General features: G+C 37.7%; 2 protein-coding genes across 2 annotated transcripts; both read left to right on the forward strand.

Moving 5' to 3' along the window:
- Positions 1-22924: 22924 nt before the first annotated feature.
- Positions 22925-103507, forward strand: LOC122005422 (chaperone protein dnaJ 20, chloroplastic-like). The gene is made up of 2 exons (XM_042560455.1): positions 22925-23271; positions 102749-103507. The coding sequence occupies exon 2, from the start codon at positions 102801-102803 to the stop codon at positions 103344-103346; it is 546 nt and encodes a 181-aa protein (XP_042416389.1). The 5' UTR covers positions 22925-23271; positions 102749-102800; the 3' UTR covers positions 103347-103507.
- LOC122005421 (chaperone protein dnaJ 20, chloroplastic-like) lies at positions 54642-55624 on the forward strand. The gene has a single exon (XM_042560454.1). It carries the CDS (start codon positions 54740-54742, stop codon positions 55304-55306), a length of 567 nt encoding a protein of 188 aa, XP_042416388.1. The 5' UTR covers positions 54642-54739; the 3' UTR covers positions 55307-55624.
- Positions 103508-135619: the final 32112 nt, after the last annotated feature.

A 135619-nucleotide genomic window follows, 5' to 3' on the forward strand; every position in this document is an offset into this window, starting at 1 on the left:
AAAAATATCGATTTTAATCTTATTTGGCACAATTTAAGAAAACCTAGAGAAATACCATAATTGGGATTTTGGTTTTCTCTTAGGGATATATGGGCAATCTAGGGTTAGATTTTAAGTTAGCTAAGGCTAAGGATACTTAGATAGGGAATTTAGGTATTTTATTTGTGCTAACTTGCCATGATTGGTTGCCATATGCCATGCCATGACATCATATTTAGTTTACTATCATTTGAAATGTCATGATAATGTTTAGGCTAGTTTATATGTCATGCTTTATTTAAGTTTTCAAACTTTATGCTATGACATCATGACATTGGCACATATTTTTACTTATGATATCATTATATGCCATGTCATCATCTCTTGCATTATAATCAATGAAATTGATTTAAGGACAAACATATAATTTGATATTGAGATCAAATTGGTGTTTAGAAAATGCATGAGAACTTAGCCTAAGTTGACCTTAACCCATATCTCACATCAAATTGACTTGAATGTGGTTTGATACACCTTAGATGTGTGTGAGATATTAGGATCATGAGTTAGGATCAAGGTGCATTGTCCTTGTACCTAGATGACCCTAATTCAAGAAATTAAGGATCATAGGGAAAGCTTGTGTACAAGTCATGTACATCTAGCCCTAAGATTATGGTCCTAAATTCAAATGTTTTTAAAAGTATTTTTAAAATTGATTTGAAAAACCTTGATGAAGCTTTCCTAGTGATAGCATTCATCATTGAACATTGTGATACAAAGTTGAGTTAAACTTGAACGATTTCAAAGTTTTTGAACTTTGTATCAAGATTGAAAAATGGAAGTTATTTTCATAGAAAACTATTTTTCCATGATAGTATATATTATGAGGAATGTATCCTCAAAATTTCACAATTTTTCGAATTTTCTGTAATTTTCTGTGAGTTTCTGAACTTCTCCCGGGGAGAAAATCAGAAGTTCTGATTTCAGTGGCTGGATCGGTCCGGGGACCGATCCAGGGAAGATCTGATCGGTCTGCGGACCGATCCAGAGTATTGTGCATCGGTCTGCAGACCGATCCAGTGAGTTCCAGTAGCACGAGTGCGATCTGGTGAAGGGTTGATCGGTCTGGGGACCGATCAGGGCGTGCCGAATTTCTGATTGTTCAGCTGTTGTCTGAAATTTCAGTTATGGAAATGGTGTTTGTTGGATTTCTAAAGGTTTGGAACTCACAAAGACATTGTTGGTGCAATGGTCAAGGGGGAGTTAACCTTTAGGGGGAGTTTTACCTAATTGTCAAGGGGGAGTTGACTTTTAGGGGGAGTTTTTACTCCTTAAGACTTTTGAGGATTAGTTATATGAGATTATCACTAAGTTGATTGTTGAGTTTAGTATCTAGGGGGAAATTAAGAGTTTCAATGAAAGGTATGGGACTTTCATTAGGAAGAAACTCTTGACCTTGATACCCTTTTTTTTCTTTTTGATGTGTGTCAAAAAGGGGAGAGTGTTCATTGGAGAATTATTGGAGAACCCAAGTTAGGTTATCGGGTTAACCTAAGCTAGGGGAAGAATGTCAAGGAATGTTCAAGGAAGAACATTAGAATTCTTTTTGATGTGTGTCAAAAAGGGGGAGAATTATTGGAGAACCCAAGTTAGGTTATCGGGTTAACCTAAGGGGAGAATGTCCAGAGAATGTTCAAGGAAAGAACATTGGACATTGGAAGATGAGTGGAAAACCTAAGTTAGGTTATCAGGTTAACCTAACTTGATTATGGGTTTTGTCAAACATCAAATAGGGGGAGATTGTTGGTGCAACCTTAGGTCAAGGTTGACCTGGTTGACCTGACTCGAGTTGACCTGACTCGAGTTGTATTTTGATGTTTGACTTAGGGAGATTGTTGGTGCAACCTTAGGTCAAGGTTGACCTAGTTGAGTTGCATGTTGATGTTTGACACTCGTGGAAGAGTTGTATTCTTGATATGGGACAAGAATAGATGTTTGGGAGATTATTGGGGCAACCGTAGGTTAAGGTTGACCTGGTTGACCTGATTCGGGAAAAAGTCCAAGTATGGAGACTTGGCAACGGAAAAGTCCAAGCAGGGAGCTTGGCTCTAGAAAAGTCCAAGTATGGAGACTTGGCACTGGAAAAGTCCAAGCAGGGAGCTTGGCACGCGAAAAGTCCAAGTATGGAGACTTGGCACGGGAAAAGTCCAAGTATGGAGACTTGACACTGGAAAAGTCCAAGTATGGAGACTTGGCACGGAAAAGTCCTAACTGGGATGTTAGGCAGTGTGGAAAGTCCTGGTGAGTGAAGCCAGGCAGTGGGAAAGTCCTAACTGGGATGTTAGGCAGTTGGAAAGTCCTGGTGAGTGAAGCCAGGCAGTGGGAAAGTCCTAATTGGGATGTTAGGCAGTGTGAAAACCCTAGTGAGTGAAGCTAGGTGAAAGTCCTGGTGAGTGAAGCCGGGCAAGGGAAAATCCAGATGGATCAAGGGTGATCGGACATCTGGAGATGGGAAGTCCAAGTAGGTCATAGGAGTGACCGGAAACTTGGCACGAAGAGGAAAGTCCAAGTGGGTCAAAGGGATTGACCGGACACTTGGTGGGAGTCTTAGCAGGTCAAGGGAGTGACCGGATGCTAAGCATGATGTACCAATAGGTCAAGGTTGACCGGATATTGGTTTGAAGGTTTGGGACTTGGTTTGGGAAAAACCAAGCTCTGGATCGGTCTGCAGACCGATCCAGCGATAACACGTTTGTGGTCGATTCGGATAACAAACGAAGGCAAACGATACTGGTTGTGTGACTCGACATGACCGTATCAAAGAAGCAAGGAGGAGGATGACTCTGGTCGTGTGAAACCACACGACTGTGTGGCTTCACCAGAGAAGGTGCAAGGCACGACCGTGTGAACCCACACGACCGTGTCACCCCTGTTGAAGTGATACAAAAGCCTAGCTTTTTGTCTCAGCATTTATCGTTACATTGGTCGAGTGTCTATATTTAAAAGGAGATCAAGGCTTTGGTGCAACTTCTTCTTCCTTCTTTTCTTCTCTTCTGCTGAAGATTTGTGGGCTGCGATAAGAGCTCTGTTGAGTTCCTCCCGAAAGCTTCGCGTGAGCTTCCCCGACTGGAACAACTGCTGCTGTTAGGGGTTGCTTCATCCGGACTCCAGTCGACGAGAAAGCAAGATTGGTAGAGTGCTTGTGTATTCTTATTGTATTTCTTGCTTATTCTTTGTACTTGTACTCCTGTTTGCTGTTGCAAACAAGTGTGGCGAGGTTTCTCCACCCAGAAGGAGTTTTTATTAGCCGGTGTTCCGGGGACTCATCCACCGACGGATTGATTGGGTTCGTCCACCTTACGGACACGCCGAGGAGTAGGAGCATCATCTCCGAACCTCGTACATCGCTGTGTTAAGGTTTGATATTCTTCTTTTCGTTTCTAGTTTATTTTTCCGCTGCGCTAACGAATTGTAGGAAGAAACGAGTGATTTGGGGTCGGCTATTCACACCCCCCCTCTCTAGCCGTACGAAGAGATCCTAACACCTAAGAGAGAGTAACCTAAAGTCAGTCACTATAAGTAGTCTCTCCTTCCCCAAAAAATACATATAAATAGTATTTAATGTAATATGGGAGTAGGGCTTGACAAATGGCAGATCCCTACTAGGGTAACACAAAAATAGAAATGCTGACTTCCTAAGTCCTAAACTATCACATAATAGAGTGGGGGAGAAGTGAAAGTCCTTCCCTCCCATTATAGTGGAATAGGTCAGATCATCAATCTTAACTAGATTGCTATAAAACTATGCACACAGGTCTAGATTTACTATATGGCTGTAGTAAACTAGTATATCTAACTGATAGTAATCAATAATCTCTATGATCGGTGCACAGTACCTGGTAAATAATGACCTACTCTAGACTTAAGTACAATATATGTATGCCTAAGAAAATGTAGCCTAAGCCACTCAGAGGGGAATTTAGCATCAACAGATGGGGCATTACTAGGGCTAGGGGTAACATGTCATCTTTTCATAATTTTATACAAGCATATAAGCACAAATTGACAAAGAAAACACATATAAATTAAGGATTGACAAGATAAACTAAGTTGAGGTATACCTAGGAGGCATTTTGAGGTTTTGGGATGAAGAATTGCGAGAGAAAGTGGTTGGAAGGTACCTTATCATGTCTGAAATCGTGAACAGAGCACTGCTCTGTTCGCTAGAAAAAGTTGGATTGATGTTGAAGATGCCTTCTATGCCTTATGGAAGGCGCCTTCAACTGACTAAAGTCGCCTTTAGTTGGTTTGGGCAGGAATATTCCTGCCCCCCCCCCCGTCTGTGGTTTTTTTAAGTTTTATTTAAATTTAATTTGAATTTAATTTTGATTTTAAGTTAATTTGAATTTTAATTTAAGTTTAAATTTTAATGTTAAGTTTGAGTTTAATTTAAATTTAAATTTTAATGTAATTTTAAAATTTTAAGTTAAGTTTGAGTTTAATTTAAGTTTATTTTTAATGTTAAATTTAAATCTTAATTTAATTTTTTTTAAAAAAATTAAAATCCTTAGTCATCTCACTCGATGTACGTTTTCAATCAGGGAATTCTATAATTTTGTGAGATGAGTTAAGTTTAATTTCAGGGTTTGGTTTAACTTGTGTTAAATTCAGGTTTAGCTATGGGTTCAACAAATAAACATTCTTTGGATAAACTTCTGGGCTATGGTGAGTCACCTGGACATTATTAGAGTAACCATGCCTTCGAGATTTTCTAAATAGTCTCATCCACTAAACTTAGTACAAAACTTTGGTCTAACTAGTTAGGATTCAAAAGGAGTAGATTTAGTTAGTTCCACTATGTCAAATGCACTAGGCCGAAGTCATATCTTCCTAGACATGCATACACAGAGTTTCTCTAACCTACTATCATCCAAAACTTCACTAGTATATTTGTTAAGTTAAACTGTTGTCCCTATTTTAGCTAGTTCTAATTACCCAGTCGGATAAATTATTATCTTGGAGGTGTCAACTAATTTGGAGCCTCCCCCTGAATTGTTGAGTTAAGTTTTGGGTTTGTGTCGATTACTTTTATAATTATAGTGGACTTGATGGTAATTTGATTTGTTTGATTTTATTTTATCTTCTAGATTTAGGTTTGATTTTGTTTTGTTTTTAAGTTTAGAATTTAGTTTTGAAGATTTATTTTGGTTTGAATTTAAGGTTTTAGTTGGATTTGATTTTGTATAATGGATTTCATTCTTAGGTACATAATATTGGTTAATTCTACTCACATGGTTAGGCATGTTTTTGGAACCCAAGCTTTAGTTTGGGTCTTATTTTGATTAATTAAGGATATAAATCATTTGTTGGTTGAGCTGGACTTATATCCGAGTCTGGACTTGTTGTACACAGCTCTTTGTGACCCAAGTATCATGCTGAGGTACTTGGATCTTGTTGTAAATTTTTGTAGTAATTCTTTTAGTTCAATTATTTCATTTTTCAGTCTGAAATTATATATCCTCCTCAAGTCTTACAACTTGAATTGGGATTTCAACTTGAATTGGTTCAGTTGTTGAACTTGATTTTAATCCGTCATTAAGTTTGTTATTTTCTTTTATTAGTTCGTTTATGTAATTTCCAGAGTTAGTTAATTTCTTATTTAAACATGCAATAATTAAAAAAATCTTTTTCTTAAAGTAAAGTATACCTCATCGGAACCTTCGAAAACGAGTGTGGACTTGTGGCTTAATTCGAGTTTGGACCCATCTTCTGATTCGTTCTCTGATTCTGATTCATAAGCCATTAGTGTGAGGTAGTTAGTGTGCTTCAGTTCTCCACTGTCTGATTCATCTCCAAATGATTCATCCCACGTTGCTTTGAGGGCCTTCTTTTTCTTTAGATTCGGGCAGTCGTTCTTGTAATGCCCCTTTTTGTTGCATCTGAAACATGTGACGTTCATTTTGTTGCTATTTGATGTTGAGTTGATCTTCTGCAAGTCTCTTTTTGAGAAATTCTTCTTTCTCCTGGTGAATATTTTTCTTACTAAGTTCACTAGGTGTTCATCATCATCTGAGTCTTGGTTAGTCTCAACTTCTGATTCTGGTTTGGTTCTAGTCTTCTCTTTTGACGTTCTTGCAGTAAGAGCAATACCTCTCTCAGTTTTGGTGTTAGTCTGTTCGTGTAGCTCTAATTCATAAAATAATTCATCTAATTTTAATTTAGATAAGTTCCTCGAAATCTTATAGACATCCATGATGGATGCCTACAGTGCATTTCGAGGAAACACGTTTAGTGCATACCTTATTAAGTCTCGATTCTCTATTTGATGGTCGATTGTATGAAGTTCGTTTAGGATATCTTTTACCCTTGCATGTAGTCGACTTACAGATTTTCCATCTTGCATTTTTATGTTAAATAATTTATTCAAATAAAAGTCCCTTTTTGTTACATTTGCATCGTTGGTTCCCTCGTGCAATTCGATAAGTTTATCCCACAACTCCTTCTCATTTTCGTGTGGGTCAATGCAGTTCAGTTATTCCTTCGTTAGCCTGTACTGGATTATGTTGAGAGCCTTGAAGTCAATCTAAACCTTCTTCTTCATTTCTGGATTCCAATGTTCTGGGTCCATTAGAATTCCGACATGGTCGATGGGAGCCTTGTAGCCTCTGGTGATGTTGAACCACTCATCAAAGTCGGTCTTCAGGTATATCTCCATCCACTTCTTCCAGTATGGGAAGTCATCACCGTTGAAGAGGGGAGGACGGACGATGTTGTATCTCTCGTTATGAGCTATGAATCTTGCACACAAAGAGAAAAAGAGAAAGGAGGTCCCAAGAATTGGTCTTGGATTAGTAGTATTTGAGGAAGAAAAAAATTGAAGAACTCGAGAGTTGTTGCACCAACTTCGAGTTAAAAAAAATGAGCAAAAAATTATCTAAATAGGTGAAGTTTTACCAATTCAGAAAAAAAACTAAAAACGTTTTTCCCCGGTTTGATTGGTAGTTGCACCAATTCAGAGCAGAACCTGCTCAGATACCACTTGTTGGATCGATATGCATGTGAGAGGGGGGATGAATCACGTGGTTTTAAAAAAAAACTCGTCTTTTCTTTTTAAAATCTAAAAATAATGTACGCAGCGGAGAAAGAAATAAGAAAGCAAGAACAAAGAACACAAGAAAACACAGTGAGTTTATTTGGTTCAGAGCCTTCAGTGACTCTTACTGCAAGACCCAGGTCCCGCAAACCTATCGATGGGTAATCCACTAAAAAATCTCCTCTAGTACCTCTGGAAGAGGGAATCGAGTACAAGAAGATTAGAACACGTGCAATACACTGCACTTGTCCTTTTGCAGTAATTAAGTGCACAAATAGAACTTGTTACCAACACGTAAGGATCGAGTGTGAGAGCGTTCATGTGTTGGTGTTGGTCTATCGGCCACAATCGGAAGTCCTCGGAACAGTCATCGGGCATAGTAGCTTCTTAGCAGAGTCGTAGCAGGAGCATGGAGTAGTCGGAAGTTTAAACGGATGCGCAGTAGCTCGTATATGAGTGTTGTGTTGAAGCATTCTCGAGACTGCCTTATATAAGGCATGGAAGGCACCTTCCATAGTTGTTGAAGGCACCTTCAAGCTGGAAAATTAGATCCTGAACAGCCTGGCACTTATCCGCGGTAAAGTCAGAATTTCATCCTGCGGAAGGCGTCTTCCATAGCCATGGAAGACGCCTTCTATAAACAGTACGAAGGCACCTTCACTAGTTAAAGGTGCCTTTAGACAATATTCATCGGAAGACAAATTTGCTCTTTTTTTTACAAAACAATGTTAGTCCAAATAACCTGGAAAACAATTATTAGGACAATAACAATTAATAATAAAAAGTAGTAGCTAGTTCCTGTCATCCCAGGACCAGGAACTAGTCATGGTCTTAGTTTTAGGGATCCTAAATGGACCTAAACTGGATCGACGCCTACTGTCCCTCAACCGGGATGCACCCTTATAAGGTCACTCTCTTCTAGTGACTTATCTTAACTTACCAACTTGCCAAACATCTGGTTAGCCCATCGACCTGTAACGACCACCCTTCTCACTACTCTCTAAAGGTGTCCGTTACGTAACTACTATAGATTCTTACTTAACTAATATAACAATCTGTACTTATTTTTTTTCAGAAAACTTAAAATTTTGGCAGAGTATATGCAGTTCAACAGGACTAAAATACAATACAATACTCTAAAAATGAACATGCACATATATCTCATAATAACATAAACATATAAAACTATATCTCCATGCAAACACCAAAGGTACATACTTACTAAACTGAGTTCATCTTAGCATGCAATCTAAAACAAACATAATCTCAAATAACATGGAACTTAAAGTACAATCTCCAAAAGTTTCTTAATCACTAAAACACGGAAACATAATAACGCCCAAGTCTCTCCCATAATCCAAGCATCACACATATCATCAAACACCTCCTTGTCGCGTTCCTTTGCTATAGCTTTTCCTTTCCTTTATCTGCAGTAAGAGGAAATGCAAACTATAAGCAAAATTGCTTAGTAAGCACTATCTAACTCACAAAAACTCGAGTATGCATGTAAGCTAAAAGAAATCTGGAAACTGAAGGCTCAAAAGAAGATACTACTCATGCTCATCTAATAGCAAAAGAAACATATTGAAATGCTAAACATGTAAGGTAAATCTAAACAATCATGCTAGCATAAAGAACTACACTTTCTGAATCTTATTTCACTTGTTTACAAACTTATACTTTAATACATTAAAATAATAATCAACTTCTCTTGGGCCCAGGCATAGTACCAAAGCGTGCTCCCTAATAGAGACTGTGGTAGCTAGTCACAAAGTCCTACGAGGGTAAAGACCTTGGTCTTACCAGGGCCAAGACCTTGGAATTGTTCACCTAGATTTGTTTAACGACAACCTTAGAAGTCGGGTACTAGCCTCTTCAAAGTAAAATATCTTAATTACTTCTTCTTTAAATGTCTTGACATTTTAACAAGCACCTTGCATGCCAAAACTCCTAAAGTCTTGACTTTGGGATCTACTTAAGGCCTTGACCTTTTTCTTTCTTTTCTTTATCTTTCTTATACTTGTTAATACCTCTAATAAAAGGATGTCTCATACCAAAACTGCACTAAAATGTCTATTAACATTGCGCTGAAATGCTTAACAGAATTGCATGGAAATATTTAATAAAACTGTACTGAAATGCTTAACAGAATTGTATGAAAATACTTAATAAAACTGTACTGAAATGCTCAATAAAACTACATACTATGCTAATCAAAATTCTGCATATTTAGCTAACAGAAATCTGCATACTGTGCTAGCAAAACTGCACTATAAACTTAACGAAACTGCACTTGAATGTTAACTAAAATCTGCACTAAGATGCTTAATTGATCTATGACAAACTAAACTGAATGCTTCAATCTAAAACTGCAATACTAAACAATTGGAAAACTGCAATGCCAAACAAAGCTAAAACTGGAATACTAAACATAACTAAAACCAAAACATTAAACTCCTAGGCTGTTCATGTCCCTTTTGTGGCACAAACCAAATTGAAACTTGTTGGAATTAAAGCCTATGTGAAGCTTGGTGGAATTTTAAAGTCTATGCAAAATCTCATTTCCTACATTAACTAAAATATGCAAAACTTATTTCCTAAAATAAAATCTTTTCTGTACACATGCATATCATCCCACGTATTTAGCAGTTACACAAAATGCAACTAGAGGAAGAACTTGCTACTAGGAACTAAAGAGAAAGTTTCAATTCTTCATACACAGTGCCATGGCAAGGAAGCACAAAAGAGGTTCTGGACTGCAAATTAAAAGGATCTGTACATGCTTAAACAACCAATTTATACTATTTCAGGTTCATTGCCCAATAGTCAAGAATGACCGGATTGCACAACAAACTCAAAGGAAACAGCTTATACCCTAAACATGTTACAGCAGACATGCAAAGAAGGAGGAAAATCTTGAATCTACTCTTAACCCCCTAACAAACAAATTCTATACAGCCTGTTCCAAAATCCAAATTTCGAATTTCAATTCACAAAATCCGAAGCAAACAATCGCAAGCTAAACAAACAAAACAAGCTCTATTTCCTTTCTTTGATGTACACAGCAACAACATCAATTCTTTGCTCCCTACTTCATGCTTCAGAAAAAAACGAGAAGAATCAACTCTGAAACTACTCTTACCACAGGTGAGGAGCAACTTACCGAGGTGTTCTTGGACTTACAACCGAAGGGGCGGCTACTAGGGTTTCGGAGAAACTTGAAATCTCGGCCCCTTCTTTGTGCCAACAAGTTCTCCTCGACGAGAGGATCACGATGGTGTAGAGAATCCCTCGGATCGTTCCTTGGCCGGCTGCCGGAGACGATGCTTTACCTCGGCTTCGTTTTCGCCCGAGCAGAGGCGCCGCGCACACGAGAGGAAGAAGGGGAAAAAGTTTAGGTCACGGTCAAATTTCCTAAGTTCCTCTCTTTATAACTAGGTATTCTATTAACTATTACCATATAAATATATTTTGCTCCTTCCTTAATTAGCAATGCTTGCTTGGGCACTTGGTCAGCCGGATTCGCTTAAGGTTCGGTTCGGCCGGAGGTCATGGGTTCGAACCTCGGCCGTACCTATTTAGTTTTTGAAACTTCCTCCTTTTGGTAAAAATACCAAACGAACTCCAAAAATTATATAAAAATACTCTAAAAATTTATAAAAATCTCTAGAATATTTCTAAATATTTTTAATTACTATTAGAACTCGAAATGAGGAAATTTGGGTTGTTACACGACTTGTCCGGACTTCATTCTAACTATCCGGTTGGCCCGTTGACCTAGCTGGACTTCATGCCAAATATTTGGTCAACACGTTGACCTATCTAGATTCTGTACTAGCTATCTAGCCGACTCGTTGACCTAGCTAGATTTTTTGCTTGATATCCGGTCAGCTCGACGACCTATCTGGACTTCTCCTACACACTTGATCAAGTGGTTAGATCATAACACAACCTAACTTAACTTGTCATTCATCAAAATCTGAGTTAGACCGTTAGTGCAAACTGTACCAATAATTATCATACTAACATTGATATTAATATACATAAAAACATCTTCATTTTTAAAATAAAATTTGATCTAACTCCAAAAAATCCACTAAACCCTAAATTCGGGTCAACCCTAACCCAACCCTAACCCATCCCGAATCCAACTTGAAAATTTTCAACCCGAAACCCTCGAACCTAAACTCGAAAATTTCCAACCTAAACCTGATTTTTTTTTGGTAGACTTAGGTTGGGTTGTCGGGTTGGGTTTATTTTTGACACCTCTATCTATCACCAAGTATTCGGTCAACCTTGACCCATTTGAACTTTCCTCTTACCAACTTCTCGTTGAACATCCCACTTCTAGTCAAGTATCTAGTCAACCTTAACTTACTTGACTTCTTACTAACATATTAATCAAACATTCAAATCCAAACTCGAGTTAACCTAAGCTTAGTTAACTTAGTCATCCTTAACCCAAAGTCTATTGTACCAACGCTGCTTAGTCATTTCAGATCCACCTATCCGGCCCTCCTACCTAACCACCTCATCTCTACTTATCCGACACTCGTACATAGTCAACTCAGCTCCACAAATCTAACCCTCTTGCTTAGTCAGGTCAGTCCCGCCGATTCAACCCTCCTACCTAGTTGGCTCAACTCTACTGATCCAATGCCCCTCAACTTAATATGACAAACCCTTCAGTCCAACTGCCATAACTAGTCAATAACACATGGAACAATACGTGGATTGTCATAGCACGTGAGACATCACATGAGCTGATATAGTATAGTACGTGGAGCAACATAATGTACATGGGGTGCAATAACTTGATGCACGATGGTCCTATGCAATACAGAACACGAGTGACATGAATGTAGATATGATATGACACCTTCCTTACTAGGATATGACATCTCATAAATTAATACCTAGAGGAGAGAAGTATCAAGTAGTAGTGATATAAAAGGAGCCTGCTCCTACCGATAAAGGTACGCATACACGCGCACAACTGCATATATATGCTCATTAACTACCATATTTCTTTATCTACTATTCTTCTTCTCCACTCCCTTTACTGGAAACTGACTTGATTGTCAGAGTGGCCGAGCCAAGGCACTCCTTGTTAGTATCCCAAGATAGTTTTGATGTGATCAACAAATTCAAGTTAAGTCGAGTTATGTTTTGATCCCCTATGCCCAACTGTGCAAGAACTTAGGAGCACAAGAAATTGAGCGGAAGATGCAGCTAACAAGAAGGACGGCACAAGAGAGAGTCGACGAGCTTGATGCATTTGAGAGACGAGGTGTTGCAGAAGAGTACGCTGGTGGGAGAGAAGGAAGTGCGCTGCGGTTCTGAAGGACGATAAGTCAGAGCGGAAGGACGCTCGAGAAGGCCAGAAAATGGATTCGGGTGAGCCCTATTCCGGGTGGCCGAAATCACCCAAGTGAGCGGAGTTGAAGTGGAAGACCCGGAGGAAAAGTCAACAGGAGGTTGACTATGCTTTGGATGCCCGGAGCTATTCTGGGCACCTGGACTCCAGGCACTCTGACTGGGTATGGGTGTCCGGACCGCCCAGACCCAGGGCGCCCCAGGCTCGCACCCTAATCGAGCTGGTTCAGCCCAGTCCGGGCGCCTGGAGCGGGTCTGGGTGCTCGGACTAGAAATTTTATCGAAATACTAGTTGTCGTGATCCATTATGGGGGGGGGGATAAAATTTTATCCCTCTCCAGGGGCCTGAAACTCTTCGAGGCACTCCCAAAAGGGCTATAAATACAATCCTGATCCCAGAAGCTAAAAATAACACTTGTAAATGGTTCTAATTGAGTTTAGTTTTGTAATTTCAAGCTTTGATGATCATAAGATGATTCTCCGCCTGAAGGAGACTTTAGTGGGATTTTTAAAGTCTTAGATTAGCAATCATCTGATTGAAAGCCAAGTAACTTCTTTTGTACCTCTGTCGTTAGTTTACTACTCATTACTTTTTATACGAGTGTTCATTAAGCTGTAAAGTTCAAGAAATGTTTTGTTTCTTTTATATTTAAGTAAGACAATCCACCCCCTCTTACTGGACGACAAGGGACCAACAATTGGTATCAAAGTCAAGACACTTCAAGAAGACTAACCGTCGATTGAAACACAAGAGATGGCCATGTTGGCGTAGCAGGGCCGACAAGAGATGGTTGAATCACCTGAAATACTAAAATACCCTCCTCGTTCTTTCAACTCTATTTAAAATGCAACAATAATAATAAAATAAAAGTGACAAAAAAATAAGGAAGTGACTCAGGATTTACTTGCTTACAACTTAGGTAGTTGTTAATCCAAGATAGCTATAAAACTTACTAAGAATCTCCTTCTCTGAGGGTGGAGAAACATTTTACACACAATGAAAGCTCAAACATTTGCTAGGAAGTTAATACAAGAATTGATATACTATTTCCTAGCTCCAGGGGCATTTTTATAGCTCTTGGAAATTCTATCCGTAGCTTGAGGGAGACTCCAAAGGGAATGGAGGGCGCCTCCAGTGAGGCAGCAGCGGATAAAGGTTTATCCACTGCTAACGACTACTTTGGCCAGGTCGAGGGTGCCTTCCATAGGCATGGAAGGTGCCCTCTGCTTGAAGGAAGAGGAGGTGTATGGGGCGCCTCGGAGGTGCCTTCTATTCCTTTAGAAGGCGCCTTCAGCAAATTCTCTAGCCTCCATATGGTCTTGAGCTGCTCCAATCTCCTGGGTGATTGCAGCCTACCGAAATAGGGTTCACTCGAACCCAATTTCTGACCTTCTCCTCGAGCAGGCTTTCGCTCCAGCTTCTCATCCCTCAAACTTTGTGTACGTTCTTCCCGTCCACCGGTGTACTCTTTCGCAGTACTTCGTCCCTAGAATACACTGAGCCCGTCGACTCTCTTCCCGTGTCATCCTTCTTACTAGCTGCATCTTCCTCTTAACTTCTTGTGCTCCTAAGCTCCTGCACACTTAGACACAGGGATCAAATCAAAACAAGACCTAATCTAACTTGGTTGATCATATCAAAACAACCACGGGGTTCAACAATCTCCCTTTTTTTTTATGTGTATCAATCCAAGTTTAAGTTAGGATAAAAAAATAGATAAAAAAATTGTAAAACATTTTAAATATTAAATTGCAATATAAGAAATTGCAAAAACAAGTATAATGCCATTTGAGTTAGAAATATTCAAATTTAAAAGAAAACCTCACTCCCCCTAACTCCCCCTAAACTTGTATCTTTCCTCCCTCTTTGATCATATCAAAAAAATATTAGGAAAAAAAATTGGAATTAAATCTTTGGGGGCACCTTAGTAAAAAAAAAATAAATCTGGCTAGTTAACCAATTCCTAAGTCATGAAATTTTCAAATAATTGACAAATATTAAAAGTATTATTTATCTAATTTGACAAGCTTATCAGTTTGTCAATTAAATATTTAATTCAGTAATTGACTTCCAGGCTGTGGTGAGGCACTAGACCTTCTTGGTTATGGATCATCAACCACTTCTAAACAAAACCTTTTAAAGAATTTAAACATTTAATTTTTTTGAAAGCCAAAAACAAATGTTTAATCTAAATAAGATTTTGAAACCCAATGCATGTTCCTTCCTACTATGTTAATAAAAAATTTAGAGGGTATATAATTTTTTGAAAATTTTCTAATTTGGCTTTTGTGATGTCTAATATACCAGTTTAACCTGCCATGAATTTTAAGTTTTGATTTTTCAAAGTTATTTAATTCTGAACATGCACCTTTTTTTAAACTGTCGATTTACATTTTCAAGTTATCATTTTCAACCTTTAAATTGTTTAATTATCCTTTTAAATCATTGTTCTCTTTTTCTAATTTTACTAAATCTTTAGTAAGAATTTTAATAAACTAAAAGGACTGCTTTGGGGATAGAGCACATACCTCTCTTACCTTAAGTTCTGATGCTACCCCTTCATCGTTGCTTTCTTCTGATGATTCTCCCCCTTCATCTATGCTCATCCCTAAGCTGATCTCATCTTCTTCTTGATGGATTGCCGTTAGGGCAAGTTCGGCGTATGTTTCGATTTCAGATTTGGAGGATGACGACTCATCCCATGTGGCTTTGAGATTATGTTTGGGCTGAGCTGACTTCTTATTCTTTTCCTTATCTTTGTTCTTTAGTTTCAGGCAGTCATCTTTGATGTGCCCTTCTTCGTTGCAATTGTAGCATCGGACTGTCCTTCTATTTTGAAGATGCTTTCTTGTCTGTGATTTAAATTTATTAGATTTAATAAATTTATTGAACTTTCTTACCATAAGAGTCGCTTAAACTTTATCGATAGATGCTTCGGAGTCTTGATTTTCCATCTTTGCTTTTAGGGCAACATTGAGATTTGTCTTTTCTATTTCTTTAGGATTTGTAATTCGAGATTCGTGAAGTTCAAAAGTGGAAAACAAATTCTCTAGAGTACTTACCTCAAGATCCTTATAGATGTAGCATGCATCTACTAAGGACGCCTATTTTGAAGTTCTCGGGAAGGCGTTGAGTGCACACCGAATTGAATGTTGGTTTGTTACCGATTCTCCAAGATTGTTTAACTGAGTAATCAGTTCCTTGATTCATGCTTGGAGTTGCATTACCTTTTCTCCATTGTTCATCCTCAGGTTTGTTAGTTGGGTTTAGAGAATATCTCACCTTGCTAACTTTACTTTTGAGGTGCCTTCGTGAAGTTCTAGAAACTTCTCCCAGAGATCTTTGGCTGAGTTATAATTGCCGATTTGACTGACTTCCTGGGGTGGAAGGATGTTGAGCAGATAGAACTCTGCCTTATCGTTCACCACGAAGTCCGCTTGCTCCTTCGTCCATTGATATTGTTCTTTCTTGGCTCCGTGCTGATATGTAGGTGCTACAAAACCGTATTTCATTATTAATAGAATTTCAAAATCTATTTTGAAGAATACCTCCATTCAACATTTCCATTATGTGAAGTTTTTGTCGAATTTTGGGGGGTGAATGCTTATACTGGCAATCGTCTTGATCTTGATGCTTCAGTCGGCGGTTAGTCCTTCTGAGGCGGTTGGGCTCTGATACCACTTGTTGGCGTAGCGGGGTTGGCAAGAGAGGGTTGAATTGCTTGAAATACTAAAATACCCTTCTCATTCTTTCAATTATATTTAAAATGCAACAATAATAATAAAATAAAAGTGACAAAAAATAAGGAAGTGACTCAGGATTTACTTGGTTACAACCTAGATGGTTGTTAATCCAAGGTAGTTGCAAAGCTTTCTAAGAATCTTCTTCTCTGAGGGTGGAGAAGTCTTTTACACACAATGAAAGCTCAAATAGTTGCTAGGAAGTTAATATAAGAGTTGATATTGTTGGTGCGGTTAGAACTAACGGTTTAACTCAAGTTTTGATGAATGACAAAATCAGTTAAGTTAGTTTCATTGTTATGTAACACTCTGATCGAGTGTGTAGGCGAAGCCCGGACAGGTCGATGGGTTGACCGAATGTCTGGCACGAAGCCCAGCTAGGTTGACGGGCCGACCGGATAGTTAGCACGAAGTCCAAACGGGTTGATGGGCTAACCAGACGTTTGGCACGAAGTCCAGTTAGGTCGACGGGTTGACCGGATAGCTGGCACGAAGTTCAGATGGGTCGAAGGGTTGACCGGACGTCTGACAGGTAAGTGAAGGTAAGTCACTGGAGGTGAGTGACTGTGAGGACGCGTTCCCGGGAAGGGAACATTAGGCGTCGATCCGACTTAGATCCATTTCAGATACCTAAGTCGAGATCGTGACTAGATTCCGATCTCGAGGAGACAGAATCTAATTACTATTCTATTGATCTATAAATTATGCTAACATTTTATTTTGCAGGATAATATTATTTGCATTTTACCTCGGACTAACTCTTTCTTGCAGGAGAAGGATATTCTAGAGAAGAGTGGTTTGGGCGCCCGGAAGTGAAAACTTATCTCCTTATCGCGTTGTCATGTGGAGCTTCATGTGTGGATGGGCTACGTCACACTCCAGGTGCCCGGAAGGGATCAGGGCGCCCTGAGCCTCCTATATAAGGAGGGTAATGCCTGGAGCAAAGAACAACAACTCAAGATCTTCCAACAATTACTCTGCCGTGTTACACTCTAGCGACGCTGCAAAGCTCCTCCGACAACGCGCCTCTTTTTCATCTCTTTTTATTGTTGGTATTTTTTAAGCAATTGTACTTTAATCTGTAACATTTCGAATTGCTAGTGGATTGCCCAACGAAAGCACTCGACGAGTACGAGGCTTGGAGTAGGAGTCGCCGAAGGCTCCGAACCAAGTAAAAAAAAATACTTGTCTTAGCATTGTTGTTTTGTTTATTCCGCTGCGTACTGTCGATAATTTTTTTTAATTCCTAACTCCATGGGTTTTTTTATAGCTCTTGGAAATCCTATCCATAGCTTGAGGGAACCAACAAGGGGAATAGAGGGCGCCTCTAGCGAGGCAATAGCGGATAAAGGTTTATCCGCTACCAACGGCTACATTGGCCAGGTCGAGGGCGCCTTCCATAGGCATGGAAGGCGCCTCCCTTACTTATGGAGGGCGGCTTCCATGCCCATGGAAGGCACCCTGCGCTTGAAGGAAGCGGAGGTGAATGGGGTGCCATGGAGGCGCCTTCTATTCCTTTAGAAGGTGCCTTCAGTAGATTCTCCAACCTCCATATGGTCTTTAGCTGCTTCGATCGCCTGGGTGATTGCGACTTACCGAAATAGGACTCACCCGAACCCAATTTCTAGCCTTCTCCTCAAGCAGTCTTCAGCTCCAGCTTCTCGTGCCTCGAACATCATGTACATTCTTCTCGTCCATCGGTGTACTCTTTCACAGTACTTCGTCCTTCGGATACACTTAGCCTGTCGGCTCTCTTACCTTGCCATCCTTCTCGCTAGTTGCGTCTTCCACTCGACTTCCTGTGGTCCTAAGCTCCTACACACATAGACACAGGGATCAAACCAAAACAGAACCTAACCTAACTTGGTTGATCACATCAAAATAACCACGAGGTTTAATAGGTCAGACTAAGTATCTACCCATCGAAATTCGAGAGAGAATTCATGAACTAAAAGAAAAAGATGGAGGTATTCTTTAAGACATATTTTGATTTATTACTAATTATGAAATTTGATTTTGTAGCACTAGAGGACAAAGAAGAATATCAATGGACGAAAAAGGAGTAAGCTGACTTCATGGCTAACGACAAAGCATAATTTCATCTGCTTAGCGTTTTACCATCTCAAGAAGTCAACTAGATCGGAGCCTATGAGTCAGCCAAGGAGCTTTGGAGAAATTCCTGGAACTACACGAAGGGACCTCAAAGGCAAAACTAGCGAGACGGGATATGCTCCGGAATCAGATCAGCAACATTCGATTAGAAGAAGATGAAACCATTGCACACCTTCACTCAAGAATCAAGGAACTCATCACCGGACTCACAAATCTTGGAGAAAAGGTAACCAACCGAGATTCGCTAAGGTACGCGCTAAACGCCTTTCCTAGGACTTCTGAATGGGTATCCTTAGTAGATACCTATTACATCTCTAAGGATCTAGAGGTAAGTACATTAGAAGAGTTATTTTCTATATTTAAAGTTTATGAAACTAGATGTGCAGATCTGAAGAGAGAGCCCAAGAACAACATTGCCTTAAAGGCAAAAATGGATGAACCAAAATCCAAAACGTCCCTCGATGATGACGAAACGTCATTCATGGTAAGAAAATTTTAAAAGTTATTTAAAACTAATAAGTTTAATCAAGTGTAAGGTAAAAGAAGGAAAAGAATAGTAAGATGCCACCACTGCAATAAAGAAGGGCATGTGAAAGACAACTACTCAAAACTAAAGAACAAAGACAAGGACAATGACACAAGCAAAGACGAGAGACCAACCCAAAAAAGGCACAAGAATATAAAGGTGACGTGGGACGAAACTTTATTAGAATCAGAAATTAAAGCCTACGCTAGAGTTGCGCTGATGGCAAGCCACCAAGAAGAAGAAGACGAAACAAGCTTTTCTGCAATGAGCATCGAGAGCATCGATGAAGGGGGAGCAACATCAGAAGAGAGTAGCTCTATAGGGGAAGTCTCAGATAATGAAATCGATAAGGTAAGTCAAGTATGATCTCTGTCACCTGATAAGGTATTTCAGTTTATAAAAATTCTGTCTAAAACTTCCTGTAAATTAGAAATTAAGAATGAAAAATTATTAAAAGAAAATAATGATTTAAAAGGAACCCTAATAACATCTTGTCGATTAGAAGATTTCGAGAAACTGAAAATAGAAAATAAAAATTTAAAAGAACAAATACAAAAATTGAAAAATTTTACATGCCCGAATGTTACTCTTTCAAATTCTTAAAATTTTCAAGGGCTAAATTGGCATTTTAGACACCATAAGGGCAAAATTAGAAAATTATCACATAAAAATGTTCTTAGAAAAATTTTGATCAATCTGGTAGCTAGAACCTATATTGAGTTTCAAAATCATACTTAAATTAAATGCATGAATTATTTTTAAATATTAAAAGTTTTTTTCAAATATTTTTAAATAAATGGCTTTGCATGATTTTCTGTTAGAAATTAATTAGAATTTTTTTTCTGAGAAATAGGATTTCGTCATGGATAGTAAAATTTTCATAATTTTCTGAACACTATATTATTTTTTATGATTTTTCTAACAAAAATTATTTTCTTCAATTTAAAATCACTTTGCATAGTTATTTTTTGCAAACTTTATTTTTCTCTAAACTCTTATCATGTTAACGATCAAAGGAGAAATTTTTAAATTTTTTGGCCGTTGAATTATTTTTCTATAATTTTTCTATAAAAATTCTATTTTCATTCAATTATTGAAAAATAATTTTTCTGTAAAAATATTTTCTCTGTTACATCTTCATAAAATTTTTCCCAAATTTTTTAGCTTGAAAAGTATTTTTAAACATTTTAAAAAAAAATAATTTATTCTTAATTAAATCAATTTCATAATTTCGTGAAAATTTTTTCACAACTTTTGATATTTCTACTTGACTGTTGTAAAAATTTTCAAAATTTTTAACCAATTAAACATAATTCTAATATTATTTTTTTACAAAAATTGTCTATAAATTTCCAGATTTTCGAAATTCAAACTTGATGATTTTTCTGGATGATAGTCGCTAACTTTTTAACCCTTAGACTTTGTTTTCAAATTTATTTCCAAGTCATTTTATGCTTGTCACTATTTTTAATGTGATCAAAGGGGGAGAATTAGAGATTAAGTCTAAGGGGAGGGTACATTAATTTTTGTATATTTTTTTAAATGCAATATATATACTTGTCATTTTTATTACTATTTATTTTTGGTTTACCCTAATTTAACTTGGGATTACTTACATCAAAAAGGGAGAGATTATTAGTACCCCGTGTTAGTTTTGATGTGATTAAACAAGTCAAGTTAGATCCTATTATGTTTTGATCCCCTATGTCTAAGTGTGCAGGAACTTAGGAACATAGAAAGTCGAGTGAAAGACGTAGCTAACGAAAAAATGACACGAGAGAAAGTCAATGGGTTTGGTGTGTTCGAGGGATGAGGCGCTGCGGAAGAGTACGTTGGCGGACGAGAAGGAAGCGTGCTGCAGTTCCGAGGGACGAGAAGCCGGAGCAGAAGGGCGCTTGAGAAGGCCGAAAAATGGGTTCGGGTGAGCCCTATTTCGAACGGCCAAAATCACCCAAGCGAGCAGATCTGGAGCGGAAGACCCGAAGGAAAAGTCAATTGGAGGTTGACTATACTCCGGACGTCCGGACCACCCGAACCCAAGGCGCCCTAGGCTCGCGCCTTGGTCAAGTCGGTTCAGTCCAGTGGGGCGCCTGGAACGGGTCCAGACTCCCAAACCATAAACTTTATTGAAATGCCAGCTGTCATGATCCGTTGTGACGGAGATAAAATTGTATCCCCCACTAGGCACCTGAAACTCTTCCAGGCACCCCAATCAGGGCTATAAATACAGTCCTGATCCTAGAAGCTAAAAATAACACTTGTAAACGATTCCAGTTGAGTTTATCTTTCTAATTGTGAGCTTTAATTGCTATAAGAGGCTTCTCCACCTAAAGAAGACTTTAATGGACTTTTCAACATCTTGGATTAGCAATCATCTAATTGCAAATCAAATAACTCCTTTTGTACCTCTATCTTTAGTTTACTACTTATTACTTTTTATGCGAGTGTTCATCAAGATGTAAAGTTCAACAAAGGTTTTATTTTTTATATATTTGTGCAGGACAATTCATCCCCTCTTGTCGACGGACAAGGGACCAACACCCCTAGCTAGGGGTGGTAATTTATGACCCGACACAAAAACATGACCCGAATGAATAGAAAAAAAATCAGGTTAGGATCATGTCTTATTGGGTTCGGGTTAGGTTCAGGACGACCTGATTGACACTATTGATAAAAGGGTCAGGTTCGGGTCAACCTAAAATGACCCAATTACAACCTACGAACCCATCTATAAATATTTTCGGATTGGATTCAGGATGGATTCTGATTGAGTTCGGGTTAAAATAAGCATATTTTAATAAAATGAGTCTTTTTTGGTCGGGTTTGGGTTGTATTCGGATTGTGGATTTTTTCAGGTCAGGTTTGAGTTAAATACAAATAAACGGGTCGAGTTAGGGTTGAACAATTTGTCCCGAAATATTAATCAAGTCGGGTTCGGGTTTTGGTGTTCCAACCTGTCAACTTGCCAACCTGAATTGTCACCTCTACGAGTCAAAATTGACCACGATCTCCCTTGGGTTCATCTTCCCACCTAGATTATAGTTTTAGATCGAGCCAGGTCACCGGAGGGAGCACGGATCCTCTGGTCTACAATTTGTGGACCAGAGGATGGTCCACTTTATACATTGGTCCATTTTGATGGACCCCATCACTTAAACACATGGGGTCCATCATAATCCACCAATCACGATCAATGGACTATCCTCTGGTTCATAATTTGTGAACCAGAGGATCCCATCTGCACCGGAGGACGTTGGCGGTGGGCAAGTCGCCCCTTGCTCGGCACTATACAGTCCACCCACCGCGCGGCGGCCTCCGGCCACCTAGCTCGACCCAAAATTATAACCTAGGTGAGAAGATGAACATAAGGGAGATCATAGCCAATTTTAACTAGATTCCAGTCACGATCCGACTTGCAAATTACGAAAAAGATTAGGAAAGAACAGGAATTATGGACCTTCACCCCTACCCTAGCCTTCATTCTAACAATCTCCTTGTCTCACTTTCTCAAGCAAGTTCAATCCAGTTGTTCCCTTTGATTTTATGACTTTATCAACTTAGAAGATAACTATCGAATGATTTATTCGTTAACGATCTCAAAAAAGAACAATTCGATTTCCTAATTAAAAAAATATAAAAAATAATATATTAAGATAAATAAAATAATTTAATTTAATATTTACAATGCTTTAATAAATATTATACAAGAGGGGATAAAATGGATAGAATTGCTTGTTAAAAATCTTAATTTGTCAGTAAAATTAGAATTATTTAAAATTTTTATAATAATATATTTTATTCCATCATATTCAATCATGAACATGTAGATGAGAAATGATTTACTCCAGTTGAACGTGCCTCGATCTTGATCGTTCATTTACAAAACACGATAATGATCTAAACCACACTTGGACGAGCACAGCCGTCCGATTTATCCCAAAGTCCAAGCATCAAACGCACTGCTCGGCGGTGCGGGCGCGGCGGGCGCGGCGCAAGCGGCCGCCCCAGGTCTCCTCGCCGGTGTTCGCCACGGCGGACCTCCTCCCGAGTCCGTCGAGCTGCATGTCCCAGTTCCCGAACGCAGTGACTCCGGCCTCCTGCTTGCGAGGGCGGCCCTCGCGGAAGGCCGTGGCGGCGCCGACAGTGGCGGCCCAGCGGTCCCCGGTGAGGGAGAGGTCGTAGTTGCGGCGGCGGACGGGATCAGAGAGCACCTCGTAGGCCTCGCGCGCCTCCATGAAGCGCTCAGCGTATCGGCGCTCCTCCCCCGCGGAGCGGCACGCGTCCGGGTGCCACAGCAGGGCCAGCCGACGGTACGCGCTCCGGATCTCGTTGGCCCCCGCGGTGTTGGACACGGAGAGCAGGTCGTACATGGTGGTGGTCGGCGCCGGAGCGCTGACCACTGCTGCGGAGGCGGAGATGGAGAAGCTGCGCCTGAGCCGAGGAGTTCTGGGGCTGGCGGCGACGGCGGGAGAAACGGGAGAAACGAGTGAAAACATGATTGGTCTGCTCGCTGCTCGGCAAGTAAACAATCGAGATGAGCAAATTGGAGTGAATCGCTTGGAAGAAGATCCCTGCATTATATAGACTTTTATTCATTCAGTTTCTTAGGGATTTAGCCAAGCGATCGAGGCGGCTACGGACTCTGATGGTGACTTCAAAGTTGAAATGTTATTATAAAAAGACAAAAAAAAAAAAAAAAAGTTTGAAGGAGAAGATATATTTTTTTAAGAAAAGCACAGTAGCCACGTCATACTTTGCATGTCGCAGGGCTTCTAGAACCTCCAACTATTCATTAAATTTTTTTTTTTTGAAAAAATCAAATAATTAAAATAATTATTTTAGTTTAATTTGATATTTTAATTTTAAGTTTAATTTGAGTTTTTACTTAATTCAAATTTATTCATTTAAATATTAACAAATTGAATATCTACGTGCTTAATTTTATTTATTTATTTATTTAATGAATTGTTTAAGTAATATTATGTATATTAATGAATAAATATAAAAAAAATTCTTATCCAGCTACAGTCCTAGTTTTAAATATTATAATTAACAAATCTATGATTTAAAATGTACAGCATACAACTCAAATTATTACTTGTTGATGCAAACTATTAAATTATTACACGAGGTTTGTCTTGATACACTCCTACTTACCTAACCTATGTACTTTCTTTTAATTTTACTCCACCTAACCTAGTAAAGTAATTGTGAACATATTTTATAGATTAATTAATCCTTTCATCTACCTCACAACTCTTTTTCTTTTGCCTATTTGATTAATTCGCATTTTAAAAGCTTTTTTACTTGTGAAAATGTGAGTTGGAGACCCTAGCAAGAAGTTGTACTAAACTTGTCGACTTGAATGCCAATTATTCTCCTCATGTAACACAAAAGAACAGACCCACGAGTCCAAAGCGTTTTGCAGGTAGTCAACTTAAAGATTAAAGAGCAATCATTTTCCTCATTAAATAACAAAAATAGACTATAATAATATTTTTCATTAATTTTTATTTCGCTCCTGAAGTTTGACGAGTAAGCAATCGACTGTAATCACGTTTTCTTTTGCTGTTTCGATTATTATTTTTCTCCTCATTCAATATAATTTTAATATAATTATTACGATATATGAAAATTTAAAAAATTAAAAATGATAAAATCGCGTACACGTGTCTATCGTCCTTTGGATTCAGCGAGTACCTGGCTCGTAACCGTGATCTAATTTGTAGATTTGCGCCGTCGCTGTCGGTGGTTGGAATTCTGAAGGAATCCAATTGAGAACAAACAAAACATCGAACCGATCTTTCCACTACGCTTGGATTGGTGGTCGTATATTTTTGAAGCAAACTACAAACACTTTGGAAAAGTTTGTGAAAGTGATTTTGATCTCGTTGGACTAGAGAACGCCAAATAAGACCTTGAGTATTTCGTCATCTGCCATTTCAATATATTACGATTTTTTAATTTGCTAGAGAATTCCATTAGAATCTTCCATTGGCAATTTGATAGAAGTGTGAAACTTCACGGCAAATTAAGTCCGGCTTACCTTTCTAAAGGTTAGAATTCTATTTAATTTTACTAGCTAGGTTTTTTGAAGTAGCTAAGAGAAGAACGGTGAGCGAAGGAAGTTCTATATATATCGTAAAGGCAAAATGCTTAGGGAACATGTTCCTTCCGTAAGACCACAAATTATGTAAAAAATATCTCTATAATATAATTGTAAGAATAAACCCTATTTAATTTTACTACATTAAATAGGGTTTAATTAAGATTTAATGTCAAATATATAATTAGATACTAATAATCATCCACCAAGCACAAAAATGTACATTTGATAAGATATATATACGCGCAAATGATTTAATATTTTTGGAGAACAAATTAAAGGTGTTTTTTAAAAAGAAATTTCCTTTTTAAAAAAATATTCCGATCCGTCCCTAGGCCACCACAAAGGAGGTAAATCATGAGTGATTATTAACCATTAGTACAGTGGTCAAAGCATGAAAAAACATACTCGGACATGCCAAATTTCAACCTCATAACTTAATAAGATAATATCTCATCTTTCAACTATTGTACCGTCCTGATTATTGAAAATTTGAACAAATAATTATAAAATTAAAACTTCACAAAGTTAGGCCTCAAAACCATATATACAAGAGGGGAAATGAAAAATATCAAGATTTGTAGGAGATCTCAATGACCTCCATGAATAAGTTCAGTCTTCTGTCCTAATAATCACGTGTGCTCGTGTCCCCTTATCAATCTTGCGGGTAAGATCATATCTTAAGGATATAGTGTACATCATGAGGATATCATCTTAAGGATGTCATGATCGTCCGATTAATAAGAAAATATGAAGACACGTGATTATTGGGACGGCAGATCTGACTCTCATAAATCGACTACTTGATTCCTGTTATAGATTTCGAAATCCAATTTTAAGATTCGGAGATCTTTCCATTGAGCCGCCTCGAGCCAATCATAATTACTCGATCGTAGCCGTCCCCAACCACCAAGTGGTTGAATGGAATTAATTAGGGAGTTCTAGAATGATTCCGTTGTTGATTAGTTTTTTTAATAAACAAATTTAAAGTATTTTAGAAAAGGGATGAACAAGTGCAAAATGATCTTTTTATCATTTAGGAATCAATCTTTTCCATTTTGATAACTCTAGATCATGTAGTGATAACTCGGCTATGCCCTAAAGACCTGTTTTTCCATGTACGTAAAGAGGAGAAAAGGCCCCAAGCAAGGTACAATGATAAGTAAGATTGAATAAATAGTTAATGAAATCAAATTAACCGATCTAAATTAAAAGTTTAGTTAATTTAAAATTTTTAAAAAATATATTAGTTATTTATGTTAAATTGGTTCGATTTCGATTTTAAAAATCAAAATTTGATTAAATTGAATAAATCAATATTTTTAGCTAAATCGATCCTCAAACACGTGACGATGGCAAGTGACACGATATGATCGTGTTAAATGATGAACTTCTCCACGCGGGACATGATCTTGTCAAATGGCAGGTCAGCACTTGCTAAGCACATATTTTTAAAAAGTAAATAGAAATATATTATTGTTAAAAATTTACTTAATTTAATAAAAATTAAATTAATTAATATTTTATTAATTTAATTTATTTACTTTCAATTAAATTAATTTGATTGGTTCGATTTTACACCAATAGTTGTTGATTGGATTCTCAACTGAAACATGCATAATTCTATTTGGACGAAAACTAGGTGAAATAATACGAAATACGATCATCCAGGTGGGACTGGCAAATGGGTTGAGTTGCCTAATTTTTTATTGGGTTGCTTTCGGAGGAAAAAGTTTGTGGAGTTGCGCTTGGCTCAACTGATCAGCCATTCCATACTAACAATGACATTTAATGTAAATGTATAAGAGTAGAGATGGTTTTAAGGGCATTTTGATGTGACTTGCAATGAATATCTGATAAAATTAATCAACTAATTAATTTGAAATATTTCAGAATTAATTTTTGCCCCGAATGAAGGGGAACTTAAAACCCCGGGCCGCATTTGATTAATTTTATCAGATATTCATAACAAGTCACATCAAAATGCCCTTAAAACAATCACCACTCCTAACATTTATTAGATCATTGTTAAAATATGGAATGGCTCATCAGTGGAGCCAAATGCAACTTCACAAACTTGTTCCTCCCAAGCAAACCAATAAAAAAATTAAACTCAAGTCAACTCATTTGCTAAGTTGTCCAGCAGGGTGTAGCTTTGATTTAAAATGATCTTGATTGGCACCGGCTCCTTGGCTGATTAATTTGGAAATGACCAATTGTCTCTCTTTAGATTTTTCTTGATTTAATATGATAGAGGACTCTTTATATATTTTTGTCAACTTACTCTAAAGTTTTTTGACATCTTAATATTATGATTTTACTTAAAATATTACTCGGCAATAAATTGACTAACAATTTGGTATCATTGACCTCGCTTCTTTGAACTTACTCCTTGCTCCAATGGCTCCTCTTCATGAGTTTGCTTTTGAATCTCTTAGAGCTTCAAATCTCTCCATTAGAGTAAACCAATGCTCTATCTCCATCATAAAGAAGTTTTCGATCCTTGATTTTCAAGAATCGAAGCTCGTCAATGCAAATGGTGGAGGCATCCTTGTATCGAATCCGAGTTCATCTTGAAATTCCATCTTGAAGTTGAACTTGTTGATGATAGCCTTTAGCTTGTTAAAATTAGGGCTTCAACTTTTTCTTCCTCTAACTCGTTGTCCTTCCGGCGATGAGTCCGATGAAGAGCAACCTCGCTTTGATACCACTTGTTGGAACACTTCAAAGCTAGAGGGGGGATGAATAGCTCGTCTCGCTTGCTTGCTTGCTTCGTAGATGTTGTTGCAGCGGATAAACTTGAAGTAAATCTCCCCAATGCTAACACAAGGATTTACTTGGTATCTACCTGAAATAAGATGACTAATTCAAGGATCAGGTTCTCTCACACACATTCATTATGAATACACTCCTTCTCGGAAACACTCTGGAGGCAAAGAAGCCTCATACAAGCTCTCAATACAACAAGAAGAAAAGAGAAGTAAATACAAATGAAGTCTTACCAGATTTACAACAATGAAACCCTAGCTAACTTCTCCATCTTGCTTGGGAATGCTTCTTGACCTTGAAAGTGCAACAATACTTGTCTCCAAGAAGCTTCAAGAACCGGCAGTGATGATTTGAGCTTGGTGAAGAGAGTGAGAGAGAAGAGATATTGAAACAGTGCACGCCAAACCCTTTTATCGGGCTCACAACAGCTAATTTTCAAGCGTAATCGATTACCCTAATCAATTACGCCTTCCTAATAGTTTAGCCTAATTGATTAGGAAGCTTTCTGTTGGCACGGGAGTGGCTCGTAAGCGATTAAGCCTCCTTACTTAATCACTTACCAAACATTTTGTTCTCACAGAATAGAGCTTAATCAATTAAACTAATCGATTAAACCTTGCTAAATCAATTAAGGTAAGCGATTCAGCTCCCTTCTGTTTCTTGAGATTCCAAGCTTAAGCGATTAAAGTAATCGCTTAAGCTATGGTAATCAATTAGCCTAATCAATTACCAAACCCCTAACTTCTAAACCCAAGTCTAGGGTTCCTTTACCCAACATTCGGTCAACTGTGACCTATTGGGAATCCTCCTTGCCTAGCATCTGGTCAACATTGGCCTGCTAGGACTTTTTCACCAAGTGTTTGGTCAACGCTTTGACCCACTTAGACTTTTCTCATCGTGCTAAGTGTCCGATCAACCTTAACCCACTTGAACTTCCACCTCGTGTTAGGTGTCTGATCCTCCATGACCCACTTGAACTTCGAAAACACCAGGTGTCCGATCAACCTTGATCCACCTAGATTTCCTCATGCCTGACTTCACTAACCAAGACTTTTCATCACATAGCTTTATTCATTAGAATTTCCATTTGCCTACCTTCACTCATTAGGGCTTTTCACCTGGCCTCACTTAGTAGGATTTTCATCTGCCTAGCTTCATCCACTAGGACTTTCCATCACCTACCTTCACTCACTAAGATTTTCATCTAGTTTCACTCACTAGGATTTTTCAACTGTCTAGCTTCTCTCACCAGGACTTTCACACCAAGTATCCAGTCAACATTGACCCACTTGGGTTTTCTTCTTCTGCCAACCTTCTCGTTAGTCTTTCCCTTGCCCAACCTCTAGTTAGGACTTCCCAGTCAAGTATTCAGTCAACCTTGACCTACTTGACTCTTCTTCTTATTGAACTGGTCAATCTTGACCAATCTCTCCAATTGGACAATTGTACTTGTAATTTTCATATCTTGTCAAACATCAAAGCTCAAATATTAATACTCAAAGTTGAGCCAACTTAAGCTTAGTCAAACTGGTCAACCTAGACCTAGAGAAATTGTACCAACATAGTCAACCCTTTTGCAAGGGGTGGTTGATATCACAGTCGAAAGAATCTCGATCCTGACTGTGTCCAAATCGAGAGAGTTTTGGCCTTGAAAAAGAAATGGATGATACGATATATACTCAACAATGTACTCAGCTTCTGTTGTAGAATCAGCGACTATGTCTTACTTTGAACTCTTCCAGCTCACAGCACCACCATTTAAGCAAAATACATAACCTGATTGTGATTTGTACTCATCCTTGTCAGTTTGGAAGCTAGCATCGGTATAACCTTTTACAGTGAGCTCTTCATTGCCTCCAAAGATCAAGAAATAATCTTGAATTCTCCCCAAGTACTTAAGAATATTCTTGACTACTATCTAGTGACCTTCACCTAGATTTGACTGCTATCTGCTCGTCATGCTTAATGCATACTAGACATCTGGGTGAGTACAAAGCATAGCGTACATGATAAACTTTATAGCAGATGTATAAGGAATCTGATCCATGCGGTTCCTTTCTTCCTTAGAAAAAGGGAATTAAGTCCATGTGACATTGGCAGGAATCCTTTCTTGGAATGCTATATGGAAAAATGTTTAAGCACCTTGTCAACATATGTACTCTGACTTAGACCAAGTAATCTCCTAGATCTATCTCTATAGATATTGATGCCTAAAATGTAGGTTGCTTCACCTAAGTCCTTCATTGAGAAACAATTCCCAAGCCAAGTCTTCACTGACTGAAGAGTAGGGATATCATTTCCAATAAGAAGTATGTCATCTACATACAATATGAAAAAGATGACTGTGCTCCCACTAACCCTTTTGTAGACACAAGGTTCATCTTCATTCTTGATGAAACCAAACACTTTGATTGCATCATCGAATCAAAGATTCCAGCTTCTAGAAGCTTGCTTTAATCCATAAATGGATTGTTGTAACTTACATACCTTTTTAGCATGCTCTGGATCGACAAAACCCTCAGGTTGTGTCTTGTACACATCCTCGAGTAGATTTCCATTAAGAAATACGATTTTGAGATCCATCTACTAGATCCCATAATCATGGTAAGCTGCAATAGTAAGTAAAATTTGAATAGACTTCAGCATCGTAATTGGTGAAAAGGTTTCATCATAGTTTATACCATGAATCTGCTTAAATCCTTTAGCCACCAATCTATCTTTATAGGTATGCAAAATACCATCCATGTTGTTGGTGTAGTTTACACTAATGGTCTAACTCAGGTTTTGATAAATGACAAGTAAGTTAAGTTAGGTTCTATTGTGATCTAACCACATGATTAAATGTACAGTACGAAGTCTGGATAGGTCGACAGGCCGACCAGATATCTGGCAGGAAACCCAGCTAGGTCAATAGGTCGACCAGATAGCTGGTACGAAGTCCAGATAGGTCGACGGACTGACTGGATATCTAGCAAGAAATTCAACTAAGTCGATTGACCGACCAAATATAAGCAAGAAGTCCAGCTAGGTTAACGGGCTGACCAGATAGCTGGCATGAAGTCCAGACAAGTCGACGAGCTGACCGGATGTTTGTCAAATTAGTAAGTTAAGGTAAGTTACTGGAGGAGAGTGACCAAGTGAGGACGCGTTCTGGTTGAAGGAACAGTAGACGTTGGTCCAGTTTAGGTCCATTTAAGATCCCTAAGATGAGACCCTGACTAGTTCTTAATCTTGGGAGGACAGGAACTAATTACTACTATATTATTATTAAATTATCCTAATACTTGTTTTGTAGATTATTTGGGCTAACGTTGTTTTACAGGACAAAAGGTGAAAAGTTGCCTTCAGATGAACAGTGTTTGAATACGCCTTCAAGCAGTGAAGGCGCCTTCATACTGTTCATAGAAGGTGCCTTCCATTGCTATGGAAGGTGCCTTTTGCAGGATAAATTTTGGCCGAAGTCGTCGAGGCGCCTTCCTTGGCTATGGAAGGATGGAAGGCATCTTCCATGCCTTTTATAAGGCTGTCTCGAGAAGGCATTGGAAGTACACCGATATATGAGCTACTGCACGTGCATTTAAGCTTCCGACTATTCCAGGCTTCTGCTACGACTCTGCTGCAAAGCTACTGTGCCCGACGATTGTTCCAAGGACTTCTGATCACGGCCGGTAGACCAACATTGACACACGAACGCTTCCACATTCAAACTCTAAGTGTCGGTAACAAACTTCTGCAAACGGAAAGTGTAGCCTGTTACACTTTCCAAATTATTCTCTGTATTCGATTCCCTCTTCCTGGGGTACAAGAAGAGGTCTTCAGTAGATTACCCATCGATAGGTCTGCAGGACCTGGGTCTTGGAGTAGGAGTTGCCGAAAGCTCCGAACCAAGTAAATCGCTTGCCTTTTCTGGTGTTGGCTTTTCGTTTTAATTTTCCGCTCCGTACTTTACTCTGTTTTTAAATCCGAAAAGAAAAGTTTTGAAAACCACGTAATTCACCCCCCCCCTCTCACATGCGATCGATCCAACAAATGGTATCAGAGCAGGTTGCACTCTGATTTGGTGCAACCACCAAACAAGCCGGGGGAATCACTTTTAGATTTCTTTGCATTCTAGTTAACTTGGTAAAACTTTTCAAATAATTTTTTTCGTTCGATTTTAATTTGAGATTGGTGCAACACCTCTCAAATTTTTCTATATTTTCATATTTATATCTTAAACTCTACTAATCCAAGACCAAGTCTTGGTACCTTATTTAGTTTATCTTTTGATCACTCAAATGGCACAACTTGAAGGGTATAGCACCGTTCGTCCTCCCCTATTCAACTGTGACAACTTCCCATACTGGAAGAAACGGATGGAGGTATACCTCAAGACCGACTTCGACCAGTGGTTCAACATCACCAGAGGCTACGAGGCTCCCGTCGACATCGCTGGAATTCCATTGGACCCAGAACAGTGGAATCCAAAATGAAGAAGAAGGCTCAGATCGACTTCAAGGCTCTCAACACACTCTAGTGCAGGCTAAGAAAGGAAGAATTGAACCGCGTGGGCCCACACAAAAATGTAAAGGAGATGTGGGATAAACTTATCAAATTGCACGAGGGAACCAATGATGCGAAGGTAACAAAAAGGGATCTTTATTTAAATAAATTATTTAACATAAAAATATAGGAAGGAGAATATACAAGTCAACTACATGTGAGGATAAAAGACATCCTCAATGGACTTCACACCATCGGCCACCATGTGGAAAATCATGACCTGATAAGGTATGCCCTAAACGTGTTTCCTCGAAATGCACTGTGGGCATCCATCGTAGATGCCTATAAAATTTTTAAGAACCTATCTAAATTAAAACTAGATGAATTATTTTATGAACTTCAACTCCATGAACATACTAACTCAAAGCAGGTCGAGAAAGGTGTTGCTCTTCTTACAGGAACCTCAAAAGAAGCTAAACATAAGAACAAACTAGAATCAGAAGTTGAGTCTAACCAAGACTCAGATGATGAAGAATACCTGCTGAACCTGGTAAGAAAGATGTTCACTAGGAGAAAGAAGAATTTTAGCAAAAAGGACCTGCAGAAGATCAACTCCACCACCAACTCTAACAACAAGAATGTGACCTGCTTTGGGTGTAACAAAAAGGGGCACTACAAGACTGACTGCCCAAATCTGAAGAAGAAGAAGAAGGCCCTCAAAGTAACGTGGGGCGAATCGTTCGGAGATGAATCAGACGGTGGAGAACCGAAGCACTCCAACTACCTCGCACTGATGGCTTACGAAACATAATCGGAGAACGGATCAAAAGACGGATCTGAATCTGAATCAAGTCATGAGTCCGTACTCGTTTCTAAAGGTTCCAATGAGGTATATTTTCATTTAAGCAAAAGATTTTTCAAAATTATTGCATGTTTAAATAAGAAATTAACTAACTTTGAAAATTATATAAATGAACTAACAGGAGAAAATAACAAACTGTTGGATCGGAATAGTGCAATAGAGGGGTGGGGGTGAATATCGCGCTTTTAAAACTTTTCTTTTATTCATTAAAAAACAAAGTCGTGCAGCGAAAAAATAAAGAACAGTTCGGTTACTTGGTTCAGAGCCTAGGTCGACTCCTACTCCAAGGTCCACGATCCTTGACCGCACCGAGGGCAATCCACTAAAACCCTTCTTTTCGAAAGCCTCGGAAAGAAGCAGTGCGAACAATATGCAAGATAGTAACACTCTACTATCTTGTAAGAATTTAAGTACAATACAAGCTTTTCTTAAAATAAAATATACCGACAATAATTGTAGATGAAGCTTGGTCGGCACCTCTGGATAGAACAGCTTGCGAATCGTAGAGCAGTAGCAGAGGCTTGCACATAGATGATTTTCAAAGCAGAATAGCGTTGTCCGCTCTCTTTTATAAGAATCGTCGACGTTCGGTCGACCGATCCCTGAGTTCGATTGATCAAACCAACTCCCTTCCATCTTCGCTGAGATCTGATGCTGATTTGATCTTCAGCATTAACTGATCATTAAGGGTTTGGTCGACCGATCCTCCTTTTCGGTCGATCGAACAGGATCCTTCCTTGTTCGTCGAGCTTTTCTGAGATTCGTATTACTGCTGCATTTATGAGGTGATCATTCGGTCGACCGATCAGCGTAGCTTCCTTCCTTGCTTCTGATCGATCTGAACTGTGCTGAAGCATCAGGGTTCGGTCGACCGATTTTGCTTCGATCGGAGTGTGCTCTGCTTTGGTCTGAACTGAACTCTGATCTGAGTCAAGCTGGTTCGGTCGACCGATCCCTACGTTCGGTCGATCAATTCGGCTGAACCTGCAATACAGAGTTAAACAAAGTATCCTTGCAACACAAAGGTTAGCATAGTAATATATAATGCATGAGTAATATTAAACAATAGAACTATCTTGATCTCAACTTGGAAACCTTCCCGGTTTCTTCAGTTGGATCAGCGACCATAGGTTGTTCCCTTCAGGAACTCGACCTCTCTGTCGCTCCTCCAGTTATTTATCTCAACCTACCTGCCAAACATTGATCCTCCAGATCTTGTTTGGACTTTTCATTTAGCCTTGATCGGCTTGCCAGGACTTTTCTTTTGATTTTCGGTCCTCCAAACCTCTCTATCACACAGCTAAGCGTTGGGTCCTCTCGATCCACTTGGACTTTCACCTGGGTTCCATGATTTGCTAAGACTTCTCCTGCCTAGCCTCCAACTAGGACATCCCCGGTTGAGTAAATAGTCTGCACACTTAGTCAACTTGTTAGATCACAACAAGACTTAACTTGAACCTTTGTCAACATTAAAACTAAGGTTTGATTCTGGTGCAACCTGCACCAACAATCTCCCCCTTTTTGATGTTTGACAACCAAGGTTCAAAGTTAAGTTAAAAAGTATAGAAATAAATAAGCAAGCATTTTCACTCTCCCCGTGAGTTGAATAACTCCCCCTGAATTCATTATCTCTCCCCCTTTGACACACATCAAAAATAGGGGAAGCTTACAAATATCTTTAAAAAGGAAAGCATAAGCTAATTATCTTTAAAAAAATTTAGAGGGAAAGGTTTTCTTTTAAAATTTTAAGAAGTTATAGGTCAAAAAAATATCTAAGAGTAAAATGAGAATTTTGAACACTCTATAAGGTTTGAAAAATTGAATTTGAAAAGTGAAACAAAATTTCTGAAAAAAAATCGTAAAGTAAAAGTGTGAAAGATTTAAAGAGTATAAATATTCTTAAAATATAGCAAAGTTATAGTTATTCTTAAGAAAATAATTTGAACATTTGAGTGCAAAGTTTAAATTATTAAAATTTTAACAAAGTTAAAATTTTGAAAATTTGGTAAAGTAAAATTTTAATAAAGCTTTAGCTAGAATAAAATTTTTAGAAAATTTTAGTAAAGAAAAAAATTGAAAAATTACTAAGGAAATAAATTTGAATAAATAGAAGAAATAAAACTTTTCTAAATTCATAAGCTCCCCCTAAAATTGATAATTCCTAAAAGTCCAAGCATGGGTTAAGAACTAAAAAGAAAGTCCTTATGATGAAATTCGAACTTTCGTACAAAACTAACTACCACAAGATAGAAGCTATTGACTCAGATTGGTCAATTTGAGCATTTGGGACTAACTAGGTTGTTACTAGCTAGTAAACTCAAACTGATCAATGTATATTGTTTAAAGTTCAGATTTATAGCGATGCACTGACTTAAGCATTTGAAATCTTAGGCTAAGTCCTAAACATCCCACCCATTCTAGGTTGCACAAGCAATGGATCCTACTGTGCTTGTGAGATGTTGGCTCCTAAAACTATAGGATCATGCAATTCTACGGTAGGATCTAGGCTACTGCAGAAAGAAAAATATTTTGAAAGAATTTTGGAAACAAAATTTTGAAAGGGGAAAGTTTACAAAATTAATTTTGAAAAACTACTAAGTAATATTTTTAAAAATATGTTAAGAAGACTACTCTATAAAACACATCCCTAATTGTCTTTTTAAGTTACTAAATTCAGCTTCAGGTAATGGTTTAGTAAAAATATCAGCTAAGTTTGATTTTGATTCAATATAGTTAAGTTCAATATTCCCTTTGGAGACATAATCCCTTATGAAATGATGTTTATCTTCTATATGCTTAGTTTTAGAATGATGTACTAGATTTATAGAACTTATATTATCAATGTAAGTTTTTACATTCTTATATTCAAGATTAAAGTCTTTTAAGGTATGGGGCATCCATAGCAATTGAGCTACACATTCGCCCATTGCTATGTATTAGGCTTCAGTGGTAGATAAGGTAACACAATGTTGCTTATGACTAAACCAACTAACTAGAGATGATCCTAGCAATTGACATCCTCCACTAGTACTCTTTCAGTCTAACTTACACCCGACATAATCCAAATCAGAATATCCAACTAAGTTAAATTGTGATATTCTAGGATACCACATTCCTACATTAATAGTTCCTTTTAGATATTTAATAATTCTTTTAACCAAAGATAAATGGGACTCTTTTGCACAACTTTGATAGCGAGCACACATACTTACTGCAAATAAAATGTTAGGTCTGCTTGCAGAAGTAGAGTAGGCTACCTATCATGCTTCAATAATATTTTAAGTCAACTGATTTACCATTTTCGTCACTATCTAGATTAGTGTTACTTACCATAGGTGTTTTAATTTCTTTTAAGTTTTCCATACCAAATTTTCTAAGTAGGTTCTTTGTGTATTTAGTTTGATATACATAGTTACCATCTTTAGTTTGTTTGATTTGAAGGCCCAAAAAATAATTTAATTCTCCAAATAAACTCATTTCAAATTCATTTTCCATTAAGGTTATAAATTCTTTTAAGAATTTTGAGTTTGTTGAACCAAATACTATATCATCTACATAGACCTGGGCTATGAAAATGTCAGAATTAAGGGTTTTAATGAAAAGTTTAGGGTCAATTTGACCTTCTTTAAACCCTTTCGAATTTAGAAAACTAGACAGTCTTTCATACTATGCCCTCAGTGCTTGTTTCAAACCATATAATGCCCTTTTTAGTTTAAAAACATAGTTTGGGTTTTCGAGATCTTCAAAACCGGGCGATTGACTTATGTAAACTTCTTCTTTAATTTGTCTATTTAAGAAAGCGTATTTAACATCCATTTGGTATAATTTGAATCCTTTATATACTGCGTAGGCTAGCAATATTCTAATTGATTCAAGTCTAGCTACCGGGGGCATAAGTCTCGTCGTAATCTAGTCCTTCGACTTGACTAAACCCTTTAGCAACTAGTCGGGCTTTATTCCTTATGATTTCTCCTTGATCATCTAATTTATTTCAAAACACTCATTTGGTGTCAATGACTGTCTTTCCTTTTGGTGGAGGGACTAGATCCCAAACTTGATTTCTTTCAAATTGATCTAACTCTTCTTGCATCAAAATTATCCAATCGGGCTCTAACAATGCATCATTAAGGGTTTTAGGTTCAATTGTGGATATTAGTGCTATTTGACTTAAGTTCCTAAAGGCGGATCTTGTTTGAACCCTTAATTCAGGATTACCTATGATTTGGTCAATCGGATGATTAGGGTTTGATTTTAATATTTGTGGATTAGAATTTTCAGGCTGTTTGGTTTGTGTTAATTGTTCCTCTTCCTCTTGATTAGTTGAACCTTGTAGAGTAATAGTTATGATATTATTTTCATCAAAAGTTACATTGGTGGTTTCTTCAATTTTCAAAGTGCTCTTGTTATAAACCCTATAGGCTCTATTTGTAGATGAATAACCAAGAAAAATAAATTCCTTATTGAGTCCTTAAAGTGAATTTCCCTAAGTAATCTTTAAGGTTGAAAATATGCACATTACATCCAAATACTTTAAAATATTTTATGTTAGGAATTTTATTAAAATAAATTTCATAAGATATTTTATTTTGACTTTTGTTAATTATAATTTTATTTTGGACATAACAAGTTGTATTAATAGTTTCAGCTCAAAAATATTTAGGTAAATTTTTGTTGATCCCTAGTCATATGTTTGGAACAACCGTTGTCTAAGATCCATTTATCCAGAGCTTTGGATTCCTACACAAAACGTAGGATTTAAACCAAAGTTTGGTTAAAGGATGAATTTAATTAAGTAGGTAAATTTTTAGAATTTGAGTTTTAATTAAGTTTTAATTAAGTAATATTAATTAAGTTTTTTTTTAAATATTAATTAAGTTTTAATTTTTTTAAAAAAAGTTTTAGAATTAAAAATTTAATTAAGTTTTAAAATAATTTTAATTAAGTTTTTAAAATTAATTTGGTTAAGTTTTAAAATTAATTTTAATTAAGATTCGAAATAAACTTTAATTAAGTTTTTCTAAATTAATTTTAATTAAGTTTTGAAATTAACTTTAAATAATTTTAATTAAGTTGTTAAATTAATTTTAATTAAGTTTTTAAAATAATTTAATTAAGTTTCAAAATAATTTAATTAAGTTTAAAAATATTTTTAATTAAGTTTAAAATAATTTTAATTAAGTTTTAAAATAATTTAATTAAGTTTTAATAATTTTAACGTTAAGTTTTTAAGTTTAAAATAATTTTAATTTTTAATAATTTTAACATTAAGCTTTTAATTTTAAAATAATTTTAATTTTTTAATAATTTTAATTAGGTTATAAGAATAATTTTAATATTTTTAATTAAGTTTAAAATAATTTTTAGTTAAGTTTTAAAATTAAGTTTTTAATTAAGTTGAAAATAATTTTAATTAATTTTTTAAAAATAATTTTAATTAGGTTTTAATGATAATTTTAATATTTTTAATTAAGTTTAAATTTTAATTAAGTTTAAAATGATTTTGGTTAAGTTTTAAAATTAAGTTTTAAAATAAGTTTAATTAAGTTTTAAAATAATTTTAATTAGGTTTTAAATTTTTAAGATAATTTTAATAATTTTAATTAAGTTTGAAAATAATTTTAATTAAGTTTTAATAATTTAATTAAGTTTTAAATTTTTAAGATAATTTTAATTAAGTTTTAAAATAATTTTAATTAAATTTGAAAATAACTTTAATAATTTTAATTAAGTTTTAAAATAATTTTAATTAAGTTTTAAAATAATTTTAATTAAATTTGAAAATAACTTTAATAATTTTAATTAAGTTTTAAATTTTTAATAAAGTTTTAAATTTTTAAGGTAATTTTAATTAAGTTTTTGATTAAGTTTAAGTTTAAAATAAGTTTTTAATTAAGTTTTAAAATAAGTTTTAATTAAGTTTTAAAATAATTGTAGTTAGGTTTTAAATTTTTAAGATAATTTTAATTAAGTTTTAAAATACTTTTAATTAAGTTTTAAATTAATTTTAATTAGGTTTTAAATTAATTTTGATTAAGTTTTTAATTTGAATTTGAAAAAAGTTATTGAACCCATGTTAGATTCAAACTTAGCTTTGGGTTAATGAAACAGGCTTTCCAAGGATAAGTTTTCAGTTCAGTGGGGAGGCGTATGACCTTCTTGTATATCAACGGTGGACTACTTGCTTAATACTTTCCAAAATACTCCTGCCCCAAAACTTAATACTATGTTTTGGTCTAACTAGCCCATGTTTAACTGGGGTAGCTTCGGTCAGATCTACTAAGTCTAGTGCACCAGGTAGAATACACAAGATTTAGCCTAGACATGTCTTCGACGAAGCTTCCTTGACGTACTATCATCCCAATCCATTCTGGTGCTATGTTATAGGGTTTGGAAACCTTTTTAACTAACCATTCTAAGCTAAGTAAACTAAACCTACTCCTAATCATGGAAGGTAGATTGATAAAGTTGGTTGAATCATTTTTCTACTTGCTCCCCCTGAGTCATAGCTTAGATATGGTCTATATAAGTAATGAATCAGACTTTTAGGGATCAAGTAGAGATTTGGTTTAATTGGTTTGATTAAATATTTTATTTGGACTCATGCTTGGACTTGACTTCTAACATTTTGACTAATTAATGACAAATATGATTTTTTTTTTTGTTTGATTTGGTTTATAGCCAAGTCCTGATTTGTTGTACATGACTCGTTGCGATCCAAGTACCATATTTAAACACTTGGATCCCAGTTCGAACTTTTCCAATGTTTTCTTGAGTCGCTCGACTTGACCTTTCAAGTTGAAATTTTCTTCCTCAAGTTTTGCAACTTGAGTTGAAGTTCCGACTTGAAGTTGGTTAGTCAAGTCACTCAAGTTAACTTGCTTCTTAAGATGGTCTATTTCCTTAACTAGCAAGTTATTTTATTTTTTGAATTTTGATAAATTTTTAAATAAACATTTAACAACTTTAAGTAAATTTGACTTCGAATAAATCATTACCATATTTGGACCTTTGGAAACAGATGCAGATCTGTGGCTTCTCTCGAACTCGATGTCGACCTCGGAATCACTGTAGTTTCCGAACTTGTACTCTTCCTCGGAATCGGATTCTTCGTTTCTTGCCATAAAGGCAAGATGGCTGGAATGCTTCGGTTCTTCTGCATCGGATTCCTTGGAGGATGACTCGTCCCATATCGCATAGAGGGCTTTCTTTCTTCTTGTCGACTTGGGCCTTTCTTCCTTCCGATTGGGCATTCATTTTTGAAATACCCTTTCTTGTTTCATCCGTAACAAATCATTTCCGATTTGTTTCCCATCTAGTTTAGTGGTGTCTTCTTGGCACTTCTTCTGAATTTCTTCTTTGTCAGTAATCCAGACCATGTTGACTAGTTCTTCTTCATTTATTGAGTCAGAGTCTGACTCACTTTATGACTCGATCTTTGTTTTTGATTTAATTTCTTTGCTCGGACCTGCATACAAAGCAACTCCTTTCTCGACTTGACTCAAGTTAGCTTGTTCGTGTAGTTCTAATTTACAAAATAACTCATCTAGTTTGAGAATTGAAAGATCCTTAGAAACTTTGTAAGCATCTACAATTGATGCCCACAAAGCATTCCGCGGAAAAGCATTTAGTGCATACCTTATTATGTCACGGTTTTCCAGATTGTGTCCGATCAAATGGAGGTCGTTGAGAATGTCCTTTAGTCGCCCGTGTAGATGCGAAGCCGTTTCTCCAGGAAGCATTTTAATGTAAATAAATTGTTTAATAAAAGGTCTCTTTTACTTACCTTTGACTCGTCGATCCCCTCATGTATCTTTACCAGGCAGTCTCACAGTTCTTTAGCATTGTCGTAGGGGGCCGACTCAGTTCAACTCCTCCATTGTGAGCCCGCAATGAATGGTGTTGATTGCCTTATAGTTTAGTTGTGCCTTCTTGATCATTGGGGGAGTCCAGTCTTCTAGTTCTAGTGGTATTCCATCTTTTGTTGGAGGTGTGTAGCCTTTTAGTATTGTAAACCACAGTTCGATATCAGACTTAAGGTAACACTCCATCCTGTTCTTCCAATAGCTGAAGTTCTCCCCTTTGAATAGAAGAGGTCGGACGGTGCTGTATCCTTCTTGGAAGGAATTTGACATCCTTGACTACAAGAAAAAAATAACAAAACAAATTTCCAAGACTCTCGTCTAGGGATTAATAGTGATGGAAAAAGAAATAAGAAAAAGAAATAGAATTATAAAAGAAAAGGAATAAAAAGAAAAAGTTTTAAAAGTGCTTTGAAAAACGGTTAAGTAATTTCAAAGCTACGAGGCTCTGATATCAATTGTTGGATCGGAATAGTGCAATAGAGGGGGGGGGGTGAATATCGCGCTTTTAATACTTTTCTTTTACTCGTTAAAAAATAAAGTCGTACAGCGAAAAAATAAAGAACATTCAGTTACTTGGTTTGGAGCCTAGGTCGACTCCTACTCCAAGGCCCGTGATTCTTGACCGCATCGATGGACAATCCACTAAAACCCTTCTTTCCGAAAATCTCGGAAAGAAACAGTGCGTACAATATGCATGATAGTAACACCCTACTATCTTGTAAGAATTTAAATACAATGCAAGTTTTTCTTAAAATAAAATATACTGACAATAATTGTAGACGAAGCTTGGTCGGTACCTCTAGATGGAACAACTTGCGAGTCATAGAGCAGTAGTAGAGGCTTGCACAGAGATGATTTTCGAAGCAGAACAGTGTTGTCTAGCCTTGGACCTTGAGCTCTCTTTTATAAGAACCGTCGACGTTCGGTCGACCCCCTGGGTTCGGTCGACCAAACCAGCTCCCTTCCATCTTCGTTGAGATCCAATGTTGATTCGATCTTCGGCATTAACTAATCATTAAGGGTTCGGTCGATCGATCCTTCTTTTCGGTCGATCAAATAGGATTCTTCCCTGTTTGTCAAGCTTTGTCGAGATTCGCATTTATTGCTGCATTTATGAGGTGATCGTTCGGTCGACTGATCTACGGTTCGGTCAATCGATAAACGTAGCTTCCTTCCCTGCTTCTGACCGATCTGAACTGCGCTGAAGCATCAGGGTTCGGTCGACCGATCCTCTGGTTCAGTCGACCAATTTTGCTTCAATTGGAGTGTGCTCTGCTTTGGTCTGAACTGAACTCTGATCTGAGTCAAGCTGGTTCGGTCGACCGATCCCTACGTTCGGTCGATCGATTCGGCCGAACCTGCAATACAGAGTTAAACAAAGTATCCCTGTAACACAAAGGTTAGCACAGTAATATATAATGCATGAGTAATATTAGACAGTAGAACTGTCTTAATCTCAACTTAGAAACCTTCCCGGTTTCTTCAGTTGGATCAGCGACCATAGGTTGTTCCCTTCAGGAACTCGACCTCTCTGTCACTCCTCCAGTTGTTTACCTCAACCTACCTGCCAAACATTGATCCTCTAGATCTTGTTTGGACTTTTTACTTAGCCTTGATCGACTCGCTAGAACTTTTCTCTTGATCTTCGGTCCTCCAGACCTCTCGATCACACCGCCAAGCATCGGGTCCTCTCGATCCACTTGGACTTTCACCTAGGTTCCACGATTTGCTAATGTTGGTGCGGTTAGCACTAACGGTCTAACTCAAGTTTTGATGAATGACAAAATATGTCAAGTTAGTTTCGTTGTTATCTAACACTCTGACTGAGTGTGCAGGAGAAGCCTAGACATGTCAACGGGCTAACCTGATGTCTGGCATGAAACCCAGCTAGGTTGACGGGTCGACCGGATAGCTGGCACAAAGTCCAAACGGGTCGATGGGCTGTCCGGACATTTAGCACGAAGTCCAGCTAGGTCAACGGGCTGATGGGATAGCTGGCACGAAGCCCAGACGGGTCGAAGGGCTGACCGGACGTCTGGTAGGTAAGTGAAGGTAAGTCACTGAAGGGGAGTGACTGTGAGGACGCGTTCCCGGGAAGGGAACATTAGGTGCCGATCCGACTTAGATCCATTTCGGATATCCAAGTCGAGATCGTGACTAGATTCCGGTCTCGAGGAGACGGAATCTAATTACTACTCTATTCTTTAACTGTACTAACACTTTATTTTGCTGGGTAGTTTGCATTTTGTTTCAAACTAACTCTTTTTTGCAGGTTGTTGAAAAGTGGAGGTCCGGGCACCCGGAAGGGATCCGGGCACCCGGAATGCAAAATCTATCCCCAACGAGCTTCGCCGCATGGAGCGCCCTGGTTAGCTCGGCTACGTCACATTCAGGGCGCCCGAAGGGATCCAGGCGCCCCGAATGTCCTATATAAGGAGGGTAAAGGCTCGAGCCAGAGAACAACAACAACACAATCCTCCAACGCTTTCTCTGCCGTGCTACGCTCCTGCGACGCTGCGAAGCTACTCTGACAACGCGCTGTTCTTTTATTTCTTCCTTTTTGTCAGTATTTTTGTTTCTATTAGCATTCTTGTACTTTAATTGTAACAATCATTTCGAATTGCTAGTGAATTGGCCAATGAAAGCACTCAACGAGTGCAGACCTTGGAGTAGGAGTCGACAAAGGCTCCGAACCAAGTAAAACAACTTATGTTAGCGTTGTGTTTTCGGTTTTCCGCTGCTTACTCTATACGAATTTTTTTTAATCGCTATTCACCCCCCCCCCCCCCCTCTAGCGAAACTCATCGATCCAACAGCTAATACTTCTCCTGCCTAGCCTCCAACTAGGTCTTCCCTGGTTGAGTAAACAGCCTGCACACTTAGTCAACTTGTTAAATCACAACAATACTTAACTTAAACCTTTGTCAACATCAAAACTAAGGTTTGATTTTGGTGCAACCTGTACTAACACAAACTTAATGGATAATTAAAATTAAGTTCAACAACTGAACCAATTCAAGCTGAAATTTCAACTCAAGTTGCAAAACTTGAGGAGGATAATCTCAGACTAAAAAAAGAAATAATTGAACTAAAAGAATTACTATAAAAATTGACAACTAGATCCAAGTATTTCAACATGATACTTGAGTCACAAAGAGTTGTGTATAATAAGTTCGGACTCGGATACAAGTTCAGCTCAACCAACAAATCCTTTATATCATTAGTTAAACAAAATAAAACTCAAACTAAAGCTTCGGTTCTAAAAGTGTACCTAACCACGCAAGTAGAAATTAACCAATATTATATACTTAAAAATGAGATCCACTACATAAAATCAAATCTAACTAAAACATTAAATTTAAACCAAAATAAATTTGTAAAACTAAATTCTAACATTAAAAACAAAATAAAATCAAACAAATTTAATTACCATCAAGCCCACTATAATTACAAAAGTAATCGAAAAAAAATTCAAAACTTGAAAATCAAGCTCAATAATTCAGGGGGAGACTCCAAATTAGTTGGCACCTCCAAAATAATAACTTACCCGACAGGGTAATTAGAACTAGCTAAAATAGGGACAACAATTTAACTTGACAAAAGTACCGGTGAAGTTTTGAATGATAATAGGTTAGGAAAACTCTGTCTATGCATGTCTAGGAAGATATGACTTCGACCTGATGCATTTGGCTTAGTAGAACTAACTGAAGCTACTCCTTATGGATCCTAACTAGTTAAACCAAGGTTTTGTACTAAGTTTAGTGGATAGGACTATTTGAAAAACCTAGACGGTATGGTTACTCTAATGATGTCCAGGTGACTCACTATAGCCTAGAAATTTATCCAAAGAATACATGTTTGTTGAACCCAAAGCTAAACCTAAATCTAACACAAAGTTAAGTCAAACCCTGAAATTAAACTTAACTCATCTCACAAAATTATAAGATTCCCTGATTGAAAACATAGATCGGGTGAAAGGACTAAGAACATTAAATTAAAATTTAAAATTAAACATTAAACTTAAAAATAAAAATAAAAATTAAAATTAAAAATTAAACATTAAACATTAAACATAAAACTTAAAATTTAAAATTAAATTTAAAATTTTAACTCAAATTAAAATCAAAATTTAAACTTAAAATTAAACTTAAAATTAAAATTTAAAAATAAAAATAAAAATAAAAATTAAAAACTAAAAACTAAACATTAAACATTAAACTTAAAACTTAAAATTAAAAATAAAATTAAAACTAGGTCAGGTTAAATTCAATAATCAAACCCCATTTAATTAAAACTAAATCAATTTAATTTATAATTAAACTAAAGAGGGATTTTCAAAAGACATGACTCATCCGTGCTTCCATTTTAACAAAATATCTTCCATATTTGTCCTTCATAGCACAATTAGGCTCAGTTTTTCTCAATGTGATAATTCAATTCTCGAACTCATTTTAAGTCCTTCGGGTAAAATTGTATTGCATGTGATCCAAAAGGTTCCCGGTTATATTAGTCATCCATAATTAACCATTAATTATGGATCGATCATGAGTAGTACTTAGTAGTATATCATGTCCTCTAATTGATCAAAAAAATCATACTGTTGATTATAAAACCATTTCTAAACCTTTCAGTAGCTACAATGAGTCGTGCTTCATTCTTTTCACTTGTCATATACCCACTTTGTTTAGGACATGGTCTATATGTCTATCCCCACTAGGCTGACTACGTCACACCTAGCCTAAGTAATACTTACTATGGATTCAAATTACTCGTACATGTGTCCAAGAGTACAATACTCTTACAATCCTGACAAGGGGTCATAAGGTATATGTCTCCTCATAAGGAGCAGTGAATCCTTTATTGGCTATCCAAACATCTTCGAGCACTTTGACTTATACCCAATCATCCCAGGCCACACCTCTAATAAGATGCTTGCTTAGGATATAAAATATAAGTTTCCATAACCAAGGTAACTTGAATACCTTAAGATGAAAGAAACTTGTACTTAAACTACAATAAGAGCTTCATTGGCATACAAATATATGTAAAAAAAATCATATGAAGTCTCATAGTAGGTCACTCCAATAAACTAGTTATCATAACTAACATCCACGTTTAACTCTCGACATTCTCATGTCTCCAGTCAGTGAGGAATAGCTGCTTAGTTAGATCAAGGAGTATAATCCGTACCAGTCTCACAGATTTAATGATATTCGAATACATCAATTCGTTGACTAGGAAAGATTTCAATACATTATAATTATACATATAGAGATGCTCACTAGTTATAATCCAATTACAAGTTCTCTCATACTATAAATTGTATTATAGACATTTAGTAAGTGAGTATAAGATCCAATCATATACATTAAATATGTACACTCAAAAAATGAATCTTTGTTTATCCAATAAATAGTACAACCATAAGGCGATTAGAATACCTCTCAGATATAACATATTCTCACTTGGCCTAATGCCAATCAACATGGTATCCAATATCGTAGGCCTGGATGTGACTCTCAAACTTGTTTTATGGTAGAGCTTTTGTCAAAGGATTCATTAGGTCAATTTTAGTGAAAATTTTCTTAATTTTTAATTCATTCGTACTTATGATCTCACTGATCATTTGATAGCGACGAAGCATATATTTAGATCATTAATGAGACCAAGGTTCCTTGGATGATCAATGGTCTCATTATAATTGTAGTAAATTGGTACTACTATAACCATGCTCAGAACCTCATCCAAGTTTAGTGACTAACTTCATGATCTAAACCGCTTTCATTACTGCTTCAAAAGCTGCAATGTATTTCGCTTTCATAATAGAATTGGTAATCACTTCTTGCTTGGAACCTTTCCAACTTATTGCATCTCAATTTAATATGAATATGTATCTAGACTAAGACTTGGAGTCATTCTTGTCTGTTTGGAAGCTGACATCCGTATACCCATGTGTTACCATATTACCATCTTCATATACCATGAACACATCCTTAGTTCTTCTTAAATACTTTAGGATTGTCTAGACAGTCACCTAATGATCCATGTATAGATCTGACAGGTATATGCTTGTGACACTTAGAGCATATGACATTGGACTTCGTTCATAACATGACATACATGATAAATCTTATTACTGATGCATAGGAAATATAACTCATGCAAATCCTCTTATCTTCTGTGCGTAGGCATATAGACTTTGAATGGTGAATACCATGTCTTATGGATATGAAACCTTTCTTAGATTTTGACATGCTAAACTGCTTTAGCACTCGGTCTATATATATAGAGTGTGAAAGGCTAAGCAACCATTTTGATCTATCCTTATAGATCTTAATCTCAAGGATATATATTACTTCTCTCATGTCTTTCATGGATATATCTTCTAGGACAATCAAACTTTAACTGACTGTAGAATAGACACATCGTTTCCTATCAGTAATATGTCATGAACATATAATACTAAGAATATGATCACACTCCCACTAATCTTCTTGTACACACAAGGTTCATTAGGATTTTGTGAGGAATCAAACTCTTTGATTGCCTCATCAAAATAAATATTCCAACTCCTAGATGTATGCTTCAGTCTATAAATAGACCATTGAAGCTTACATACTTTTTTTCTTTCAATAGATATAAAACCCTTGGATTGTATCATATACACGTCCTCAAGTAGGTTTCCATTAAGAAAATTTGCTTTCATATCTATTTATCATATCTCATAATCATAATGAGTTAATATGATCAGGAGTATCCGAATGAATTTAAGCATAGCTATGAGTGAGAAGGTTTTATCATAATCAATGTCTTGCCTTTGACGATAGTATTTCACCACTAATCTTACTTTGTAAGTAATTACATTACCATTTATGTCAGTTTTCTTCTTAAAAATCCACTTGCAGCCAATAGGCGTGAAGCCTTCAGGTGGGTCTACCAAGCTCCAAACTTGATTTTCATACATGTAATCCATTTTTGACTTCATGGTCGTTAGCAACTTGTCTTTCTAAACTTTTCAAAACTTCTTTATAATCAATTGGTTTCTCATCTTCAATGAGTAACTCTTTATTCGATTCACTTATGAGAGATTCATATCTCAAAGAAATATTATGTGTCCTACCTGATTTACAAATAGGTAGCATCTCAGTAGGTTTAGTCGATGGCTCATCATTATGAGTAATCAGTTGTGGTTCTTGACTAGGCGTCTCTTCTATGTCTGTTAGAGTGTCTTGAACTTCCTCAAGTTCAACTTCATTTTCACTATTTTCCTACAAGAGAAACTCTTTCTTTAGAAATACAACATGTCTTGAAATAAATACATTTTATTCCAAGGGATGATAGCATTGGTAACCCCTAGTTTCCTTAGGGTATCTAATAAATAAACACTTATCAGATTTAGCATCCAACTTATCTGATACAATCCTCTTCACATAAGCAGGATAACCTCATATCTTCAAGTAATATAAGTGAGGTCTCTTACCAATCAATTTCTCAAATGGAGTAGTAGAGACTACCTTGGTCGGGACTCTATTTAACAAGTAAATAGTTGTTTACAGTGCATAACCCCAAAAGAATTTGGGAAGACTTGCATGATTCATCATTGACCTAACTATGTCCAACAAGGTTTGATTTCACCTTTCAGATATACCATTATGTTATAGTTTGTAAGGCGGAGTCTATTGAGACAATATCACATTATCTCTAAGATAATCTTGAAACTCTTATCTTAAGTATTTACCACCTCAATCAGATCAAAGTATTTTAATACCTTTGCAAAGATGTTTTTCCACTTCATGTCTAAATTCTTGGAACATTTCAAAGGTCTCAAACTTGTATTTCAATAAATATGCATATCCAAATCATGAGTGATTATTGATAAATGTAATGAAGTAATTATATCCTCCTTGTTCTCGAGTTGACATGGGTCCACATACATCAGTATGTATAAGGCCAAGCAACTCTCCCACTAGTTCACCTTTTCTAGAAAAAGGTAACTTTGTCATCTTGTCTTTGAAGCATGAATTACATATATTAAATGAATCCAATTCAAATGATTTCAGAATTCCATACTTGTGTAATTCGGACATGCGTTTATTACTTATATGGCCAAGATAACAATGCCATGAGTAGGAGGTTAACAGATTATCTTATTATTTACTATTCTTTTAGCCCACTTATGTCATTACATATATGTGCACACCCGGTATCTAATATCCAAGTGTTTAAAGAAATAGTATTCAATCTCAAAGATATCTGAAGGAGATAGGACATTAGATGTTTTTCTCTTCTTCATGGACTCAAGATAAATCTTATAGTTTCTTTTTCAATGTCCCATCCTGCCACACTGGCAGCATGTGCCCTTTGGAGCCGGTTTTATTGTCTTGCCCTTTTTCTTCCCTTTGGCTTGATACTTTGACTTCCTCTAAGAACATTTCTTAAAAGAGTTAACTAACATCATAGTCTTCTATTCTTTCTCAACAGAAGGCTCCATAGCCTTGAGCATGTTGATCATTTTGGGAATAGTGGATTCAAGATTGTTTATCCAATTGTTCATCATAAATTATAAAACTTTTGGGCAAACTATACAAAATTAAGTTAATACTTAATTCGTGATCCATCACAAAATTAAGTATCCCAATCATTCAATGTAGTCATTCATTTTCAGTACAAATTGCACTACAGATGAACCTTCCTACATCTTTGAGAAAAAGAGAAGCTTGAAGATCTCAAATCTTTCGGATCTAGCTTGTTCATCAAAAAGCTCATGAAGGTGATAGATAATAGTATAAGTATCTATATGCTCATGCTACTTTTGTAGCTAAGGAGTCACTGAGGCTAGCATGATGCAACTATCAAGCTAAAAATCAGTCGTATACTTCTGATGGGCCAACAATTGGTCCGAAGTTATATCATCTTCTAGACTTATGGGAAGAGGCTCATCAAGGACATATGTTAGATTTTCAATCTTGAGAACAATTCTCAGGTTTCTAAGTCAGTTCAAGAAATTCAGCACAATCAGTTTGTTTGAATCTAAAATTGAACGTAAATTCAAAGATGTCATTATCAAATGATTAACCTAGAAATACAAAATCAAGAAAATATGAGAGAGATGATTTTACAATGTAAATCTAAATAATTTGCATACATTCAAGAATCTCATTCATTTATCAAATTCAAGAGCCCTTACTTTAAATGTAGAAGAGCATAGGTTTTTATTCAAATGAGTTGATATCCACCATAAATAAGAATAACCTTGGAGTGAGTCCAACAAGTCATTCTTAACTATAGTGGTAGGTATCATATATACCAATTATATATCGCTTATACATAACTATCATATTATGTTATCAACTAATTGAATATTCACATAGACATTAGGTTGTTAACACATTAACAAATATACATCATATATATATCACTCAACTTTATCTCTATCCACATTAACTTTGGATTGAGTCCAACAAGCTAATGCTTCAAGTTAAAGTTGACAGGTTAATCACAGATCATATTTTAATAGTTTGAACATATCTAATTTTATATCAAGATTGGAGTGAGTCCAACAACCCAAATAAGAAATTAGACTCTAGTTTTCTCCATATTAACAGAAGGGGTAGGTTTTAATGTTTAACATAAGAGATTTAGGTCTCAACGTCATCATATAAATGTACTATCTACATGATATCACACATATGACATAAATGATGATATGACATATTGTATGCATGATATAAATAATGATATGACATATCACATGCATGACATAATTTATGATGTAATAAATACAACTACATGACATATAATATGGCATCAACATGACGTTAACAATATAGCAGTGTCATAAATTTCTTTTGAAAATAAAATGTCTTAAGAATATGATTTCCATAAATCAAAATTTCTTTAATTAAAATAAGAAATAAATTTTTAAATTTAATTACATGCTTTATCTAGGAAATAATTCTTAATCAAAAAAATATAATTAATTAAGAAATAATTTCCTAACTAATTAGAAAATTTATAATTAAAATTTCTTAATTAATTCAGAATTTTTCAAATTTATATTTTTCTAAAATTATTTTAGAAACTTTTCAAGATTAAAATTTCCTAACTAATTAGGAAACTTTCAAAAAATGAAAAATTTCTTAATAAATTCAAGATATTTTAAATTAAAATTTTCTAAATTATTATAGAATATTTTCAAATTAAAATTTCCTACATTATTTCAAAAACCTTCTAAAATTGAAATTTCCTAACAAATTAGGATTTTTTTTTAAAAAACAATAGAATTTCTTTATAAAATAAAAAAAATTCAAAATTAATTATATGGCTAATTATGAATCATAAAATAATTTTATGATCATGTCAAAGTACAATCAGGCTCTAATACCACTACTGGGGAGCCCAACGTAGTTGCATGCTAAAGCACGTTTCGTAAACTTACGCAACAGAAATTATAAACAACAATAAATCTAATTTATTATAATATACACACCACATGTATACAAGGATACATATCATGTATACATGATCGCAATATAAAATTTTACAAAATTTAATTTACTCTAGATATACCTGACGAATAATATAGAGTGGAAAGGGCATCAACCAAGTGACATTAAGAAGTCTCGCCTCTATTCATATCTACACCGAGAACTCCTCAAGATGACTTCAAAAGTCATGAGTTCCGTCTTCACAAAGGTACTAGCCTTGCGTACGAAGACGAGCCGATCCGAGAGAAGGATCTTGGTTCGATTCATGTCCGGCAGTCGAAGCAACCCGATGACATGAAACAAAGTGAACAACGACATTGTAGCCATTATCTAGAAGGTGTAAAACCCATTGCCGATGTGGAACAACGAGTCCGAGATGTCGAATGCCTGGAAGAAGCCGACGGAAAGCTGACACAACCCAAAGGATGGGTTGTCGGCAATGGATAGCAACTGACGACTACTGTTGTCTTGCTTGGCGGCCACTGCCAGCATCCTACGCTAGCTGTGGATGGCTCCAGACGGTGGTAGCTGGACGAAGGGGAACTGGGGCACCGATGGATGGTCCGACGATGGCTGGTCAGCGACGAAACAAGAGGGGGCAGCCCCTCTTGTAGTCAGCGACAAGGAGAGGAGGAAGAGAAAGAGAGGGAGAGAAAACCTAACGTTTAGATTTTTCTTATTCGATCATATTTTCTCTTTTCAACCCGGATATAAATATATCTCTTAACGAGTTTGAATCCACATCGAAATCCGTTAACCCATTAACCTGATCCACCAACTTAAGTTTGGTTCAAGACCCAACTAGGTTTGGTTCAAAATAAAATCCTTGATTCAATAACCAAACCTCATTTAATTAAAATCAAATCAATTTGATTTATAATTTAACTAAAAAAGGTCCAACTCATCTTCAGAAGACGTGACTCACCCACACTCTCATTTTAACAAAATATCTTCTATATTTGCCCTTCGTCTGGTCCAACAAGATTTAGTTTCTCTCAATATGGAAATTTAATTCTCAAACTCATTTTAAGTCCTTCAGATAAACTCGTAGTGCATGTGACCCTATAAGTTTCCGGTTATGTTGACCGTTCATAATTAAGCATTAATTATAAATTGATTATGAGTGGTTCCTAGTAATATATCATGACCCCCAATTGACCCAAAAATCATACGGTTGATTCCAAAATCACTTCTAAACCTTTCAGTAGTTACAGTGAGTTGTATCTCATTTATTTCACTTATCTTATATCCACTTAGTTTAGGACATGGTATATATGTCTGTCACCACTAGGTTGACTATGTTACATCTAGTCCAAGTAATACGTTCTCATCCAACGGATTCAAATTACTTGTACATGTGTCCAAGAACACAATATTCTTTACATATAATATTTTGGCCAAAGACTTTGAGTAATAATCCTAAGCGGTTATAGGGTATACGTCTTTCATAAGGAGTCGTGAATTCTTTGTTGGCTATCCACATACCTTCAGACACTTTAACTTATACCCAATCATCCCAGAGCTACACCTCCAAGGAGATGCTTGCTTAGGATGTTAAAGTATAAGTCTCAATGAACAAAGTGACTTGAATACCTCTAGTCGAAGGAAGCTCATAGTTAAACTGTAGTAAGAGTTTCATTGACATATTCGTATGTATAGAGAATCATATGAAGTTTTATAGCAAAATATTTCAATAAACTATTTATCATAACTATCTTCCATGTTTAATTCTCGACATCCAAATGTCTCCAGCCAATGAGGAACAACTACTTGGTTAAACCAAGAAATATAACTCATGTTAATTTCATAAAATTAATGATGACTGAATATATCAATTTATTGACTATGGAAGATTTTAATACATTTATAATTATATATGTAAAGATATTTACTAGTTGTTGCATGCTATAAATTATATTATAGATATTCAGTAAATAAGTTCAATCACATATATTAAATATGTATACCCAAATAATAAATATTTATTTATTATATAAATAGTATAATCATAAAGTGATTATGTTAAAATACCTCTCACATAAAACAAACCTTTTGATCTCCATGTCCACTTGGCTTTTAACCAAGAGTTTGATTTCTGTTTTAATCTTTCCACGTGGAACCTTCCATTATTCACACCATAAATTAGTTTTAAATATTAACTAATTGATTTATAAAATAAATTATATGTTAGTAATAAAAAAAATTAAGTACTTTTTTAAATAAAATAAAAAGCAAAATCAATAGAGATGACTAAGCTAATTGAAATTTTAAATTCAACCATACTTATGAATAGGATCAATATCCATTAAATTTAACATCAAATAAATTCATAATTTTAATATAAGTTGAATAAAGTAAATTCTAAGTGCAGTTATAAATTTCATTATTATTTGATTTATTGTACTACTTCTAAAAAATCTCATATAAAAGACCAAACGAACTATTAATAATAATTGAATTATTTTTAGATAAATTACAGCAGATTATTAATTTATTTTTCGTAATTTTTTATGAATTTTCTGAAAATACATTTATAGAATCGCAGGATGGAGAAATTTGCCGCGGCATGAGTCGGCGCGTCGGCAGTTTGCCGCGGTTTTGAGACGCCGCCTCGTAGGATTTATCAAAATCCAACTCACTTGGGGCGGTTAGGCGCCTCGGTGGATTCAGCACAATCCAAAAGAATTGCCGCGGTTTTCAGTCGGCGCCACGCTGGGGATTCATCGAAATCCAACTCGCGACAGCGACAGCGACAGCGACAGCGACAGCTCGACATAGATTAGATCGTTAGGTGAGAGAAGCTTGTTGGAGCTGGAAGGTAGGACTTAGTTACTCAATTTTCTCAGAAGATGACACGTGTGATTCGCGTTAATCGATTTGGCTTCTCAATGCTATTTTGCTTCGTCTTATCCATCTCGTTCTCCTGCTTGCATTGCACTCCCACGAGTAAATCGATAGATTAGATGGTTAGGTGAGAGAAACTTGTTGGACCTGGAAAGTATTTCCGGTGAAATGGAACGGCATCAAGTTGTGTATTCACAGTTTAATTCTAACTAGGTAATCGGCTTGGCTTCTCACTTCTATTTTGCTTCGTCTTATCCATCTCGTCCCCGTGCCTTAGTTGTGTTCACAAACCGCGGTGGTTTGGTGGTTAATTTCGACGTAGAAGTCCATTCTAATTCACGATTATATTTTTCAAGATTGACGTCACCAATGCGCTGTTCTTTCCCTATTTCCTCGTGCTTCAATTCTCTATAAATCTCCATGGCGTCTCGGAAACCACTTCATCATCCAAATTCCAGACAACATCAGTAAAGTAAAGTAGTTCTTTTAGCTTCGCAAAAATGGCAGCTTTTGCTCTTTCGTCTCCCTCTAATTCCTTGTACAGATCTTCCTTCTCTCCGATCCCCACCAAAACAGCATCCGCTCCTCGATTCAGGGTCTCTGCCTCGGCCGCAGCGGCCATCGCCGCCCCGGAGGCGCCGGCCACCATGTACGACCTGCTCTCGGTGTCACACACCGCTGGCGCCAGCGAGATCCGCGCGGCGTACCGGCGGCTGGCCCTGCGGTGGCACCCGGACGCGTGCCGCTCGGCGGGGGAGGAGCGCTTCTACGCGGAGCGCTTCATCGAGGCGCGGGAGGCCTATGAGGTGCTCTCCGACCCCGCCAGCCGCCGCAGCTACGACCTCGCGCTCTCCGGCGACCGCTGGGCCGCAGCGGTCGGCGCTGGCCCGGCCTTCCGCGAGGGCCGCGGTCGGCGGCGAGAGGCCAGCGTGACGGTGTTCGGGAATTGGGACGCGCAGCTGGACGGGCTCCGACGGCGATCGGCCGTGACGGAGGCCGACGGGGAGGAGACTTGGGGTGGCCGCGTAAGGAGGGCCACCCGCGGCGCCGCGGAGACCGCTGTCTAAGTGGGGAGACTCCATGGCGCAGATCGGTATCAAATCGACGTCTCGATCGGATCAAGCGATGGATTGACATATTTGCCGGCGGCGGCGTCTCGACGGAACGATCAAACACACGCGGACTTCGAATCTAAGAGGGATCTCAAAATCTTTAACAAGAAAAACGCTAACTGCGGCAGTTGATCAACAGAGCTCTCCAAGATCTTCAATTGTGACCAGATTATAATGGACTGTACTTTTTCTTTTGGTGGTTTCAGGCACCAAATTAAATGGAGATCTAAATTTGTGAAAATTGAAATATCTTCATGTGGATTTTCGTTATCATTTGTTTCTCAGTTTGTTTTTACCCCCTGTTTTTTTTTTTGGCAGCCGCATCTTAAGAATAAGAGCAATTACCTAAATAACTCATAAAATCCTTTCTTTTCATTGGAAAAAAAGGCAAATGGAAGGTGAAAATCAATCAGAGCCTTTAGTGGATGTTTAACCATCAATAAACCACCAAATTGAATCTCCTAAAAATGATTACAAAAATAAAAAATTTATTTGAAATTGTTCATTTTTAAAAACCTTTGGCACATGGTAAGAGTCTTCCCGTATAATGACACAATTACATTAATAATCTCATGTACTATTATGGTTACATTTCATCCTAGGATGGGTTGAGTGGGCTATGGGACGAGCGTATCCAATTTTTTTACTACCATAGTTACATTGCACCTATTGATAAAGAATCTTGTGTTTCACAACACCTCAATGCCCAAGCTACTATGCACTTGGGCTATTATCCATTTAAAAATGAAAACTAAGCAGGGTTTAGCCCTACAAATGTAAAGATGAGCTTGGCATAATTTGCTTTGAAGCCCCACTTCATTTCGACCATGTACCATCCAATCGATACTAATAGTCTTATGCAAACAATGTGTTCCTAACCTATCTATATAATCATTGTTCCTATTTGAGATCATTGACGGGGGAGCCACCAATAAGGTGTCTTCGATGTTAAAAAAGTTGTGGTGTGCCAAGAAAAAGGAAGAGAGGGTGCAGGAGTTGAAGGACCAGGAAGGCAAATGGAACTTGAAAGTATAGGAAAGAGACTGAGAATGGAGGCCAGGTATTACCCCGGCTCGGTCACTCCGACATTCAAGTCAGTCTACACAGGGGAGAAATGGAGAAGATGAACAACCAATGAGTGCACCTATGTTTGCGCGTGTGTATGCATACATGCGCCCGTAAATGCGGGCTCATTTTATAACATAGCTGATGTAAGTACTCCGAGTTGATTTTGATGTGATCAATCAAGTTAAGTTAAACTCTGCGTTTTTTAATGTTTTATGTGTAAGTGTGCAAGGACTTAGGAACACAAGAAATCGAGCGGAAGCCACGGTAAACAAGAAGGATGGCACGGGAAACGAGTCGATGAGCTCAGTACATCCGAGAGATGAGGAGCTACGGAAGAGTATACCGACGGACAAGAATGACACATGTGGCACTTCCGATGGATAAGAAGCCGGGGAGGAAGACTGCTCGAGGAGAATGCCAGAGTTGGGTTCGGGTGAGCTCAATTTTGGAAGGCCGGAGAATTACCCAAGCGACCAGACAAAAAATCGGTCAATCTGGAAGTTGGCTAAGTCCAGGCACCCGGACTAAGTCCAAGCACCCGAGATGTCTTGGCCATATCACCGATCTGTTATAGCAAGGATCGACACTGGAGTCCATATTAGCCAACTCCAGGCGCCCGGACCGAGTCCAGGCGCTTGGAAACCGATAAATTATTTATGAAGATCCATTGTTGAGTGGATTGAATCGACCACATCCAAGTGCACAGACAGGGTCCAGACGCTCGAAAAGTGCCACATCAACAAATGACTAGTGAACTATAAATAGAACCCTGATATTTGAAGTACACAACAACACACTCGATCTAAACTTCTGAATTCTGTAATTGTCTTTTCTGTTTGATCCTATCTGAAGGCGATAAGATAGCGCGCTAACTCTGATAGATGGTCGCTCGACGAACAATAAGCTTCTTGAGATCTGAAGAGAACTTCTCAACGATCCTGTGCACAATTAGACGAGTCAACAAAGCTTTAATGGCCTAAGTCCAGGGTGGGAATCCCTGGCTAACCCTCCGACGCTCAAGTCAGTCTCCTCCCTTGAAAAATAGACAAAGAACAATAACGAAAAATGTAGGAAAGTAGGGCTTCGAATATAAATATTTGTGTTTGCGTACCTTGCCAGCGGAGATGATTCCCCTTTTTAGACCACCTTACATAACCTCGGTGATCGTGAGGTGATCTCTGGTTTGTTAGAGTTTGTTAAAATATGAGAGAAGTACAACCAAGATGTCGTACAATAATCTTTCGAAGAATCTTTCTTCTACCCCAAGTGTACCTCCTTTATCGTTTATAACTTGAACCCTTGATGAAATATTCAAAGGGGTGTATTGTTGTAACTGATTAATTAATAAAGAAGTTTCGAGAGAATATTTTCTAACAAGTTTGCCAAGATATCATAAGGTTGTCAACTACTTGTCTACTAAATATATTTCTACCAGTCATTAAGCCTATCAAATATTGAGAATACCCTCTGTTGAATATATCCCGACTGGTCATTAATCCGGTCGTATATTAAGAATACCTTCTATTGAATATGTCTCGGGCAATCATTAAGTCAGTCGTACATTGAGCATACTTTCTATTGAATATATCCTGGTCAGTCGTTAAGTCGGTCGCATATTGAGAATATCTTCTATTGAATATATCCCGGCCGGTCGTTAAGCCAGTCGCATATTGAGAATACCTTCTATTGAATATATCCCGGTCGGTCGTATATTGAGAATATCTTCTCTTGAATATATTCTGACCAGTCGTTAAGCCGATCACATATTGAGCATACTTTCTGTTGAATATATTTCGACTGGTCAAATATTGAGAATACCTTCTGTTGAATACATCCCGACTGGTCATTAAGACAGTCATATATTGAGAATACCTTCTGTTAAATATATCCCGATCGATCGTTAAGCCAGTCACATATTGAGAATACCTTCTTTGAATATATCCCGGTCGGTCGTTAAGCCGGTCGTATATTGAGATTCTTATAAGGCTAAATACCTTTAAGCTTGATCGGGCTTTGCTCGGTCGAGCGCATATAGGCATCCTTATACTTGTTTAGCCTTCGCTCGACCGATCGTATGCTAAAAGCTTTGTAAGGCTGAGTACCTTTAAGCTCGATCAGACTTTGCCTGGTCGAGCATGCACAAGCATCCTTATGCTTGTTCGGCCTTCGCTCAGCCGATCGTATGCTAAAATCTTTATAAGGTTGAATACCTTTAAGCTCGATTAAGCTTTGCCCCATCAAGCGCACACAAGCACCCTAATGCTCGTTCGATCTTCACTTGACCGATCATATGCTAAAAGCTTTATAAGGCTGAGTACCTTTAAGCTCGATCAACTTTGCCTGGTCGAGCACACACAAGCAACCTTATGCTCGTTTGGCCTTCGCTTAGCCGAGTGTATACTAAAAACTTTATAAGGTTGAGTACCTTTAAGCTTGATCGGGCTTTGCTCGGTCAAGCACCCACAAGCAACCTTATGCTCGTTCGGCTTTCACTCGACTGATCGTATGCTAAAAGCTTTATAAGGCTAAGTACCTTTAAGCTTGATTGAGCTTTACCCAGTCGAGAGCACACAAGCACCCTTATTCTCATTTGGTCCTATCTGAGCATCCTGCTCGAAGAACGCTCGGGCGCACTTTTAGGACTTTGATGTAGGGCAATCAACATAACCAGTTAACAGACATCACCCTACCCTAACCTTGATCACCACTTCACCTTAACTCTAATATCCTTATCATTTCCTGAATCCGCTCGTCATAATCTGTATCACTGTTCATGTTTTAACTTCTACAAGAGACTATTTCGCTTCCAACACTTTGCTTGAAGGAGTCTTTTTAGTGCTTTTACAGAGTTCTTAAACTAACAACTATCTAGTTGCAAACCAAGTAATCTCTAATATCTTATTTCATTTTTATGCATTTATTTGTTATTAATTAATATATGTTATTTTTAATTTTAACTTGTAGGTTATTCAACCCCCTCTAGCTGGTCTCACCAGGACCATCAGCTAATACAATACTTTTCTTTTCGTTAATGGGACATCATGTTATAATAGAGAAAGCGTCACATCAGCATATCGCTGCAGTAACACCACCGTACCTACTATCACATCACCCATATGATGTATTTATAGACGGCTCAAGATACAGAAGTAATTGGGCTTAATCTGGTCCACTAAGTTAGATCGACGAGATCAAAAGGAGTGAGTCGAGGGGTCCTGCAGGCAAGAGCATATAGTCGATGGGGCCGAATGGAATGATGGAGCTGAGTAGGATGCATAATAGCTGTCATTGGTGAAGCTAAGTTGAAGAGTCGGGTGGACTGAACTGAAAAAGTTGAGGAAGCTAAGCTGAAAAGATCATGGGAGTTGAGCCCCAAGAGTTAGATTGATCTAAAGAGAGTGATCTCTAACCAAAGTAGTGAGTCAAGAGAGTTGAGCCCGAGTTGGGTGATCGATCTGAAGGACTCGGGGGGGGGGGGGGGGCTAAGCTGAAAGAGTCAGAGGAGGAGAGTCCCAAGAGTCGAGTTGATAGGGGTTTGTTTTGACTTCTACCTCTTCTTGACCTTTGACCAGTCAACAAGACTACGCTTCGCCACGTGAAAGCTTCCATTAACCTCCGTCTCGCAAGCCTCTAGTCGAAAGAGGCCCAAGTTTGATTGACTGAACTATAGTATGATTTGTTCTACCTGTCGACTTGGCCCCTAGGTTTGATGTGGCAGAAGAACCTTGCCGTCTTACTAGTACTTGACTTGGAAATTCATGAGTTAATGTGAGTGATATGTATGATACCGTATTTGGGTCATGATTGGCCTATCATGTCAGTCATCAATGTTGATCTATCCGAGGTTGACACGTGGTACCACTATGTTGACGTTATCAACTCGAGAGGACTATTGAGATTCTATCGATTTAAGAGCTTTATTCTATGGTTATAGATGTTGGTTAGTCCTAGGAAAACGTACCGATTCCACTGTACAAAAATTTTTGTACAAGTGTCGAATCTTTCCTTAAATAACCTATTGTATTCTTTAAAAGTTAAATTAAGAATCACAGACGGAACTTAACATCATTGATTTCAAATTTAACTTATCTGTTCTTAATGATTTTGATTTGAATCGCAAGCGGAACTTAACACTATTGATTCAAATCTACCTAAGTTATTAATTCCATAAATATTAATTTTTAAAATTGGCTTCTAGGACTGGACTGCATGCGCGAGGCACATGACCTTCTTGGATATGGGAGCAGCCACCACCGCCTAGGCAAAGCCTTTTAAGGAAAGCTAATATTTATTTCCTTAAATAACTCTAGGTTAACCAAAAAGAACAATCGAATCACAAATTCGAAAAAGAAGAAAACACAAACTCGAAAAACTATTTCAAAAAAAAAACTAGATCTAATTGCCTCTTGTATTTAGAATTCTTTCAAAGAAAATAACTAGTATGATGCGGAAGAAATTTACTAGTTATACCTTCTCTTTGTAAGCTAACAACCTCGAGATCTTTTGCCGTATTCCTCACCTCGCCTTGGACGTCGTGTGGGCGACGATCCTCCTGTTGGAGTATATACTAAAAGCCTAACTTTTGTATAAACATTTATAAGAATCACATTGGTCAAGTGTCTACATTTATATATACCAAATGTAGATGTTCAATTAATTTATACTGTAGATAACATAGTGTGTGATGTCACACACAGAAGATCGTGTTATCGGTTCTTTATAAATTAAAAACAGTAGCTCACGACCAAGATGGAAAGGAACAAACCATTGGAAGGTCGTAGTGTAATTAGGTATTAGTTTATCTTAACTATATAATTACACTAGTACACTTAGAGTGTATTGAGCAGGACCATTTAGAGGTCGTTTCTTTTATACTGACTTTATAAAGGAACAAAGACCTCAGTTATTATGGAAGTGTGTGCTCTTAATCCTAATATAATAACAAGCACATATATTTGATATTTATTTATTTAATTTATCAATGGGTGAGATTTAGTTCGATAAATCAATAAGCCCGATAAGTTGGGAAATGATATCACTTATAGTGTGTGTTGTTGATTATAGAAGGAAATTGTGTCCTAGTGATCTAGGTTGATAATGTCCCCAAGAGGAGCTCATAAGGATTATCATGTTAAACCCTGCAGGTGGACTTAGTCCGACATGATGATAAGGTTGAGTGGTACTACTCTTGGACTAAGATATTAATTAAATGAGTTGTCAGTAACTCACTTAATTAGTGGACATTCGACATCTTAAACACAGGGAGACTAACACACTCATAATAAGAAGGAACCCAAAAATGTAATTTGGGATTGGTGCGGTAGTTCAATAATAGTTCTTTAGTGGAATGAATTATTATTTATGGAATTAAGTTGTGTGTTCGGGGCGAATAGGGAAGCTTAATTTCATCGGGAGACCAAAACCAATTCCTCCTCTCGGTCCCTATCGTAGCCTCTTGTATATAGAGATTTATACCCACCACATACCCACCTTCTTACCCAACCTATAGGGGCCGGCCAAGCTAAGCTTGAAGCTCAAGCTTAGGGCCGGCCAAGCCTAAAGGTTGAGCCTTAAGGTGGCCGGCCAATAGCTTGGAGCCCAAGCTTAGGTGGCCGGCCACATCATATTAAAAAGGGATTTTTATTAAAATTATTTCTTATGTGGATATCATGGTTTTAAAAGAGAGTTTGAAATTTAAATCTTTCCTTTTATGGCTTTCTACAAAAGATTAAGAAAAGATTTGAAATCTTTCCTTATTTGTAGATTGAAAGGTAGATTTTAATTTTGAGAAAAACTTTCCTTTTTTAACCATGTTCATGATTTAAAAGAGAGTTTAAAAATTATATATTCTCTTTTATAAGTTTCTACAAAAGATTAAGAAAAGATTTGATATCTTTCCTTATTTGTAGATTGAAAGGAGATTTTAATTTTTAGAGATAACTTTCCTTTTTGGAAATCATCCACATGTTTAAAAGAAAGATTTTAATTTATAAATTTTCTTTTTATAATCCACCATGAAGGGAAAAATTATTGGAGAAATTTTTATAAATTTTCGGAGACAAATTAGGAAGTTTTAATTCTTGTGTTAATTAAAACTTTCCTTGTTTTGGAGATTAGTGGCCGGCCATTATTTTAATGAGAAGGAAATTGTTTTTTAATTAAAATAAATTTTCCTTTTCATGGCAAAAGAATTAAGGAAGTTTTTATTAAAATTCCTTATTTTCCAAGACCAAGGATTATAAAAGAGGGGGTAGAGGTGCCTTCATGTGAACAACTCTATTCTTTTCTTCCTCTCTTTTTCTCCTTGGTGTGGCTGGCCCTTAGAGGTTCTCCCTCTCCTCTTCTCTTCCTCTCTAGTGGCCGGTTTTATCCCCTCTTGGAGCTCTTGATGGTGACTGGTTCAAGCTAGGAGAAGAAGGAGAGAAAGGAGGTTTTGTTTCTTGCATCCCTTGGAGCTTGGTGGTGGTGGCCGGACCTCTACTTCTCATTGAGAATTCATGGTGGCTGAATCTAGCTTGGAGAAGAAGGAGCTTGGTGGTTCTCGTCTCAGAAGATCGTTGCCCACACAACGTCCGAGATATGAAGAGGAATACGGTAGAAGATCAAGAGGTTATTTTGCTTACAAAGAAAGATATAACTAGTAATTGTTTTCCGCATCATACTAGTTTTCTTTGTATAGTTATTTATGGAAATACCAAACACAAGAGGCATATGATTCTAGAGTTTTCGAAATAGTTTTTGTAGGACCGTTGGGCCGGCTTAGAAGGGTTGGTTGAATAGCCTGTCAAAAAAACAAACAACCCTTCCTCGAACGATTAAGCTAACACTTGTAAAATGAATTAAGCAGATAATTAAAAGCATAAAAGTAAAAACGAGGCACCAGATGTTTACTTGGTTACAACCGATGTGGTTGTTAATCCAAGGAAGATTAAGCTCAAAAACTCCTTCAGGCGGAGAAGCCTCTTACAGCGTTTAGGCACAGAAAAGAGAAGCTTAACTACAACTAAAGCATACAAGTGTTTGGAAATAGAATGATCGTGATTGTTGAAAAGCTTCTGGACCAAGGCTATATTTATAGCCTTGGTGGACACCGATGGGTTCCGGGCGCCTGGGGATAAAATTTATCCCCAACGTTCGAACGATTAGATCGATCTAGTCAAACTTCCTTCCGGGCGCCCGGATGGTTCGGGGCGCCCTGGGCTAGTCCGGGCTCGCCTCTGGTCCGGGTCTTTCTGCTCCGGCTCCGCTTGCTTGGGTGATCTCGACATCCGGAATAGGGCTCACCCGAACCCATCTTCCGGTCTTCTCGGCGTGCTTCCCTCGGGCTTCTGTCCCTCGGAATTATCGTGTCCTTCTCGTCCACCACGTACTCATCCGGAGACTTCGTCCCTCGGTCGCACCCGTGCCGACCTTCGCGCTGCGTCTCTTGCTTCCCGAGCAATCTTCCGCTCCGGCTTCGTACCTCGGAACCACCGCACTTCCTTCTCGTCCGGTGTACTCTTCCGACACCTCGTCCCTCGGACGTTCAGTCCTTCTCGCTAGCTGCGTCTTTCGCTCGAGTACCTGTGCTCCTAAGCTCCTGCACACTTAGACACAAGGTTAGAAACAACGCAGGACCTAACTTAACTTGTTGATCACACCAAAACAACCTTGGGGTTCCAACAATCTCCCCTTTTTTGGTGTGATTAACCCAAGTTAAGCTAGGGTCAACAATAGATATGAAATTAAACAGTTTATTGAAATAACATGCAATATGATAGAAAAAATTAAATTTCAAACATTCCAAATTTTAATTTTCAATTTTTTCTACCTCCCCCTAGACTTATACTTTCCCTTCTCCCCCTTTGATCATAATAAAAATGGGGTACAAACGAAATCTAAGGATTGACATTAAAAAAAATTTGAAACTTTATTTCAATAATTTTCAGGGAAATATTTCTAAGTCAAGACAAATTTCTAAGTCATTCGACATCAAGATTAAGAAGTTTCTAAACAGAAAGCTTTATGCAAGAAAATTTCAGAGAATTAATAACATAAAGAGAAATTTTCTATGCATTTATTTATTTGTTTTATGCTTTAATCAGAAGGTTTAAATTTTCATTTTAATTTATCAGAAATTCTTAAGTCACACTTTTTCAGATTTAAAGCAAAAAATATTAAACATGCAACAATTTGTATCATGTTAATTTCTATTATTTTTTGAATTTCAAGTTCACAAAAATATTTCGATAGCATAGATTCTAACTTGATAAAAATTTTCGACGCAATAAAAAATTCTTTCGATAATGTGCAAAATTCGTTTGAAAGAATATTTTGTAATTTGCAAGAATTTTTTAATAAAAATTCTAATTTGCAGGAATTTATTAATAATAGATTTCTTAATCCGAAACACTTTTTCGATGACTCATTTTCTGAATTGCAAAACTCTTTCGAGAAAGTAATTTGTAATTCGAAAAAATATTCGAAGAAAGTTTTTGACATCATTTCTAATTTGCATAATTCTTTCGAAAAAATATTTTGCAATTTACAAAAGTTTTTCGACAAAATTTCTAACTTGCAAAATTCTTTTGTTAAGATATTTTGAAATTCGAAGAACTCTTTCGATAATATTTCAAATTTGCAGGATAAGTTTGACAATTGATTTTCTAATAAAAAAAACTCTTTCGATGATTCGCAAAAATTTTCAGGGAATTCTTCGATTGAATCATTCAATTGATCAGAGGTTCGAGTCCATACCTGACTTACCTTGTCAGTAATTGATTCTCCCCCTATCGAGTTGCTTTCTTCCGAAGATTCTCCCCCTTCATCGATCTTGGGATGTACTTCGGCTGTTGTAGTACTTACCTCGATTTCGGACTCTTCTGTCGGTGGCTCGGTGTCTATTGAGGTGTCAGCTTCTGAAGGTTCTTCGTAGAGCTGCAAGAACTTTTCCCAAAGTTCTTTTGCGCTTACATAATCTGCGACCTTTTTGAAATCTTCCTTTGGTATTACATTCAGAAGATAATATTTTGCTCGCCCATTTGCCATAGACTCCTCACGTTGCTTTTCGCTCCAGAGGCGTAGATCGAGTCCTTCTCCGTTCGTGTTCTTTGGTTCTTCATAACCAAATTTCATTATTAAAGAAATATCAGAATCTGAGTTAAGGTATACCTCCATGTTTTGTTTCCAGATGGAAAACTCCCCCTCGAATGCAGGTGGGTAGTCGCTAGCTCCGGCCATCGTTTTGCTGCTTCAGACGGCGGTTAGTCCTTCTGAGGCGTACTCGGCTCTGATACCACTTGTAGGACCGTTGGGCCGACTTAGAAGGGTTGGTTGAATAGCCTGTCAAAAAAACAAACAACCCTTCCTCGAACCATTAAGCTAACACTTGTAAAATGAATTAAGCAAATAAATAAAAGCATAAAAGTAAAAACGAGGCACCAGATGTTTACTTGGTTACAACCGATGTGGTTGTTAATCCAAGGAAGATTAAGCTCAAAAACTCCTTCAGGCGGAGAAGCCTCTTACAGCGTTTAGGCACAGAAAAGAGAATCTTAACTACAACTAAAGCATACAAGTGTTTGGAAATAGAATGATCGTGATTGTTGAAAATCTTTTGGACCAAGGCTATATTTATAGCCTTGGTCGGGGCGCCTGGATGGGTTCCGGGCGCCCTGGGGGGATAAAATTTATCCCCCAACGGTTGGATCGAGTCAAAGCTCGATCCTATGAAAAAGTCCCTTCCGAGCGCCCCGGATGGTTCCGGGCGCCCCGGACAGCTCCGGGCGCCCCGGAGCCAAAAGTCAACCCAGTTGACTTTTGGTCCGTGCTCTCTTCTCTGGTTCAGCTCGCCTCTGGTCTGGGTCTTTCTGCTCCGGCTCCGCTTGCTTGGGTGATCTCTGACATCCGGAATAGGGCTCACCCGAACCCATCTTCCGGTCTTCTCGAGCGTGCTTCCCTCCGGCTTCTCGTCCCTCGGAATTACCGCGTGTCCCTTCTCGTCCACCAGCGTACTCATCCGTAGACTTCGTCCCTCGGTCGCACCCCGTGCCGACCTTCGCGCTAGCTGCGTCTCTTGCTCCCCGAGCAATCTTCCGCTCCGGCTTTCGTACCTCGGAACCACCGCGCGCACTTCCTTCTCGTCCGCCGGTGTACTCTGCCGCAGCACCTCATCCCTCGGACGCACAGCGTGCCGTCCTTCTCGCTAGCTGCGTCTTCCGCTCGAGTACCTGTGCTCCTAAGCTCCTGCACACTTAGACACAAGGTTAGAAACAACGCAGGACCTAACTTAACTTGTTGATCACACCAAAACAACCTTGGGGTTCCAACAGTTTTTTTTTGAGTTTATGTTTTCTTCTTTTTTGAATTTGTGATTCGATTGTTCTTTTTGGTTAACCTAGAGTTATTTAAGGAAATAAATATTAGCTTTCCTTAAAAGCCTTTGCCTAGGCGATGGTGGTTGCTCCCATATCCAAGAAGGTCATGTGCCTCGGCATGTAGTCCTGGAAGCCAATTTTGGAAATTAATATTTATGAAATTAATAACTTAGGTATATTTGAATCAATAGTGTTAAGTTCCACTTGCGATTCAAATCTAAACCATTAAGAACAGATAAGTTAAATTTGGAATCAATGATGTTAAGTTCCGTCTGCGATTCCTAATTTAACTTCTAAAGAACACAATATGTTATTTAAGGAAAGGTTCGACATTTGTACAAAATTTTTTTGTACAGTGGAATCAGTATGATTTTCTTAGGACTAACCAACAATTGGTATCAGAGCTAGGGTTTGCCTATGTGTGTTTGGTTTTCAAATAGGTTATGCACATGTCATACATAATTTAGGCAGGATAATAGTAGGATGTGCTAACTTTGTGGTTGTAGGCTCCAACTATTATGACATATTTTTATTGTGTGTGATTGGACCCTTGGACATGTCAAAGGCATTTAATTGTGTGTGCATGATTGTAAAATTAAATACAGCAGGAGCTGTATTAGTTATTAGGATTTTACATTTTTTGTTCAATCTAGAATATATGTACATTCCTTTATGGAATATAGGATCGATGTATGTAAAATTCTATATTTGTCGCGGATCGTATCCTTGCGAGTCGTGGTGCTATCGGAGGACCAGAGGCGCAGCGGAATAAGACGCAAGATAGATGCGACAACTCGACCCGATGGCGGTGGCTAAAGATGGCAGCAGCTAGGGTTGGAGCACACGGAGGATAGTGATGAAAATGCCATAATAGTTGGAAAATTAATTTCCATGGTTATTGCTTTTATTTACTGTGATGTGTGTGTATGCATGTGTTATATGCTAGCATAGGTTAAAATTCCTCACCTTAAATAACTAAGTGGGAGAGGGATTAGTATATTAATCTCACGGTCTCCATTACTGGCTTGTAAGTGATGCAACAAGCTTGCGTGTTGGCTTTGAGTGCCTCCCTCCACAACGGATGAGTTTGTTTGTGAATCACTAGATCAAACTTCCTTAATGGATGTTTATAGGAAGTTATTTAGGATGTGTGTGATCTTCTCTAACTGAAGGGCACAATTCTATTTAATGGACTTAGTATCAAGTAATGGTATACACTTAGACATATTTAATAGTATCCTCCCCAACGGAGTCACTGCTATCACTTGTGTGACCAAAGGGAAACCAACTATTAATTTGTCATAAAACTAGGGTGACAAGATAATAAAATTAATGGGTTAAAACCCCTCTTACAAATGATTGATTTTGTATACATCCACACTAACGTGGCATACAAAATTAATGGTGTTTGAGATAATTTTATTTGTCATACAGTTAGGTTGACAAGATAGTTAATGGGTAAAACCCTCCTCTTACAAATGATGATTTTGTATACGTCCACACTAACGTGGCATGCAAAATTCACGGTGTTTTGAGGTGTTGGTAAATTTAAATAGTATTGTTAGAGGAATTTTATTTGTCATACAGTTAATGATTGATTTTGTATACATCCACACTAACGTGACATACAAAATTAATGGTATTTGAGATAATTTTATTTGTCATACAGTTAGGTTGACAAGATAGTTAATGGGTAAAACCCTCCTCTTACAAATGATGATTTTGTATACGTCCACACTAACGTGGCATGCAAAATTCACGGTGTTTTGAGGTGTTGGTAAATTTAAATAGTATTGTTAGAGGAATCAATATTATTTTAAATTTAGAGTCTTGACCAAATATTTGATCAAAGACAGACCAACTATTAATTTTATTTGTCATAGGTTGACGAGATAATAAAATTAATGGATGAAATCTCCTTTTAGAATTTGTATACGTCCACACTAACGTGACATACAAAATTCACGGGAATTTTGAGATGTTGGTCTTGACCAAATATTTTTGTGATTCTTAGGATTTCAAATGTTAGTCAATCCCCTAGTTGTTATAATATAGAATAGACTTAGTAGTCCCAATTGTAATGATTGGAAACCTTGGACATTAAGGTAGACTGTCCTCTCAGAACTGAGAACAATAACGGTGTATTTTATTAGTTGTTGAAACATATTTAGTGGTGTTATCTACCGGTACCTGGTGTGTAGATACATGAACCACTGATTATGTCTGCAATTCATTGCAAGAGCTCCAGGAAACCCGACAACTATATGAAGAGAAATCACCGTCTATATGGGCACTACTGCAAAAGTAGCAGCTGTTGCAGTGGGAGATGTTAATCCTATGATAGGAATAAAATTGAATTTTGAGAAATTATCTATATATACCAAGTTTAGAAAAAATTCGATTTCGGTTTCTAAACTATCAAAGAATAGATATTCTGTCTATTTTGATAACAAACTTGTTATCAAGAAAAATAGGAAAATTATCTGTTTCGGTACATTGGTTGATAATTTATAAATCCAATAACTCCCACGATGCAATAAATAACACATCTTCTAACTTTAAGAGAAAGCAACCTTCGGAAATGAACCAATTATATATTTGGCATCTAAGGCTAGGTTATATTAACTTGAGTAGGATTCATTGGTAATCAATGAACTCTTGGGTTCATTGGTAGTGGAAATCTTTCCAACCTGAGAGTCTTACTTGGAAGGAAAAAATAACCGAGAAGCTTTTAAGTCTAAGGGATATGGAGCCAAAGATATAATGAAATTGGTTCATTCTGATTTGTGTGGTCCTATGACTATCCAGATAAGAGGTAGTTTCGAATAGTTTGTCTATTTTATAGACAACTATTTGAGACACAGATAGATTTACTTGATACACCGCAAATCTAAGTGCTTTGATTAGTTCAAAAAGTACGAGGCTGATGCGGAGAAATGTCAAAGTAAAAATATCGAGACACTATGGTGAGATAGTAGTAGCAAATACCTCTTGGGAGAATTTAGGAGTCACTTATCAGAAGTAGGGATTCAATACTAACTAACTGCACTTGGTACATCCCAACAGAATGGTGTAGTAGAAAGAAGGTATAAGGCTCTTATGCAATAATTAGAATGATGATGAGTTATTTAGAAAATTACCAAATTCGTTTTAAGGATATACATTGGAAATGAAAGTGAACATAGTATCTTCCAAGTCAGAACTCTCTACTCATATAGAATTGCTGAATAGGTGTAAGCCTATTTTGAAGCATATTCGGATTCGGGTAGTCCAGCACATATGTTGAAGAGAGACAATGATAAGTTGGACAGGAGTTCACTTGTTTGTGGGTTATCCTAGATAAAATGAAGTCGGTTTATAGTCTTAAAAATCAAAAGGTCATTGTTAGCATCAATGACCGATTTTTAGAAGAGGACTATATAAAGAACCACAAGCCCATAAGTAAATTTATTCTTAAGAAAATAATAAAGGACACGTCTAATCTAGTACCAACTGTACAAGATGAAATATCACAATAAACTGCAACACGTATCACAATTGATACACAAATAGTGTCTCGTTGTAGTGGGAGGGTTGTGAGGCAACTTGAGAGATTCATGTTTTTGGGAGAATCTTCGGACTTGATCCCGAGTAAATATGAACCTGATCCCCAGACATATGACGAAGCACTCCAAGATAAAGATGCAGCATCTTTGCAAAAAGTAATGAATACATAATTAGAATATATGTATTCTAATAAAGTCTGGGAACTTGTAGAATCACCAAATGGTGTAAAGCTTAAGCCATTAAGTGAAAATAAGTCTACAATAGGAAAAGAGGGATAGGCAGGAAGGTAGAAACTTTCAAAGAAAAGCTTGTTGGAAAAAGGAAACTTTTTACCGGTAGCCATGCTTAAGTCTATCCGAATTCTTTTATCTATTATAACATTTGGCAAGTGGATGACAAGACAACTTTCCTTTATGGAAGTCTTGAAAAATGCATCCATATAAAGCAACCAGAGAGGTTCATTGCAAAGGGCAAAGAACATCTAGTATGTACGCTCAATCAGTCTATGGACTGAAGAAAAGATTCAAGGTCTTGGAACATTCGATTTAATAAAGTAATCCGGACCTATGGATTTATTTAATAATCGAATGAGTTTGTGTATACAAGAAGTGTGATGGAAACGTGGTGGTATTTCTTGTACTATACGTAAATAATATTTTTGGTAGTTGGAAACAATATCAAAGTGTTGTCAGAAGTAAGGGTATGGTTGTCCAAACAATTCGATATGAAGAACTTAGGAGAATGTGCACACATTCTTGGGATCAAAGACATAAGGGATCGCAAGAAAAGAATGTTGTGCTTATCCCGAGCTTCATACAATCCTTTCTCGTTTAGCATGCAGAACTCCAAGAAAGGTTTCTTACCTTTTAGGTATGGAGTAGCTTTATCTAAAGAGATGTCTTCGAAGACATCAAAGGAAATAAAGGACATGAAGGCAGTTCCTTATGCTTCGGCTATAGGAAGTCTAATGTATGCAATGCTGTGTACGAGACTGGATATCTGTTTTACCGTGGGCATGGTTAGCAGATATCAAAGTAACTCTGGACAAGGATATTGGTCTGCAGTAAAGCATATATTAAAGTACCTTAGAGGCACTAGAGATTATATACTAGCTTACAAGGCAGATAATTTGGTCCCTGCAGGTTGCACGGATTTTGACCTCCAATCAAATAGGGATAATAGTAAGTCGACCTCGGGGTTTTGTGTTTACTTTAGGAGGTAAAGTCATAACTATGGAAGAATGATAAGCAAAAGTTCTTTTTCGGACTCAACCATAGAAGCTGAGTAAGTGGCAACCTCTGAGGCAGTCATAGAAGCTAAATGACTCAGTAACCTCAAGATGGACTTAGATATGATTTCTGGTTTGTCCAAAGATTATTACAATTTATTGTAATAATGGTGGTGTAGTAGCAAACTCGAAGAAACCATGAGTCTATAAGGCAAGTAAACACAAAAGAGCGCAAGTACCACCCAATACGAGAAATAGTATAAACGAGGAGAAGTTGTTGCCGCCTAGATTGCATCAAATGATGACCTATAGATCTTTTCACTAAGGCTCTTAAGGCAAGAGCTTTTGATGGGCATGTTGAATGGATGGGAATCAGATGTATGGCAGCATAGTCTTTTAGTATAAGTGGGAGATTGTTGGAGTGTATACTAAAAGCCTAGCTTTTGTATAAACATTTATAAGAATCACATTGGTCAAGTGTCTACATTTATATATACCAAATGTAGATGTTCAATTAATTTATATTGTAGATAACATAGTGTGTGGTGTCATACACAGAAGATCGTGTTATCGGTTCTTTATAAATTAAAAACAGTAGCTCACGACCAAGATGGAAAGGAACAAACCATTGGAAGGTCGTAATGTAATTAGGTATTAGTTTATCTTAATTATATAATTACACTAGTACACTTAGAGTGTATTGAGCAAGACCATTTAGAGGTCGTTTCTTTTATACTGACTTTATAAAGGAACAAAGACCTCAGTTATTATGGAAGTGTGTGCTCTTAATCCTAATATAATAACAAGCACATATATTTGATATTTATTTCTTTAATTTATCAATGTGTGAGATTTAGTTCGATAAATCAATAAACCCGATAAATTGGGAAATGATATCACTTATAGTGTGTGTTGTTGATTATAGAAGGAAATTGTGTCCTAGTGATCTAGGTTGATAATGTCCCCAAGAGGAGCTCATAAGGATTATCATGTTAAACCCTGCAGGTGGACTTAGTCCGACATGATGATAAGGTTGAGTGGTACTACTCTTGGACTAAGATATTAATTAAATGAGTTGTCAGTAACTCACTTAATTAGTGGACATTCGACATCTTAAACACAGGGAGACTAACACACTCATAATAAGAAGGAGCCCAAAAATGTAATTTGGGATTGGTGCGGTAGTTCAATAATAGTTCTTTAGTGGAATGAATTATTATTGATGGAATTAAGTTGTGTGTTCGGGGCGAACAGGGAAGTTTAATTTCATCGGGAGACCAAAACCAATTCCTCCTCTCGGTCCCTATCGTAGCCTCTTGTATATAGAGATTTATACCCACCACATACCCACCTTCTTACCCAACCTATAGGGGTCGACCAAGCTAAGCTTGAAGCTCAAGCTTAGGGCCAGCCAAGCCTAAAGGTTGAGCCTTAAGGTGGTCGGCCAATAGCTTGGAGCCCAAGCTTAGGTGGCCGGCCACATCATATTAAAAAGGGTTTTTTATTAAAATTATTTCTTATGTGGATATCATGGTTTTAAAAGAGAGTTTGCAATTTAAATCTTTCATTTTATAGCTTTCTACAAAAGATTAAGAAAAGATTTGAAATCTTTCCTTATTTGTAGATTGAAAGGTAGATTTTAATTTTGAGAAAAACTTTCCTTTTTTAACCATGTTCATAATTTAAAATAGAGTTTAAAAATTATATATTCTCTTTTATAATTTTCTACAAAAGATTAAGAAAAGATTTGATATATTTCATTATTTGTAGATTGAAAGGAGATTTTAATTTTTAGAGATAACTTTCCTTTTTGGAAATCATCCACATGTTTAAAAGAAAGATTTTAATTTATAAAATTTCCTTTTTATAATCCAACATGAAGGGAAAAATTATTGGAGAAATCTTTATAAATTTCCGAAGACAAATTAGGAAGTTTTAATTCTTGTGTTAATTAAAACTTTCCTTGTTTTGGAGATTAGTGGCCGGCCATTATTTTAATGAGAAGAAATTTTTTTTTTAATTAAAATAAATTTTCCTTTTCATGGCAAAAGAATTAAGGAAGTTTTTATTAAAATTTCCTTATTTGCCAAGACCAAGGATTATAAAAGAGGGGGTAGATGTGCCTTCATGTGAACAACTCTATTCTTTTCTTTCTCTCTTTTTCTCCTTGGTGTGGCCGGCCCTTAGAGGTTCTCCCTCTCCTCTTCTCTTCCTCTCTAGTGGCCGGTTTTATCCCCTCTTGGAGCTCTTGATGGTGGCCGGTTCAAGCTAGGAGAAGAAGGAGAGAAAGGAGGTTTTGTTTCTTGCATCCCTTGGAGCTTGGTGGTGGTGGCCGGACCTCTACTTCTCATAGAGAATTCTTGGTGGTCGAATCTAGCTTGGAGAAGAAGGAGCTTGGTAGTTCTCGTCTCGGAAGATCATTGCCCACACAATGTCCGAGATATGAAGAGGAATACGGTAGAAGATCAAGAGGTTATTTTGCTTACAAAGAAAGATATAACTAGTAATTGTTTTCCGCATCATACTATTTTTCTTTGTATAGTTATTTATGGAAATACCAAACACAAGAGGCATATGATTCTAGAGTTTTCGAAATAGTTTTTTTTTTCGAGTTTGTGTTTTCTTCTTTTTCGAATTTGTGATTCGATTGTTCTTTTTGGTTAACCTAGAGTTATTTAAGGAAATAAATATTAGCTTTCCTTAAAAGCCTTTGCCTAGGCGGTGGTGGTTGCTCCCATATCCAAGAAAGTCATGTGCCTCGGCATGCAGTCCTAGAAGCCAATTTTGGAAATTAATATTTATGGAATTAATAACTTAGGTATATTTGAATCAATAGTGTTAAGCTCCGTTTGCGATTCAAATCTAAACCATTAAGAACAGATAAGTTAAATTTGGAATCAATGATGTTAAGTTCCGTCTAAGATTCCTAATTTAACTTCTAAAGAACACAATAGGTTATTTAAGGAAAGGTTCGATACTTGTACAAAAAAATTTTATACAGTGGAATTGGTATGATTTTCTTAGGACTAACCAACACCTCCAAGATGAACACCACCCAAAAGAGTCCTTCCTCTTCCTCTAGAATTCATCCACCACCACCACCAAGGAGAAGAGAGCAAAGGGAAAGGGAGAAGGGAGAGGGCCGACCACCAAGGGATCTCCAAGGAAGAGAATAAGAGTTGTGTCTCATGAAGCCCCCTCACCCCTTCTTTTATATTACTTGCCCAAGGCAAATAAGGGAAAACTTTTTACAAAAAATAAAATCATCCAAGAGTTTTTCCTTTTCCCTTTTAATTTTTCCTTTTCTTTCCTCTTGCTTGAATCAATCACCAAATTTAATTTTGTGATGATTTTAATTAAATTAATATGGCCGGCCACTTGCTTGGGCACCAAGCAAGGTGGCCGGCCACCTCATCAAGGGGAAAAAGGAATTTTATTTTTATAAAATTTTACAAGAAAAACTCTTATAAAATTTTACAAGCTCTCTTTCCTAAAGTAGGAGTTAAAAAAGGAAAGTTCTAAAAATTAAAACCATGTTTTAAAATTTAAAATTTCTCTTACAAAATTTCCTTTTTTAACATGATGATAGAAAATTTTAATTTTTAAAACTTATCTTCCTTTTTTTCTTAAACCATGAGGATGGTTAAAAAAAGGAAAGTTTTAAAACTTTTAAAACTCTCTATTAAAACATGTGGCCTAATTCAAATAAGGAAAGTTTTAAAAATTAAAATCTCTCTTTTAAAACTTATAGTTTTCTACAAAGAGAAGATTTTAAAAATTCAAAACACCCCTCCTATTTGAATTAATCTTGGCCGGCCCCTACAAGCTTGGTCACCAAGCAATAGGGCCGGCCCCTATAAGAGGATGTGGCCAGTCATTGCTTGGTCACCAAGCAATGGTCCGACCCCCTTCTTGGACACCAAGAAGAGCCTTACATTTGGATGGACTTGTGGCTATAATGAGGCTACGACAGGGACCTAGAGGAGAAATTAGTTTTGGCCTTCCGATGAGCTTGAGTATCCCGTGCTCGCCCCGAACACACAACTCAAGTTCATCGATAATAACTCATTCCACTAGAGAGTTATTATCGCACTACCGCACCAATCTCAAATTTCATTATGGGCTCCTTCTTATCATGAGTGTGTTAGTCTCCCTGTGTTTAAGATTATGAATGCCCACTAATTAAGTAAGTTACTGACAACTCACTTAATTAATATCTAGCTCCAAGAGTAGTACCACTCAACTTCATTGTCATGTCGGACTAGGTCCACCTGCAGGGTTTAACATGACAATCCTTATGAGCTCCTCTTGGGGACATTCTCAACCTAGATAACTAGGACACAGATTCCTTCTATAATCAACAACATATACTATAAGTAATATCATTTCCCAACTTATCGGGCATATTGATTTATCGAGCTAAACCTCACCCTTTCATAAGTCAAAGAAATAAATATTAAATATATGTGCTTGTTATTATATTAGGATTAAGAGCACACACTTCCATAATAACAAAGGTCTAGTTCTTTTACTAAATCAGTACAAAAGAACATACCTAAATGGTCCTACTCAATATACTTAAAGTGTATCAGTGTAATTTATTAGTCAAGATAAACTAATACTTAATTACACTACGACTATTCTGATGGTTTGTTCTTTTCCATCTTAGTCATGAGCAACTTGTTTATAATTTATAGAGAACCGACAACATGATCTTCTGAGTGTGACACCACACTCCATGTTATCTACTATATAAATTAATTGAACAATTACATTTAACAAATAAATACAGATATTGACCAATGTGATTCTTTTATTTCAACAAATAAATATTTACAAAAGCTAGGCTTTTAGTATACACTCTAACAATAGATCTTTCCCACCTTTTTGGTTCCTAGATTCGACGGTCATGGCTGAGCAGATGAAGGTATATTAGGTTGAAAGGGGAGACACCACTTTTATCAATCTCATTTGTTTCTTCTTTCACCATTTCCTTCTTTATCTTTGAGCTCTCCACGGCCAACACCTCCATAAGTTCCCATCTTCCTTGTTGTGTTCTTATTTATCGTCTCTCTCTGTCAACTATTGACCTTCTGGATCTAGGATTAGGTAGACTCTTACTTAACAAACTGATACAGGATTAACCTAAATTTCAAAGGGGCATAACTTTTGACTTAGGACTCGGAATCAGGGTCTGTTAAATCTCACACTTGTAACTTTCAAACTTTACATTTATTATCGGGGTACATGTAACTGCCAAATTTTGGGCTTAAAATCCACCATTTAGGCCCTCCATCAAGGCTTTGAAGATTTTATTACTATTTTTAGTAATTTCTATTTTTATGATATTTAGGGTATTTTGGTATTTTTAATATTTATGGGTCCTAATTTGTCTAAATGAGCATCCTATTTTGTTAATTTCAATTTATTCTTAGAGATTTACTTTTCTATAAAGATTTCTTTTCTTTTTCTACATAATAGAAATTGATATCAATATATTAGGATCTCTTTTTTTCTTAGTCTTAGGGTTTAGGGTCTAGAGTCTATATAAACACTTGATAGCTGTATGAGGATGGATCACTCTATTATTAATAATGTTTTCTTTTATGGTAAATCTAACAAGTTGCTCTTGTTTTTGGTGTTCTCTCCTTTTGCTTTCATCTCAATTCCGCCTTCTCGTCAAGCCCGCAGGATAATCGCTTTTCTGCTCATTGTCACAAATCTTCCAAATGGCCAACGAATTGTCGGCCAACCTTTGGTATACCTCCATTGAATCATACTTCAATGGGGTTGACTTAGACTAGTTGTAGATGTCATACGATATCCAGATCACCGTATCATAATTCTAAGTGTTGAGAACTTTCCTGATTACCCGCCGCCTAGTTTCATTACTTGTTTCTGAGGTCATCTAGTGAGAGCGTTTCAATTCCCTCTCCCGACCTTCTTTTCTGATATCTCCTGACACTTTCACATCCCTTTTACCCCCAACTGGATTTGAACTCATTCTGACTACTTTGTGGAGTAGTCATAGTTTTACTTGTACCAAGTGCCCCTATTCCCCAAGTCTTTCATTACTTTTTTTACCCAAAAAAAATGTAAGATGAAGTATTCTACTTTACCACTAGGTCAGGATGAAGTTTCCTGAAAAAAGTTATCTATGTTCTATAGGGGTAGAAACCCAAGTTCTTTTTTATCAAGTCTTTGATAAAGCATTTCAATCTAGAGTCTATACCTCTATTGAATTAGACTTCAATGGAGGTGACTCAGACCAGTTGTGGATGTCATACAAGATCTTGGCCAACCACCATATCATAATTCTAAGTGTTGAGGACTGACTCGATAACCCATCGCCTGGTTTCATTACTTGTTTCCGAGATCATCTGGTGAGTGGGCTTCGATTTTCTATCCTGACCTTCTTTTCTAGTATCTCCCAATACTTTTGCATCACTTTACCCCAGCTGGCTTCGAACTCCTTTCGATTGCTTTGAAAAGTAGTTATAGTTTTTTGCTTATGCTGAGTGCCTCTGACTCCCCAAGTCTTCTATTACTTCTTTTACCTAAAGAAAATGAAAGATGGAGTATTCTACTTTACTGCTAGGTCAGGGTGCAGATTCCCAAAAAAGTTGTCTATGTCCCATAAGTGGTGAAAACCCCAGTTCTTTTTTATCAAGCATATGATAAATCATTTCAATGCTTCAAGCTAGAGATTCTTGTGCCCCGGCCTACCAAGTGGCAACCAGAATTGCCCAAACCCCCGCCTGTAAAACATTTCAAGTTGGAAAACCCACCTACTTGGAGTCTCTTCGCAGGCTAACTAATCTCTAGTTTGATTGCAACTTTCTGCTCGAGGAGGGGCTACCTTTTCAATTCGGGATGAACCCAATTACTACTGAGCTCAAATTTTCTTTTAGTAAGAATTTTCACATTTCTCCTTGTATGATTTCTAATTGAAGGTTTCTTTGCTTGTATAGCTTGGACCATGTTTAAGGCTACCCTCAAGCAGCTCCTCAAGTTGTCCTAACCCGAGCTAGAAGCGCATGGTTTGACACTCACTGATTGGACTAGATATGTGGTCACGCCCACTAGAGGAGGCGCCACCAGCCCCTTCTTTGGTGATGACAAAGCCAATTCCCTCTAATGAGTCGGGGGAACCTTTGAGAATAAGCATGCAGGAAAACATACCAATTGTTGAGGCTCTCAATTGAATAGAGTTGGTCGATTGTGGTCCTGATGCCGCTCTCTCCCACTGGAGTGGAGGGCCTTCGAGCTGAGGTGAGTTCTTTATGTCCACCACCAGACTAGCTTCCCCGATCCCTTCTCAAGGTTAACCTCGGACAGTATTTGTTGGTCACCTCGAGTCATCCTCACATCCAATGGCAAGCAAGGGCTCACCTTCTCATGCACAGGGCATGCTTCAAGAATAGGGGGCCCCCTCATCACCCCATCCTTGTGTCTTTGATAACGGCAAGCAACAGATTGGTTGAGGTATAGGCCGAAACTAAGTGTTTGGTGGAACACAAACCATTCAGATCTCTAGTGGACTTAGTGTCAACAACCAAGCCTTTTCCCACTAGGTGGGGTCGGCTGTATGAATCCTTTTACGCCATTGAGCTCTATCTCCTATTATATCATCATCTATATTTAAATAAATTTTATCTTGTTTTATTGTTGCTAACCAAGTCTTTTTTGGTCTTCCTCTTCCTCGTTTGATATGCATGTTTATCATAGTTTCACATCGCCTAACTGGAGCATTTATTGGTCGTCTAAGTACATGTCCGTACCATCTTAAACGTGTCTCTCGGAGTTTTTCCTCAATAGATGCAACTCCGACTTTCTCTCTAATGCTCTCATTTCTTATTTTGTCCATCTTTGTATGCCCACACATCCACCTTAACATCTTTATCTCTGCAACTCTCATCTTCTGCTCGTGTGCTCGAGTCATAGCCCAACATTTAGCTCCATATAACATAGCAGGTCTAACTGCGGTTTTATAGAACTTACCTTTAAGTTTAAGAGGTACTTTACGGTCACATAAAACACTCGACGCTCCCCTCATTTCATCCATCCTGCTTGTATTCTATGTAAGACATCTCTCTCAATCCCTCCATCATTTTGTAAAAATGATCCTAAATATTTAAATCGCTCGGTTCCAGGCAACTCGTCCTCTCCTATCTTAACAATTGTTTCATTACTTCTAATATTGCTAAACTTAAATTCCATATATTCTGTCTTTAATCTACTAACCTTAAAACCTTTCCCTTCTAGTGTTTTCCTCCAAGATTCTAGCTTAGCATTTACTCCTTCACGTGTCTCATCTACCAAAATAATATCATCTACAAACAACATGCACCACGGTACTGTGTCTTGAATGTGCACAGTGAGTTCATCCATAATTAGTGTAAAAAGATAGGGACTTAGAGCTGATCCTTGATGTAACCCTATCTTTATTGGAAATGCTTCAGTTACTCCGCCTGAAGTCTTTACTCTGGTCGTTATATCCTCATACATATCCTTAATTAGTTCAATATATGTTACGCTAACACCTCTCTTTTCTAAAATTCGCCATATAATTTCTCTTGGGACTCTATCATATGCTTTTTCTAAGTCAATGAATACCATGTGTAGATCTTATTTTTGCTCCCGATATTTTTCAATTATCTGTCTAAGAAGATGTATAGCTTCTATTGTCGACCTTCCAGGCATGAACCTAAATTGATTTTCTGTCACTGTTGTCTCCTTCCTTAATCTTTTTTCTATTACTTTTTCCCAAAGTTTCATAGTATGACTCATTAGTTTAATACCCCTATAGTTTGCACAATTTTGTACGTCTCCCTTATTCTTATATAAGGGAACTAGAGTACTTATCATCCATTGATCAGGCATTTTTTTCATTTTCAATATCATGTTAAATAATTTTGTAAGTCATTCAATACCTTGTTTCCCTAAGCACTTCCATACCTCTATTGGAATATCATCTGGTCCAACGGCTTTTCCATTGTGCATCTCATTTAAAGTTTGTTTTACTTCTGAAGTTTGAATTCTACGATAAAAATTAAAATTTCGATGCTCATTTGACCTAATTAAATTATCCAAGTTAAGTTGGTCTCTCAAACCTTCATTAAAAAGTTGATGAAAATACCTCTTCCACCGCTCTTTTATTTCTCCATCCCTTACTAATACCCTATTACATTCATCTTTAATACATTTTATTTGGCTAAGATCTCTTGTTTTTCTTTCTCTCACTTTAGCTATTCTATAAATGTCTCTTTCCCCTTCTTTTGTATCCAATTTTTGATATAACCGTTCAAAAGTTTCATTTTTTGCTTCACTCACCACTTTCTTAGCTTCTTTCTTGGCTATTGTATATTTTTTTAAGTTTTCCTCATTCTTACAAATATATAATTCCTTATAAGCTATTCGTTTTTCCTTCACTTTCTCTTGTACTTTCTCATTCCACCACCAAGATTCTTTACTTAGCGGTGCATGCCCCTTTGACTCACCGAGGACACTCTTAGCTACTATTTTCAACTTTGATACCATCTTATCCCATGTTGTATTAGAGTCATCGTATATTTCACCTAATGCTTGTACTTCTACCTTCTCCTTAAATATATGTTGCTTTCCATCCTTTAACTTCCACCACTTAATTCTAGGAATTGTATATATTTTCTTTCTATTGATACTATGTTTAAGACGTATATCCAACACTACTACCCTATGTTGGGTAGTTAAGCTTTCTCCAGGAATGACTTTACAATTTTTACAAATCTTTCTATCCTTCTTTCTAACCATAAGAAAGTCAATTTGCGATTTATTATTCCCACTTTTGAATGTGACTAAGTGTTCTTCTCTTTTCTTAAAAAACGTATTAGCTAATATAAGGTCATATGCTATCGCAAAATCTAATATAGTTTTCCCTTCCTCATTCCTCGTTCCAAACTCATAACTCCCATGTACTCTCTCATATTCTTCATTTTTCACTCCGACATGTCCATTTAGATCACCTCCTATTAAAATCCTTTCATTTGGTGAAATATTTTGTAATATTTCATCTAAGTCCTCCCAAAATCTTGATTTGGTAGCTTCATCTAATCCTACTTGTGGTGCATATATGCTAATTATGTTCATAGTTTCTTTCGTCACTATTATCTTAAGGGCTATAATTCTATCCCCTTTTCTAACTACTCCTACAACTTCATCCTTTAACAAACTATCTACAATAATACCCACTCCATTTCTTGTTTTACTCTTTCCAGTGTACCATAACTTAAAACCCGTGTTCTCTATCATCTTTGTCTTCTCACCTGTCCATTTTGTCTCTTGTACACACAAAATATTAATTTTTCTCCTAATCATCATATCTACTACCTCCATTGATTTACCAGTGAGAGTTCCTATGTTCCAAGTTCCAAATCTTAGATTATTAGTTTTCCTATCATATTTGTTCTTATCTAACCTATGGTGTGAGAACTCTTGCCTATTTAACACTACACCCAAGTTCTCATGGAGATGTAGCGGTCCTTGCTGAGACGTTACAGTCGGACCCTGTAACGCGAACTCTTGCATATTTATCACTTAGTGTCATGGGACAAAATTGGAATAAAGGTTTGCTTTTTTCCATACCAAGACAATGTTATTTCTCCAATTACTGTGGTTAAAATTGAATCCATGTTGTAGTTATGGGTTAAGTTGATGGAGTTCACCACATAGTGTCCTAATTTCATCCGCTCTTATAATGTGATGGAGGCTCGGTTGAACGAGTTGGAGGCTCGACAAGTCCCTCCCGACCAAGTACCATAATCGGTGAAGGCAGAGGTGGAGCGACTAAAGTGTGATTTTGAATCCCCATGTAGAACAACTACCTCTAATATAGTTTGACCAAGACAAGGCGGATGCTTAGGTGAAGTCCCTCTAAGGATGGTTGGATGAGTTCGAAGCTTGTACAAAAAGATTGAAGTCAGCGAAGAAATAGTAGAGGAAAGCCTTAGCCGTGTTAGAGTTAAAGGCCTAGTCCAATCCCAGAAGGCTAATCTGGAGATAGCAAGAGTCGAATTGGAGGTGAGGAAGGCCAAGCTCGAGGCCCAAAAGGTAGAGCTAGAGGTAATGAAAGTTGGGTGCGATGCTCGGGAGGAGCAAAGATAACACTATGAGTACCGCTGGAGGCCTAAAGGAGTCAAATGGAAGATAAGAAGGCAGAGCTCCAAGGGTATCTAGCCGGGGAAGGAGAACGCTGGGAGGCCAAGAATAAGGAATTTCTGTACTCGAAGGAATTTTATTATCTACTCAGCAAAATGAAGCAACTACATGAGATAGGACATTTATCTGTCGACCTGACCCAGCCTACCATCAGTCCAACAAAATCTACCCAGGGCATCCCTAAAGAAGATCTTGTCGACTAAAAGTAGTTTTGTTTCCTTCTTTTCTTTTTTCTTATAATTTTGAGATGATGTAATCAAACTATTGGAATGCAATGATAAGCTTCTTACTTTCGGAATGCTTGCTGTCACTTATATACGATCGTCCGGGGTTCCAAATGTCTTTGACTACATGAGAGCACCCTTTGTCTCGATCGTGTAGGAGTATGCTTGACCTTTATGTGTTTTGAAGCTGAGTATTGAATGCTCAAGCTAAAGTATGAAATCTTTGTAACTGAACAGTTCGATCTGATAGAAGGGTCAGTCAACTATCCTCTTAATTGAAGAAATGACTCTGGGATTCCAATTGAAGAGTTAACAATATCAATCCAACTGAAGAGTCAATGAAGAGACCCCGACTGAGAAGTTAATGTCGAGAATCCAACTAAGAAGTTGATGAGGAGAACTTGACCGAGGAGTTAATGAAGAAAATCTTACTTAGAAGTAGATGTAGAGAATCTAACTGAGAAGTTGGAGAATCTAACTAAGAAGTTAACGATGGACTCTGAAATATGAGTGCTTGATAATTGCTGATGGAGCTGATTCGAGACCAGGAGAATATGAGTGCTTGATTCCAACTACGTCCCAATCAGGAGAGATTGGACCTTGAAAGGGCAATTGCTGATGGATTTGGTCTAAGACGAAAAGACTATAGGAGCATGATTCGTGACTATGTCCTAGTCAGGAGAGATTGTATCCTAAAAATAACAATTATTGATGGACATCACTGCTTCGCGATAGGGAATATAAATGCTAGACCTTAACTATGTCCTAGTCAGGGAAGATTGAACCCTCAAAAAGGAAATTGACAATGAACACCCCTAGTTTGAGACCAGGGGATATAAGTGCTCAACCTCGGCTATGTTCCAGTCAGGAAGATTGGACTCTAAAAAGGGTAATTGTCGATGGACGCAGCTAGTCCAAGACCAGGGGATATAAGTGCTTGACTCCGACTATGTCCTAGTCGGGAGAGATTGGACCCTAAAAAAGATAATTACCTATTGAGGTCGCTGGTCTAAGACCAGTGGGGTATAAATGATTGACCCCAACTATATCTCAACCGGGGGAGATTGGTGCAAAGGGTAATTGCTGATGGATGTTGCTGGTCCTAGACTAGTGGAATATAAGTGCTCAACCCCGATTATGCCCTAGTCAGTGGAGATTAGACCTTAAAAAGGAAAATTATTAATGGATTCTACTAGTTTGAGACTAGGGAATATAAGTGCTTGGCACTGACTATGTCCTAGTCATAAGAGATTAGACCCTAAAAAGGGTAATTATTAATGGATGTTGCTAGTCTAAGACTAAGAGATATAAGTTCTCGATCTTGATTATATCCTAGTTGGAACCCTGAAAAGAAAAATTACTGATGGACGATGTTGGTCTGAGACCAAAGGATATAAATGCTCAACCTAAACTATGTCCCAATCAGGAGAGATTGGACGCTAAAAGGGAAATTGTCAATTGACGCGCTGGTCTGAGACCAGGGGATATACGTGCTCAATCCCGACTATGACCCATCAAGGGAGATTAGACCTAAAATGGGCAATTATCGATGGGCACTGTGGTGTGGCCATATTGCATGTCACATGACACTTCAAATTGATTAAGATTGAAAACTCTTATAATTAAGAAATTAAAGATGTAGTAAAGAGTCCCAAGTCAATTTTTTTTCCAAGGAGAACTAATAAATGTGTGTGTATTCTATATTTAAAACTAATTTTGGATTTTCTAATGCAAATGGGTGTTTTAGTGTTGATTAATCCTAAAGAAGGCAACCAAAAGTTAGACAAACAATGCATTTCTAATCATGCTAGCTCAATTAAAGAATAGAAATGATCTTCAATTCAAATTAAGCAACTTAAATCTCTCTCAATAGATTACAAAGATTGACAAAGAAAAATAGATTTGAACTCAACATGATTCTCTTATTTGAACTAAAGACCTGACTTAACATTGCTTACACAATTCAAACTAAAACGAACCTAATGTAGAGATCAAGAGTTTTTGATTCAGAAAAGGAATGAATAAAATGCAGCAATCAAATTGCATAGATTCAAATCTAAAGGAAAATTACAGATGTAGGCAATCAGATCATCAGATCTGAGCAATAGAATGAAAAATCAAAGATAAAGAAAATAATCCTCAACTCAAATCATGGATCGAGCTCCTTCTTCCTGCTATCAAACAGAAACGCTCCTCGAGAACACCCTTCAAGTAATCAACAAAGTAGATCCAAGCTCCCAGTTAGTGCAGATGATGCACATAGCTCCTGGGTACCTCCCTTTAAGCTCGCGATCAACCGATAATCTCAACGTGCAAAGAATAAGAGGAGTGTCTTCTAGAATCGTGAGCTATGATCGATTGATTGGATTGATTCAGGACTTGCAGATGTATGGAGAGATGGAATGGATACAGAAGATTCAGAAAAACTCTGCCGAAACTTCTGATAACTGGTGGAAACCATGGATCGGGAAAACACCCTCGATCTGTGATGCGGTAGAGGAACGCAGATAACAACGTCGCAACATGGGAAACACCTCGTCATCGCTCTCTTCTCCCTTTGGAGGCTGGTCGCTGGTAGCTCGAAGTTCACCGTTGATGAAGCAAACTGAATCTGAGATCTAGATGGGAAATGGGACTCCGCCTCGCACTTTCGAGAAGATGCTGGCACGATGAACAATAGCGAAGCCAATGCTCATCATGCCAGCCTCGCATTTTTAAACACGAATCGAACTGGTGCATGCACAGTACTGTCCTGGTTCGGGTTCAATAATGGTTAAGCTGGTTCAGCTGGCTTGGCTTGATTCAATAATAGTTGGGTTAGTGCAAATCGAGTTCGAATTCCAGGCTGGCTAAACTTGAGTGAACCCGAATGTGACAATGCGTCCAACTCTTTACCTACAAAATCAAATTAAAACATGTTAAGCACACATCATGAATTAATAGTCATGAATTATCTTAACTCAAAATATTCCTTGCTTAGTAAAAACCAACTCTCAAATCAATTTCCTAAACAAAATAATCTTCATAACCAAACCGTTCCAACAAAAATAAAACTTCACATGAACACACTATCAAAATCCCCACACTTATTCTTGCATGTCTTATGCAAGTCAAGAAAACTAAAAAAATCTACTTTAATAGTACCCCTAAAAACATTCCTAAACATAATTAGAAAATAGAAAAAAGAAACCATCTAAGATTGTCAAATTCCAAAAACTCAAGCATTCATAGACATCAAACTTAACTCTTGGTTAACAACATAATAATTTCCATCCATCATGAATGAATTGAGAATGATAGCACACTCACAAGATAACTTTTTTTGTTGGCCCTCATGCTATTTCAATCTGTGATCACAAAAATGGAGGGCACTTATGCTACTTATGCTTCTTACACTACCATATGCTTACTTATCTTCTACTATCCACCATGATCATGGATATCAAATCACATTATGAAGGTTAATCATGAAAAAAAACATATGAATTAAGTGCAAATCAAAGTATTAATTACAATGCAAGATAAGAAAGAATTAGCTAAATACTAGTGGAAGACATGGATACAAAAGATGTTATCTAATGAATTCCGGCCAAACTCACTTACTTCTCTTCTTCCTTAACTTACTTCCATATGCATCACCCTATTGAGAAATTCAGCTTCAAGTTCATTTCGGTCAACTCTTCTTCAAAACTCAATGTGAGCTTTGTTGATTCTTTCTGTTCCAAAACTGAGCTCAAATCTTCTCAAATCTGAACCTATAGAATCATTTCGTTCACTCTCAATACCATATACTTAATTCACTATTTGTCATATTCCATTCTTCCAGAAACTTGGCACCAAAAACTACACTCTCAAAATTAAACCAATACTACGTCTCTTCATCTTTACCGTCACAGCTTCAACCTTACTGTCAAGTCCTTCCCAATCTTCTCTTTCAATTTACAACTCATGAAACTATTTCTATTTAAAACTTCTAACTTTCCTTTCTTGAATTTTTATCCTTTGTTCTCAATTGCATCATTAAAACTTGTACAATAGTTTTGTTTCTAGATTCTACTGTTGGACCTGATGTTTAGCATATCAGGCCTAATGTGCCAACAATTCTCTCCATTTCATTGCTGAATTGGTAGTTCCCTGTAAAACTTTTACTACTCATCTTCCTTCCAAAATCAAGCTTTCAATTCTTCACTTATCTTTCTCATTCACTTCCCAAACTTGAGCTTGAACACAATCAATTCCAATTTAGGAGCTTAGTTAAACAATAGCTACTGAAATTCCCAACATTGCAAGTTGCAGTTTCTGTATTTTTCCAGTAGCATTACCGGCTCAAGCTGTTGATTTCTGCCTTTCAGCAGTTTCAGCATTTCTAATTTCTATATTGTTTCTATTTCACTTACAAATTTTTTACTTCAGAATTCAGTATCTATCCTTCTAAATAAACTGCTCTCTTCTTAGTAAGAAGATCATCTTCCAATAAGTTAAACGACAAAGAGCCCAACAAATTTAACTCAAATACTTTCCAATAGCTCAAAGATATAGCATTTCGACCCCCTTCATTCTATTTCAGTTTCAAAGATACTGATCCTTCAACTTTTCCTCTTCCCTTTTCAAGTTCATGATTCTCAGCTTGAAAATGAATTACTTAACTCATTCTGGGCACAGCTGGAAGCAATTTTCTTCTTAATTCTTAATCAGATTCCATCAACTACAGAATTTACGGTATATCAAAAACTCCATTTCAGCAATCTTCCAAATAAAAAATCTTGTACCATTCAGCACTTCAAAAAATGAGAAAACATGTGACTACATTTGTTTCAGCAATACAAGGTCTTCAAACAATTCCTCACTGAATTTAAGAGCTAATGATGCCAAGTTAGTACAAACTTTGATACCACTTCTATTATGATTCTATTTTGTTCTATTTCCTTTCTGCATTTCTGTAATTTAGAATCCAATACGAACTAATGACAAGGAAAGAATTAAGATAACATTTGTCACTATAGATGCAGAATCTTCACTCTATAAAAATTCAGCTCAGAAAAGTTGTTCCATATATCGCTGCAAAATTAATGCAACTTGATACAGCTTCACATATCTACAACTGCTCTTCTGTTTCATTCTTTGTTCCTTCATTTGCTTTTACACTCGTGAAAACCTCATTTCTTCAGCATTCAATTTATTTTCATACTTAATGAATAAAACATAATTCTAATCCTAATCTACTTCTTCAGCAGAGTTCACTGCACTTCACAGATCCATTCCAGCATCCTTCAAAAACAGACTTGTTATACCAACAGCACTTCAAGAAGTAAGGCCAATGGCTACACATTTGTTTTAAGCAATACAAAATCCTCAAATAGTCCCTTGCTGAGTTACAAAACTCACAATGCCAAGTTGATGCAAAATTGATGCTAATTGAATCTGCATTCAGCATTAATTCTGTTGCTTCATTATATCTCTGCACTTGATTTCCAAATCAGTCTACTTGGTAGGCTCTTCCAGTAATTAAATACTCCTCACTGCTTGAGAACAAAACTGCAGATTGCACACTTGTTCAACTTCGAAAATTAACCTCTGCTCTTAGCTTTGGTTAGCTGAGAATTATCTTCATCTTGTTCATCCCAATAGAACCCTACATAACTACTTCCAACTGTTCAAACTCCATTTCCACAATTTGAAGGGGCACAATCCTATTTAATGGACTAAGTATCAAGTAATGTTATACACTTAGGCACATTTAATAGTATCCTCCCCATCGGAGTCACTACTATTATTTGTGTGACCGAAGAAAAATCAACTATTAATTTTATTTGTCATAAAGTTAGGTTGACAAGATAATAAAATTAATGGGTGAAACCCCCTTTAACAAATATTTGAATTTATATACGTCCGCACTATCGTGGCATACAAAATTCATGGTGTTTTGAGGTGTTGGTGAATTTAAATGATATTATTTGAGGAATCAATATTATTTTAAATTCTAAAGTTTTGACCAAATATTTTGTGATTCTTAGGATTTTAAATGACTTTCAATCCTCTTGCTGTTATATTGAAAGAAAACAAACTTACTAGTCCCAATTACATTGATTGGAAACAAAACTTGGACATTGTCTTAACTGCTGAAGGTTACAAGTTCGTACTTTTTGAGATCTGTCCAAGCTTGCCTAATAGCGATTCTAGTGAAAAAGAGATTAAGTATCATAAGAAATGGATCAGGGCAGATGAGATGGTGCGGTGTTACATTTTGGCTTCTATATCAAATGTGCTGCAACATCAACATCGGGTCATGCCTACCGCTTATGACATGATGTGCAATCTCAATGAACTCTTCGGACATCAGAATTGGGTTGCTAGGCAAGAGGCTATGAGAAACTTGATGACGACCACCATGACTAAGGGGACACCCGTAAGGGATCATATCCTCAAAATGATAGCTCTTTTGAATGAGATGGAAGTCCTTGGAGCAGAAATCGATGGGGAAACCCAGGTCGATATCATTCTCCAAACGCTACCTAAAAGTTTTGAGCAGTTCCGCCTAAACTACAACATGAACAAAAGGGTTTATTTATACTTCAAGTAGCATAAGGGCTATTTCATCAAATTTCTCAAATTCACATTGCTGAAAATGTTTCTTCTTCTAAGCCGAAAGGCAGAAAGAAGAAAAAGAAACAAGTTAGTTCAGCAAAGAAAGTGAATCGATCTCTAGAGACTGAGCCGCATGCAGGTGTGAAGAAGCTGAAGGGCAAGCGCTTCACATGAAAGTAGTCTGGACATTGGAAAGTGGACTGTCCTCGCAGAAAGAAGAACAATAAAGGTATATCTTATTCTCTAGTGGTTGAAACATATTTAGTGGTGTTATCTACCGGTACCTGGTGTGTAGATACGGGAGACACTGATCATGTCTGCAATTCATTGCAAGGGTTCCAGAAAACTCGACGACTACATGAAGGGGAGATTACCGTTTACATGGGCAATGCTACAAAAGTGGTGGTTGTTGCAGTGGGAGATGTTTATTTATCTTTTGATAGAAATAAAATATTGATTTTGAGAAATTATCTTTACGTATCATGTTTTAGAAAGAACTTGATTTCAATTTCTAAACTATTTATGAATGGATATTCTGTTTCTTTTGATGATAAAGTAGTTGTCAAGAAAAATAGGTTAGTTATCTGTTATGGTACGTTGGTTGGTAATTTCTATACTCTAAATCCAATAACTCCCACGATACAACAAATGGAAATTAATAACACATCTTCTAATTCTAATAAGAGAAAGCAATCTTCAGAAATAAACTAAACATATCTTTGACATCTAAGGCTTGGTCATATTAACTTGAGTAGGATTCAAAGACTAATAGTCGATGGACCTTTGGGTTCATTGGTGGTGGAAAAATTTCCAACCTGCGAATCTTGCTTGGAAGGAAAAATGACCAAGAGACCTTTTAAGGCCAAGGGGTATAGAGCCAAAGATGTGTTGGAATTGGTTCATTCTGATTTGTGTGGACCTATGACTATCCAGGCAAGAGGTGGTTTCGAATATTTTGTCTCTTTTATAGACGACTATTCGAGATACGGGTATATTTACTTGATGCGCCGCAAGTCTGAGTGCTTTGATAAGTTCAAAGATTACAAGGATGATGTGGAGAAATGTCATGGTAAAGGCACCAAGACACTACGGTCTGATCGTGGTGGCGAGTACCTCTTAGGAGAGTTTAGGAGTTACTTATCAGAGGCCGAGATTCAATCCCAACTGTCTGCACCTGGTACACCCCAACAGAATGGTGTGGCAGAACGAAGGAATAGGACTCTTATGGAAATGGTTAGATCAATGATGAGTTATTTAGAATTACCAAATTCATTTTGGGGACATGCTCTGGAAACGGCAGTGTACATTCTGAACTTGATACCTTCTAAGTCAGTAACCTCTACTCCTACAGAATTATGAAATGGGCATAAGCCTAGTCTGAAACATATTCGGATTTAGGGTAGTCCAGCACATGTGCTGAAGGGAGATGCTGATAAGTTGGAATCACGTATAGAAGTTCGCTTATTTGTGGGTTATCCTAAAGGAATGAAAGGTGGTTTATTTTATAGTCCTAAAGATCAAAAGGTCATTGTTAGCACTAATGCTCGATTTTTAGAAGAGGACTATGTAATGAACCACAAACTCATGAGTAAAATTGTTCTTGAGGAAATAAGAGAAGACACATCTTTATTATCAACGGTACAAGATGAGATACCACAAGAAACTGCAACACGTGTCATAAATGATGCATAATTAGAAGTAGTGTCTAGTCGTAGTGGGAGGGTTGTTAGGAAACTTGATAGATTTATGTTTTTGGAAGAATCTTCAGACTTGATCCCTGGTAAACATGAACCTGATCCCTGGACATATGATGAAGCATTCCAAGATAAAGATGCAGTATCATGGCAAAGTGCAATGAACTCTAAAATAGAATCTATGTACTCTAATTAGGTCAGGGAGCTTGTAGAACCACCAAATGGTGTAAAATCCATTGGATGTAAATGGGTCTACAAAAGAAAAAGAGGGACAGACGGGAAGGTGGAAACCTTTAAAGCAAGACTTGATGCAAAAGGGTATACTCAGAAAGAGGGAATCGATTATGAGGAAATCTTTTCGTCGGTAGCCATGCTTAAGTCTATCCGGATTCTTTTATCTATTGTCGCTCATATGGATTATGAGATTTGGCAAATGGATGTCAAGACAACTTTCCTTAATGGAAGTCTTGAAGAAAATATCCATATGAAGCAACCAGAGGGATTCATTGCGAAGGGTAAAGAGCATCTTGTATGTAAGCTCAATCGGTCTATCTATGGACTGAAGCAAGCTTTGAGATCTTGGAACATCTGGTTTAATAAAGTAATCCAGTCTAATAGATTTATTCAGTGTCCGGATGAGTCTTGTGTATACAAGAAGAGTGACGGAAACGTGGTGGTATTTCTTGTACTATACGTAGATGACATTTTGCTCATTGGCAACAATGTCAAGTGTTGTCAGACGAAAGGGTATGATTGTCCAAGCAGTTTGATATGAAGGATTTGGGAGAATGTGGACATATTCTTGGGATCAAAATAATAAGGGATCGCAAGAAAAGAATGTTGTGCTTATCCCAAGCTTCATAGATCAATACTATTCTAGCTCATTTTAGCATGCAAAACTCCAAGAAAGGTTTTCTACCTTTTTGTCATAGAGTACTTTTATCTAAAGAGATGTCTCCTAAAACATCAAAGGAAATAGAGGACATGAAGGCAGTTCCTTGTGCTTCGGCTGTAGGAAGCCTAATGTATGTGATGCTATGTACGAGATCGGATATTTGTTTTGCTGTGGGCATGGTTAGCAGATATCAAAGTAATCCAGGATAAGGATATTGGACTGTCGTAAAACATATATTGAAGTACATGAAAAGGACTAGAGATTATATGCTAGTTTACCAGGCGGATGATTTGCTCCCTGTGAGTTACATGGATTCAGACTTTCAATCAGATAGGGACAATAGTAAGTCGACCTCAGGGTATGTGTTTACTTTGGGAGGTGGAGACATAGCATGGAGGAGTGTTAAGCAGAAATGTGTTTCAGACTCCACCATGGAAGCTGAGTATGTGGCAGCCTCTGAGGCAGCCAAAGAAGCTATATGGCTCAGAAACTTCTTGATGGACTTAGATGTGATTCCTGGTTTGTCCAAAATTATCACAATTTATTGTGATAATAGTGATACAGTAGCAAACTCGAAGGAACCATGAGCTCATAAGGCAAGTAAACACATTAAGCGCAAGTACCACCTGATACGAGACATCGTAAAGTGAGAAGAAGTTGTCGCCAAGATTGTATCAGAAGATAACCTGACAGATCATTTCACTAAGGCCCTTCTGGCGAGAGCTTTTGATGGGCATGTTGAGGGGATAGGGATTAGATGTATGGCAGCATAGACTTTTAGTATAAGTGGAAGATTGTTAGAATGTATACTAAAAGCCTAGCTTTTTGTATAAACATTTATTTTGAAATGAGAATCATAATGGTCAAATGTCTGCATTTAGTTAAATGCAGTTGTCCATTTAATTTATATTGTAGATAACATGGTGTGTGTCACACATAAGATCATGTTATCAGTTCCTTATAAATTATAAATAGAATCTCACAACCAAGATGGATTGGGACAAACCATTCGAATGGTTGTAGTGTAATTTGGTACTAGTTTATCTTGACTATAAAATTACACTAGTACACTATGTGTGTATAGAGCAGGATCATTTGAGGTTGTTCCTTTTATACTGACTGCATAAAAGAACAGAACCTCTATTATTAGGGATGTGCGTACTCTTAATCCCGATATGATAACAAGCACATGTACTTAGTATTTATTTCTTTAATTTATCAAAGGGTGAGATTTATTCGTTAAATCAATAGGTCCGATAAGTTGGGAAATAATATTATTTATATGGTGTGTTGTTGATTATAGAAGAAAATTGTGTCCTATTTATTAGGATGATGATATCCCGTTGAGAAACTCATAAGAATTGTCATGTAAACCCTGCAGGTGAACTTAGTTCCGATATGACAATAAAGTTGAGTGGTACTACTCTTGGACCTAGATGTTAATTAAGTGAGTTATCAGTAACTCATTTAATTAATGGACATTCGATATCTTAAACATAGGGAGATTAACGCACTCATGATAAGAAGGAGCCCATAATGTAATATAGGATTGGTGCGATAGTTCAATAATAACTCTTTAGTGGTATGAGTTATTATTGATGAACTTGAGTTAGGTGTTCGGGTCGAACACAAGAAGCTCAAGCTCATCAGGAGGCCAAAACCAATTCCTCTTCTAGGTCATTGTTGTAGCCTCTATGTATAAAGCCTCGTATCCAACCAAGTCCACTTCTTACCCAAGTAATAGGTCGGCCACATCCTTGCTTGGTGCCCAAGCAAGGGCCGGTCAAGCTTTGCTTGGAGCCCAAGAGGTGGCCGGCCACATCCTTGCTTGGTGTCCAAGCAAGGGGTCGACCACAAGGAATTAAAAGAGAGTTTTAATTTTTTAAAATATTTCCTTATATAGCCATCATCCAAGGGATTTAAAAGAGATATTTTAATTTTAAAATCTTACCTTTTATAGCCATCCTCCAAGGGATTTAAAAGATAGATTTTAATTTTTAAAACTTTCATTTTATAGCCATCCACAAAGGGATTTAAAAGAGATATTTTAATTTTAAAATTTTTCCTTTTTTGTAGTCATCCACAATGGTTTAAAAGAGAGATTTTAATTTAAATTTTTTTCCTTAATTGTTGCCCAAATAAGGGCCTGCCACACATAATAGGAATTAAAAGAAAGATTTTAATTTTAAAATTTTTCTTTTTTTTTTTTCATTTACCAATGATTATAAAAGAGAGGTAGATGGTGCCTTATGGTAGAACACAACCTAAGTCTCTTCTTTTTATCCTTGTTTTGGCCGGCCCTCTTCCCTTTCTATTCTCCCCTTGTTTCCTTTATCAAGGGCCAGCGGCATCAAGAAGCTCCATCTTCTTGTGGCCGGTTACTTGGAGGAGAAAAAGAAGAGAAGGAGGCTCCCTATTCTAGCATCCCTTGGTGGACGGAAGTCTTGGAGGCAAAGAAGTGGTTCAGGTGGTGTTGTCTTAGAAGATCGTCGCCCACACGACGTCCAAGAGGAGGAGAGGAATACAACAGAAAATCAAGAGGTCTTTAAGATACAAAGAAAGGTATAACTAGTTAATTATTTCCGCTGTGTACTAGTTTAGTTTTCCTTTGTATGAATCCTGAAATACCAACACAAGAGGCTAGCGATCTTATGCTTCGATTGAGGTCTCTGTAATTAAACCTAGGGTTTACTGTAAGGAGTTTAAATATTCAATTTCTTTGAAAGACTTTATCTAGGAAGTGGTGGATGATCCCATACCCAAGAAGGCCGAGTGCCTCGCCAACGACCTGGAAGTCAATCCTTGAAATAGATATTTAATCAACTTCTGTAATATGATTTAACTTTTGACGAACACATGGGTTGAACTTGGATTAATAATGTTAAGTTTCGTTTACAATCCAAGTTTAACTTCTGAAAAGCACATGGGTTGCTAGGAAAAATTTTATGCTTGTACAAATTTTTGTACAGGGGAAACAGAACGAAATTCTGAGTAGCGCCAACACTTGGTTCATCGGAGGTGCCTCAATTCGGCTGATGTGAACTCTGCTGCTTATCTACTCGGCAATGACTTCATCCCAACAGAGTGCCTCAAGTAACTAGAGGCGCCTTAGGTCCTTTCAATGTCAACAGTTCTACTAGGCATCCAAGACTTGAGGGGCCTCTGTTGGTTGGTCCTAGGAAGATCGTACCGGTTCCCCTATATAAAAATTTTATACAAGTCCTGAACCTTTCCTAACAACCTATTGTGTTCTTTAGAAATTAAATTAGGAATCGCAAACGGAACTTAACATTATTGATTCCAAATTTAACTTATCTGTTCTTAATGATTTAGACTTAGATCGCAAACGATGCTTAACATTATTGATCCAAATCCACCTATGTTATAAATTCAATTAAATATTAATTTTCAAAATTGGCTTCCAGGACTGCATGGCGAGACACTAGTCCTTCTTGGGTATGAGATCATCCACCACCGCCTAGACAAAGCCTTTTAAAGAAATCTAATATTTAGTTTCCTTATATAACTCTAGGTTTAACCAAAAAGAACAATCGAATCACAAATTCGAAAAAACAAAACAAAATAAACACAACTTCGAATATCTAATCCGACAATCTAGAATCTCTAGTCTCTTGTGTTTAGAATTCATACAAAGAAGAACTAGTATGATGCGGAAAATAATTACTAGTTATACCTTTCTTTGTATACAACGACCTCTTGATCTTCTACCTATTCCTCTTCTTATCTCGGACGTTGTGTGGGCAACAAACTACCGAGATGAGAACCACCCAAGCCCTTCTTTCTTCTTCACCAAGTTTCGGCCACCAAAACTCCTCCAAGGATGTAGAGGTTCGGCCACCACCACCAAGCTCCAAGGGATGCAAGAAACTCCTTCCTCTTATTCTTCTCCAAGTAGGATCCGGTCACCACAAGAGTCTCCTTGAGAGTGATGAGGTTCGGCCACCAAAAGAAAGAGAAGAAGAGAAGAGGATGGCCGACCACACCAAGGAAGAAAAGAGAGATAAATAGAATAGAGTTGTATCTCATGAAGGCACCCCTACCCCCTCTTTTATAATCCTTGGTCTTGACAAATAAGGAAAATTTAAATAAAACCTTCCCTATTTTCTTTGCCATGAAAAGGAAAACTTAATTGATTTAAAACCAACTTCCTTTTCTTAAACAATATGGTCGGCCACCTCCTAGCTCCAAATAAGGAAAGTTTTAATACAAGAATTAAAACTTCCTAATTTGTTTCTGAAATTTTTAATAAAAATTTCTCCAATAATTTTTCCCTTCATGGTTGGTTATAAAAGGAATCTTTTATAAATTAAAATCTCTCTTATTAAAACATGTGGATGATTTCCAAAGAGGAAAATTATCTTTAAAATTAAAATCTTTCTCTCAATCTACAAGTAAGGAAAGATATCAAATCTTTTCTTAATCTTTTGTAGAAACTATAATAGGAAAGATTTAATTTTAAAACTCTCTTTTAAAATCATGAACATGATTTCACAAAAGGAAAGTTTTATCAAAAATTAAAATCTTCCTTTCAATCTACAAATAAGGAAAGATATCAAATCTTTTCTTAATCTTTTGTAGAAAGCTATAAAAAGAAAGATTTAAATTTTAAACTCTCTTTTAAAATCATGGCTTCCACATATGGAAAGATTTTAAATAAAACCCCTTTTATTTTTTATATGGCCGGCCAAGCTTGGGCTCCAAGCTAGGGCCGACCACTTCCAACTTGGCTCAACCTTTTCCTTGGCCGGCCCAAGCTTGGACTCCAAGCTTGCTTGGCCGGCCACCTCAAGGTGGGTATGCGGTGGGTATAATTCTCTATATACAAAAGGCTACGATAGGGACCAAGAGGAGGAATTAGTTTTGATCTCCCGATGAAATTAAGTTTCCCGTGTTCGCCCCAAGCACCCAACTTAACTTCATTAATAATAATTCATATCACTAAAGAATTATTATTGAACTACCGCACCAATCCCAAATTACATTTTGGGCTCCTTCTTATTATGAGTGTGTTAGTCTCCCTGTGTTTAAGATGTCGGATGTCCACTAATTAATTGAGTTACTGACAACTCATTTTAATTAATGTCTTAGTCCAAGAGTAGTACCACTCAACCTTATCGTCATGTCGGACTAAGTCCACCTGCAGGGTTTAATATGACAATTCTTATGAGCTCCTCTTGGGGACATTATCAACTTAGATTACTAGGACACAGTTTCCTTCTATAATCAACAACACACACTATAAGTAATATCATTTCCCAACTTATCGGGCCTATTGATTTATCGAACTAATCGCACCCATTGATAAGTTAAAGAAATAAATATTAGATATATGTGCTTGTTATTATATCAGGATTAAGAGCACACACTTCCATAATAATAAAGATCTTGTTCTTTTATTTAGTCAGTATAAAAGGAACTTACCTTAAATGGTCCTGCTCAATACACTCAGAGTGTACTAGTGTAATTTATCAGTCAAGATAAACTAATACCTAATTACACTGCGACTATTCCAATGGTTTGTTCCTTTCCATCTTAGTCGTAAGTTACTGTTTATAATTTATAAGGAATTGATAACATGATCTTCTGTGTGTGACACCACACACCATGTTATCTACAATATAAATTAATTGAACAATTACACTTAGCATATAAATATAGGCATTTGACCAATGTGATTCTTAAATGTTTATACAAAAAGCTAGACTTTTAGTATACACTCTAACAGCCTCGAGTCTTCAAAATATCAGGGCACCACCAGACAGTGGAGGCGCCTTGGATAGTTAACTTCCATGTTGACCATCCACTTCTTCGCGTGCTTGGGTGATTCTCCGGTCATCTGGAGTTAAGCTCACCTGAATCTAATTCTGACCTTCTTCTTGAGCAAGCATCTTCCAGCTTCTTGTCTCTCAGATACGCCATGTGTGTCCTTCTCTCTCTAACGGTATACTCTTTCGTAACTCCTCGTCTCTCAGATGTACCGAGCTAGTCGACTCACTCCCCATGACATCCTTCTTGTTCACTGCGTTTTTCGCTCAACTTTTTGTATTCCTAAGTTTTTGCACACTTTGACACAAGGTATCAAAACACACAGGATATAACTTAACTCAATTGATTGACATCAAATCTAACCCAAGGTACTTACACACATAACATCTCCTAGCTGTCGATTGGTCCCCTTTCACCTTGCCAACTCTATATTCCACGGGTAACTTCACCTTCTGGTGGAAGGTGGAGATCACTGCCTGGAATGTGCTCAATGCTGACCTTCCTAAGATAATATTATAGACAGAGACGGTGTCTACTATGATAAAGGGAGCACGTTGAGTCCTTTGCCATCGTCCCCCAAGGATAGGGAGAGGTTGATCTAGCCAAGCGGCTACACTTCATGTTAAGTGAATCCGAATAAGGAGGTAGTCATGGGTCGAAGTTCTTCTCCATTAATTTTGATTTGATTGAAGGTCTTCTTGAAGATAATATTGATTGAATTGCCTTTGTCCATGAATGCCCTCTTTACATTATAATTGGCTATGAGATCGTTGATCACCAAGGCATCCTCATGTAAGGCTTCTATTCCTTCTAAATCTCGAGGCTCAAAATTGATCGAGCTACCATATCTTCTCCCACAACTGGTGCTAACTCTGTAACTTTCCAATCTCAGATCATGAGCCTTTCTAGCTCAGTTAGAATCTTCATCTATTGGGCCTTCGAAGATCATATTTATATCTCCTTTTCGAGGGGCTTTGCCTTTATCTTTTTCCCAATTTGTCTTCTAGAGGGATGAATCTCATGGTCTGCCAAATGGCAAGCAAGCTCACCAGTTTATTGGTGAGTGTTATCATGTCGGGTGGCCCAAGAAGGGGAGGGTCGAGAGGGCTCAAGGGATGATCTTCTAGGTGGCGAATGTCGTTCATCCACTTGTAATTCTATAGCATACTGGTAGCATTCTTAGGTAGAATGATCTCTCTATTTGTGATAGGCATAGAAATAACCTATCATCTTGGGAAGCCATCAGCATGACTCAGAGATCGAGGTCGGGGTGGCCTCTATAGTCTCCAAAACTATTTCTCCTCTTCAACCAACTGTTGGCGACTTGGACGTGACTCTCGATTCTACAAGGGGGCGAGGGAGCTTTGCACTTCGACTAAGTAGATGTGAAGGTCAAAGCATGAACTTCTTTCTTCCTTGTAAACTATACTTCTTCCACATTGACATACTTGACCACTCGGCCCAACAAGTTGTCAAAATCTGCCAGGGGCTTCTTCACCAGATATCGAAAGAATTCTCATTCTATTAACTCCTCCGAGAAAGCACTCACCAGCACTTTTGAAGTGACCAAATGCACATACAGAGTGACTTGATTGAATCGCTTAATATATTCCTTCAAGGTTTGCTTCAGATTCTATTTGAGAGAAAATAAGTTGAGCAGGGTCTTGTTGTACCTCTTGCTGCTGGCAAAGTGATATAAGAAAATGGTCTTGAAATCTTCAAATGACTGGATGGAGGAGGCAGGGAGTTGGTTGCACCATCTTTATACCAAGCCTGACAGAGTCGCAAGGAAGACTCGACACTTAATGTCATTTGTATACTAATGCAACAAAGCCATATTTTCAAATTTGCATAGGTGATCCTTGGAGTCTGACGTTCCCATGTATTCCTCGAGCTGCAGTGGTCGAAAATAACATGGAATCTCATCTTCAAGGATGCTTTTGGAAAATAGAGTACCTCTGGAGTCTTTCACTTTAGTCATGGTAGGCTCTTTACCTTAGAGACAGTCTCTAGGAGGCGTTTCTCCCATCGAAGACTCAAGAGATTGCTTGTGTCTTATGGACATTCCAACGGGAGTCGGGATCAAATCTTGAGGGATCTTATCTATTGTAGTGGCCTCCGATGGGGAACATGAGGCACTTATGTCGAGGGTATCTTTAAAGGCGAAGAGTTAGACATTTGATGTTTCTGCAATGCCTCTTATACCTTTGAAGGTGTATCTATGTTTGTGCGCATGTATGCGTGCTTGTACCCGCAGATGCCAACTCCTTTTATAATACAGTTGATACAATACTTTTCATTAATTGGACATCATGCAACAGTAGAGAAAGTGTCACATTAGTGTATCATCACAGTATCATCATCATATACTATGGGTACATCACCCATGTGTTGTATGTATAGATGACTCCACGTGCTATCCCTGGTGTCATGCTAGTCCACATGATACAGAAGTAATTAGGCCCAAAGGGCCTAACCCATTAAGTCAGATCAGTGAGACCTAAAGGAGTGAGCTGGGGGAGCGTATAGTCGATGGGGTTGAATGGGAAGATGGAGCTGAGTAGGATGCAGAATAGATGTCACTCGGCGGAGTTAAGCCGAATAATCGGGTGGACTGAACTAAAAGAGTCAGAGAAGCTAAGCTGAAGGAATTGAGGGAGCTAAGCCCCAAGAGTCGAATAGACTGATATGAAAGAATTAGAAAAGTTAAATTGAAGAAATCAGAGGAGTTGATATGGAGTGGAGGGAAGTTTAGCTCTAAGAGTCGCATAGGTCAGGGGTTTACTTTGATTTCTGCCCCAGCTTGAGATTTGATCGGTCAACAAGACAGAGCTTCACCACGTGTAAGCTTCCATTCATCGGCGGAGGCAAGGGGGGATTGGCGGCGGAGCACAGTGGTAGTGGCGTCAATATAACAGGTGAAGTAGCGAACAGTAGTGGCGTGAGGCGTCGACGAAGTGAAGAGACGACAAAGATGAGGACAATGACTTGAGGAGATTGGAGAGGGAGAAACGATAAAATCTCTTAGCAATTAGAGTTTTTGGTTTGATGAAGAAAGGGTGGTCGGCTTGGAAAATCAAAGTTCAACTACTGTAAAGGGATCGGGCAATGAGAAAAGAAAGGTTATTTTTAATGACATTTTTAGAAAAAGTCTAATAAATTTGAAAAATTATAATTATGTCATTTAATTTTTTTAATTACTATACTTTATTTTTTTTTTTCAAAAGCAAGGGGTACGGAAGCATCCCCTCGCGAGCCATTGCCTCTGCCCGTGCTTCCATTAATCTCCGTTTCATTCATAAACAATTATCTTTGCTTATTTTTCAAGGCTGGCTTTTCCTTAACTTGCACACCTTAATTTCCAACCTGTTATGAACTGGATCATCATCCAATTTGAAAAGAAAAAAAATTCCCGTAACAAAATTAAATATGGTTTAATCTTGCAATTACAAAGGAGATCTTGACTTAATTTATTAAGAAGTTCAAGTTCCCCTAAACCACATATTGTTCAATAAGGGAATGTTTATTCCTACAATCATAGAGGTAATTTTTACATAATTTGTGGTCTTACGAAAGGAACATGTTCCCTAACCATTTTGCCTTTCGATGTAAAACTTCCTTCGCTCATCCTTCTTCTCCTAGCTACTTCACAAAACCTAGTAAAATTAAATAGAAACGTTGCTTACTCACTCCTCAAATAAAAAAATAAAATCTTAGTTAACCTAATTGATTATTTTTGGAATGACAGGTCCAGTCTTATGGAAATTTCCTACCGACCGTCAGAATAAATCGAAAAGAGCATACAGGGGACAACCCAGAAGTCCAACATCGTTTGTTTACGTCCCTCATTTAAAGAAAAAATTCCTACAAATACGTCATAGCTGAGGAATCAGACCACGAATATCTGAGTAACAATTTGAATATCCTATTATGACACCATAATACTCATAACCCCATTTACCTTACTTGTCAAATAGAAGTTTATGAAAATTATTATTATCGTCTATTTTCCTTATTTAATGAGGAAAATGAATGCTCCTTAAGTTGACTACCTGCAGAACGCTTTGAACTCGTGGGTCTGTTCTTTTGTGTTACCTGAGGAGGAGAATAATTGGCATTCAAGTCGACAAGTTTAGTACAACTTCTTGCTAGGGTCTTCAATTCACATTTTCACAAGTAAAAAAGCTTTTAAAATGTGAATTAATCAAATAGGCAAAAGAAAAAGAGTCTTGAGGTAGATGAAGATTAATTGCAAGCTAGCTACGACATGATAATTTATAAAATATGTTCACACTTACTTTGCAAGGTTCGGTGGAGAAAAATTATAAAAAAGTAGGTAAGGTAAGCGGGAGTGTATCAAGCCGAACCACTTGTAATAATTTAATAATTTGCATCATCTTTTATAGTTTAATTAATTATAATATTTTAAAATAGGACTATAAATAAATAAATCTCTTATTCTAATATAAAAAATTAAACAATCAACTAAACCGAAGTCGAGTTCAAATTAAGCTTAAAGTTCAAAAAGCGAAAAAATAAGGTTAAACTTGAATAATTATTTTAATTACTTGATTTTTTTTATTTTTTTTTAATTAATGAATACTTGATCGTTCTAGAAGCCCTGAATAGTCTTATGATGATGGGGCCCAGTGTTCCTTTCCTCTATTATCTTATTATTATTTTGTCTTTTTTCTAACCAAATTTCAACTTTCAAGTCACCATCAGAGTCCGTAGCCGCCTCGATCGCTTGGCTAAATCCCCAAGAAACTGAATGAATAAAAGTCTATATAATGCAGGGATCTTCATCCAAGCGATTCAGTCCAATCTGCTCATCTCGATTGTTTCCTTGCCGAGCAGCGAGCAAATCAATCATGTTTTCGCTCGCTTCTCCCGTCTCCCCCGCCGTCGCCCCCAGCCCCAGGACTCCTCGGCTCAGGCGCACCTTCTCCATCTCCGCTTCCGCCGCGGTGGTCAGCGCTCCGGCGCCGACCACCACTATGTACGACCTGCTCTCCGTGGCCAACACCGCCGGGGCCAACGAGATCCGGAGCGCGTACCGGCGGCTGGCCCTGCTGTGGCACCCGGACTCGTGCCGCTCAGCGGGGGACGAGCGCCGCTACGCGGAGCGCTTCATGGAGGCGCGCGAGGCCTACGAGGTGCTCTCCGACCCCGTCCGCCGTCGCAACTACGACCTCTCCCTCTCCGGGGACCGCTGGGCCTCCGCTGTCGGCGCCGCCACGGCCTTCCGCGAGGGCCGCCCTCGCAAGCAGGAGGCCGGCGTCACTGCGTTCGGGAACTGGGACATGCAGCTCGACGGACTCGGGAGGAGGTCCGCCGTGGCGGACACCGGCGATGAGACCTGGGGCGGCCGCTTGCGCCGCGCCCGCCGCGCCCGCTCCGCCGAGCAGTGCGTTTGATGCTTGGATTTTGGGATAAATCGGACGGCTATGATCGTCCAAGTGTGGTTTAGATCATTATCGTGTTTTGTAAATGAACGATCAAGATCTACGTACCTACAAGTGTGTTAAACTATGTGATCGTGTGTATCATCAATAAATAATTTAGCCACTCATAAAAATAGATGTTTTAAAGAACGTTAAAAAAAGGAAAATACTAGCTTCGAACATCTAAAATTAAGGGTGAAACTCAAAGAAAATGCATACCTAAGGCTTAAAAAATCCATAATACAATTTTCCTTTGTGATAGTCTAATATTTTTTATCTTATCATCAAAAATTCTGAAATCATGAGAAAAAAAAAAGTCTATGCCAACAAACTTAGAATTGTAGAGGACAAAAGCATTTAAATTATCTTATCAAGAAGTTCATAGATGAGCAACTAATTTGGTTGCTATATGTTTCTCCTTTGTTCCTTTAGTCAAATTTCGACAAATTCTTGGAAACAATAATGAGTCAGCTTCCATTTAACCCTCAAAATCCTTGTTTTCTTTCTTTCTGACATTCAGATCTATCTTTATATATATCCACTATGGCTCTTGTTAATCTTCAATTACAAATCATTAAGAAAAAAAAAAAGAGAAGAGAATATTTAATGAGATTTATTCAGGAGCTCAGTGGGCATCCAATCTAAGTTCAGAACTACTCAGTTAATAAACAAGATCTTCTTGGCTTTCTCCTTGTAAAAATGATTACTATATTTTACAAGAAGAAGACAACACCAAATTGACTTAGGCAAGTGGTGTGTAGTTGCTTCTTAATTATACGTTCAATGCACGCGTTTATGTATATCTCGGGAAGAGCAGGTAGGGACGTGCTAATCCAGCAATTTAAATTAATTTTATGTGTTTGAAAATCAATAAAAAAGAGTTATATTCTCAGTTTTGATCTCCTACCTCAAAAAAAGAATTAAGGTATGATTTTTATCTCTTAAAATATAGGAGCATTAAAATGTTAAAACTCCTCCATTTTATTTCCTTTTCACTAACATAATTAAGGTAGTTAGATCTGCATCTGCTCCTCCCCATAAAATGGATCTCTCTCCTGGATAATTAAATAATCTGACTGAATAAAAGTAGAAGTAAACTTCAAACTGACCAAGTCAAGTGATGTTCAGCAGATGATCGTTCAATGCCTGCCTTGGCGTAGACCTTTCTACAAGAGAAAAAGCAAAGATGTATTCGTCAAACAAGTAACTGTTTGGTTTTTCACAAGTAACTTCGTTCACACTAATTTAATCTTCTGAGATGACAGAAGAAACACTTTGTCTGTGAAAAGTAATTTCATGCAGCCACTGTAGGAAAAAATAAATAAATAATAATTACGTCCATCAAAGATAAATTATGGAGTGGAGAAGATGAAAAATATTTTTAAAAAAAAATACACTCACATCGTTCGGTGAGAGGTCAAATCAAGCAGTGGAGGGGACATGCAAACAATAAATAAAGGAATAAAATAATAATAATTTCGCTGTTTTACAGCCCAGCGATGACTTAAGCCAGACTGGTCGCCGTGAAGTTCCACAAGAAAGCACGCAATTGTTGACAAAATGCAAGAGAAGAACAAACGGTAATCAGTAGTGGGCGCTTTGAATTAATTAATTGAAAATGATGTAAATTATATGATTAATCATGACAGGCAACCAACTGTCATAATGCCCTACCATTTTAACATGTATTTAAGAATAAATATATGAACAGCTAGTTTTATTTTGAGTGAAAATTGTATAAGGTAAAAGTAATTATTTAAAGAGCTCCAGGGACATCAAATCTGAAGTTAAGAATTATCAAGCAACAAAACTAGTTTGTTCTTCTTGTCCGATGGAGAAACAAAAGTTTTTTTTGGCTTCATTCTTATAATAATGATGCTTTTGTTCTACTATTGAAAAGGAAAGGCAGAGCCAAGTGTTGTGGTCTGGAAGTATGATGAAAGGAAGGGCATCAACTAAGAAACAATGAATGTGGAACCTTTTATGTATAGTAGTGGCTAACTTGTCAGCACCATTATGTAATTAGATCATATGGTTGCAACACAAAATGATCAGGTAGAGTAAACATACATACGAAGTTAACTGATATACAGGCAAAATTACAGGAAAAATTTCTGACAACTAAGCTTTGGCTTGAGTCATGGACTAGGGGGAAAAGAATTAATGTTGCTGCATCCAGTCAAGCTCTGACCGGAGACAAGGACCGGACATTATGGAGAAAGGACCGTTTTTGACGAAGTCCAAGCAAACAACGTGTGATGTATATAATTTTGAAAATGAAAAATAAATAAATTATTACTAACATTGATAGGTAACCAACTGGTATAATGCTCATTTTAAAATGTATTTAGTCCCTTCGGATGGATCTAGTAGTTAGCGTATGAAGTGTTGTCATAATGATATCTGGAGTTCGAATCTCGACAAAAGTCAAGGTAAATACCTCCCTTATGTGCTAGTCACTATTCCAAAGGCTAGTAGCCGTCCGTGATTTACTTCCTCCGTGTTGGTCCTGGGACGAATTGATGGGGGCACTGGGGGCGAACGTATTTTCCTTTTTGCCATAATTTTAACATGTATTTAAGCTTTGGTTATGATATAATAATAAAATATTTAGGTTGTTATATAAATATTTGTATTTTAATTTTTAATTATAATAAATTTATAGGATTTTTTTTTAAATGGAACATGTAATTAAATAATACTGAATTTCTAGACCACTCACAGAGAATACTTTTCGATTTATTAGGATAATATATGAAAAGTTTTTATGGAACTAGACCTCCCAATACTAGATGAATTTATCATTTTAACAAGTATTTAAGAATAAATATATGAACAGTTGGTTTTTTTTTTTTATTGAAAATTGTATAAGATAAAAATAATTATTTAAAGAGCTCCAAGGACATCAAATCTGAAGATAAGAATTATCAAGCAACAAAACAAGTTGGTTCTTCTGGTCCGATGGAGAAACAAAAGATTGTTTTTGGCTTCATTCTTCTTATCAAAATGATACTTTTGTTATACTTTTGAAAAGGAAAGGTCGAGCCAAGTGTTTTGTTCTGGAAATATGATGAAAGGAAGGGCACCAACTAAGAAACAACGAATGTGCAACCTTCTGTGTCTAATAGTGGCTAACTTGTCAGCACCATTATGTAATTAGTGTTAGAAATGTGAATGGAGCATAAGGAGGGAGACTATTTTATGTATGAATTTAGTGATATAATAGAAGTTTTAACGTACTATGGTTGATTTATATTATTATACATATATTAATGATATGAATAAATATATGGAGAAAGACTTTCCCTCATGGATAGATATATACGAGTACAAATATAGGATCTAGATTATACTGAATCAAGTTGACTTGTGTACGAATATGCATGTTTGTGTCGAATGTTTGACCGATCAAGATAAAATTTGTCTAAGCGAATAAACCAAAGTTTTGCCACCTAAATATTTTTTTGCTCAAATGTAACAAATGCATTAATTGATGATTAATAAAGAATCTATAACCGGTCGTTTGATCTGGACGGATTAATAAGAAGTAAATACCTTTAATTGGGTCATTGAATACTGCAAGGGTCTAAGTGTTGGGATATATATACTCGTTGTAGTATGTGTTAAAAAAATATTTCGTAAACATGCATAGAAAAAGACTTAACGATAAATAAACTAATTTATTACATCACATACACCGCACGCATGTAAGATTCAATCGTGCAGACAAGATCATAAAACAAAATGAAATCGAATAATAATTATTCTAGGTATACCTTACGGATGACCTGTAACGAGAAGAGCATCAACCTTTTGCGATATTATCGAACCTCGCCTCTATTTGTATCCACGCCGAACTCTTCAAGACAACTCTAAAAGAACAAGCTTCGCCTTCGGAAGATACTAGCCACGAGCGAAGGAGAATGGTTAAGAAGAGAAAGAAGAAGCAAAAGGAAGATCTCCTTCTCGTTATAGGTCATCCATAAGGTATACTTAGAATAATTGTTATTCGATTTTATTTTATTTTATGATCTTTTTTACGTGATTACATCTTGCATGCATGTGGTGTGTAATATAATAAATTAATTTATTTATCATTAGTCTTCAACTGTACATATTTACAAAATATATTTTTAGTGCACACCGTAATGGGCATATCTTAACGGTGGTATCAAAGCTCGATCGTGTTTTGACACAATCATAAAATTATTTTACAGTTCATAATAGTGTTGTAATTAATTTTTAAGATTTTTCTATAATTATTAAGAATTTTTTATTTTTGGAATTTTCCTAAATTGTTAGGAAATTCCACTTTTAAAAAGTTTCTAAAATAATTTTAGAAAATTAAATTTAGAAATATTCTTTTTATTTAGAAATTATCATTTCTAGACTTTTTTAGAATTTTAAAAAATATTTATTTTTAAAAAAATTCTTAAATTTAGAAAAATTCTAAATTTTTTTAAAAATACGGATATGAGATATCCTAAATTAAATTATAAAAATTATCTTTTCTAAAAATTTTAGATTTATTAAAATATTCTATTTTTGGACAAAATTATATTTATTAAAATATTCTATTTTTGGAAAGTTTCATAAATTATTAGGAAGTACTAAATTTGAAAAGATTTAGAAAATCATAAAAATCTAGATTTGAATTATTTTACAATAAATTAAGAAATATTAATTATTTATTTCTTAAATTATTAAAAATTAATTTAGAAATTTGTTTCCAAAATAATTAAAGATTCTTGATTGATAGAAAGATTCTATATGAGATATGCTAATTAAATTTATAAATTGGTTTCCTAATTTGATTAAATAAATCTTGAGTTATTAAAATTAGATTTATAATATATTTTTATTTCTAATAGAATTATAACATATTTAAATTTATGTCATGTTCATGTCATATTGTATGCCATGTTCATGTCATATTGTATGTCATGTAGATACATTAATTATGACATGATTATATTTTGTCATATGTGTGACGTGTCATGTTATTATCTATGTCATGTGTGCGATATGTTATGTCATCATTTATATCATGCGTATAATGTCATGTATATAGAATATTTACATGATGTAGATGAGACCAAATCCCTTACATAATATTAAAACATACACCTTCCATTAATATGGTAAAGTTGTTGGCTAAGTATGTTGGCTAAAGTCAAGCTCAATTTAAAATTAAATATGTTCAAACTATAGAGATTTAATCTCATGATTAACAGTTTGGTTTTAAACTTAAAGCGTTGATTTGTTGTGTTAAAGCCATGATCATTATGGATAGAGATGAAATTGGGTGATATGTATTTGATGTATAATTGTTAATATATTAATAATCTGATGTTTATAAGAAAATCAATTAGTTGCTAGCATAATGTGATAGTTGCATATCAGCTGATCCGGTAGTAAGAATAGGGGACCCCGTCCTGTGGAGTCAACGCCACGTGGAAGTCAAAGTGGCAGTTGTCCATCCGGGGAGGGCCGAGTCCGACTGACCGGCCGACCAGCCGACCGTCCGGTGGAATCGAACGTCCGGAGATGGATGGGTCCGACCGACCGGCCGACCGCCTGGTGTTCGGCTGATGGTTAAAGGCGCCCTGTCAAAATCAGGGTTCCGGCGCTTAGTGGAGAAGGTCGCAGGGCCGAGCGGACTGCACGATCGGCCAAAGCCATAAGGTAAAGTACTGCTAATAGTCTCCACAAAGCACGTGATGGAGAATCTCCCCAAGTAAACCATCGCATATGTCCGGCCGGATGTTGAGGGAACTGTCCGGCCGGACGACAGATATGGAGCAGGGAGAGAAGGACAAGGAACATCTTCTGACAGCTGTCATGCTCTAGGACTAGGCCGTACTCCAAACCTTATGACAGGGGGTTCCGCTGTCCCATCGAAGACGTGCTTTGACTGTAGCAGTATGGGGTCAGGTAAGCTCATTGACAGGCCTTTACTGGGGTATGGGCTGAGGACACGTGTACACCTCGGTATGTGTGCACCCGCTTCTCCACATCCCTATATAAAGCCTCTCATCCTTCGCCGGAGGTACGCATTCTACGAGTTTTGGAGCCACTTTTTCTCTCTTGAGCTTCGCCTGACATGAGTGTCGGAGGGTCGCCGCCGGGAACCCCTTCCCGGCCCGACTTCTGTGCAGGTTCGCCGGAGCTGCGTGCTACCAGTCGAAGATCCACGTCAATAGTCGAAAAGCGCCCCGTGCCCAGCATCTGTTGATTCAGCATTCGGACAGGATCAATTTGGCGCCGTCTGTGGGAACGCTCCTGCATCCGATCGGAAGCAATGGATGAAGCTGGACGACCACACGTGGTGATGCTCTCCGTGGATAAACTCGACGCTCTGATAAAGGCAAGAGTAGCTAGGCTTGTGGAGCAACAGGAGCAGAAGGCTCAAGTAAAAGGATAACGCATCAGGCCGCCTCCACCTCTGGGGGGGGGGGCCGAGCGGCCATGGAGGACCGACCGGGAAGTTTCGCCATCCTCCTGGCCTTGATAAATTTCGACGAGTACATTGTATCCACCTCACTCCACGGGTATTCGGGAGTTGAGAAATTGAGTTAGATCTTATGCTGATCGGCAGGTTAGTTTTTCGGATATAGTTTCTTTCGGGCATAGAATTCATCGTAACTTTCCGAAAGAAGGCCCGTGCCGTTCGGCCGGGCGTATATCATCGGAGCCAAAGGCTCGACGAAGAAGGCCCCGAGCCGTTCGGCCGGAGGTATAGTATCCGAGCCAAAGGCTCGACAACGAAGGCCCGAGCCGTTCGGCCGGAGGTATAATATCCGAGCCAAAGGCTCGACAATGAAGGCCCCGAGCCGTTCGGTCGGAGGTATAGTATCCGCGCCAAGCGCTCGATGCCGAAGACCCCGAGCCGTTCGGCCGGGAGTACGTTATCCGAGCTGGAGGAAAGGTGCGCTAAATGTAAATTGATATACATTTTGGTCGCCTATGTCCTTGTAATGCAGGAAGCAAAATTATAAATATGGCAAATATCTTCGCCGACCGGCTGTGTTAAAAGTAGCCTTAAAGGCCGTCGAGCTCCGACGTTAAATATCAAGAGACGAGCCGGCGTCTATAAACGTCCGAGCGGAAGACCGTCGAGCTCCGACGTTAAATATCGAGAGACGAGCCGGCGTCTATAAACGTCCGAGCGGAAGGCCGTCGAGCTCCGACGTTAAATATCGAGAGATGAGCCGGCGTCTATAAACGTCTGAGCGGAAGACCGTCGAGCTCCGACGTTAAATATCGAGAGACGAGCCGACGTCTATAAACCCTCCGAGCGGAAGACCGTCGAGCTCCGACGTTAAATATCGAGAAACGAGCCGGCGTCTATAAACGTCCGAGCGGAAGACCGTCGAGCTTCGACGTTAAATATCGAGAGACGAGCCGACGTCTATAAACGTCCGCGCGGAGGACCGCCGAGCTCCGACGTTAAATCGAGAGACGAGCCGCGTCTATAAACGTCCGGCGGAAGACCGTCGAGCTCGACGTTAAATATCGAGACGAGGCGGCGTCTATAAACGTCCGAGCGGAAGACCGTCGAGCTCCGACGTTAAATATCGAGAGACGAGCCGGCGTCTATAAACGTCCGAGCGGAAGACCGTCGAGCTCCGACGTTAAATATCGAGAGACGAGCCGGCGTCTATAAACCCTCCGAGCGGAAGACCGTCGAGCTCCGACGTTAAATATCGAGAGACGAGCCGGCGTCTATAAACCCTCCGAGTGGAAGACCGTCGAGCTCCGACGTTAAATATCGAGAGACGAGCCGGCGTCTATAAACGTCCGAGCGGATTATAGCAATAAAAAGTACGGCAAGTGTCCCGAGGTACGCGATTTCGATACCGTTCGACCGTCTCCACGCTCCGATTGGCCCAGTATCCAAAGGTATATTTCGCCGAGCGGGAGCACGATAAGTAATAATGGGCGAGCGGATAAACACACAATTTAGTTATGTAAAGAGACAGCAAATACAAGGAAAACATTGCATTAACGTTAAAACTTTAGGTCGAGCAGCCTAATTACAAAAAGAGATGACATCCAGTCGAGTGGCCCAATTACAGAAACTACTCAATATAATCATAAAGTGTCTTGGGGATGTTATCCAGAAGAGCCATCTGGTCGTCGGCCGGAATAGAGGCGGACTCGGGGAGAAGGCCCTTCGACTTCAGATAAGTCATGGTGGCGGTCATTGCCAAATCAAAGGCGGTGTACATCCGCTCGCAGATTTTCTCTGAAAATTCGGCCGAGCGGATGTAGCCCTATCTTAAAGCTGCAACCCGACTCGGCTCAGCCTCTTGGAACTCTTTGAAGGCCGATTGGGCTGCAGCAAGAGATTCTTGCAAAGTGGTCAGCTCGTCCTTATGCTTGGTGGCGTCGGCCGAGCGGTTCACTTTCTCTTGGTCGAGCTGCTCCATCAACTCCTTGACCTTCAGCTCCAGGCCTCGAGCCTCCACATTCTTCTTCTCCAAGTCAGAAATGGCCGTATTCTTCCGAGTGGTGGCCAGGGTAAATTTTTGGTCGAGCGACTTGACTTGTCGCTCGAGCTCGGCCAAATGATGAGCCTGGTCGGCTGTTCTCTTCTGTTCGGCCGCCAGTATATCTTGGGCCTTCTTCAGCTCCTTCTGCAGATCGGAATATGAAGGGCCCTGAAGGCCGGACGGACCAACCGCTGCCTTCAGTTGTCGCAGCTCTTCATCCACCAGGGCCAAGCGATTGGAAACCGCAATTTCTTCTACCCATCTCTGACGGGAAGAATTAGAAGCTGTTAGTGGCCGATCGGGAGGAAGGAAGACAAAACTTGGTAGATTACAAACTTACCCCCGTGGCCTGTTGCATATGGCTGTTAGCCAGGTTCCCGATGGGGATCAGGGCGACGCGTGCCCGAGCGTCGGCCCACATCTCGGCGAGAGGCCCCTTCAGGGTAATAGTGTGCTCGGGCGCGGTCGGGCGGTTGGCCTCGGGCAGCAGCTCTTCAGTCGGGAGGTGAAGAGATACTCGTATAGTACGGCCGTGGCCGGGGGTCATCCGACCGGCAGTCGGAAGGGGATCAGAAGCCGGCACAGAAAACTGCGAACGAATGGTCGAGCGTTGGACTGAATGACGAGCAGGCGGAAGAGTGCTGATCGGAGTAGCCTCAACTGGAGCAGCTGGCTCATCCCAGTCAGAAGGCGTCCGGTCGGATGAAATGGTTTTGGCCTCTAGTGCCTTGCCCCGAGCAGTCGCAGTGACCCGCTCAGATGGTTGGACCGCGGAGGTAGCCGACCGCAGGGGGGTCTCCACTCGGCGCCTCTTTTGCAGAGGCTGCTCCTCCTCCCGAGTGGAACCTTCCTCAGGGGCAGTTTGTTCTCCGGGAGAGATGGCTCCGTTGGCCACGTGCTATTGAGAAGCTTGATCTACCGACTCAGCTTGAGTTCCGCTCTCTCCTTCATGGGATCCGACCGGCTGGATACCCAGCGCTTCCATCTCTTTGGCAGCCGCGGCTTCTAACGCTGCCGCCCTTCTCTTCAAAACGCCGGCCATGACCGAATCCATGACGATGTCCGCTGCAAAGAAAGGAAAAGAAATCAGTTAGCAATCAAAGCAAATGCCCAACCAAAGTTCTTACCGAAGCCGGCCGGAAGAGGAGTCCGTATAGGACTCAAGCCGAAGATGTACATCACTCCTTCGTGAAGAAGCTTATTGATGTCAAGTCGCAGACCGGCTAGCATATTTGCGGCGTGGAGATAGTCCGGTCGGGTCTTGAATTTCTTCAGCTCGGGAGTGGGGGGCAAGCTGACTTGCCACTTTGTCGGGAAGGTGGCCTGATCGGGCATACGGATGTAGAAAAAATAATCCTTCCAATGTTTATTGGAAGTAGGAAGTTTGTTGAAAAAGACCAAGCCGGGCCGAGCTTGGAACATGAAGGTGCCCGGCTCGGCTTGCTTGGGGTAATAGAAATAAAAGAAGACCTCCGGTCGGAGAGGGATGTTGTGAATCTTAAACAAAACGACAACACCGCAGAGGAGACGGAAGGTATTGGGTACTAAACTGCTGAGCGGCACACCGAAAAAATTACAGACATTTATGATGAAAGGATGTACAGGAAAACGCAGACCGACGGTAAACTGGTCTCGGAAGACACAGAAAGCTCCGCGCGGCGGCCTGTGAGGCCGAGCGGAAGGACCAGCTAAGCGAATTTCGAAATCCTCTGGGATTTCGAAATTGTTTGTCAAAATATCGAAGTCCCGTTGTTCGAATCGGGACTGCATGGTGGTGTACCATGGGCCGAGCGACTGATCTTCGGGATTGGAAGAGCTAGCCATGGGCCGATCGGAAGGAATCAAAAGGCAAAAAGGCAGGAGAAAAACAACAGAAAACGAAAGGAGGTTTCAAGGATCGAAACTGAGAAAGAAATGCGGAGGAAACACCGGAAAGGAGGAAGGAAAGATATAAAACCTTACTGCGGGGAAAGGGATCAAGGAAAAGGCGTCGGAGAGCGTCGGAGAGCGTCGGAGAGCAGAAATAGGATCGCCGGAGCTCCAAAGCGCAGGGGGCAATGGTTGAAATCGCGGAGGCAAGTGAGGGAGAGAAGGAAACGAAGAATTTATAGGGTGAAGGCCGGGCGGCCTCCACCGTCGGATCCAGGTCACGGGAATCAAAGCAAGCATCGAGCCGTCCATTTCGAATTGCTTCGATCACATCAAAACACCATGCCACCGCCGCCGTACGCTGATGGCAGTGCTCCACGTGGCATTCAATCATTCGGAGCATTTAATGAAAGTATGCTCAACCTTAATGTCGAAGATTGGCGCAGAACACGAGAAGATCCGGTGAATGCCATCGTAGATTCGCTTAAGGCTATCTCTATGGTTGGCTGAGCGGAGGGTACTAGCACGGAGGAGCCGTTCGGCTAGATTCGTAGTCCAGTCAGTCGGACTATTCGCCTCCTTCGACTAGACTTGAAGGGGAGGCAAGTGATCCGGTAGTAAGAATAGGGGACCCCGTCCTGTGGAGTCAACGCCACGTGGAAGTCAAAGTGGCAGTTGTCCATCCGGGGAGGGCCGGGTCCGACCGACCGGCCGACCGTCCGGTGGAATCGAACGTCCAGAGATGGATGGGTCCGACCGACCGGCCGACCGCCTGGTGTTCGGCTGATGGTTAAAGGCGCCCTGTCAAAATCAGGGTTCCGGCGCTCAGTGGAGAAGGTCGCAGGGCCGAGCGGACTGCACGCTCGGCCAAAGCCATAAGGTAATGTACTGCTAATAGTCTCCACAAAGCACGTGATGGAGAATCTCCCCAAGTAAACCATCGCATATGTCCAGCCAGATGTTGAGGGAACTGTCCGGCCATACTACAGATATGGAGCAGGGAGAGAAGGACAAGGAACATCTTCTGACAGCTGTCATGCTCTAGGACTAGGCGGTACTCCAAACCTTATGACAGGGGGTTCCGCTGTCCCATCGAAGACGTGCTTGGACTGTAGCAGTATGGGGTCAGGTAAGCTCATTGACAGGCCTTTACTGGGGTATGGGCTGAGGACACGTGTACACCTCGGTATGTGAGCACCCGCTTCTCCACATCCCTATATAAAGCCTCTCATCCTTCGCCGGAGGTACGCATTCTACGAGTTTTGGAGCCACTTTTTCTCTCTTGAGCTTCACCTGACTTGAGCGTCGGAGGGTCGCCGCCGGGAACCCCTTCCCGGCCCGACTTCTGTGCAGGTTCGCCGGAGCTGCGTGCTACTAGTCGAAGATCCACGTCAACAGTCGAAAAGCGCCCCGTGCCCAGCGTCCGTTGATTCAGCATTCAGACAGGATCATAAGCGATATGCAATCAGTAAATTTATTACATACCACTATAGTTAAGAATGACTTGTTGGTCAAAGTCAAGATTATTCTTATCTATGATGGATATCAACCCACTTGGAGAAAACCTACTATCTCCCGAATTTAAAATAAGAGTATTTAAATGTAATAAATAAGAGAGCTTTTATTATATATAAATTGTTTACATAAATAAAATTATGTCTCTACTACGTTCTCATTTTATATTTTAGATTAATTATTTAATTATGACTTTTATTAATCTTCATTTGACTTTGGACTCGAATCAACTGATTGAACTGAACTTCTTATACTAGTTTTGAAGTTTGAGAATTATTCTCAAGCTGATAAGCTAACTTATATCCTTGATGAGCCTCTTTCCACAAGTCTTGATGTCGATACAACTATGAACCAATTGTTGGCCCATCAAAAATATAAGGATGATTTTGTAGTTACAAGTTGCATCATGCTAGCCGCTATGATTCCTAAACTACAGAAATAGCATAAGCATTTGGATGCATATGATATTGTCTATCATCTTCATTAGTTGTTTGATGAGCAAGCTAGATTTGAAAGATTCAAGGTCTCCAAGCTTCTCTTTTGCTCTAAGATGCAGGAAGGTTCGTCTACAGTACAATTTGTACTAAAGATGAACTGCTATATAGTATTTAGCATCACTCAATTTTGTGATGGGTCATGAGTTAAGTATTGACTTAATTCTACATAGTTTGTCGAAAAATCATTCATAATTTATGATGAACTATCGGACGAACAATTTGAAACCGATCATCCCTGAGATGATTAATATGCTTAAGACTATGGAGTCTTCTATTAAAAGTGAATAGAAAACTATGATGTTAGTAGACTCCTCTAAGAAAGGTTATAAGAAGAAACCAAAGCATCATGCTAAAAGGAAGAGAAAAAAGGGCAAGACAATAGAACCAGCATAAAAGGGCACATGTCATTATTATGGCAAGATGGGACGTTGGTGAAGAAACTGTAAGATTTATCTTGAGTCTGTGAAAATAGAATAAAATATCTGATGCTCCATCATCTTCAGGTATTTTCATTATTGATTGTCATGCTATTTCCTCAGAAACTTGGATATTGGATACTGGATGTGGCTCATATGTATGTAATGATATATAAGGGCTAAGGAATAGCAGAAGACTCATTAATGGAGAATCAAGTCTGCGAGTTGGGAATGAAGCAAAAGTTGTTGCAGTCACTATCAGAACATACTTGTTAAAGCTTCCTAGTAGACTTCTCTTAGAACTGGATAATTATTATTTTGTTCCTACATTAATAAAGAACATTGTTTCTATTTCTTACTTAAATAGAAAAGGTTTCCATTTGACTTTTAGTAACAATCGTTATTATATAGCTTTGAATGGCATTATTTATGGCATTGAAACTTTTTGCAATGACATCTATGCATTAGATATATCTGATGACGTATTCAATATCAAAACCAACAATAAATACACTTGAATAGATAATCAATTAACCTCTTACTCGTGGCATTGTCGCCTTGGCCATATAAGAAAGAAACACATGTCCGAATTGCAAAAGATTGTAGTTCTCAAATCATTTGAATTAGATACATTTGATACATGCGATTCATGTTTAAAAGGTAAGATGGCAAAGTTATATTTTTCTAGAAAGGGTGAACGAGATGATGAATTACTTGGGCTCATACATACCGATGTATGTGGACTAATGTCAACTCACGAACTAAAAGGTTATAGCTACTTCATTACTTTCATTGATGATCACTCTCATTATGAATATGTGTATCTAATGAAATATAAGTTTGAAGTGTTTGAAAAGTTTAGAGAATTAAAAAATGAAGTAGAGAAATAACTTGGTAAAAGTATTAAGATACTTTGATCATATCAAGATGATGAGTAGGTATGAACTAGTAAAAAACCCCTTATATCTTATTTGAATATATAGGGATGTCCTGCTTATGTTAAGAGAATTGTATCAGATAAGTTGGATGCTAAGTATGATAAGTGTTTATTTATTGGATACCGTAAGGAAACTAAGGGTTACTAAAATCTACTGATTACAAAGAAGCTCTGAATAATTTAGAGAAGAACAAGTGGCGTATAATCATAAAGTCAAAAATGGATTCCATGTACGAAAAGAATTTGGTGGACCCACCTGAAGGCATTATGCCTATAGGGTGGAAGTGAGTTTACAAAAAGAAAACTGACATGGATGGTAATGTAATTACCTACAAAGCAAGGTTGGTGGCGAAAGACTATCATCAAAGGCAAGACATTGACTATGATAAAACCTTCTCACCTGTAGTCATGCTTAAATCCATTCGAATACTCTTGGTCATATCAGCTCATCATAATTATGAGATATAGTAAATGAATGTGAAAATAACTTATCTTAATGGAAAGATGTTTGAGGACGTGTGTATGATATAACTCGAAGGTTTCACATCTGTTAACAAGAATAAAGTATATAAACTTCAACGGTCGATTTATGGACTAAAGCAAGCATCTAGGAGTTGGAATATTAATTTAAATGAGTCAATCAAAGAGTTTGATTTCTCACAAAATCTAGATGAACCTTGTGTGTATCAAAAGGTTAGTGAGAGTGTAGTTGTATTCCTAATATTATATATTGATGATATATTACTTATAGGAAATGATTTGTCAGATCTACAGTAAGTGAAAGTTTGGTTGTCCACTATATTCTCTATGTAAGATATGGGAGAAGCAACTTACATCCTAGGGATGAAGATTTATAGAAATAGACCGAAAAGGTTGCTTGGTCTTTCACAGTCGACATATATAGACAGAGTGCTAAAACAATTTAGCATGTCTGAACTAGTAAGGTTTCATACCTATGAGGCATGGAATTCACCTTTCGAAGTCTATGTGCCCACGTATAAAAGATGAGAGGATTTGCATGGATAAGATACCTTATGTGTCCGCAATAGAATCTATCATATATGCTATGTTATGTACAAAGTTCGATGTATCTTATCCTCTAAGTGTTACGAGCATATACTAGTCAGATCCAGGAATAAATCTATTGGTCCCTTGTGGCTGGCAAAAGAAGGTGAATTGTCTTGCATAATATAAAGCAACAATACCTTTTTAAAACAATCGGGCTTAATAATTATACACAAAAAAAATAAAGAATCAAAATAAGTATGAGACAAGTAAAGATTTACTTGGTTAGCAATCAGAGGATTGTTACTCCAAGAAAAATCGGCTTAGTAAGAAAATCTCCTTCTCAAACAAAAATGCCAGAAGCAGAGAAGCCTCGTACACGAAAATATCTCTCTGAAATAAAAAAACAAAATGAAACTTGAAGTACAGAGTGTGTTCCACTAAAAGGAGAAGATCAAGACTCTATTTATAGTCCACTAGTTGAAACAGATCGTTGCTAACATGGCACGGTCCGGGCGCCTGGAGGCGCATAGGTGTGGATAAAAGTTTATCTATATTGTAATGCCTACACAACTTGCAAAAGATAATATTTTATCTGGTTTGAGTGCCTGGAACAGCTCCGGGCACCCGGACCGCCTTCGCACAGGGACACCTCACCAAGGTGCCCCGGTTGGACAAAACTGATATGGGCGCCCAGAGTAGCTCTATGCACTTGAAATAGCTCTGGGTGCCTAGACCATAGTCAACACCAAGTTAACTTTCTGTCCGGGTCTTCCGCTTCGGCTCTGCTGAACCCGTGTTCCAACCTTCTCAAGCAACCTTCCACTCCGACTTCTCATCCCTCAAAAATATTGTGCACTTCCTTCTAATCTACCAGTGTACTATTCCACAACGCCTCGTCCTTGGGACTCACTGAGCCCATCGACTCTCTCATGCTATCCTTCTCATTAGTTATGTCTTTTGCTAGAATTCTTATGCTCCTAAGTTCTTGCACACTTAGACACAAGGATCAGACCATAAAAGGACCTAACTTGACTTGGTTAAGCACATCAAATCTATCACGGGGTACTTACATCATTGGCCAGCTGTCAAGATAATCCTTAAGTACTTGAGAAGAACTAAGGATGTGTTCTTAGTATATGGAGATGGTGATATGATCATACGCGGGTATACGAATGCTAGTTTCTAGACAGACAAGGATGACTCCAAGTCCCAATCTATATTCATATTCATATCAAATGGGGCGCAATTAGTTGGAAGAGTTCCAAGTAAGACATTGCTGTAGATTCTACCTGTGAGGTAAAATACATCACAGTTTCGGAAGCAGCAAAGGAAGTAGTTTGGATCAAGAAGTTTGTTACCGAACTTGGTATGGTTTCATCCACTATTGAAGCATTACCTGTTTACTGTGATAACACTGGAGCCATTATGTAAGAAAAGGAACCTAAGTCTCATCAGTGCTCCAAACACGTGCTTCGTCGCTATCATCTGATCAGGGATATCATTAGTAGAAAAGAAATACAACTAGAGAAAATTCCCATTGAAAGAAACCTAGTATATCCTTTGACAAAGGCTCTACCACGAAGCAAGTTTGAGAGTCACGTCCATGCTTACAGTTTATGACACTGTGGTGATTGAAATTAAGCTAAGTGGGAGTGTTAGATTTTGAGGGATGTCCTAAGATAATCGCCTTATAGTTTTACTATTTATTTGATAAATATAGATTCACTATTTGAGTGCATATTATATGTTTGAATAGTCTTAAACTCATTTATTAAATATCTGAAATATAATTCATAGCAGGAGAAAATTTGTGATTGGATCACAACTTGTGATTATCTCTACATTGCAATTATGAATGTATTAAAAATTTTCTAGTCATCGAATTGGTGCATTCATACATCATCAATTCTGTAAGACTAGCACGGATTATACTCCTTGGTTCAGCCAAGCAGCTATTTCTCTCTAACTTGAGACATTGGAATGTTGAGAGTTAAATGTGAATGCTAGTTATGGTAACTAATCTATTGGAGTGACTTGATGTAAGATTTCATATGGTTATCTACATATATGGATATGTCTGTGACGTTCTTACTACAGGTCGAGTGCAAGTTTCCTTTGACTTGAGGTATACAAGTCATCTTGGTTATGGAGACTTATACTGGATACCACAAATGTGGGGGTGACTTGTCAAAGTTTTGGTGCATGATTTAAAAAGGATTAAGATAGGACTAAAAACTGTCAATGACATATTTATTATATATGCACATAACAGTAGTGTGTATTAGTTTTTTGTGTATAAGTCACAAATATCGTATATACACAAGAACTCAATAATAGAATTGAGAAATATCTCATTCTTTAAGCATGTGTTTCCATATAAGACCGAGAGAGAGCTAGCTCCTCTAAACGGGCATATGAAATACAAGAAGGAGAAGATGATGATGAACTAGTTAAGGTTGAACTCAGACGAAGTAAAAGAGCTCGGGTGGAAAAATCCTATGGAATAGATTTTATCACTTTTATATTAGAAAATGAGCCTCACAATTACTTATAAGTAGTAAGATCTTCTAATGGACCACACTAGAAAGAGATAATTGCATTTGAGATAGACTCTATCTTGCAAAATCACACATCGAAACTTGTGGATTTTTCTCAGGTAAGCAAATTAACCACTAGGTTACAAGTGGATCTTCAAAAAGAAAATAAAATCAGATGGCATTATTGATCAATACAAGGCTAGATTAGTAATCAAAGGATACTGACAATGAAAAGGTCTTGATTACTTTGATATGTATTATCCAGTATCAAGAATAACTTCCATTAGAGTATTGTTTGCTATCATCGTTCTATCGAATCTAGAAATACATCAAATAAATGTAAAGATAACATTTCTAAATAGAGATTTAGAAGAGAAAATCTACATGGAATAACCTGAAGAGTTTTCTGTGCCAAGATAGAAAAACAAAGTTTATAGATTGATGAAGACATTGTACAACTTGAAGCAAGCACAAAAATAGTGGCATAAGAAATTTGACAATACTATAAAGGAATATGGATTCAAAATCAATGAATATGATAAATATGTCTACATAAAAGTCATAGACAATGATTATGTCATCTTGTGGCTATATGTAGATGATATACTTATCATTGGGAGTAATGATAAGATAATTAAATCTACTAAAAATATATTGAACCCAAGATTTGACATGAAAGACATAGGCATAGCTGATATGATTCTAGGAATCAAAATTTTTAGAATAGCAGAAGGACTTATTCTAAGTCAGTCTCATTACATGGATAATATTCTTGAGAGATTTACCAAGGGTGATACCGCATTAGCATGAATGTTGATAGATACTTGTCAACATCTATCGAAGAATCGAGAAGAAAGTATCTCTCAAATATAGTACTCTTGATTAATTAAAAGTCTGATGTACTTGATGAGTTGTACATGACTAGACTTAACCTACATAGTAAGTAAATTGAGTAGATACACAAGTAATCCCGATGCTGAGTACTAGAAAGGAATAACAAGAGTACTGAGGTACTTAAGATATACTCATGAGTATGGATTGCATTATACCAAATATCTTGCTATGATCGAAGGATACAACAATGTAAATTAAATATCTGACATAAAAGACTCGAATTTTACTAGTGGATATGTATTCACTTTGGGAAGTACGGCCATTTCATGGAAATTTTATAAACAAACTGTAATAATCATATCCATGATGGAATATGAGTTTGTAGCTCTTGACAAATATGGTGAAGATGTTTAATAACTACGACAATTCTTAGAAGATATTTTGAGATAGAAGAAACTGGTGCCGGTAATTTATATACATTACGATAGTCAATCAACAATTGGTCAAGCACAGAGTCATCTATATAATTGTAACTCTAGACATATACGTTATAAATATAATACCATTAGACAACTACTCTCAATGGGAGTTATCACTTTTGACTATATGAAGTCAAAGGATAACCTAGCAGATCCTTTAACCAAAGGGTTAAACACAGAGTTAGTTGCAAGCTCATCACTAAGGATGAGTTTGATGCCGATAAGAAATATTGATACAAAGAAAACTCAACTTATGTAGACTAGAGATCCCAAGAACTAGCTTCAAAGGGAGACCTAATTATATTGATAAAGTTGCTAACTATGAGGGAATGACTCAATAGATCAGTGAATGATGGAGGTTAAAGCATATGACTTTTAATGATCTAGTAGAGTAATATGGATTACTCTTGAGAGATCACATATGACTTAGAAGAGAATTGAAGGCGCAATGTTTAGTACTTCTCATAGAACCAAGCATGTTCATGGTCAAGAATGAACACACTCATGAGAACTGAGTTGTATCAAGGAGAGTCCTATGTGAGATATGTCAATGCATACATAGATGATAGAATAGTTCAAGAACATCATGTATATTGTCAATCAGTAAGCAAATAAATCTTTATAAGGAAATGTTCGAAGGGTAAAACCTACCTGTCCTAACTGAACTCAATTGCTAAATGTTATCACATATTATGTTTCCATTCATGTGGGGGATTATTAGAAATGTGAATGGTAAAGGAGGAAGGAGACTCCTTTGTATATAGTTTTAGTTCCACATTGGATGTTTCAAGGCACTATGGTTGATTTATATTGTTTCACATGCATTGATGATATGAACACATATATGAGGCGAGACTCTCTCTCACGCATGGGTGTGCAGGAGGGGTGCAAATTCAGGATCCGGATTGCACTGAACCAAGTTGACTCATATGCAAGCATGACCTACGGCGTCGAATGCCAGACTAGTTGAGACAAAATTTATCTAATCGAATGAACCAACATTTTTTCACCTGAATATTTTTTGTTCAAATTTAACAGATACATTAATCGATAATTAATGAAAAATCTATAACCCCTAGCCGTTTGAGCTGGATGTATTAAAAGGTAGTAAATAACCTTAATTTGGCCATTGAATACTGCAATGGTCTAAGATCCTATATAAGGAGGTTGTGACCAAGGGCAAGAAGTACAGAGCTAATATCAAAGATTTTCCTCCACCTTCATTCCCCCAAGTCTTCCCTCCATCGTGCATTTTCGCTCGGTGGTTTGCCCGTGATAGCGGGTACTTTTTGTTAGACCATTGTGGACCGACTAGAGGGGTGAATAGCCTGCCAAAATAAGTTAACACTTCTCTTGCTACTATTTGTTGGATCATAGACGTTCGATAGAGGGGGGGGTGAATATCGATTACAAAAATTTCAATAAGAGTAAGCGCAGCGGAAAAGAAAGAGCAATGCTAACACAGAACATTTTTACTTGGTTCGGAGCCTGTGTCGACTCCTACTCCAAGGCCCGTACTCGTTGAGTACTTTCGTTGGGCAATCACTAGCAATTCGAATGTTTAATTACAAAGTTTAAGTATAGAAAAGCTAGAACAAGAAATACTGACAATTATGAAATAAGAAACGAATAGACAGAGCTTTGTCGGAGCTTTGCAACGTCGCATGAGCACAGGAGAGCGAGTTCTTCAATTCAGAGTTATTGTTGAAGCTCCACCCCTGCACCTTCTTTTATATGAAGCTCGGGGCGCCCTGGATCCCCTCCAGGTGCCCTGGTGGGACGTGGCAAGTCCATCTAGTGAGCTCCACGTGGCGACGACGAGTTTGAATAAAATTCGCCTCTCGGGCGCCCGGATCCCCTCCGGGCGCCCGGACCACCTTTTTCCAGGGAACACCTTTCCTGCAAAACAAGGTTAGTCTAAGGTAAATAGATAATGTATATCCTGCAAAACAAAGTGTTAGTTCAGTTTATAGTTTAACAAAAAGAGTATGACTTAGATTCCGTCTTTCCGAGACCGGAATCTAGTCACGATCTCGACTTAGATATCCAAAATGGATCTAAGCCGGATCGACGCCTAATGTTCCCTTCCCGGGGACGCGTCCTCACAGTCACTCCCTTCCAGTGACTTACCATTACTCACCTGCCAGCCGTCCGGTCAGCCCTTCGACACGTCTGGACTTCTCGCCAGCTATCCGGTCAGCCCGTCGACCTAGCTGGACTTCTCACCAAGCGTCCGGTCAGCCTGTCGACTAGCTTGGACTTCTCGCCAGCTATCCGGTCAGCCCGTCGACCTAGCTAGACTTCTCGCCAAGCGTTCGGTCAGCCCGTCGACCCGCTTGGACTTCGTGCCAGACATCCGGTCAGCCTATCGACCTATCTGGACTTCGCCTGCACACTCGGTCAGAGTGTTAGATCATTGCAAACCTAACTTAACCTGATTTGTCATTCATCAAAACCTGAGTTAGACCGTTAGTGCTACCCGCACCAACACTATTTTTTATCAAGGACACAATATTAGATAACAATTAATTAACATAAAAAATAATAACATAAAAGGGTAAGAAGACTAAGGGTTTTTAATTGGTTACAATCTAAGTGGTTATTAATCTAAGGCAGTTGAAAAATTCTACTAAAATTCTCCTTCATGAAGGTGAAGTAGCCTCTTACAAACTTTGAAAGCTCAAGAACAACTCAGAAAATGAATACATTAATTGTTATTTAACTCCTAACTCCAGGGTACTATTTATAGTATTTTGAAAAAAGTTACCATTTGTTGACGTGGCTTGGAGGTGCCTCCAATATCATATAGGACGTCGTCAATGGATAAAGTTTTATCCATGCAGCCAACAGTTCTTCAACAGCTCTGCCGTTTTGGAGGCGCCTTCATTGTGATTGGAGGCATCTTGGCGACTGTTCATCCGAGGCACCTCTAATCAACTGAGGTGCCTTAGGTACTATTTATCCGAAACACTTCTAGTCCGATTAGAGGTGCTTGAGTACTTTTCATTCAAGAATGGTTAACTTCCATTGTTAACCATTCTTTACTTTACTCGCTTTAGTAATGCTCCGGTCATCCAGAGTTGAGCTCACCTGAACCCAACTCTGACCTTCTCCTCGAGCAGACTTCCTCCCTACCTTCTCCTCCCTTGGATATGCTATGCATGTCCTTCTTGTCTATCGATGTACTCGTTCGCAACTCCTTGTTCCTTAGATTCACTGAGTTTGTTGACTCTCTTCTCATGTTATCCTTCTCGCTCGCTACATCTTCCACTTAACTACTTATGTTCCTAAGTCTCTGCACACTTGGACACAATGCATCAAATTTACAGGACCTAACTTAATTCAGTTGATCACATTAAAACTTTCCCGGGATACTTATAATCTCCCTCTTATTGATGTAAATCAATCCGAGTTAATATTAGAGCACAAACAAACAAATAAAGTTTGTAAAAATAATTATAACTTAAATATGACATTTAAGTATACATATTAAATAGAATTATTTAAATTGTAATCAAATAAAACTTTCCCCTAAACTTAACATCTAGTTATTATCCCACTTTGAATACATAAAAAATAAGGGAAAATAAATCTAAATTTTTTATAAGGGTTGGAAATAGATTACTCAAGAATGTGTCTTTTTTACCAAAATTATTTTACAAAGAAAATAATTTTTAACAATTAATCCTTATTTTTTCTAAAAATAATTTTAGAATTATTTTTAATTTTTTAATCATAAATATGTTTGTCAATATCAAATAGAAGCAATGGAATCATGATAAAAAATTTCACAAAAATAATATTTTTCTTGTAACTACAATAAATATTTTTAACAGAAGTAGTTATTTTCAAATTTAAATGCTTAAAAATATTTTTTTATTTCTAAAAATCTTTCTAATTTTTTTGAAATTCAAAATCTAGTAACTAGTTTTGGAAAAATCAAAATTTTCAAAAAATATCACTAAAAATTTCTAATATTAAAATTTCAGTTTTAGGTAAAAAATTCATAAAAAAAAATTGTATAACGGTTAAAAATTTTCAAATGTTTTTTTAGCAATAGAAAACATAATTTTATATCAAAGAAAATTTTAAATCGAATTAAAATCAAATAGAAGGGTTGTTAAAAATAATTTTTCAAAATAAATACAAATTTCTAGCAATAAAAATTTATAGCAAAATAGAAAATCTACTAGGTCAGAATAAATTTTAGAATCCAAAATAAATTCCTATCTACTGAATTTATCAAGTATTTTCTAAAAATATTATTTTTTTAACACTTTTATAATTTAACCCATATGATTTCTCAAATATCAATTAAGTCCACCATAATTTCTAAACTTTAAATTTTGGAAAATATTTGAATTAGGACATGTAGAATTTTTCGATTTCAATGTTTTTATTTCTTCATTTAATTTTGCATTCTCAATTTTAATTTTATCAAGGTCTTCTAGTAGACATACATGATCTTTCTTTGATTTTATATATTTGTTCCTAATTTTTCATAATGATCTACTTAACATCTTGATTGTATTGTATAATTGATCAAAGGGTAGGAATCATACCTCATTTACCATGCTAGACTCGTAGTTTGATGTTCTCCTCTTCATCGATACTCTTGTCCGAAGTAGTTGCATCGTCTTCTTCTCGATGACTAGTCATTAGTGTTAGTCCAATGTATTATTCCATATCTCGGGATTAGAGGATGATGACTCACTCCAGATTGGTTTGAGGTTCTTCTATTTTAACTTTCTTGACCCTTTACCTTTTTTCCTTTCCTTTGTTTTCCAGTTTTTGACAATTGCCCTTTGTATACCCTTCTTCTTGGTAGTTGTAGCACCTCACTTTCTTTTTCCTAGAAGAAGCTTCTTGGCCTGTATCTCATTAAATTTGTTAATTTTTAAAAAATTATTAAACTTTCTTAGCATGTAGGTTTTTCCATCTTTGTCGAGGGAAGATTTCGGATCTGGTTCGTACTTCTTGCAGTGCTAGGTTCTGTTCAGCTTCTTTTCCTTTCTTAGTCCTGTATATCTCAATTTGTGTATTTCAAAACTAGAAAATAAACTTTCTAAACTATTTACCTTGAGATCCTTGGAGATATAGTAGGAGTCTACTATAGATGTCCATTCTGGTGTTCATAGGAATGCATTCAAAGCATGCCTTAATGAATCCTGATTCATTACCATTTCTCCGAGTTCATGAATACAACGATTAGCTCCTTAATCTTTGAGTGTAGTTGGGTTACTATTTCTCCCTTTTCCATTCAAAGGTTTGTCAGTTGATTCTAGAGCATATCTCATCTTATTAGCTTAGCCTCCAAGATTCCTTCATGGATCTCCAAGAACTTCTCCCAGAGTTCTTTGACAAAGTTATAGGGGCCAACCCAGTTAACTTCCTGAGATAGTAGTACAGTTAGCAGATGAAATTTTACTTTATCGTTGGCCATGAAGTTAGTCTGTTACTTTTTGTTCCATTGATACTCTTCCTTTTCAACTCCGTTCTCATCCCTGGATGCTTCGAAACCATATTTTATAGTTAAAAGAATATCAAAGTCAATTTTGAAGAATACCTCTATACACCGCTTCCAGAGCACGAACTCCCCCTTAAATTTTGGTGGATGAATGCTAGATCCGGCCATCATCTTGTTGCTTTAGTCGGCGATTAGTCCTACTAAGGCATACGAGCTCTAATACCACTTGTTGGACCATCGTAGACCGGCTAGAGGGGGGTGAATAGCCTGCCAAAATAAGTTAACACTTCTCTTGCTATAATTTTTTAGCAAGGACACAATATTAGATAACAATTAATTAACACAAAAAATAATAACATAAAAAAGTAACAAGACTAAGGATTTTTACTTGGTTACAACCTAGGTAGTTGTTAATCCAAGATAGTTAAAAAGATTTACTAAAATCTCCTTCGTGAAAGTGAAGTAGCCTCTTACAGACTTTAAAAGCTCAATAACAACTCAAAAAATGAATACAGTGATTGTTATTTAACTCCTAACTCTAGAGTGCTATTTATAGCGTTCTAAAAAAAGTTATCATTTGTTGACATGACTTGGAAGCACCTTCATATCTCTAGGGATCTCTCAATAGATAAAGTTTTATCCACGCAGGCAATGGTACTTCAACGGTGCTGCCACATTAGAGGTGCCTTTTGTTGGTGCAGGTTGCACTAATAATCTGATTTTGATGTATGACAAATAGGTTATAATTAGATGTGTTGTTTGTCTAACCTTTCTACCAAGTGTACAGGAGTTAACTAGTCTGAAGGATCTGACACCAGGCTGAAATCCAGCTAGGTCCGCGGGACCTAATAGCTGGTGGGAAGTCTAGATAGGTCCGCGAGGCCTGATATCTGGCGGGAAGTCCAGTTAGGTCTGCTGGATCTGACAATCGATCGAAGTCTAGTTGGGTCTACAGACATGACAACTAGCATAAAGAATTGGTGGGTTAAAGGCAAGTCAAATGACTGTTGTTGGTAAGTGACGGTAAGCAACTAGAGGAGAGATCTAGTGAGGACACATTCCCCGCTGAGGGAACTGTAGGCGTCGATCCAACTTAGGTCCATTTAGAAAATCTAAGTTGAGATCTTGACTAGATCCTGGTCTTGAGGAGACATGTAATTACTTCTCTTATCTGCTGAGTTGAACTAACTCTGTTTTGCAGGATGAATCTATTTTTATTGCCCAGGACTAACCCTTTTTTTTTAGGAGAAGAAGTGCTAAAAAAAGGAGGGGGGTCCGGGTGCTCGGACCAGCTCACCCTGGAGGCTACCATAGGCGCCCTAGCAATCCGAGTGCCTGGAGTTGGTCCAGGCACCCGGACTGTAAAAATCATCCATAACTGATGTGGAGGAGCACGTCGACTGGCCGAGCCACGTGATCTAGGTGCCCAGAATGGACCTATTTAAAGGAATTCAACTAGGAGCTTCAAAACAACAATTACTACAAGTTTCTCTCTTGTGTACTGCTCCGAAAAGGCTCTAACAACACCGAAAGGCTGCTCCAAAATTCGAAGAACCAAGAGTCCTTCAGATTTCCTTTCTGTGTTGGTAACTTTATTCTTTTCAGTTCTTGTAACCAATTCTTGTAATACATTTATGAACTAATAGTGGAGTGCTCAATGAAAGCACTCGTCGAGTGAGGGCCTTAGAGTAGGAGTCATCGAAGGTTCCAAATCAAGTAAAACCAACTTGTGTTAGCGCTTGTCTTCTCTATTTTCTTTTCTTCTTTTATTCTTCCACTGCGTACTTTGATTTAATTCTCTATTGATTTTCGATGATTGCTATTCATATCCCCTCCCCCTCTAACATCTTTCTAGTCCTACACCTTCAATGTGATTGGAGGCTCCTCGACTACTATTTATCTGAGGCGCATCCAATCAACTGAAGTGCCTCGGGTATTGTTCATCTGTGGTGCCTCCAGTCCTATTAGAGGCGCCTCGAGCACTGCTCATCTGAGAATCTTTAACTTCCATTGTTAACCATTCTTTACTCTCATTGCTTGGGTGATACTCTGGTCATCCGGAGTTGAGTTCACTTGAACCCAACTCTAACCTTCTCCTCGAGCAGGCTTCCTCCCCAGCTTCTCGTCCCTTAATTGCACCAAACGTATCCTTCTCATCCACAGGTGTACTCTTCCGCAACTCCTCATCCCTCAGATGCACTAAGCCTTTTGACACTCTTCTCGTGTCATTCTTCTCACTTACTACTTCTTCTGCTCAATTTCTTATGTTCCTAAGGTCATGCACATTTAGTGTAGGTCCACTTAGGCCGGCTAGAGAGGATGAATAGCCTTGAAAAAGAGTTAGAATAAATCTCTTACTTTTGAACAGAGCATAGACACAATACTAATTAAACATAAACAAATATAAACAAATAAGTAAGATGACAAAAGAATTTTACTTGGTTACAACCTAGGTGGTTGTTAATTCAAGGTAGTTTAAAGCTCTACTAAAAATCTCATTCGTGAAGATGTAGTAGCCTTTTACAGTCTTTGAAAGCTCAGAAATAGCTAGGAAGTTGAAGTAATGATTGAAATAATTTATAGTTCCAAGGGGCATTTTATAGCCTCTTGGAAAAAGTTACCATTTCTTGGAGGCGCCTCCAAAACCATCCAGGGCTCCTCCAAGTGGATAAAGATTTATTCACTCTTCAACAATTAGCCAACAACTACTGTTCATTAGGGACGCCTCTATAGAAGTTCCAAGGTGCCTCCAATAGAGGTGCGAGGGCACCTCCAGTATCCATCAGGGTGCCTCCATCAAGATCAGTAGGGAGCTTTCTTCTTCCAACAGGGTGCCTCCTTCTTAAGGCACAAGGGCACCTCCATGCTCCTTGGAGGCGCCTTCAATCCAGCGGCTGACAGATCTAAAGTCAACTTTAGTATTAACTTTTTTCATTCTTCACGTGGGTGATGTTCTAGTCATCTAAAATTAAACTCACCAGAATCCAACTCTGACATTCTCCTTGAGCTGGCTTCCTCCCCGGCTCTACGCCCCTCGGAAGCGCCCCGCGCGTCCTTCTTGTTCACTCATATACTCTTCCGCAACTTTTCGGGCCTCAAATGCATCGAGCATGTAGACTCGCTTCCCGTGTCATCCTTCTCATCCGTTGCATCTTCTACTTGACTTCTTGTTTTCCTAAGTTCCTACACACTCAGATACAAGACATCAAAACTGCAAGACATAACTTAACAGGTTGACCATATCAAAACTTACCCAAGATACTTATAATCTCTCCTTTTTTGATGTGCATCTACCTAAGTTAAAATAGGGTAAAATAAACAATTAAAATAAGATAATTAAACATGTTACAAATAAATATGGCAATTTAAACTAAAACCTCCTCCTAAACTTAATATCTCATTATTCTCCCCTTTAATCACATAAAAATAGGAAAAAATAGAAAAATAGTGGCAAAAAAATACATGAAAAATTTGAAGGGTCTGGTTGTAAAGTATCAAAACTCTTGTATTTACCGAAATATTTTGTCAGAGGAAATAATTTTATAATAAATATTACTTATTTTCTCCAAAAAAATTTTTAAAAATATTTTTAAATTGTAAAAAAACCGAAAAAATTTTGTCGACATTTCACAGAATAGTTCGAACTAGAATAAAAATGTTCACAAAAATATTATATTTTTTATTTCCAAGAATAAATATTTTACAATCGAAATATGTATTTTTGAAATTTAATGATTAAAAATAGTTTTAGACTTTGAAAATTTTTGATAATTTTTCTAATCATATAAAATATAATTTTTATACACACAAAATTAAATTTTTCAAAAAAAATAATGTTTAAAGAATTTTTCATTATTAAAACATGATTTTGGTAAAAAGTTCATAATAATTAATATATCATTCAAAAATTTTGAAATATTTTATAGAAATAAAATACATCATGTTTTATTACATAAAAATTAAAATTTTTTAAAATAAATTTTTGAAATAATTTTAATTTTTAAAATATGATTTTCATTAAAAATCATAAAAAATAGTATAACATTAAAAAAAAATTAAAATTTTTTTTGTTAGCATATAATATTTTCATTTTTCATAAAAAAAGATTTAACAAAAAATTTAAATAGAAGGTGTACGCAATAATTAATTTTTTAAAAAATGGCAAACAATTCAAATTTCTAACTAACTAAAAAATCTAATATGCTAAAATAAATTTTGAAACCCAAAATAAATTCCTACATACTAGATTTATCAAGTATTTTCTAAGAATTTTATTTCTAATAATTTTTGTAATTTGGCCCTTATAATTTTTTAAATACCAATTAAATCCATTATTATAATTTTTTAAATTTAAACTATAAGTAAAGTTTGGCTTTCCACATGCAAAATTCTTTTCTAAATATTCTAGTTTTTCTTTTAATTTTGCATTTTCAATTGGAATTTTGTCAAAATGTTCTAACGGGCATGCATTGGCTAAGTTTACTTTTAATTCAATGTTATTATTTTTAAAATTAATATATTTAGTTTGTAATTTGCATAAAGATATAGATGACATTTGTATTGTATTATACAATTGATTAAGAGGTAAGAGTCATACATCACTTACCGTGTTGGATTCGTAGTTCGATACTCCCCCTTCATCAATGCTCTTGATACTCATATTAGATGAGCTTTCTTCTTTTTCATCTTCTTGATGACTTGTCATAAGTACAAGTCTGGCATAAGTCTCGATCTCTAACTCTGACGACAACTCATCCCACGTGGCTTTTAGATTCTTGTGCTTTGTCCGTTTTCGCCTTTTTTTCCTTTTCTTTCTCCCTTTTCTTCAGCTTCGGGCAATTATCCTTGATGTATCCTTCTTCTTGGCAATTATAGCACTGAACTTTCCTTTTACTTCATAGTAGCTTCATTGCCTATTTCTTATCAAAATTATTAGTTCTAAAAAAATTTACTAAACTTTCTTACCATTTAGGCTTCTTCGTTTTCATCAAGAGATGATTCTGACTCCGACTCAATCTTCTTGGCTTTGAGTGCCAAGTTCTGAGTTGACCTTTCTTATTTATTTCTTTAACCTACACATCTAGACTCATGTAATTCAAAAGTAGAAAATAAATTTTCTAAAATACTTACCTTGAGGTCCTTGGAGATGTAGAAGGAGTCCACTATAGATGTATGATCCTATCTAAAATCGATGGAGATGGCGTCTTGGGTAGGTGGCCCTGGTGTTGATAGTGCGAAGTCTCTAAGCTAGAAAAGATGACTCCGAATGATCATGCATGTCCAAAGGAGCATTAGCAACTGGGCCAGGAGGGGGTCCCTAGCGTAGGCCTTTCGACGCTTAAGTGATTCGATTAAAGGTAATGAATAGTAAATGAACAATGACTATGGGTATGTAAAGTTATGTAGCATCGCATACCTGCACCTATAAATGAAGACCCCCTTTTATAGTATTACTGTTTGTTTATGCATGAATCTCAAAGCGCTTCTAAAAAAGGAGCAAACCATAAAGATGCTCTAACACCTTTCTTAAAGTGGATGTGCAATCCCTACATTTGGTAGGCTGGAAGCTTCTAGTGTACAATTTGTATATAGAATATCCTCTGTCCTATATGACACAAAATGCCAAAAAGGAATATGAGGTCGTTGGGTTGAGGGGCTTATAATATGCTTACCTGACAAGCTAACTGAGTCCTTCATAAAGCCTGACCAACGATTGTTTGCAAAAGACATGGGGTTAGATTTGTCAAGGATTCCTCCTCTGCTCGTCCTTTCAGTTTGACCACAGAGTTTGATTACACTGAGTGTTCAATTTGTCCGATGGGACCATAGGCCCATTTGGGTGGATGACTCGACCAGAATAGTTGATCATGGTAGATCGAGTGATGAAGAGGACATTTCTCTGGTGGGTACTGACTTAGTTCAAAATTCCAACCAGGGTCCGACTGGCTAAAGGATCCGGTTGGATGAAAGGTTCGGTTGGATGACCACTCAATTGAGACAATTGTATGCACTGACACTGAATACTGACACTCCTTGACTTTAATTACCATGTCAGTCGGTATCCTTGACTTTAACCCGACTTAGAGGCTCTACCTTATTCACCACATCACAAGCCTCCCCTTCAAGTCTAGTTGAAGGAGATTGCCAGTGACTAACTAGACACTTATGTTGTTGGTGGCCCACTATCTTTCGATCGGACTTTTTCTCTTTGTTATGACGCCTGGCTCAAGCTGATGCTACACTTGTTGTTGATGATTCTATCATCCTTCGCCTCCCAACCAAACACTCCTCCTTCGTATCATCACTCGGATTGAGCTGATGTCATTTTGTCGCTTAGGAAATAGGACACGTCCTTTACTAATTAAAGCCCGATATGATGAGTGCACCTTATTATCATAAGCTTGTTTATTATCCTCCATCCCTCATAAATGCAGCATGTGTCATGTTAACAACATCGCACACCTGCTCTAAGGAATATTCGATGTGACACTGACAAGTGGCTGTTGAGATTTGATATGATAACTGGTAATTTAAATTCAACGATCTAGATTAAACCTCTCTCCTTCCTCCCTTGATCGAATAGTTGAGAGTGGTCATTGCTAGGGCTTTAAAGTTTTACCTTCTGAAGCTACTTTATCATTTTATCAATCATCTTCTTCTTCACCCTCTCTTCTCTATTGTCACCAGCAATTCTCCAAACCTTTTACTTTCACTGTAAGTTCGTTTTCTTCCGTCCTCCATTCATCTTTTCTCCTCTTTCATGGCTTCCATTCCTCCTATCTTCTTCCTCCTGATCATCACATCGTCATCCCCTCTAGTCGCGCCCCCATCTTCCTTCAGCCAGTTTTCTTATTTTTTTTTCAAGGACCAGTTCTTGGCCAACCTTTGTTTTCCTCTGCACCTTTTTTTCTTTGAAATTTAATCTTATTTTCATATCCCTTTGCAACAATTAGCACCTAACTCTATTAGGTTACTATGCAGGATCATCATACTATTTCGTTTATACTAAGTCCCCTTGCATCCCCGAGTCTTCCACCACTTCTATTATCCAAAGAAATTAGAGCCAAACATGTTTATCTTCCGAGCCCGAGTGGGTGGAGTATTTTCCAATAAAATTCCCTCCTCTAATAAAGGATGGAAGTCTCACTACTTTTATCTCTAACCTGCCCATCCAGTGACCTTCCCAAGCTGGTGGAAAATGGAATTGCCCAACCCTCCCGAGCTAAACAAGTACCGATGGGAGCCGGTCTACCTCACGACCTCTGGTAAGCTATTTGGTTTGAAGTATTATATTCATAAGTTGTTGATTGAGGGTGTGTTGTACATATTTAGATTGAGTTCCATCTGAACCTAATTATCCAACAATTTTGGTGAGAAATCATCCTCCTATTGTTGTTGGAACTAACTGATTTCTTTTTATAATTACAGCTAAAACCATATGGAAGGTTTTACTAAGTGGCTCCATAAAGTTAGTAGATGAAGAAATGGATGCTCATGGAGAAGCCGAGCTAGAGATTCATGGGTTGTTACAGATCAGCCCATCCAAGGAGTCGACCGGCGAAGAGGAAACGAGTCGACTTGCGGAAGCAACATGACCACCAATACTGAGGAGTTGTCACCTCCATGTCCCTCCTTGCTACCAGTAGCTATACCCTCCGAGTTCACAACCTCCATTAAACCCTTGATCCACCATCAGCACCGCAAAAGACGTCGATCGACCACACCATTGTACTCGACCACTCCCCTTCAACAAATATATTTAGAAGCATTGGTTGCGCAAGCCCTGTCTAAATAATAGGAGAGCTCAACCTCCGTGGTTCTTGCAATTGCAACCGGTCAACATACCCCCGCTTCATCCAATTGAATGCCTTCAATCTCCGAACTATCGACAGGAGCTATCCTGGCATTGCCTATTTCCTTTTTGCTACCACCCTCAATCGAACTAGTGTCACTCCATTCAACAATGCATTCTTCCACCCTTTCCAAGTCCAAGTCAAAATCTAAATTCAGCTCACTAGAAACAAGCAAACATGGCAAACTTAAGTAGGTCAAGGATGCTCTCAGGCTACCTTCGCATGAATGGCATTGCATCCACCCGACTGAGTCACATGCTCCAGAGCATATGATAAAGATGCAAGGCCTCTTGGCCCAAACTTGGGTTGATTCTCGAGCCTGAGTGACCTCAAGCTCAC

This window comes from Zingiber officinale, chromosome 7B, assembly GCF_018446385.1.
Source record: "Zingiber officinale cultivar Zhangliang chromosome 7B, Zo_v1.1, whole genome shotgun sequence".
NCBI lineage: Eukaryota > Viridiplantae > Streptophyta > Magnoliopsida > Zingiberales > Zingiberaceae > Zingiber > Zingiber officinale.

Bases quoted from the DNA above. Each gene is read 5' to 3' on its own strand.
- LOC122005421 (XM_042560454.1), top strand. From the start codon at position 54,740: ATGGCAGCTTTTGCTCTTTCGTCTCCCTCTAATTCCTTGTACAGATCT.
- LOC122005422 (XM_042560455.1), top strand. From the start codon at position 102,801: ATGTTTTCGCTCGCTTCTCCCGTCTCCCCCGCCGTCGCCCCCAGCCCC.